At 42.7% G+C, this 121,896-nt stretch overlaps 2 protein-coding genes across 4 annotated transcripts; one reads left to right on the forward strand and one right to left on the reverse strand.

Annotated features, from left to right (window-relative positions):
- Nucleotides 1–59,159: 59,159 nt before the first annotated feature.
- Nucleotides 59,160–107,446, reverse strand: traf3ip1 (TNF receptor-associated factor 3 interacting protein 1). Of its 2 annotated transcripts, XM_042336361.1 has the most exons (16): nucleotides 107,181–107,446; nucleotides 100,759–100,827; nucleotides 95,506–95,667; nucleotides 93,066–93,215; nucleotides 92,483–92,914; nucleotides 91,939–92,022; nucleotides 89,512–89,584; nucleotides 88,500–88,586; nucleotides 87,612–87,632; nucleotides 84,714–84,807; nucleotides 82,171–82,251; nucleotides 80,744–80,873; nucleotides 79,106–79,142; nucleotides 76,001–76,077; nucleotides 64,073–64,296; nucleotides 59,160–59,584 (listed from the first exon to the last, which is right to left on the reverse strand). In XM_042336361.1, exons 1-16 carry the CDS (start codon nucleotides 107,301–107,303, stop codon nucleotides 59,422–59,424), a joined length of 2,007 nt encoding a protein of 668 aa, XP_042192295.1. In that variant the 5' UTR covers nucleotides 107,304–107,446; the 3' UTR covers nucleotides 59,160–59,421. The 2 variants fall into 2 exon arrangements, with proteins under 2 accessions (XP_042192295.1, XP_042192296.1); XM_042336362.1 differs by lacking the exon at nucleotides 88,500–88,586.
- A 1,582-nt stretch (nucleotides 107,447–109,028) lies between these two features.
- Nucleotides 109,029–121,159, forward strand: si:ch211-227n13.3. 2 transcript variants are annotated; one of them, XM_042336342.1, is made up of 6 exons: nucleotides 109,029–109,136; nucleotides 112,663–113,261; nucleotides 114,149–114,227; nucleotides 116,666–116,767; nucleotides 118,050–118,612; nucleotides 121,063–121,159. In XM_042336342.1, the coding sequence occupies exons 1-6, from the start codon at nucleotides 109,045–109,047 to the stop codon at nucleotides 121,065–121,067; spliced, it is 1,440 nt and encodes a 479-aa protein (XP_042192276.1). In that variant the 5' UTR covers nucleotides 109,029–109,044; the 3' UTR covers nucleotides 121,068–121,159. The 2 variants fall into 2 exon arrangements, with proteins under 2 accessions (XP_042192276.1, XP_007909221.1); XM_007911030.2 differs by lacking the exon at nucleotides 121,063–121,159 and having other exon boundaries at nucleotides 118,050–118,926.
- The last annotated feature ends 737 nt before the right edge of the window (nucleotides 121,160–121,896 follow it).

Raw genomic sequence — 121,896 nt, forward strand, 5'->3', positions numbered from 1 at the left:
CCCTCCGCTCAGCCGGCTCTGGCCTGCTCCACGTCCCCCGCCCCATCGATCCCACCATTGGCAGGAGAGCCTTCAGCCACTCTGCCCCCAACCACTGGAATCCAATCCCCTAATCACTCCACCTCGCCCCCTCCTTAGCCTCCTTCAAGTCCCGCCTCAAGACCCTCCTCTTCAACCATGCCATCGGCCACCCCCCTTTCCCTCCCCTCCCCTCCCTTCTCTCCCCCGGACCGCAGCTCAGGTCTGAAATGCTGTACACTATCCAGCGCCTTGGGACATCCTCCCAATGTGAAAGGCGCTACACAAATGTAATCTGGTTGTTGTTATAATAATAATAATAATCCTTGCATTTGATATAGCACCTTTGTTGTTGTTATGGTGAAACCAAATCTGCCATTGGACTGTTACTTTGGATTTGGTCCAGGCGCATTCAGCAGCTTGCACTTGTGCCTCGAGGGAATGGAGATGGCTGGTGTACCAGGGAGATTTATGGGCGTATAAGGCAATTCGGGAGGTGAGGGGGGCAAGGGAGTCCAGAATACAACAACAACAACAACAACAAGATTCCATTTATAGAGCGCCTTTCACGTCAGGAGGACGTCCCAATGGAGGAGAGGGAGTTCTGGAGAAAAGAGAGTGAGGAGGGGAGATTCGTCAGGAAGGGCCAGAGGTGCAGGAGAACAGATGACTCCAGGGCAGTGGAGAGGGAGGAGGACATTTTTTTCCATGGACGGTATATGATGGTGGAAGGTTGAGAAAGGGGAAGGGGTACGGAGGTGTTGAGGGAGATTAAGTGATGATCCGAGATGGCTTTATCAATAATGGTGATATGCGAGACGGTGAGGCCCCAGGTGATCACCAGGTCAAGGGAGTGGCCACGGTCATGGGTGGGGGAGTGGATGAGGAGGGCGAGGTTAAGGGAAGAGAGGAGGGAGGAGAAGTCGGCAGAGGCAGAGCAGGAGGGGCTGAAGTGGAGGTTGAAGTTGCCTAAGATTAGGAGGCGTTCAGAGCAGAGGGAGAGGGAAGATAGGAAGGTGGAGATGTCCAAGAGGAAGGTGGGGGAAGGCTTGGGGGGACAGTAAACAAGGAGAACTGGGTGAGAGCCACATCACCACCACTGTGGTTAGGTCAAGGGGTATGATGGAAAGTGTAGCCGGGTGGTGTGGCCTCTATCAGGGGGAAGGTGTCGGCTGGAGTGATCCAGGTTTTAGTGAGGGTGAGAATGTTGATTTTTTCGTCGACAATGAGGTCTTGGATGGTGAGTGTTTTATTGGAGAGGGAGTGGACATTTTGTAGGCTGATGCAGAGGGGACAGTTGGTGGCAGAATGTGGGGGCGAGGGGGCGGGAGGGGGAGGACTTACACGGAGGGTGGGGAAGTGGATGAGGGAGGAGAGTTTGGCCCTCATGGTCAGGGACTGATGGGCCTTGCGGCGAGAATGGGGGATGGGACAATCAGAGTGGCTGCTGTTGGATAGCCAGTAGCGTCTGCAACAGTGGGCCCGAAGGAGGATTCGCAGGCTGGAGCAGATGGAGGCTGTGGGATGGTCAAGCAAGGATAGGAGTTGGGAAGGGCAGTGGGAGAGGAGGAGTGAGCGGGAATAATGGAGGGTGGAGAACAGGGATGGGAACATTATGGGGAAGCAGCTCGGGTCAGTAGCAGCAGCCAAATTGTGCATGTCGAGACTAAAAGCGAATGGCGGGGGGTGGTCAGCGAGGCATGGTTAACCCGCTGGCGTTCTGTAGGCAAACATGGCAGCAAACTCGTGCAAGCAATGTCTCAAACAGTCATGAAGTAAATGACCAATTTTATCTGGAGAATTATTGCCCAGAATTATTACCCAGAGAGGAATTCAATTCTCTTTTCAAGTATTGCCAGGAATCTTTAATGTCCTCCTAAAATGCTTCAGAGCCGCCCGTTTGAAGTCTCATCTGAAGGATGGCATCTCCTGCAATGCGGGGGTGCTACACCAAATAATCTTGGCTGTGCTGTCATCAGCAGCGTTCTGGAATAATACAGACCCGCTTGGCTCAGGACTTCTGAGATTGCCACAGAGGGCTGGCTCAATTCTAACATTCCATTTCCAGGCACACCGCCTTGGAGCCACTTTAGCTCCAAGGAGACCACACTTACAGTCACCAATATACAGATGCAACCTCTCTGTCACCAAATGTGGAGCAAGAGTTCTAACACATTTCTAAATTATGTGCACATCTGGCCCAATTGGAAGCACTCATGCCCTAGGATAAAAGGTTCAAGCCCCTTGTTGGGACTTGAGCTCATATTCATTTCTTCTGCAAATGCCGATTGACACTTCAATGCAGTACAAGGGGAATGCTGCATGGTCAGAAATGCTCTTTTTCGGATAAGACATTAAACTGTTTAAGTGACATTAAAGATCTTTTTGCACTACTCAAAAAGAGAAGGAAGTTTCTCTGAATGACTTGGGAAGCAATCCTTCAGAAAATTTGGTAATACACTCTTGGCTATTTGTGACATCTTGCTGCCACAAATGGCCTCCACAAAACAATTATAATAATAATAATAATAATCCTTGCATTTGATATAGCGCTTTTCACGTCGGGAGGACGTCCCAAAGAGCTTCACAGAATATACTGTAAAGTGAATTGACTGTATATTTGTGGGCGAACGCGGCAGCCAATTGCGCACAGAAATGTCCCACGAACAGTCATAGATTGAAAATGACCAATTTATTATTGTTTTTGGTTTTGGAGGGATTATTATGAGGCGTGTGGAGTAAGGAAACTTGCCCAAGGTTTCGCCCTGTGCCTGGAATTGAACTTAGGTCTCTCGCTTGCAAAGCGAATGCTCTAACCACTGAGCTACAGGACTCCAAATTACTATATTTAATAGATAATTATTATTATTATATTATTATTATAATATTGTGAAGCACTGAGGTGATTCAATGTAACAAAGAGCTATAAATAGGCAAGTTTTCTTATGCAGAGTAGCATGTGATATCAGCCAAATTAACCCAATTGATGTCCATTAGATGCCAACTTTGAAAAGAGAGTATCCAGGATTTTCAATCACTTGATAGACAATGTACTATACACAATGAAAGTCAACTCTACAGGTGAAAAAGATCACTTACCGCAGAATTAATCACTCATTCTGCTCAAGCACGTTGGCTTGTCTTAAAGGTCAAAGAAAATACTAACTGGAAAGACAATTTCTCAATAGGAATGAACAGATTTAAAAAGTATCTCCTGCCTCTCGGGCGCACTCTATCCAAGATAGAGGGAATGTGTCAGACACCCGGCTGACCAAAAATCCCCCAAACACTGGGGTAACAATCAGTGTGTGCACGAGGGCAATGATAGTTATTATCAATTACAGTTATAGTTATTATAGTTGGGCAATTATAGTTACTGAGTCTTACCAGCCCAGAGGGCTAACCATGCTCACTGAAAACTCCTGTCTGCTCTGAGTCTCAGAGTCTCAGAACACATTGGCTGCCGCAATTGATCCGAGCTGTTTCCCCAAGATGTTCCCGACCCCGTCCCCTTCCCTCCACTACTCCCGCTCAACCTTCCTCTCCCTCCATCTGCCCCGACTGCTATCCCTCCTCGACTCCCCCATGGCCTCCCTCTGCTCCTCCCTTCACATTCTCCATCGTGCCCACCGTGGTAGACGCCGTCGACTGTCCTACAGCACCCACCCTGACTGCCCCTTCCCCCACTCTTGCCGCAAGGCCCACCGGCCCTCACCCACGGGAGTCAACTTTTCCTCCCTCGCTCACATCCCCACCCAACCCATCTGCCCACCCCCTCCCCCCTTCATCTCCCCCACACTCCCACTGTCCCCTCCGCATTGATCTGCAGAACATCCGCTCACTAACCAACAAGTCCCTCACAATCCATGACCTCACCGTCGAGGAAAATATCAACATCCTCGCCCTCACCGAAACCTGGGTTACACCAGGCGACACCTTCCCACTAGTTGAGGCCACACCTCCAGGTTACACCTTTCACCAAACCCCTTGACCTAACCACGGTAGTGGTGATGTGGCTCTCATCTCTCAGTCCCCGCTCGGCCTATCCTCTTACTCCTCTGGAACCTTCCCCTCCTTTGAGCACCTTATCCTTTATCACCCCTCCAACCTTTCGCTCAAAATTCTCCTTATCTATTGACCCCCAAGACCTCCCCCACCTTCATCCCCGACATCTCCACCTTCCCATCTTCCCTCTCCCTCTGCTCTGAATGCCTCCTCATCCTAGGCGACTTCAAGCTTCACTTCACCCTCTCCTGCTCTGCCTCTGCTGACTTCTCCTCCCTTATCTACTCCCTCAACCTCTCCCTCCACATCCATTATGTTAGCTGCGTCCACGGTCATCCCCTCGACCTAGTGATCACTCATGGCCTCACCCTCTCAAAACTCACCACCATTGACAAAGCGATCTCTGACCATCACTTCACCTTCCTTAACTTTTCAATCCCTCTCCCCACCGCCACCCAACTCACCTCGATCTCCTACCGCCCCAGAACAAAATCTCCCTCCATCTCTCTCGGCTCCCATGATCCATTACTGTGAAGCTCTCTGAGACGCCGTCTGGCGTGGAGGGCGCTATATAAATCCAAGTTGTTGTTGTTGGCTTCTTTGGAGTTATCTGAACTCCTTCCCCTCTGGGATTCCTCCTGCAGTGATCTATCCTCCTTGGTCACTCTTCTCTTGCTCCCTCACCCTCACTCTCAATTCCCTTGCTCCCCTCTCTTCCCGAACCATCTCCTATTCATATAAGTCACCATGGTACACCAGCCACCTCCACTCCCATACAGCATAGGTGCGTGCCATTGAACGCACCTGGCTTAAACCAAACTTAACAGTCCATCGTCAGATCTGGCTGCACTTTATCAAATCTTACCGCTCCACCCTTGCCTCCGCTAAATCATCATTCTACTCCAAGACAATCTTGGAGGCCAAGGATAACCCCAGGCTCCTCTTCTCCATCACCAACCGACTCCTCCGCCCACCATCTTACGCCTCGCACATCCTCATCTCAAATGCCAACTGTGAGGCGGTGCTGAACTTGAATCCAAAGTCGAGGGTATCCGCTCAGCTGCCTCTGTCGTTCTGTCTGCTATACCCTCCCCATCCCTCCCTCCACACCTTCGAACCTGTCTCCCACTCCTCTCTCACCACCATTATAACCCACATAAAACCGACCACCTGCTCCCTCGATCCCATCCCTTCCCCTTTTCTTACCTCACAGCTCCACCTCCTTGCCCCTCTACTCATAAACATCATAAACCTTCTGCACTGTTAACACCTCTTCTCCCCAGTTTTGTTTCAACCCAACCCCCTTTTGTTGTACATCCCCCCTTTTGTTTTACGCCACTATCACTTCTTTAACCCATCAACTAACACATTCTCTACACTCTCTCCTTTGTTTTCTTTTTTGTCTTCTTTGTCATCCTTGTTCTGCCTCCCCCTCTCAACTTGTCCTAAAAAATCTCTTCTTCCCAACATGCCCCAGTTTTGACGAGGGTCGCGGACCTGAAATGTTGACTCACTTTCCTTTCCTTTCTCCATAGATGCTGCCTGACCTGTTGAGTTTTCCCAGCTCTCTCTATTTTTGTTTCAGATTCCGCAGTATTTTGTGTTTTGTTCATAAACCTCTCCCTATCCACTGGTATTATGTTCCCACCCCATTAAAAATGGTCATTATCACTCTTATCTTTAAAAAATCCTTCTTGGACCCATCTATACTCTCAAATTACCACCCCATCTCCGACCTCCCTTTCCTATTCCCGTACCAAATTGTTGTTTCCCAGCTTTGCTCCTTCCTCTCCTGCTACTCCCTTCAAGAACCCCTCCAATCGGGTTTCCGTGCCGCCTACAGCACAGAAACAGCCCTGATCAAAGTGACAAATTACATTCTGACCATCTGCCTCCTTGTCCTCCTTGACCTCTCTGCTGCCTTCGACACCGTCGACCACTCTATCCTCATCCACTGCCTCTCTTCTCACCTCAACCTTCACGGCTCTATCCTTGATTCAGATTGTACCTCTCACACCCTCCACTTCATCTCCACAAATGGCTTCTCCTCTAACCCCCACACCGTCTTGTGTGGCGTTCCTCAGGTCTCTGTCCTTGGTCCCCTCCTCTTCAATATCTAAATGCTCCCTCTTGGTGACATCATCCGCATGTACACCCAACTCTACCTCTCTGCCTCCATCCTTGACTCCAGGACCACTGCAGTCCGACAGAATGTCTGTCAGACATCAAGTCCCAGATGAAAGCTAATTTTCTTAGCTTCCACACCTCAGGTACTGGAGTCCTGTAGCTCAGTGGTTAGAGCACTCGCTTTGCAAGCGAGAGACCTGAGTTCAATTCCAGGCAGGGCGAAACCTTGGGCAAGTTTCCTTACTCCACACAGAGCCTAATAATAATCCCTCCAAAACCAAAACAATAATAAATTGGTCATTTTCAATCTACGACTGTTTGTGGGACATTGCTGTGCGCAATTGGCTGCCGCATTTGCCCACAAATATACAGTCAATTCACTTTACAGTGTGTTCTGTGAAGCACTTTGAGACGTCCTCCTGACGTGAAAAGCGCTATATCAAATGCAAGGATTATTATTATTACTGACAGCATCTCCATCCATGGCTGCACCCTCCTCCTTACTAAGCCAGTCCAGAACCTTGGGGTCTTGTTTGACACTCAACTATCCTTTCTACCCCACATCTGTGCCATGACCCGCTCTGCCTTGCCCCAATGTCGCCCGGATCCGACATTGTCTCATACCGCAGACCGCCAAAACCCTTATACATGTTTTCATTACATCAAGGTTTGACTATGCAAACTTCTTGCTTGTCGGCCTCCCCAACTCCTCTCTCCATAAGCTGCAGATCATCCACAACTCTGCAGCCCATGTCCTCTCCCACACCAGGCTCCGTGACCCTATCGCCCCCATCCTCGCCCGACTCCCCTGGCTTCCCGTCACACAGAGGATACAGTTCAAGATCCTGGTCCTCATCTTCAAAGCCCTCCATGGTCTTGCTCCCCCCTACCTCTGCGACCTCCTAACCTCCTACCATCTTTGCTCCATCCCTCAGGGGGCTCCAGCCTGCTTCACGTGCCCCACCTCACTCGCCCTACTATTGGCGGGCGGGTCTTCTGCCACTCTGCCCCCACCCTCTGAAACTCCATCCCGCAGTCCCTCCACCTCGCTCCCTCTTGTCTCCTTCAAGACCCATCTTAAGACCCTCCTCTTCGACTGTGCTTTCGATCTCCCTGCTTCCCCCCCCCTGCCTTCCACCCTCCCCAATCCTGTCCGAAACTCCAGTCTGTCCAGCGCCTTGGGACGTTCTCCTGACGTGAAAGGCGCTATACAATTGTAATTTTGTTGTTTAATGTATCTACCCTACACAATACAGTAAATCTGTGAAACTCTTTGAGCCATGCCACTGACATGAAAGACATCAAGTGCAAGCATTATTGTGTAGTCCTGTAGCTCAGTGGTTAGAGCACTCGCTTTGCAAGCGAGAGACCTGGGTTCGATTCCTGGCAGGGTGAAACCTTGGGCAAGTTTCCTTGCTCCACACGCCTGATAATAATCCCTCAGGGAAAAAAATAAAAATAAATTAGTCGTTTCAATCCACGACTGTTTGTGGGACACCGCAATGTGCAATTGGCTGCCGCATTTCGCCCACTAATATACAGTTAATTCACTTTACAGTCTTTTCTGTAAAGCGCTTTGAGATGTCTAGAAGACGTGAAAAGCGCTATATCAAATACAAGGATTATTATTATTATTATTGTTATTAATAACAGAGCATGTCAATGTCTTGCCAGCTAATCTACCTCATGGCTAAGAATCTTATATTTCTCTTTTAAATAAAGTATAAATTTCAACGGAGAAAAGATATCTCAACATTAATCACAACATTAAAAGTTTTGAAAAGTCTGTGGGATTGATGCACCCTTTTAACATATTTTAAAATAGATTTTTAAAAGGAATTTTCAAAAAATATCTGTTCAGTGTTTATCTTAAGTGAAGGATAAAGGGCATGGAATTTGTAGTCCCTTGTGGCACTAGTTATGCAAGTGCTGGCTAAACACCAGCTCAACAATATGCACCCCAGGGGTAACAATGAAAGTAAAATGGCCTTGTTCCAGGCATACTGGCTGAAAGGCAATAGTCAATAGGCAATCAATAAACAGTACATATTACTTCATCTCCTTGAATTCTGTAATCATCCTGGAATTTACGAAAATATATCAACAGTATTATATTTTTAAATCATAAAGTAGTTATTTGCATCTCCCCATCTCAATTTTCCCATCATTTCTTGGCGGTGCCCAGCACATTCTAATACTTTGCTCCTGTAGCTATTCTTCATTTATGCTCCAAGATTGTCAGTGGGCTGTTCAACTGTACATTCATTACAACAACAACAACAACAACAACAAGATTCCATTTATAAAGCGCCTTTCACGTCAGGAGGACGTCCCAAGGCGCTGCACAGTTGGGTCATGACCCGAGCAGGGGGGAAATGGTCAGGGTGAGGGGAGGGAAGGGAGGGAGCGAGGAGGGGGAAGAGAGTCGAGAGGGGAGCTGAAGGCTCGGTCAAAGAGAAGCACTGGGCAACCTCCAGTACATTATCCAAGTTGCTGTTGTTAAGTGCAAGCTTGCTCACATTGGGAGGGCATTGAACCATGTAGACATCACAGCTGATCCTGTCATTATTTCATATCCACACACACGCAAATATTCAGCAGAGGTTTCTGGTTAGCAATCGGAGCAGAAATCCTGTCTTATTTTCCTCTCTCCTAAGTTTAGGGCACTGGGGTCAATTGTAGCACCTCAGCTGCTGTCCTGGACAAGATCAGCTAACTGCATCTTTTATGGTCTATTGCTGGGATGCCTCTAGGCAATGGGGCAGCTGTAAAGTTGTCTTATTGTGGCAGTAGTGATCCTCATTCCAAACTCATATCTACTTTTAAGCAGCTCATTTAAAATCTGGGTAACATACATTTCATCTCTAAGCCATTCTTATGTGCACTATTAGAACTGGCTACCAGATTGCCGTCCTCACACAACCATACAACATTGATCCTCCTTAGTAACTTTAGTATCATGGTTCACCAACAATGTTCAAAAGAAAAAAAATAATTAAGACATTATTTCTTACAGGGCTAACTAACATCCATCTGTTCCCGATAATCCTCAAGTTGTAGCTGAAAACTTTTCCCCACAGATGTGCATTCCCTGCAAAAGCTGTAAGCCAACTTTATTTGGCACCGAACATATCTCCTCACATTGGCTCCTACTTTCCTTTGTGTGATTATGTTACTTCCTCCTCACTATTCTTTGCAACACATAACTTTTTGTCAAGATGCAGCAACCAGTGCAGTTACCAGGAATACAGCAATAATATTTAATTGCTAAACACCATCCAAAAGAACAATTGAAGAAATAAAGAATTGCGTTTTTATGGCGTTTTATTATGTTCAAACATCTCAAGGCATTTCACAATTACAACTTTTTATAGGCAAATCTGGCAGCTAATGTGTGCACAATGGGGTCCCACAAACTGCCATGAAATAACTGACCAAAGAATTTAGGAAATTGTTGGCCAGGAAACCTGGATCTTTAACCTTAACATGAAGAACCATAGATGAGAAATTGTTTCAACACCTTTTCAAAAGATGGTACACCCACAAAGAGAATGTCAATCTTGACTATGAGATCAAGTCTCAATAAAGGGATTAAATTCACAACCTGTTGAACCAGAAGATCAGTCAATGTGGGAACAATGTAGAATCTTATTTCAATTTGGGGATTGCTATTTCCTGCATGCCTCTGAGTATGAATGGATGCTGCAGGTTTGATCTGAAATTGGCTTTGGTACTGCCACAATATTGATGCAATAATTTCTTAGAAATCATTCACATTGTTACTGAAAAAATCTGCTGAGTTAAAAGTTGTAGGAATTTTTGATAATGCTTTGTCATAGGTGACTATTGAGGCAGTGATCATAGCATATAGAAACATTCTAATAGCATCACTACCATGTAGTCACTTTTAAAAGTACCTAAACAGGATTTTCTCCAGTTTTCTCCCAGTATGTCAGGCAATGTCGAGACTTGGTCTTGGATTTGAGGTCTCACTGGAACTGTGATCTTGTGGTTACAGATCATTTACAGGGAGCAAATGCTGTTTACATTGTCAACAATAGCCACTCAGCAGTAACACTTCTTTTTTGACACCAATATTTAAAAAAGGGACAATACAAAACCAAACAATACAAAAGATTTTTAAGAATGTTGATTAAGATTAGATCATTCAAACATGGGAGCTAGTACTAATACAGGCTTGATGGGCTGAATAGCCTCATTTTCTGTTGTAATTTCTGTGATTTTATGATTAAGCATAGCACAATCTTACTTAAGATTCTATATCTATTTTTTTGGTCAGTTTGTTATGTGACACATGCAGAAAGCCACATTTCAGGAAATCCAAACCAGACAAATGTCATGTAGGCACACCTCCTATGCATGGAAATTTCAAATTGCCTGGAATGGAGTGCATACTCTTTCCCTAAAAAGATATACCCAGTTTACCAAATTATGGAAATTAGAAGGTTTCCTGGTTGATAAACGCAAAGCTTTTTTGAATGTTGTCACGGGATCTTTAACATCACTTGAACAGGCAAACTCTGGACTAAATTTAAGCCTTAATTGATCCTTGCATTTTGTGTAGCTTCTTATTAAGCTGAAATGCACGAAGGCCCTGCACAGTAATTACTGTTAAGTACAGTGATTGTTTATTTGTAGACTATGAGCTAAAATCCAAAAGTGACACTTTAACTTACAACCTTCTTCCTCAGAGGAGAGAGTTTTTATCAACTGGAACAAGGTGACAAACCAATACATTTAACAGACATACACAAGATGGGCAACAAAGTGTGCATTCAGTGTCTGGGAGGTCAAACTAAAAAAATTATTGGAGTTGAAAATATTCACAGCTTAGCAATGAAGTTCTGAATCCCCATCAAGCCCTGAGATTTGTTTTCAATAAAATATTGTAATCTCCCAAAGGAAAGTTCTGGAAACTTTTTCTGAGTCCCCCTACCCCCACACCAGGAACTCCAAAACCTCAAGCTGGCTGCTCTCCATTACTCCATGATCCTACCGACATTGGAACTATCATGTTTCGAGGAAGATTTTATCAGCTCTTTTGATACATATCCCTGTGGACCTTCAGTGCCAATTCTCAGGATGAGATTTATTCAGAGACAATTGTGTGTGTAATGATTTGAATGGAAAGACTTAAATAGAAATAACTTAGTAAACAACAACCCTGAAGTTGCAGGATTTCATAGAATCACAGAGAGTTATACATTTAAGAAAGAAACTGCCATTCCACAACTGACTCATCCACCAGTGGAAATAATCATCTCAACTTCAATGAAAAAAGTCCCAATTTCTCAAGAACATGACATTCGTAGGTGTGAGTTTGGCTCAGTTGGTAGTACTCTCGCTTCTGAGTCACAAGGTTGTGGGTTCAAGCTCCATATCAGGTCTAGGAACTCACTGTTCAGCTGAAACTCCAAAGCAGTGCTGGCAATGTGTCGGTTGGAGGTGTCGGTCTTCAGACGAGATATTAAACCAACATCCTGTCCGTCTGTTCAAGTGGATATTAAAGATCCCACACAACTACTCAAAAAGTAGTGATTTGTCTCAAAGCGCTTCACTGTTATTACTGTTGGGTGTAGTGACTGTTTATTTGTAGACTCTGAGCTAAAGTCCCAAAGTGAGGCTTTACTTCACAGCCCATTGACTCACAGGAAAAAGTGATATCAACTGAAATAAGATGGCAAACAATAGACAAAGAGAGAATGGAGTTTCTCCCACTGCCCTGGCCAACAATCGCCCAGATAAAATTGGTCATTCACTTCTTGGCTGTTTGTCAATTCAATATCTTGGATATTTGTGTGTGTAAATGGTCTGCTGCATTGGCAGACAAACACAGTTACTACACTTTACAGTAGTGTGAAGTGCTTTGAGACATCCTCCCGATGTGAAAAGTGCTATACCAAGTGCAAAGATTTGTTTTATTTTTAAGTCTTGGGCCGACATCTAATTAACAAATGAAGTAACCTGATGAGTAAATCGTTAACTTTCATCATTTCTACATCTGGTTCCTTTTTCAACAACAAAAAGCATTCTTGACTCTGTGAGATGACCCTGTGTAACACAGCTGGAGAACAAAGGATTATATTGCAATATGTGGCCTGCCAACTTCTGGTGATTAGCTATTTTCATGTAATTACGCCAGTGTAAATTGCACTGCTTCAGACTGAAATGTGAGCCCAGTAGAAATGAATATCGTAAAGATGTAAGATGGAATTTTAATAAATCAGGTGCACCGCTGGAGGGAGAGCTGCATTGTTGGAGAAACCTTTGTTCAGGTGAGATGTTTAATCAAAGTTACGCCCACGTGTTTAAGTGAAAGATCATATGATGGTTGTCCTTTCCAGATTAATTTGACATTCAAGACATGGCTATTTGTGGGACCGAATGGCTGCTGCATTTGTTTGCAAAAAATTATACTTGACACGAATGGAAAGCTCTTTGAGATGCTTTCACATGATAAGGTGCTCTATAAATCCAAGTTCCTTCTTACTCACATGAAGTTGCTTTGAGCAGACTGGGTGACCAGACACACAAACCAAAACCCATCATAAAAATTGCTGAGCCACACAAACCAAAATCCACCCAAAACAAAATGTTGAGCAGTGCTGATGTGTCATTTGATACATGGAGGAGGAAATATGATCTGTCCAGGCTGATATTGAGAATACTTGCCAAACATAGCCTGTTTAATATGGTTCCATCCTACCCGAAGGCTTCAATGACTCTTGACCCCTGGTTTCATTCAACTCAGCCAACCTACAACTTTTAATGGCAGTCTTTAAAAGATGCTTTCTCCCTACATTAACCTATTAACCTGCTTTCGCTTAAATATAAATATGCTTAAGAGTTTTATTTTTCATTCTTCTTTCTGGCACCACATACCATATCACTTTGAGAGGGGTGGTGCACATTCTATATCCTTTAACTAGGAGCTTGGGAGACTCAAATCACCTGAGGTGATTTCATCCTTCGATCTGTACTCCTCCACATGGTGATAGAGTCATCATTTTAGGGAAGGAACATTCAAGATCTCTAGTTCAATTTATGACACAAAGTCCTGTCTCATTGCTTAGTTACAAGATGTGGTCATGCTTTAACCTGTGTGCTATTATTAACCTATTAACTGGTGTGCTGTGTGCTGCTACTCTTTGCACATCTTTTCTATGGAATGTATTGGGCATCAATTACAGTATCAAAGCTTCAGCACATGTTTAATAAATGCCTAAGAGATATTTACTGGTGGAAGCAACACCCCAATGAGCAGGGGTATTTGTCTGGCTAGAGACAAGCGAATGGTGGCAATGCTGTCACAAATTTCTCGCTGACAGGAGATTGCAAATTCTTGATATCCACTCTCCACTTAGTTGGAGGCAAACAACTGCAGTCGGGATTTTTTACAATTGGCTCCTGTTAACCCTGCTTAACGGGTAGGGTAGTACTTCTTGGACAAGTGGGAAGTTTGCTCAACTGTTTTTACAGTAGCAAACTAAATGTTTTTAGCTGCTTAAATTCTAGTTGTACACCAAGACTTGGCTCTTGTCATCTGCTTTCTGAGATTAGGTAATCAGGGTAGGACTCTCTGGGAAAAGGGGCTCTTTTCTATTCCAGACACTTGGAAATTTCCATGCAAATGTGCAACTCTAAGAAGCTTGGTTTAAATACTCTTAAGCAGAGTGATAGATTTTTACATATATCAGGTACCCAGCGGACCAAAAATAGACTCTTATCCTTTCCTTAAAAATTCTTCCTCCATTTGTACCAATTTGCTTCCTATCTCCCCCTTCACTCGGATGGTGACGACCTTCTGAATATCCCTCGTCCCATCATATCCATCATTCCACCATCAGTGCTTTTAGACACTACGCCCCAAAATTCTGGAACTCTCTTCCTCAATCCCTCCACCTTGCCTTGTCCTTGTCCATCTTCGGATCGCACCTGATGACCTTCCTCATCGACAGTGCCCACGGTCACCTCACCGCTCTCTCTGGCTCGGGGTTAAGTTTGCCACCGTTAAGTGCTCCAAGACACAGCCCTGTATAAAGGGCAAGTTGTACAACATCTACTGTGATAACAAAATTATAAATCGTTCATCATTAACTGAACTTGTCCTGCTCTTCAATGGCATATTCTACATTAAGCTTATCGCTTAGTCAATGCTTGCAATGGACCCAATCATCGAGATAGACAGTAACTATTTCTAATGGGTTTGTTGCCTAGTGGACACTTTAGATGGTCCCTAGAAGTTAAGTTGCAGAAGAAAGCATGAATCTGCACATCTTACAAATCTTCTTATGGCCAACCCCATTTCTGTTCAAATAATGGAGTTAAGGAACTTTGCCAGAATCAAAGGAATTTTGGCAGCCCCTCTCCTCATTGTTTGGAATGGTCCATTTACTTGCAAACCTGGAGGGTCCACTTCATTTTGGATCTGAGTGAACCCAACTGAGTAACCCATGTGGATTACATTACCTTCATTCAATGAATAAATGCCTGTTTGACAGAATCTTGAAATGTTTTCTCTTTGCGCTGTTGTACAGTGCTTTGATGTATAAAAAAGATTTTTGACATTTTTCCCTCACTGCCCCAAGCCCAGACAGACCCTCAGGGGCCACCATTTAACCATTAAAGTAACAGAATGTTCCTGGCTTGTGCACCATTGTGCCATCAATTTTCAATCTGTCCTCCAGCAAGTACTGTACGATGGGACTTCATTGTCTATGTGCGCAAATTCGAAATGGAAAACAATAGTTCAAATTGGGAGTAATGTTTGTACTCTCAGTGTTGTGAAAGGTGTAGTTCATGATGGAAGTTTTCCGCATCATGAGGAGTTTGTATAGGGATGGGGAGAGAATATATAAGAGTTATGATGAGGGCTTCCTCTTGATGTGGGGGGATCTTCCCCTATGACAAGGGCGTCCAATGGTTCTTATTCTGAAGTAGTGTTACCGTCATAGGAATATTAAGAACATGATGCATGGCATTGAATGTTACAGCATGAAACAGTTCACTTGGCCAACTAATCCATGCCAGTGTTTATAATAATAATAATAATAATCCTTGCATTTGATATAGCGCCTTATCACATCTTCACAACGTCTCAAAGCGCTTCACAGAATATACTGTAAAGTGAATTGACAGTATATTTTGGGGGTGAAATGTGGCAGCCAATTGCACACAGCAGTGTCCCACAAACAGTCTTGGATTGAGTGACCAAATAATTAGTTTTTTTAAGGAAATATTACCCCTTTCATATATAAATGTAATTTGGTATTGTTGTAATATTAGAGTGGAAGAGGTTTACTTTATACCCAATAGGTGCTAGGAAGACTTGATTGTGAATCCACGTGTTCCATTTCCCAAATTGATGGACTGAGTGACCAAATTATTATTATTATTTATTTATTAATTTTTTGAAGGGATCATTAACCCCGGAAAAGGATCCGCCAATTGCCTAACAATCAGGTTCCTACTTACTGCAAGGTAAACAGAGGCGAGTAAGGAAACGTTTCGCCTTGCCCAGGAATTGAACCCAGGTTCTCTCGCATGCGAGGCGAGTACTCTAACCACTAAGCTACAAAAGACTCCGTATTTCCACATCTTTGACACCGATCTCTTTGACATTGCCATTGATACACATCCTCAAACTCTCCATTCTCTTCCTGCTTGGTGATCTCATTTGCATTGTAAAACACTTTGAGATAACAGTGAATGTTAACAATAATAATCCTTATATTTGGTATAGTACCTGCACATCAGGAAGACGTCCTAAAGTGCTTCAGGGGATATTCTGTAAAGTGTTTTGTAGGTAAACGTGGCAGCCATGACCCACAAGCAGCCTTGGGAGTTGTTGTAGTTAAGTCTAGTGCCCTAGCCTCTACCCTCTTCTTGGTAACCTATTGCAGTGGTAAGGATAAGGTTGTCAGAAATATCGTTCATTGGGTGTTACCCGTTGATTTTGGAGACTGCATACACAACATGAATAATAAGGCACTGCTGTCTGAGAAAGTACAGAAAGATGCTGAACATTATAGTTACAAGGGAGCCCAAGAAAATGTAGCTGGCCTGGTGCCAAACATATGTTTTTCTTGGTTGTAAAAAGTAGTATCTTGATATCATTAGCAACTTCCTGATGGCAACTTCTTTAACTGTATATTTGAAATGCCCCAATTTGTGGTCTCTTTTCAAATGATTTATAAATAGAATGTTCCCATACAATGGCTTTACTGCTATATTTATAGATGTTCGAGAAACATTTTATTTGAACAGTGTCCTTGCTTCATTAATCTTACAACGCTTTCTCCCCCCTTTCTCCTCTATTTTTGTTATTATGTTAACATTCACCATAAATGAGCTGACATGAGAAATTGAAATTCCACTTTTACACAAGGAATGAATTTACAACGCGGCACTTTGATCCTTATGACTTTTATTACTTTGGCCACATCCTTTCACTGTGTCCTTCAACTGGCAAACAGGATTTGTTTTTAAGTTAAAGGAATTTGCACAGAGACATGGCACAGAACTGAACTAAGCTAGGAGTGGGCTACACTAGGTCAGAGGAATTAAGGGGACAGCTTGAATTAGGGTTCAATGTTCTTTTCAGTCAATCCAGAGGTCACAGTCTAGGCTGATGCCACAGTGCAGTGCAAGAGAGTACTGCATTGTCAGAGCTGGCACCTTTGGATGAAATTTTAAGCAGAGGTCTGATCTACTTCTTCAGGTGGATGCTAAAGATCTCATCATGATATTTGAAAAAAAACAAGAATCTCTTGACCTTTCCTGCTAAAAACAACAACTTGCATTGATACAGCGCCCCTCACGCCGGGTAGTGTCCCAATCCAGACAACCCCAAGGACTAAATATAAATATAGTCTAAAAGCTTTTGCTTGCAGGTCTAAGGCATAGTTTGTGGATTTAATACTGGCCACCAGACACTGCTCTCCATTTGGGAATTAACTTTCAAACAGTTGAAATTGGGAGCACATTAAAACTGATGCATATGTTACTTTACATATGGAAATCTCTCCATGTTTTATGGACTCAAACTTCAGAAAAGATTCAGTTTCTATCCATTTTCTTGGCTTTTTGTGCCTGTTCTTTGTTTTTCTTCACTCAAGTCAAGCACAATGTGATCTGGTTCATGTAATGGCTGCATCAACAGAAAAAAAACATGCACACAGCAACATCTTTATGCAATGTGTTAAAAACAATTAAATTGGTGCAAATACACACAAACTGGATCAACACTATCCATTTCTGTGTGACTGAATCAAACCCAAATTAAATCTTCAAAATATTCATGATGTGTTTTCATGCCATTGATATTTTGTTGACCAGCTCTGTGTTCAACAAATGTCAGAATTTTGAACTCTAACTTAAATTTGCTTTGTGTTCATTTGACACATATCTTGACATATCTTGCATACAATACGAGTTTAGTTTTAAACAGCGCCTTTCAAGTCAGGAGGATGTTCTAAACGTTCTGCGCTTAACCTAACTGACTGGCCACCTGAGCTGGGGGGTGGGAGCCAAGGGGTGTGGGGAGAGTTACTTGTCCATACCTGGAAACAGAAAAATTTATGATTGGCATCTACCAAAGACCAAATCTGTTGAGCAGTTTCTTGACTCGAAGTCAGAAGGTTCAAATGAAACAATGGGACTAGATCTTATAGTCTAAATCCAGAGTAAGCAATGAAAGTGAATTAAAATGCACATGATTTAATAACCCTCACAATGAACAAAACAATGATAATTTCAAATGGAAATAATGCGTGCATCAAGTTAATATTTATGTATTTAAATCAAAGTATAAGATATCAACTCAGCATATGGAGTCTAAGGAGTTGCAAGGCACTGGGTGCAGGGCGCCTGGTAGGCCTGGTACCCACTCAGCCATGTGTCTTGTTAGCCCGGCACAGGGGGCGAGGAACAAGGCACGGATTGCATCGGGGAGTACGGGGAGTCAGGTCGCCAAATACTGAAATCGTTCACCTGGATCCAAAGATTGAAGGCTGGGGGCACTGATAACGAGCAGCGCAGGCATGGAAGGTGGTGGGATGGTGTAGGGACATGAGTAACGGAGCCCAAGGGTACTGGGGGCCACCCTGGTCAAGGCTGCTACTCCAGTGCAGTACTGGGGGTGTATTTGTCAGAGTACTGTTCTTTGGATTAAATGTTGAGCGCTCCGAGATGCTGCCCAACAAGATATGTAAGTTGTGATTGTTTTCGAACTGAGGTCCCATCCACATGCTCAGGTGGGCATAAACGATCGCAAGACAATATTCAAACAGAGAAGGGAGTTTCTCCAACAATCCTCCACATGAATTGTTCTCTACCTTAGGGTGCAAATGTGTCAGTTGGCAGCACTTTTATCTCCAACTGTCAATGAGTCAAATGTTTGTGGATTCACCCCATGTTAGAACTTTGGACTGACGGTGTCTGCTGATACTCCGATGCAGTGCTGGGTGATGCATTCCAATTGCTGGAGGTGTTGTCCATTGGATAAGACTTTAAACTGAGGACCTGTCTGCCTGCTCACTTGGACATTAAAGATCCCTCAGCACTTTCAGAAAAGAGATTGGAATTTCTCCTGGTGTCCTGGCTAACCAACCCCCACCCCCAGCTAAAAAATGGTAATTTACTTCATGTCTGTTTGTGGGACATTGCTGGGTCATTGCAAATTGACTGCCACATTTACCTACAATACAATACATCATTTGTGTACCATTTTTCACATCAGGTCCCAAGGCCCTGGACAATCAGGGATTTTGACCCGAGCAGGTGGAAGGATGGGGATGGGGGGCATTGGGATCATGGAGGGTGGAGAGCAAGGAGGGTAGGAAGATGGCTAAAGATGCTGTCAAAGAGGAGGGTCTTGAGACATGCCTTGAAGGAAGCAAGGAAGGGAGCAAGGTGAAGGGAATGTGGGATGGAGTTCCAAAGGGTGGGAGCAGAGAGGCTGAAGGCCCGACCGCTGATGGTTGTGCGGGCAGGGTGGGGGATGTGAAGCAGCCTGCTGAGCGGAGGGAATGGACAGATTGATATGAGATTAGCAGGTCACAGAGGTGGGAAGGGGAAAGACCATGATGGTGAAGATGAGGATTTTGAACTCTATCCTCTGGGGGCTGGGTAGCTGTGGGAGATGGGCGAGGATAGTGGAGATGGGGCCATGGAGCCTAGTGCAGGAGAGCACGAGCTGCAGAGGTCTGGATGATCTGCTGCATGTAGAAGGAAGAGTTAGGAAGGCCGACAAGCAGGGAGTTGGCATAGTCAAGCCTAGATGCGATGAACGCATGATAATAATAATCCTTGCATTTGATATAGCGCTTTTCACCTTGGGAGGATGTCCCAAAGCGCTTCACAGAACACACTGTAAAGTGAATTGACTGTATATTTGTGGGCGAACGCGGCAGCCAATTGCGCACAGCAATGTCCCACAAACAGTCGTAGATTGAAAATGACCAATTTTATTATTGTTTTTGGTTTTTGGAGGGATTATTATGAGGCGTGTGGAGTAAGGAAACTTGCCCAAGGTTTCGCCCTGACCTGCCTGGAATTGAACTCAGGTCTCTCACTTGAGGGTTTTGGCAGTCTGAAGGGTCCTGCAGTCACGGAGCCAGGCAATGTTGCGGAGGTCGTGGAAGGCTGAGTGGGTCATGGCATGGATGTGGGGGAGGAAGGACAATTGAGGGTCAAACAATATGCCAATGTTCCAAACTGGCTCAGTGAGGTGTGGAGGCGCTGACGGGAGCCAATCAGGAAAGCCTCAGTTTTGTTTACGTTCAACTGAAGATAGTTAGCTCTCATCCTGGACTTGATGTCTGGCAGATATTCCATCAGGACAGCAGTGGTCATGGAGTCAAGGGTGGAGCAGAGAGATAGAGTTGGGTGTCATCCTCACATATGTGAAAATTGACCCCTTGTCTGATGATGAAGGAAAGAGCCCTGAGGAACATGACATAAGATAGGGGGTTGGAGGAGAAGAGGTTTGTAGAGACAAAGTGGAGAGATGTGAGAGGTAGGATCTGAACTATTCAAGGACAGAACCATGAAGTTTGAGGTGAGAGGAGAGGCGGTGGAGGAGGATAGAGTGGTCGATGGTCGATAGAGGGTTGACGGCAGAGAGGTCAAGGAGGATGAGGGGACAGAGGTAGCCCTGGTCACAGATGGACAGAATGTCATTTGTTACTTTGACAGGGTTGTTTCTGTGCTGTGGGCAGAATGTAACCTGATTGGAGGATTTCACATCGGGAGAGATGGGAGAGGAAGTAGCAATGATGAAGCAAAGACTTGTTCAAGTACCTTGGAAAGGAAAGGGTGGTTGGAGATGGGGTGGTAATTTGAGAACAGGGATATGTCCAGGAAACGTTTTTTGAGGATTGATGTGATCACAGCTGTTTTTAAGGGGGTATAAATACAGTCACTGCTCTTATGAAACACCTTGATGTGAAAAATGCCATAACAAGTGTTATATCAAATGCAAGGATTATTATTATTATAAATGGCTGATGTGTTTGCCAATAAAAACAGTGGCATTAAGTCAATACATCTCGGCAAATGTTTTTTCCTCCCGCTCGGTCACCTGCGGGGTAAAAGCTCCATCCTTGGCCCCCTTGTTTTCCTCATCTACATGCTCCCTCTCAGCAATGTCATCCGCAGACATGGGGTCAACTTCCACACGTATGCAGATGACACCCAAATCTATTTCTCTTACTCCAGCTGCAACTCCCAGTCTGCTGATGTCCCATCAGCTTGTTTGGATGAGCGCAAATTTCCTGCACTGAATAATGTCAAGACGTGAGCCATAATCTTTGGCTCCCGGCAACGTCTTCTCTTCTGTGGGTCTGAACTCCTCAACCTCCCTGGGCTATCCCTCAGACTCACTGAACCCATGCGTAACATAGGTATGAGGGTCGATCCCCAGCTTTCCTTTCTACCCCCATCCATTAGGGAACAGGAATGCTTTTTTTCCACCTGTGTCAAATTGCACACCTATGTAGACCTCACAACCGACACAGCTGAAACCATCATCCACACCTTCAACCCCTCCTCCCTGGACTATTTCAATGCCCTCCTCGCTGGTCTCCCAAGCTCCACCATACACAAGATTGAATTAATTCAAAACTCTGCTGTCCAGATACTTACCTGCAAAAAACTCCGTACCCCCATCACACCAGTTCTTGCCAAGCTCCACTGGCTCCCAATTACCAAATGGATCGATTTCAAGATCCTCTCACATGTTTTCAAATCCCCTCTTCCCCTTGCACCGCTATCCGATCTGCTTACCCCCCAGTCCATCACCTACTGCCTCCGCTCGGCTGGCTCCACCCTTCTGTTTGTCCCTCGTCCCCTTCTCTCCATCATCGGTGGCCGTGCCTTCAGCCACTATGCCCCGAAATTCTGGAACTTTCTCCCTCATTCCCTCTGCCTTGCACACACCCCCCCCCCTCCCTACTTTCAAATCCCACCTAAAGACTTTCCTTTTATGATCGTGCTTACGGCCACCTCTCTCTTCCCTCTACCCCTGGCTCGGTGCCAGACTCTGCCACTGTCAAGCTCTCCAGGACATTACCCCGTATGAAGGGTGCTATATAAATGCAAATTGTTGTTATTGCTAATCTATGAAACAGGAATGAAGATGCCAGTCAGCGGCAATTTTAAAATGTTGCCTTTGGAACTGTTGAGATCCAGATCTGAATTTAACTGATCTGAAATTCAAATTTCTGCTTTTTCTGGAAAGTGTATGTTGCCTCTCCTGGATTACCTAAGGAAGAAAAGAAGAGAAATGCCTGGAAGGGATACGCTTCTCTGTCTATCTGGCTTCATTTAATCTAATGCAAAGTAGAATTAGCTTGAACAACACTTGCATCGGCACTGAAGGAAAAAAGCCTGCTTTTGAACATTGTCGCTTATTTTTAGCCCAAAGCATAATAAGTTATTACACATGGCCTGGTTTTCCTCTGCACGCTTCAAGACCTCAGTTTTTACAGTTGGTCTTCTGCCACAGATCCAATCAAAGCCGAGCGACAAAGAAGACATGTATTTCATTCAAATTTGAAATGCTGAAATTTACACGTGTTCCTTGGTAATCTGCTACAAAGGCATGATGATTGTATTTAATGTGGCTTTAAACCCTTGGCCAAATTTTTTTTTCTCTTTGTTCTCCTATGTTATTTCTATTATTAGTTAATAGAAATTCTGTTTCATGTGGTAAATTGGGAACTGGGGTACTTTACTTTGCTTGGTTTTCCTTGTTTTTTTTAGCGTACTGTGCATCTTTGTGCCGTTTTTTATTTCTTCTGCAACAGCAAATTTTTCTTCGCAACTTTTCTAATACTTATTTTTTCACATATATATTGAGCGCCAGACGTTGGAGCAGAGGTGGAGAACTCATTGCCACCCTCAATTAGTTCCACTCAATACAGGCTATTGATTGCCCCAGCAAATGTTTTGCTAATGGGATTTCCTATTACAAGTTTGGAACAAGCAGTTCACCAGCAGCAGTGAGCAGCTTGTGTTAACAGTAGTTGTGTGAGTATGTGTGGTGTGTGGGTGTGGTGGGGGAGTGGGTGGATGTGGTTCCTAATATATATACTGATCAAGAGCTGGAACCTTGACAGATATTTTTATCCACAATCCAGTGGTACTGAGGCCAACTGTAGTCCCAACTGGTGTCCCACCTGCAATTTGCTAAAACAATATAGGCAAACTTTCAGAAACCACTAACCCAGAGATTGAACCTCACAACCTATCTTTGGCAGGAGCTGAAGATCAACACAAAGCCATGGCACGTAATTGTCAGAATTTGCTCTTATTGCATCTTATGATTTATGATCCTGCCTTATCAACTGGTGTGTGAGGAAAGCAAGTGAAGGCACAAACAATAGAGTGCATACTCACCGCTGCAACGTCAAAGTGCTTGAAAAAAAGAATATCGAAGGATATGGAGAGCAAGCGGATGAGTGGATTTAGGTGATTCATACGGTGACTCATCACAGATTTGGTGGAAAGAGTGGCCTAGTGACCTCACTAAGCCAGTCAGGAACCTGGGTGTTTTGTTTGACCCTGAACTGTCCTTTCTCCCCCACATCTGCGCCATGACCAGCACTGCCTACCACCACCTCCGCAACATTGCCAGACTCTGCCACCGCCTCACCCCTCAGGCTGCCAAAACCCTCACTCATGGATTCATCACCTCAAGGCTCGATTACGGGAACTCCCTCCTCATCGGCCTTCCCAACTCTTCCCTGCACAAGCTGCAGATCATCCAAAACTCTGCAGCTCATGTACTCTCAAACACCAGGCTCCGTGACCCCATCACTCCCACTCTCGCCCAACTCCACTGGCTCCCCATCCCACAGAGGATCGAGTTCAAGATCCTCATCTTCACCTTTAAGGCCATCCATAGCCTTGCCCCCTCCTACCTCTCTGACCTGCTGACTCTCTACCAACCTGTCCGCTCCCTCTGCTCATCAGGCTCCGGCCTGCTCCATGTCTCCCGCCCGACCTGCCCTACCATTGGTGGCCGGGCTTTCAGCCTCTCTGTCCCCACACTCTGGAACTCCATCCCATGGTCCCTTCATCTCGCTTCCTCCCTTGCATCCTTCAAGGCCCGTCTCAAGACCCTTCTCTTCAACCGTGCCTTTGGTCTCCCTCCCACCTTTCTGCCTTCCTTCACCCCTACACCACCCCTCCCCCATGCTCAGGCCCCGACATCTGACTGTTCAGCGCTTTAGGACGTCCTCCCAACATGAAAGGCGTCTATAAATGTCATTTTGTTGTTGTAGTTCTATGTTGTAACATCCTATGAAGATGCATTATATAAATTATTTATTTTTGAATGTTTTTTTAATCTTTTGAGATACTAATTTACAAACTAGCTTCCTAACAGATGCAGTTTAACCAAAGCAATTTATTAAATTATTCCTGCTTTTATAATCTTGTTGCTAAAAATAGGAAATGACATAGGAGTATATTGATGAGCTCTTTGATATTACAAGCATATGTGAGCACAAAAATCACACATGTGAAACACTCTTTCTGGCCTATTTATCACTTTCTGTTTTGGATAGCAATTCCACAAGCTCTTCTATCTTTTTAAACCTTCCACTCATTTTCTAGGTTATTTTCTAATGTGCTTTGCTTCCTGCCCAGACTTCATTGCAATTCATTCCAATGCTAAACAGAATGGTGGTTTTGTCCAGTTTATGGAGATAACCAGATATACTTTTATAATTAACTCTGTCACCCCACAAAGGTGCATTTAGGCAATATGTATAAAATCTTCCAGCCACTCTCCTCTTCTTTTTTCCTTAGATAATCCAGAGATGACTTACAATACAATATACATTTATATAGCACATTTCACATCAAGAGGACATCTCAAAGCGCTTAATGTATACCCTCCATAGCAAGCAGAAATATGACTTTCAGGCCCATCAGATTCAATGCATAATGGTTTCTATGAAAACCAGAATTACATTGCTTTGACAGCATATTGTGGAGCTCACAGTATAACTTCTGAACCCTGTTTGATGTTGCATTCTCTTTTTTACTATAAGAAACACAGCAAATTAAAGTCTGCTTAGCACTTTGGTTGACTTTGTGCTTATACCTGTTGATGCTCTGGTCCCACTGCCCTCCTCAGTTTTATTCAAGGGCTTCTCCAATCCAACCATTTAGATTACCAACCAAACCCAAAATGTTGGCCTGTCTTTCAGGGACTGATTGAGCTGGTGTGCATTCCCAGCTTTATTTCTTTACGGCTTGGCTTCTTCCCACTTTCTCTGTCGATACACTTATGTTTTCCCATTTGTAGTGACTGAGACTGGTCCAAGTTTTCATATGTTCCACCATTGAGTTGTAATCAGCAGCTGGATTGCTTTTAGGTCCAGTTTAGCTTTAACCATTGTAAGGTTCAGGTATTAATCAGGAGAAGCCAAATTCTGATTACCACAAGCATGCGAAGCCCCCTTGTAGTGCAAACGTAGTATGTCAGCTACATCCTGCTCAGTGCACTGCCTCAACATCACAAAAAATCAGAGCCCCCAAATAAAAAACAAATATTCTTAATGAAAATAGCAACATTTACATGCCTGTTCAGGCTTTAATATAACACAGAGCACATGTTGGGCTACACATTAACGAAAGGCGCATTTTCATAGCGCTTTATCACATCAAAATGACTCGCGTGTAATTATTCTCCTGAGGCTTAGTGGTTAGCACTCTCACCTGGCAAGCAAGAGGACCTCGGTTTGATTCGCGGGCAGGGTGAAACTTTGGGCAAGTTTCCGAACTCCACACACCTCTGTTCACCTATCAGTAACTAGGAACCCAGTTGTTAGTCGAATGGTGGTTTGCTTTTCCAGTCGAATGGTGGATTGCCTAATCCCTTCAAAAATAATAATAATAATAATTTGATCATTCAATCCACGACTGTTTGTGGGACACTACTGTGTGCAATTGTCTGCTGCGTTTTGCCTACAATGCATACAGTCAATTCATTTTACAGTATATTTGCTACAGCAAGATCCATAAATAGTCATGAGAAAAATGACCATGTAATCTGCAAAAGTGTTGGCCAGGACACCTGTAGTTTCCATTCTCTTTTTGAACAATGTCATGGGATCTTTAACATTTACCTGAACAAGGAAATGGGACCTTGGTTGTAATGTACTGGAGCGTCATCTTAATAATAATTCTTGCATTTGATATAGCAGCTTTTCACATTGTTGAGACATCTCAAAGCGCTTCACAGAATATACGATAAAGTGAATTGACAGTATATTTTGTGGGTGAAACGCTTTATCTAACATGGCACATTAATACACAACCTTTTGACCCATAGGAGTGCGTGCTACCGACTGAGACAAATTGACATTGGTGTCAGATACTTTTTTGATTGGTGAAATGATATTGCTTTGGTACACAAACAGTATGGTTTCTGAATGTCATTTGTTTTCATTCAAAATACAGAACATTTTGTATGATATTGCTTTCCCCTCCCAACCTTGGCGTACCATAAAGGTACTGTTTGGTGAAACACTGGGCCACACAGATCAGAAAGTAAGTTTGAATCCAGGCTGCACTGAGTTAGCTGACCTTGGTGCATCTGGGTTAGGGAGGGAGAAGTCAGTGAGTGTTCCCGGCCCTGATCACCGTCCAGAGACTCCCCTCTCCCCTTCACTGATAGCATTTGTCTGTTCTAGACAAGAACAGAATTGGTCTAAGCCAGGGTGGTCCAACCTTTTGGCTGCCGTGGGCCGCATTCCCTATTTGAGAAAGGGCCATGGACCATATCTAGGGTGGGCTAGCTGGTGGCCTGCGGGCCACATCTGGCCCACGACCATTTCCAACATTCCAACCCACTCCCTTCCTCCCTGGTGAATATCCTCCCAGGCGCATTATCAGGAGCCAGTGGTTGGGAGGACGCAGGATGCAGAGACTTTACCGCAGTCTGTCGGGAAGGCAAGCGCGTCTCTTACCAACTGCTGAATGTGTACCAGACCAGCCAAAAATGACTTAGAGTGAAATAACATAAAGTTGAGGTCAAGTGGCTTATGCACTCAAACACTTCCTTTTCTTACAGCAGTGTCGATCTTCAAAGAGCTGTTCTGAAATGAGCATGGTTTGTGTTCAGCATTGTTACCACTTTTAGGTATTGCTTTGATCACAAATACGTTTTGGAAAGATTTTAGTCGTTATGAATTTACAACTAACCATATGTGTGAGCTCGCACACTTTTGATCTTCTGCCGAGTTATTCGCTCACACAGTCTCATGTATATTGTTGGATGTGGATCTGTTTTGTATAAGTTCCAAGAACATTCACCATTGAAAGGTTACTGAATCCCACTTATATATAACTAGCTGTACCCATTGCAGCTACGCTTGTAACCAAAGGATCCGATATGGAATATAGATTGACACACAGATAGACCAACAGACAGATATTTCATCTTTATCTATACTCCTCTGGGAGGACTCCTGTGGGAGGACTCCTTTTGGGAGGACTCAGTGGAACGAGTCTGCGCTTTAAAAATGTAATTCGGTTGATGTTGCCATGGCTCAGCTTTATCTGTGTTCTTTATTTTGTTCCAGCCTCTTGGCTACATGTGTGCTCTATGATGCAGGATACCACAGCACCACAAACAGCTGGTGCAGCCACCAGGTGTAACTGCGGTGTGTGCATACATATGGAGGTGCTCTGTGACCCATGATGCCACAGCGCCACTTTGACTCAGCAGCCACCAGATGTAACTGCAGTGAAAAACACAACACTAAAAAATCTCATGAACAATAGGAGATACCCGAAAACAAATAAGCCCATGTAACTCCCAGGTGCAAGACCTTTCCGATGAGGTATACATCATGTCTCTACGTCAATCGGTTATTGAGATCCTTCTTGAAGCGCAGACAGACATTGTCGTTTTATTAGTGTGGAAGATAATAGTAATAAAAGGCAAAATACAGCAGATGCTGGAAATCTGAAACAAAAGCAGAAGTCGCTGGGAACACTCAGCAGGTCAGGCAGCCTCTATGGAGAAAGGAAAGTGAGTCAACGTTTCGGCTCCACGGCACTTCGTCAGAACTGGGGCATGTTGGGAGGAAGAAGTTTTTAAGAACAGTATAATAATAATCCTTGCATTTGATATAGCGCCTTATCACAGGCGTTCGCCCACAAATATACAGTCAATTCACTTGACCATTTCCCCCCTGCTCGGGTCATGACCCAACTGTGCAGCGCCTTGGGACGTCCTCCCGACGTGAAAGGCGCTTTATAAATGGAATCTTGTTGTTGTTGTTGTTGTTTACAGTCTATTCTGTGAAGCGCTTTGGGACGTCCTCCCGACGTGAAAAGCGCTATATCAAATGCAAGGATTATTATTATCACTTCTTCAAGACGTCTCAAAGCGTTTCACAGAGTATACTGCAAAGTTAATTGACTGTATGTGCTTTACGCGAAATGCCAATCGACTAACAACTAGGTTCCTACTTACTGCTAGATACACAGAAGCGTGTGGATTAAAGAAACTTGCCTAAGGATTCGCCCTGCCCAGGAATCAAGCCCAGATTCTCTCACTTGCAAGGCAAGAGGGTTGACCACTACACTATGGTTAATTCCTCTTTTCCACAAAAAACCCCCAAAGTATAACTCCTTTCTTAAAAGAAAAAAAACAGAAGTTGGACACTCTTCATCTGTAAGCCTTGACACTGAACTTTGAAGGGCTGTTTGACTCATGGTTTGGGGGCATCACAGTTGAGCTTAACCCTGCCCTCAGACATCTGCACTTTCGGATGAGACATTAAACCGAGGTCCCATCTGTCTGTTCAGGTGGATGTTAAAGATGTCATATCACTGTTTGAAAAGAGAAGGGAGTTTCTCCCGTTGTTCTGGCCAACAATCCCCCAAATAAAATTGGTCACTCACTCCATGGCTGTTTGTGGGACGTTGTTGTGTGCAATAGGGCTCCCATGTTTGCTTACAAATACAGAGTCACCTCCATTTCACAGCAATTCCTGTGAAGCGCTTTGAGATGCCTTCTCTGACGTTATAAGACTCTATACCAAATGCAAGAATTATTATCATTATGGCTGTATTATTACCTTGCTGCAGGTAGTCACTAGACGGTGCTCAGAAGTTAACTTTTTTCACCTACCAAACTCAGGGCAATTGAGGCCAAATGTAGTAACTACTATACACACAGCAAATCCTATTAAGTGCTTTTTGATACTGTATTTTGATGACATGATAAGGCACTATAACAAATTTATTATTACTATCTGCTGAGAGCAGGTAACTCAGCACTATCCGTGATTTGAAACTGAAACGTTGTATGGCACAACCACCAGGTCACATCTTCCACGACTGACTGTTTTGAAAAGAGACAGCCTGGAAGATTGACCGCGATGTGGTTTCACGTAATTATCCAGTGCAAACATTATTAGATTTTGTGATCACCCACTACTCCACTATCCAAACAAGTAGTTGCAGAACCTGGAATAAGTCTGAGAGCAATGTCAATCAATAGGCAAAGAGGACAAAGATCTCTCTTAATAGACAATGTTGGGAAACAAAAGGATCAACAGATGCAAAACATTACTCCCATGTTTCTCTTACTTTCTCATAAGTTCTATAGATGTGGAGAGTGTTGCCCCATGTGGTACAGTGACAACCTTTCATTTCACAAAACAACATCTTGATCGATAAAATTAAACAGGTCAGCTTTGCCTCGGGTGACCATACCTTAAATAACTTGGATGCTTAGAAGCTAAATTCAATTACCATTGAGGCAATTAACATTTCAAATGTTTCTTTGTGTACCAGGGAGACTGCCTTCATCAGCCACTTCTAAATAACATTCCTGCGACACAGTGAAAAAGACTTAAAAAGTATTTAAAAAAACTCTTTGGAAAGTTGCAGTGGTCAGTTTCATTGAAACTGGGATAAATCAAGATGTACAATACAATACAAAATTACATTTGTAAAGTGCCTTTCACATCGGAAGTCCCAAGACGCTGGACAGTCAGGGATTTGGACCCGAGCTGGGGGTCAGGATCGGGGAAGGTGGAGGGCAGGGATGATAGGAGGGCGGCCAAAGGCTTGATTGAAGAGGAGGGTTTGGGATGCGCCTTGAAGGAGGTGAGGGAGGGAACGAAGGGAATGTGGATGGAGTTCCATAGGGTGGGGGCTGAAAGCTCTTCCAATGGTGGGACCGGTCAGGTGGAGGACGCAGAGCAGGCACAGCCTGCTGAGTGGAGGGAGCGGACAGGTTGATATGGGGTCAGCAGGTTGCAGAGGTAGGGAGGGGGAAGGCTATCAAGGGCCTTTAATGTGAGGATGAGGATTTCGAACTCTATCCTCTGGGGGATGGGAAGCCAGTGGAACTGGCTGAGGGTGGGGATGATGGGTTCACGGAGCCTGGTGCGGGAGAGGACATGTGCTGCAGAGTTCTGGATGATCTGCAGCTTGTGGAGGGAAGAGTTGGGAAGACCCACAAAGCAGGGAGTTGGTGTAGTCGAGCCTAAATGTAAAGAATGCATGGATGAGGGTTTCAGCGGCCTGAGGGGTGAGGCAGTGGCAGAGCTCGGCGATGTTGCGGAGGTGGGGGAAGGCAGAGAGGGTCATGGCACGGATATGGGGTAGAAAGGATACTTGTGGTTCAAACAAGGTGCCAAGACTGGTTCAGTGAGGTGGAGTGTGCAACCATGGATGGTGATGTTGCGAGTGCCTGAGGTGTGAAGGCGCTGACAGGAGCCAATCAGGAGGGTCTCGGACTTGTTGATGTTCAACTGTAGAAAGTTAGCTGTCATCCAGGACTTGATGTGTGATAGATTTTGTCAGGACAGCAGTGGTGCTGGAGTCATAGGAACATAGGAACAGAAGGAGGCCATTCAGCCCTTCAAGCCTCTTCCGCCATTTAATAAGATCATGGCTGATCAGTACCTCAACTAATCCTTTCAATTCCAATTTCCCACTTTATCCCCATAGCCCTTATCTATCAATCTCACTCTTGAAGGTGTGGATCGATCCAGCATGCATGGCCTTTTGGGGGAGAATATTCCCGATTTCTACCGATTTTAAGACTACGCCCCTTGTTTTGGATTCCCGCACCAGAGGAAATGGTATGTATCTCTGTATCTACCCTATCAAATCCCTTTATCATCTTAGATAACTCAATCAAATCACCCCTCAACCTTCTAAACCCAAGGGAATACAATCCAGGTTTACGCAGCTGTTCCTCATAACTTAACCCTTTTAGTCCTGGTAACAATTATGGTGGACATGCGCTGCATCCCCTCCAGGGCCAATATATCTTTCCTGAGGAGTCGAGGGTGGAGGCAGAGAGATAGAGTTGTGTGTCATCCGCATACATGTGGAAGTTGACCGCATGTCTGCGGATGATGTCACCAAGAGAGAGCATGTAGATATTGAAGATTCGTGTTTGTGTTTAAATCCATTCACTCCCTGGCACCTTCCTACCTCTCTGACCTCCTCTCCCCAGTCCACCACCCGGCACCTCCGCTCGACTGGCACCGGCCTCCTGCTCATCCTTCGCACCCTCTGCCCCACCCCATCGGAGGTCGTCCTTTCAGCCACTATGCTCCAAAACTCTGGAACAATCTCCCTCAATCCCTCCGTTTTGCCCCCTCTCTCCCCTCTTTCAAGTCCCGTCTAGACTTTCCTGTTTGACCGTACTTACTGCCACCTCCCCTCAGCTCGGTCAGGCTCTGCCACTGTTAAGCGCTCTGAGATGCTACCCTGCGTGGAAGGCGCTATATAAGTGCAAGTTGTTGTTGTTGTTGAAGAGGAGGGGAGCAAGGACAGAACTGTGTGGAATGCCACACAAAATGGTGCGGGGGCTAGAGGAAAAGACGTTTGGGGAAATGAAGTGGAGATGGTGCAAAAGGTAGGATGTGAACCATTCAAGGATAGAACCATGAAAGTTGAAGTGAGAGGAGGGGTTGTGGAGGAGGATGGATTAGTCAGTGGTAGTGAAGGCAAATTGTAGTGATTTGGTAACACTAAACATGGGCTTAGGTAGCCAGGAAGCTGAGAGGTGAATGGTTTATGACATTAAGGATCTATGTACCGACGAGGTTACTGTTGGCAAAAGTGGGAAAAGATTGTGATTATTTATCAGTCACTGAAGGTGCAGCTCTGGATATCTATCTGAACTCTCAAACCATTTAAATTCTGGATACAGGGAATCCTGTAGCTCAGTGGTTAGAGCACTCACCTCGCAAGCGAGAGATCTGGGTATGATTCCCGGCAGGCCTAACCTTGGGCAAGTTTTCTTACTCCACACGTCTGATAATAATCCCTCCAGAAAAAAAGAAAAAACAATAATAAATTGGTCACTTCAATCCACAACTGTTTGTGGGACACTGCTGTGCGCAACTGGCTGCCACGTTTCGCCCACAAATATACAGTCAATTCACTTTACAGTATATTCTGTAAATATATATAGTCTGAAATGCTGTACTCTGTCCAGCACGTTGGGACATCCTCCCTACGTGAAAGGTGCTATACAAATGTAATCTTGTTGTTGTTGTTGCATTCCGTGAAGTGCTTTGAGACGTCTCAAAGACGTGAAACGCACTATATCAAATGCAAGGATTTTTATTATTATTTAGTACACCATTTCACATCACACACTGTCAGCACATAGATCATCATAGTACATTATAAGTAATTTACCCCTCAGCTTTCTGGCTAACTAAACCAATGTTTAGTGTCACCAAATCACAAGATCTTGATTTATCCCTCATGCTTATTTCAGTCTTGGTGATATTGTGCCCTATGGCCTTTCACCTGGCTTTCTCAGTAAAAAAAGTTACCTGACAATAAGCTCATCTACCCAACATTATTACAATCATGTGTATGAACAAGGGAATAGACACAATGGGTTAACTCAAGAGTCAGAGATAAAAGTCTCTCCCTGTCATCTGTAAAGGTTCTAAGGTTGGGGTGGTCTCAGTCTGGGAATTGGTACAAATCCACAGCACAGAAATCCCTAGAACTTGGCATTCAATTGGCAGTGCTGCTGAGAGAGACCAGGGCGGTTTATGTGGGAAGTAGAAATGTCTCACTGATGCAATGGGAATGCTATTTTGAGGTTGAAAGACATTGTTAAGCAGTGAGAAAGGAGTTTTGCTCAGCATCTGGTCTGTATTATACCTAACCTGGGAATGTTTGATGCTGATCCCCAAATAAAACTGTTTTACCAGCACTCACAACCCTCACAATATCGCCCTTTAATATAGAAGGATATTGACCAGTAAATTGTAGACTTGAATATAAGAGATTGCCCCCTCTCTGAAATAAAATCCCTGCACTAGAGAATGAAAAACAACCAGTCATTGTTAAATTGTTAATTAGTAAAATTGTTAACTCATCTCTAACCACAAGTTTACGTTGGGTTACAGAACCCTAAGTCCATTGTATGACAATAGTAAATGATGTAGAAATAAGATGAGAGTATTCCTGCTTGCTGCATCCCATCTGTATGTGATAAATTTAATCAGGACTTACAGCAAGAATCACAATGGTTCATCATTTACTGATTGCTAAAAATAGTGCTCTTTTCAATAAGTTTACATAATGGAAAACCTCATTATATGTTTAACCGTAGGGAAATTAACTGTTCACTGTGATTTAAGATGTTCTACTGCTTATACAATCATCCCTAACATCTAAGGCCTAGGCAGGATAGAATGTTTCTTTTAAAGTATTATTCCCAAATTATCTAGTGTGTAGTGCAATAGTGCACATTTCCATTCAAATGCACGCAACATAACATACTAAATTTAGTTTAAACCACAATTGTGAAGTTTCTCCTTGAGAGTTGCTCTCATCCTATAAAACATTTGCTGAACAATTCTGTACTGCATGTCAGACATCTTAGCACATTATACAGTTGGCTTTACTGTAAGTAAATACAAAGGAATGCATATTTCAACAATAAATTGTAGACATGTGTACACAATGAGAGGTGTCTGTTGGCAGAAGTGGGAACAGAATTAGGTGTGAATATTTATCGGTCACTGAAGTATTGGTTAATATGAAGCTGCTGTCTACCATCTAATCAGAAGTACAGAACCTCTCACAAAGCAACACTTCTCTAATACTGCATTGGAGTGTCAGCCCTAGTATGAGTTAAAATCTTATTGTTAGGTTGAAATCCACAGCCTTCTTCTGCAATAATAAGAATGATACAATACAATATACAACAGTACAAACGTATATTTTTGTCACACCTCTCATGCCGAGATGATGTCCCAAGGCACTTTATGTAGGAAATAGAAATGCAAACTGAGCCAGACTGAACCACAGTTGGCTTTAATAGCTTCTTGATTTTAAATGTGTTTCTGGGAGATATGTTACAATAGCTATCTGATTTGCACATGTCACTGCACTGCATATTAATCACAAGAAAGAAGAAAAGTTAGTTACAGTGTTAGGCAAGTTTCCTTACTCCACACGCCTCTGTTTACCTAGTAGTAAGTAGGAACCCAGGAACCCAGTTGTTAGTCAATTGGCAGATCGCTTTTCCTTAATAATAATCCTTCAAAAAAAATTTGGTTACTCAATCCACGAATGTTTGTGGGACACTGCTGTGCGCAATTGGCTGCCGCGTTTCACCCACAAAATACGCAGTCAATTAACTTTACAGTATATTATGTGAAGTACTTGGAGACATCTAGAAGATGTGAAAAGCACTATATCAAATGCAAGAATTATTATTATTATTAACAGCTCATATGTTCTGTTCTGAAAGTAGTTCTCAACGTCTGACAAGGTTCCTTTTTTAAAAATGCTTAAACCTGTATCCAAACAGTTGCGGACTCTACAAAATGCAACAAATTGTGGCAAAAGTGTCTGAAACTTAGCCTCTAAGACTTTTTCTTTTTGAACGTGGAAAGTCAGTGTGTATGCTTCCTTTATAGTAGGAAGTGGTCAGGTTAAATTAATGTGTAAAACGTGAATTGAAAACAATCAGCCTTTCAGCTCTATTGGGAATGCTCCAAGACACCAATACAAAGAGTTCAGACGGACTTCATTCCTGGAGTAATGCATTCCCAATCTACTTCTTTTAGTACATCTTTCTGACTCTTACAGGCAATCCAGACTGGCTGGAGATGACAAGCATACTTGACCATATGCCATTTAGGCCACAGCCATGTATTGCAGCTGCAGTAATGTCTATTATGTGTTATGTGCTTCATGTCTCCAACACTTGATGTTTCAGTCCAAGGCGCCTTCAAAAAAACTTCCTTTTATCCCTCTGCTGTCTTCCATTCCCTGGTGTCTTACATAAGTGGCAATTTATTATTTTGAATGAGTGTCGACAATGAGTGTCAGGAGGCTATTTGACTATTGGATAGAGGTAAGAGAGGGTAGAGATCCAGCCCAGCCCTTCCTAATCTTGTCTTCATTCATTGATCACGCATGAGATCAACAAATGGGCAATCAAGAGTTAATTACACGGCATGTAAATTAAGCAGATTTGTCTCCCACAAATATGCAGTCAATTCATTTTACAGCATATTCTGTGAAGCGCTTTGAGACGTCTAGAAGACGTGAAAAGCACTATATCAAATGCAAGGATTATTATTATTTCAGCACCTCAGGCTCTGGCAACATCAACCTCCATGGTTGCAGACTACAACTCACCGAGCCAGTCAGGAACCCAGGTGTCTTGTTCGACCCTCAACTGTATTTTCTCCCCCACATCCAAGCCATGACCCGCTCTGCCTTCCCTCACCTCCGTAACATCACTCGACTCCGCCACTACCTCACCCCTCAGGCCGCTGAAACTCTTGTTCATGCCTTCATCACCTCCAGGCTCGACTATGCAAACGCCCTGCTTGTCGGCCTTTCCAACTCCTCCCTCCACAGGCTGAAGATAATCCAGAACTCTACAGCCCGTGTCCTCTTTTGCACCAAACTCTGTGATCCCATCTCCCCCACTCTCGCCCGACTCCATTGGCTCCCTATCCTTCAGAGGATCCAGTTCAAGATCCTGGTCCTCACATACAAAGCCCTCCATGGCCTCGCCCACCCTACCTCTGTGACCTCCTAAACCCCTACCAACCCACCCACTCCCTCCACTCAGCCGGCTCTGGCCTGCTCCATGTCCCCAACCCACCTGCCCTACCATTGGCGGGAGAGCCTTCAGCCACTCTGCCCCCAACCTCTGGAATTCCATCCCCTAATCACTCCGCCTCGCCCCCTCCTTAGCCTCCTTCAAGTCCCGCCTCAAGACCCTCCTCTTCGACCATGCCATCGGCCACCCCCCTTCCCCTCCCCTCCCTTACCCCCCCAACCCCAGCTCTGGTCTGAAATTCTGTACTCTGTCCAGCGACTTGGGACATCCTCCCGACATGAAAGGCGCTATACAAATGTAATTTTGTTGTTGTATTATTATTATAGAAGATGATAATAGGATGGTAGCTATTTTCCTTAGGGCAAGGTTAAGTGATATAGATACAAGAGCTGTTGAGCCAATGGCATGCTATATGTGTGTATAATTGTCAACAGAGAAGAAGACCTGAGGAATTGCAAAAGGAATTTGAAGATAGGATGGGCATATTTGCATTAGGGTGAAACAAGCTGGAATCGGTGTTGCTTCCAATTTTATCCAAAGACATGAGGAGTGTGAGCAATATAGTTCACTTCAACAAAAGGTGATTAGAATGATGTGTACAAGAGAAATTCACTGCAGATACTGGGATGTTTGATCAAAGACACAGGAAGGATGGTCTGCACACAACCAGATGAAGAACAAAGCTGTGGAGGCTTAATATAAAGTCAGTAATTGGAATTCAGCCAAAATAGATTTAGAGAGGAAGGAGATGCTACTATGGGGAGGACCATTGCTGGCTAAGAGCAGGAGTTAATTTGGTCATACAGAATGCTACAAACTGGTAGAGCTTTGGATTGCAGGATTGAGGACATGTCTATGTCCTCTGAGCCAGTTCTGCCCCACTCTTTCTTTTCTTTTACAAAAGGATATTTGTTTAGATACAATTCACATTTATCACTCTCAAAGAGAAGTAGCTTTACTTTACCTGTAGCTCAGTGGTTAGAGCACTCGCCTTCCAAGCGAGGTACCTTGGCAGGGCGAAACCTTGGGCAAGTTTCCTTACTCCAATAATAATCCCTCCAAAACAAAACAATAATAAATTGGTCATTTTCAATCCACGACTGTTTGTGGGACACTGCTGTACGCAATTGGCCTCCGCGTTTCACCCACAAATACACAGTCAATTCACTTTACAGCATATTCTGTGAAGCGCTTTGAGACGTCTAGAAGACGTGAAAAGCGCTATATCAAATGCAAGGATTATTATTATTATAAGTGGACCGTTTGGGATTTGAACCCAGTACCAGTCTAAAGTTCAATGTTCAAGCAACTGAACATCACATGAAGCAGACAAAAATAACTATATTTAGGATAAAGAAATGCCTCAGGCTGCGGTTAGTATTTAACGATTGTTAAGATTTTAGCTTTCAATAAGCATTGTCATATATCAGATGCCGATGCCTGTGGCTTAGTGAAAAATGATCTCATGGTGCTTGCTGTGATATAATCCATCTCATTGATATTAACCAGAATAAAGATACAGTGGAAACCCTGATGGTGTGAACATGTATTCAATAGTGAAACCAATGGCTTCAAAATAGGACTTTTTAATGACCACATTGTATATTCCATATAAACAGTTATTGCAGTTATTGCAGATTAAAAAGGCTGCCACAGGCTATTATAAATGAAGTGTCATTACCATACTCAGCCACATGCTTTGTGTTCTGTTAGCAATACCGACTATTACACAATTAATGTTAGCATGTATCATGCCAATGTGGTTGCAGAAATGCTTAAACAAGATTCAGTCAATCGAATTACAACTATAGAACTCAATTTTTACTCTATTTTAAGAGCTCTGCTGTGAAACGTGAAATCCTGTAACAGTTACCCACAGGTAGTTTTATCATTGGCTCGCTGGCATAGGCCAAAATTCTATGTCCTCACCACCAATTCATGCACTAGGACCTCACTGTAACTAGTACGTCAGCCTCAGTAACAATAAGATTCTCAATTCATGTGGCACATTATTACACTTTGGCAATTGAAACATGGACAGCTTCTCGTTGATAATCCATTTTTGTCAATAGATGGAAAGCAAATGGGTATTTGACGCAATGAATTATGCCCGTGCCCTGCTTTGTTGTTGTCAAAACACTTCTCTACATGCAAACCTGGCTCAGTTGATGGTACTCTTCCATCTTATTCAGAAGGTTGGGTGTTTACGCTCCATGTTGATACTTGGAGCTCACTGACAATCCAGTGAAGTACTAATGGACCATCACATGGTGAGAGGTTTTAGATTAGATGATAAACCAAAGCTCCTGCTCAGATGGACATAAAGGATCCAATGATATCACAAAATGAAAAGGGAGTTTCTCCTAGTGTTCTTATCCCCCATCTTAATTGCATTTTACTTTCTCTATCCTACTGAGCAATTTATATACCTTAATAAGGTCTTGTCTGAAATACCTCTTCCTTTATTGAAAAAGTCTCTTCAATGTAAGACTAATTTTTAACACCTATGACGGATTGAAAATTCAAACCTCATCTCCTACTCAAACACATTCCTTCCCAGGATCTCAAATTGTGGAACTCCTTCCCTTCCTCAGCTTTCTATTCTACAAGCTTTTAAACCCAACCATTGTTGCACCCTACCTCCACCATTGATTAAGCTTGTTTCTCTGAGAGAGGGGGAGAGAGGGAGGGTGGGGGGGAGAGAGGAAGGAGAAAGAGAGGAGGGGGGAGCGAGAAGAGAGAGAGGAGAGAGAGGAGGAAGAGAGAGGGTGAGGGAGAGAAGAGGAGGGGGGAGAGAAAAAACAGAAGGGGGAGATTGAGAGAGGGTGTGTGGTAGAGAATGTTTGTGTGAGCGAGAGGAGAGGGGGAAGAGCATTAAGAGGGGGGAGGTTGAGTGTGAGAGGGTGTGAGAAGGGGAGTCAGAGAGAATAATTGAGAAAGAGTGTGTGTGTGTGAGAGAAGGAGAGAGAGTGCCTGAGCGGAGTGGGGGAGAGAGCGTCCTCTCTCTCTCTGTCCCCCCTCTCCTCTTTTTCTCCACCTCTCCCCTTCTCTTCCCCCTTCTTTCTCCCCCCTTCTTTCTCTCCCTCTCTCCCGAGCTCTCCCCTTCCTCCCCACTTCCTCTCCCCCCACTTCTATCACTCTTCTTGTCTCCCCCCACGCTCCCCCACTCTCTCTCCCTTTTCTCGCTCCCAATCTCTCTCCCCACTCTATGTCCCAATCTTTCTCCCCCTTCTATCTCTCAATATCGCTCCCAAGCGCAGGTCACTATCTACAGCAGTAAGAGCGGCTCCTGCCGCTGCCCTGAGAGGACGTTCACGGAGGAGGGAGCTGGTTGAAATGTTAGAAATGGTCTTGGGCGGAGCTCTGTAGCTCAGGGGTTTGAGCACTCGCTTTGCAAGCGAGAGACCTGGGTTCGATTCCCGGCAGGGTGAAACCTTGGGCAAGTTTCCTTACTCCACACGCCTGATCCCTTAAATCCCTCAAAAAAAAATAAGTTGTTCATTTCAATCCACGACTGTTTGTGGGACACTGCTGTGCGCAATTGGCTGCCGCGTTTCGCCCACAAATATACAGTCAATTCACTTTACAGTCTATTCCATGAAGCGCTTTGAGACGTCTAGAAGACGTGAAAAGCGCCGTATCAAATGCAAGGATTATTATTATTATTTATTATTATTGGGCCAGATGCAGCCCACGGACCTTTCTCAAATATGGAATGTGGCCCATGGCAGCCAAAAGCTTGGACCACCCTGAGCTACATTATTCCTAATACAACCCTATGTTGTTTGGGAAACTATAAGAGAGGTTAGGAGGAGTGCCCATGGAAAGCAAACACATACCTAATAAAAAACAATCAATTGGAAACTAATGGTGTGCTTGTGGATAAAGGGAAGCAAAGAGACATCTGTCTGCTTTTATGAAAACATTATGATTTATGGTGTGCATTGCTTCCCTCAATAATACACATCCTATTAAAGGAATTTTGCTGATCCATTCCCTTTAAGATGTACAAATCTCAGTGTTTATAGAAAACCCAGCTATGCCACAAATAATTTGTTTCAGAGTAGTGTTGCTTTATACATTTTATACACAACACCCAACGTGAATTTTAACTGTTCAGCAAATGTGATGAGTCAGCACAAGGCTGCTCAGGGTTCAAACTCCAACTACATTACCAACCACCTCAGGGATGCAAACTCCATTTGGATTTGATATGTAAAGCTTTTGATCTCGTTGGCTGGCTGCCTGCAAACCCTAAGTAGGAATTTCCTTGCAGTAAGAGACAACTTCATGGAGGAGAGGGGAGAGGTCATGAGATTTGTCATTTGTTCACAGGGTAGAAAGCTACGTCCAACAAAATGACTCTGAAGTTAAGAATTCTTCTGATATTTCTATATAAATCAGTCAGTGTAAGTGTTTTATGTCCAGCTATATTCGTCCAGAGAGTGGAAGTCAATGGAAATCTCTGAAACTAGCAGGATATAATGAGTGCTTCAGATGGACGTTAAAGATCCCATGGTACTCTTCAAAAAGACAAGGAATTTTCTCTTAGTGTCCTGGCCAACAAGTTTCAAGATTGTTACCAGAAAAATTAGGGGAGAGGTTAGAAGGAAGGTCTTCACTCAGAAGATTGTTAGGGTTTGAAATTCATTATCACAAGTAGCTATTGAGGCTGGATCACAAGAATCGTTCACAAGATGAACCTGAGAAGTGAACACAGGAATTTAAAGAACGAGCTAGAAAATGGAACTAATATAAAAGAGAAAAGTAGTGCAGTCAAAATGTTCTATCTGCTATTTAATAATATAAAACTAAATAAAAGTTATATACATGTATTAATTCTAAATCTGAGTCAGTTTATATGTCAAATGCAAATTGTATATCTAGGTTTTTAAATATGTGGGTATAAACTATAATTCAGAGTATATGTATCAATAGTCAATGTCTATTCGAAACTTGCCCTGGCAGGAATCCAACCCAGGTTTCTTGCTTGCGAGGCGAGTGCTTAACCACTGAGCTACAGGACTCCACAATTTACAAGGTGAACAATTTATTTCCACAAATAAATGGAATGTACGCTGACAGTCTCTCATATGATATAATAATCCTTCCATTTTATAATAATAAGTAGGGACTCGGTTGTTAATCAATTGACGGATCGCTTTTCTGGGGGTAATAATTCCTTCAAAAAAAAAGTAATAAATTGGTCACATCAATCCACGATTGTTTGTGGGACACTGCTGTGTGCAATTGGCTGGTGCATTTCGCCCACAAAATATATAGTCAATTCACTTTACAGTATATCTGTGAAGCGCTTTGAGATGCTTCGAAGATGTAATAAGGTACTATATCATATGCAAGGACTATTATTATTATGAATAACTATGTAAAACTTTCTAAATAAGCAATTTAAGTATTATATATAGTCACTGCATTTCATCTAAAAATTATTGATTATTATTATCCTCCCGACGTGAAAAGCGCTATATCAAATGCAAGGATTATTATTATTATTATTATTATTATTGATGTATATTGGAAATAATATACTGCATAACATTATTTCGAAGATATGCATATTTTATCTAAGTATATAAAACAGTATTTAAAGGGTTTTATATATATATTTACGACAACCAATGCAAATTCCAAATATCTATATATTTAGAATGGTTAGCGTTTATTCTGAATATATAATTCTGTCAGTCTATATTCCAATTGTTAGATGTGTATAATTGTGTTATAATAATGATAATCCTTGCATTTGATATAGAGCCTTATCGTGTCGTTGAGATGTCTCAAAGGACTTCGCAGAATATACGGTAAAGGGAATTGACAGTATATTTTGTGGGTGAAACGCTTTATCTTAAGTCCTAACATGGCACATTAACACACAACCTTTTGACCCATAGGAGTGAGTGCTACCGACTGAGACAAATTGACATTGGTGTCAGATACTTTTTTGATTGGTGAAATGATATTGCTTTGGTACACAAACAATATGGTTTCTGAATGTCATTTGTTTTCATTCAAACTACAGAACATTTTGTATGATATTGCTTTCCCCTCCCAACCTTGGCGTACCATAAAGGTACTGCTTGGTGAAGCACTGGGCCACACAGATCAGAAAGCAAGTTTGAATCCAGGCTGCACTGAGTTAGCTGACCTTGGTGCATCTGGGTTAGGGAGGGAGAAGTCAGTGAGTGTTCCCGGCCCTGATCACCGTCCAGAGACTCCCCTCTCCCCTTCACTGATAGCATTTGTCTGTTCTAGACAAGAACAGAATTGGTCTAAGCCAGGGCGGTCCAACCTTTTGGCTGCCGTGGGCCGCATTCCCTATTTGAGAAAGGGCCATGGACCATATCTAGGGTGGGCTAGCTGGCGGGCCGCGGGCCGCATCCGGCCCACGACCATTTCCAACATTCCAACCCACTCCCTTCCTCCCTGGTGAATATCCTCCCAGTGCAGCGGCAGGAGCTGGGAGTTGGGAAGACGCAGCACGTAAAGCCAGTCTGTCTGGAAGGCAAACGCGTCTCTTACCAACCATGTCCTTAGCAGCCAACCACCGGCTCCTGCTACTGCAGATAGTGACCCAAGCTTGGGAGAGATTGGGAGAGGGGGGGCTAGGAGAGAGAGGGGGAGAGAAAGAAGGGGGAAGAGGAGGGGGCAGAGGGGAAGAGCTTGGGAGTGGGTGAGAGAAAGAGGTGGGAGGGGGGACGAAGAGGGGGAAAGAGAAGGTGGAGAGTGCAGAGAAAAAAGTGGGAGGGCGACAAAGTGGGGGAGGGGGAGGACACTCTCTGCCCCCATCTCTCAGGCACTCTCTCTTTCCCTCTCTCACACACACACACTCTCTCTGTGAAGCGCTTTGAGACGTTTCAAAGACATGCAAAGTGCTATATCAAATGCAAGGTTTATTATTATTATATATCACATGTCAATCTCTCTCTGCTCTCCCTCTCTCAATCACTCTCTCACAGCTCTCACAGTCTCTCTCTCTCACTCCCCATTTCTTGCCTCTCACACACATACACTCTCTCCTCTCTCCACTCCCTCTCTCAGATTTCTCTCCCCTCCTCTCTTCCCCCCACCCCCCCACTCTCTTTCTCCCCCTCCTCTCACAACACCCTCCTCTCTCTCCCCCCTCCTCTCTCTCCCAATTTCTCCCAAGTGCGGGTCACTGTCTGCAGTGGCAGGAGCTGGTGGTCGGTTGTAAGAGACGCGTTTGTCTTCCTGACAGACTGTAGTAAAGGCTTTATGCGCTGCTTCCTCCCACCCGCCGGCTCCTGCCGCTGCCCTGAGAGGACGTTCACCATGGAGAGAGAAAGAGGGAGGGGGAGAGAAAGAGAGGGAGGGGGGAGAGAGAGAGGGAGTGGTGGGGGGGAGAGAGAAGGAGGGGGGGTGGGGGTGTGGGAGAGAGAGGGAGGGGGCCGGAGAGAGCGAGGGAGGGAGGGATGGAGGAAGGGAGTGCAAGTTTGTAAATGGTGGAAATGGTCGTGGGCCACATAGAATGACCTACTGGCCTGGCCTGGCCTGTTGACCAGCCTGGAAGCTGCAATGCTCTTGTCAAACCTTACAAACCCCATTCCCTCCGCTCAGCGGGCACCGACCTGCTACACATCTCCCACCCTCCCAGCCTCAGCATTGGCTATCGGATTTTCGGCCCCCTTCTGACACTCTCAGAATCTGCCCAGAGTCCCTACAACTTGTCCCTTCCTATATTTTGTGGCCAAAATGTATCCTAATATACTATGTATATAATATTCACTGTATATTCTAAATATGTCATAACTGATATTATTATTATTTACAACATAAATTGACAGTATTATATTTAATATAACTATTCAGAATATAAACTGAAAGTATTACACATTTACATAATATATTGTATTTATGTTTACACTTGTAACATTTACTTAACATTTTAAAAAAGTTACACATGTATAATTGTCCTGTAGCTCAATGGTTAGAGCACTCGCCTCGCAAACAACAGATCTAGATTTGATTCCCGGCAGGGCGAAATGGTGGGCAAGTTTCCTTATTCCACCCGCCCGCCTCTGTTTACCTGGTTGATAGTTGATTGGCAATCGCTTTTTCCGGGGGTAACAATTCCTTCAAAAAAAGAATAAATTGGTCACTCAATCCACAATTCTTTGTGGGAGACTTCTGTGCGTAATTGGCTGCTGTGTTTCAATTCATTTTACAGTATATTCTGTGAAGCGCTTTGAGACATCTCGAAGATGTGATAAGGCACTATATCAAATGTAAGGATTATTATTATTATAATTAACTATTAATAACATTTATGATCTAAATATATAATAGTAATCCTAAATAATCTAAATGTTACTTAATTACTCGTATTTATAACATTCATTGACTTTTTTATAATGATCCTTGCATTTGACATATATGACAATATGTATTCTGGATATCTATTAAAATATATACATTCTGGATATATTCTGGATATCTATTAAAATATATACATAATATATACATAAATATATAAATTTCTAAAACTGTATATTCTGAATAACATAATATTATGCATAATATTGTACAAATACGCCTGTATATATTCTGAGTATTTGTTTATATTGTTATTCATTAAAATACACTGACAGTAATACACAGTAACTCCTGATAACCCTATCACTCCCAGCAGCGAGTTAGATATATGTATAAATACCTAAAAAAATTCATTCATTCGTCACCTTAAGGCTCAACTACAGAAACTCCCTCCTTGTTGGCCTTCCCAACTCTTCCTTCCCAACTCTTCCCTCCACAAGCTGCAGATCATCCAGAACTCTGCAGTTCATGTCCTCTCCCGCACCAGGCTCCGTGACCCCATCACCCCCACCCTCACCCTCCTCCACTGGCTTCCCATCCCTCAGAGGATAGAATTCAAAATCCTCGTCCTCACTTTCAAGGTCCTCGACAGCCTTGCCCCCTCCGACCTCTCTGACCTGCTGACCCCCTATCAACCTGTCCGCTCTCCCTGTTCAGCAGGCTCATGTCCCCTGCCCAATCAGTGACTGGGCGTTCAGACTCTCAGCCCCCACTCTTTGGAACGTCCTTCGCCTTGCTCCCTCCCTTGCCTCCTTCAAGGCACAACTCAAAACCCTCCTTTTCGATCGTGCCTTCAGCCACCCTCTTACCTCTCTGCCCTCCCTCACCTCAACTCTGCGCCCCTCACGCTCGGGTCCTGATCTCCGATTGTTCAGCGCCTTGGGACATCCTCACAACGTGAAAGGCTCATTACAAATGTAATTTTATTGTTGTTGTTCTACACTGAGCATTCCATCAGTTTAACATCCAGGTAATGTTTTTCCATTAATAACATTAAACTCCGGAATTTTCCCATTCCACTCAGACTCAGCCTGGAATTATTTCAATCTCTCCCGCTCTGAGTGGTGCATCGGGTCTTGAGGCTTGACAAGCTGAATGTTTGACTCCTGTTCCTACGTTTTCTATTTCAAAACAACAATGCCATTTCTAATCGTCCTAAGTAGACAGTCAACAAGATGCTTTCAGTACCTGCAAAGTTTTAGCTGTTTCAATTCAAGAAGTGCCTTAGCATATTGTTTGGGTTCCCAAATATTTTTCTGCCAACTATGCAGCCTTCAACCAAGGGAATCAGAGAAGGATTTAACACAATCTGACACAGAAATTCTCTGGAGCTGAAACTGGAAGATATTGGGAGCTTCTCTACACGTCAGACTGCTGGTGACAAAAAATATATACTATTACTCTTATGCATTGAGTATGTGAATTGCACAGGAGAGCTGTGCTGGGTTACTATCAATGGTTCTGGGATGATGGGAGTGTTCGTTCCTGAGAATAGAGTTCAGGGAGGGATGCTAAACTCTTCAGCTGATCTGGTTGTTCTACAATGCAATTTTTTGATGTCACTACCTCACCTGGGAGTGCTGAATGACATGGTGTAAAGGGAGCTTTACTCTGTATCTAACCTGTGCTGTACTGTGGAGTCCTGTGTTGTATTGGTTAGAGCATTCGCCTCGCAAGTGAGAGGACCTGGGTTCGAATCCCGGATGGGGCGAAATGTTAAGCAAGTTTCCTTACTCCACCCGCCTCTGTTTACCTAGCAGAAAATAGGAACCCAGTTGATTGTCAATTGGTGGATCACTTTCCCGGGGATAATAATCCTTTTTAAAAAGAATTTGGTCACTCAATCCACGACTGTTTGTGGGACACTGCTGTATGCAATTGGCTGCCACAAAATATACAATCAATACACTACAGTATTTTTTGGGAAGTGCTTTAAAACATCTCGGAGGCGTGATAAGGCACTATATCGAATAGAAGGATTATTATTAATGCAAAGATTATATACCTGAACTTGGAGTGCTGGATGAAGATAAGAAGGCTTACTGTATATCTGACCAATTCTGTCACTGACCTGGGAACGTTGGATGACATAGGGTTAGGATAAGACAGTGTAGAGGAAGGTTTATTCTGTATCTAACCATGTTGCATTTGACCAGGAAGTGCTGGATGGGATTGTAGTACCTGAAATGGTGGATGGAACAGTGTAGAGAAAGTGTTATGTATATCTAATCTCAGATGTACTTGATGTACTGTGGTTAGGATTATACAGAAATCATAATAATAATCCTTGCATTTGATATAGTGTTTTTCACGTTGTCTAGACGTCTCAAAACGCTTCACAGAATATACTGTAGAGTGAATTGACTCTATATTTTGTGGGTGAAACATGGTAGCCAATTGCACACACCAGTGTACCTTGACCTGGGAGTGTGGTGTGTAGCCGGAGCGGTATTCTGTATCAAATCCATGCTGTTAATCTACATTTTCCAATTTCCAGTGTAAAGTGGCTGGTGAGGCAGCTACTTGAGTTCTATTAATACTGTGCCCTAGTGGTTGAACACAAAGCATGTCTACAGTAGCAGGGTTCTGGATCTTGCCTGGGGGCGCAGTTCTCGTCCTTGCAATTTTTTTTGGTCAGCTGGGTGTCTGACACATCATTATGCTTAAGAGTATCCAACCCAAATTCAGAATTCCATGCACCCCACCCGAGATATTCATTGGAATAGAATGCGCACTCTCTCCTTAGAGGTTCTCATACCTAATTCTGGAGTATTAGACTCAGGTTTGGAGAACCCAGAGTGTGTGGGGTTATTGCTGGAGTCTAACCAACTGATCCTCACAGAGCAGAATCGGCTGAGAATTTACAAGAGTCTTTCTTTGTGACTGGAGAACAGTGGAGTAGTAAACCAGACATTGGGGCGGTTTATTAGCAAGATTCTAGCTTTGACTTCCATGATTAAAGATTAAACTGCTTTTTCTTAAAGCAACAATGCCTGTTACTTTTTTTTCGAAGCCACATAGAAGCGCACAATATGATGTATGTTTTGCTGATCACGTCAGGTATCCTTGTTAATTTAACAAAAGTATTGGTTTAATTTTGAATAAATTAAATTCATACGGCATCAGTTTTTAGCACCTGCTATTCAATAGCAGGTGATATTGCACAATTCAATGTACAATTCAATTGCGTGTTGCAGGAATGGAGCTTGCTTGTCAATTTCTGAAAATGACATTGTTCCTTTAATCCTTTCATCCTGTGCTTTATATTGCAGAAAGGTTCAGATCTGATCGGGTCCATACTTACCTCTGGCTGCATCAGCTGCTGTCCACCTTTGCAGTCTTTACTTCACACGTTTGGTTAAGTCGCAAATGCAGCAACGTTTAAAATGTTAATGTGATGACAGAAAGTGGATGAAATAAAAACACATGGAAAATCCATTAGGAAACTTTTGTAGCTACTTTATTCTGATGCTCTTACAATTCTGGCCGACTGCTCATTCTTCACTTCCTCTGTCCTATATAATGATGAGCCTTGGCAATCTGGCACTCTCTCCCCAAATCCCTTTGTTTGTGCCTTTTCTCCTGCTTTCAAAACCCTGTTTAAATAGCAACACCTTAAAAAGAACAACGGACTGATGCAGCCAACTTTTTGATCATATTCTTAGTCTAATACCCCATTGTTTCCTCCCTATTTGATGATCACAATTATCATTTTGAGACATTCATACCATGTGAAAGGAGCTGTATGAAGTGTATGTTGTTGTAAACTGCAATTAACATGCGTCAAAACTCCCACTCACCTTTCAGCTACAAGACTGGGAGAGTCTTACTTGCCAACTTGTTTTTGTGGCTTCCTGTAAGCTGCTCATCCCAGGCTGGAACAAGAAGACATGCTCCAGGCGAGAAAACAGAACCCAGTAAAATTCATGTCAAAATGTCAAACTGCTAAGTAGGTGATGCAAGACCTTAAAAAGAACAACAGACTGATGCAGCCATCTGGCTCCTCATTCCAGTCTGTAAGTAACTCCTGCCAATGACATCCACACGGACTCTGTGTTTTTTTCTTTTGCTTTCTTTTTCTCTCCAAATCCCTTGGTAATTAACAGAAAAACTTTCTTTTTGCAGTTAACCTGCAGCTGTCGTGGTCAGTTAATTAATGGCCTCCTTTGCCATTGATGTCCATGTAATGACAAGGTGATTACAACCCTTGGAAGCCTTATTAAGGATTTGTTTTCTTCTAATCTGTCCTCCAGATAAAATCTTTTTATATAAATGCTAGAATGCGGGCGTTGATCTGAGCTTGAGCAAGTTGTCTACTAAATGTGTGTGGCACTTGAAAGTCTACTGAGTTAACAAAAGATCACTGTAGCAAATGGCTTATTAATGGACTTAAACCAGTTTTAAATGGCATTCAACTGTCAGGCTTCACTGCCAACGAGTGCCCCATGCAAAGAGACTCCCCTCTTTACACCCCCCAACCCCCCCAAATAATAATAATCCTTGCATTTGATATAGTACTTTTCAAGTTTTCTAAACGCCTCAAAGCGCTTCACAGAATATACTGTAAAGTTAATTGATTGTATATTTGTGGGCGAAACACGGCAGCCAATTGTGCACAGCAGTGTCCCACAAACAGTTGTGGATTGAAGTGACTAATTTTTTTTGAGGGATTATTATCAGTAAGGAAACTTGCCCAAGGTTTTGCCCTGCTGGGACTTAAAACAACGTCTCTCACTTGCGAGGCGAGTGGTCTAACCACTGAGCTATAGGACTCTAATGCAAACAATGCATCAGATTTGGTGCAGATGTTAAAAGTTTTGACGTTCTACTCACCTCACCTGAAGACACTGGCTGTTCTTCAGGCTCTTTGAACATGGTGGAAGGATGTCATTCCTGAACCTTTATCCACTGACCAGAAAGTGGGTGATCACTGTCCACACAACAGAAACAACAACTTGCACTTATACAGAGCCCTCCACAAATCAGCTAACTCAGCACATCACAGAACAAAACCAGGAGCCTCACTGGTTTGTAGAACTCAATCCCTGGCCAGTGACTTTACAAACGGAGGCATTGGGATGGGTAAGATTCAGTGCTCAGACCTTTGAAGTATCAGCAGAACATTACGAAGGATTCTCCATTCAGGCTGTCTCCCCACATCGTGTGCTTAGGGAACATTCTGTACAGTTCAGTTGGTTGAGAACTATTTGGACCATCGGTTTGTCTTTTTGAAATGGTATAAATGTGGTTTAAAACATTTGGATTTGATTTCATTGCAGGAGCTGCTTTGTGCAAATCGGTTTGTATTAGCTCGGCTCAAAATAATTTTCAAATGAATGATTGAAATGTAGTTGTTTTATACTGTGGATCTTGTACCCTCACTTTTTCCTGCACTTGTCCTCTCCACCTTTGTGGAGTTTGCCTCTGCATCTTTGAGAGCGTTGCACAAACAACAATTTGTAATGTTAGCACCTAATTGATGTTAGCATGTTAGAGGCATTGCTCTGTCTGCAAAACTGTTTGCAAATTATTTTCACAATAAATGGAGGCTATCCTGAAAATTAAGGAGCTTATGTTTCTCCTGCCATTATTTCACTAGTGACGAGGGGAAAAATAACCTAAACTATTTGTTTAAATATAACGCACCTGGCATCACTGCATAGCTTATGCACTAACATGTTTCCCTAAAGTGTGCAAAGAGCACCACATCCCTCTCACTTTAAACCCCAGAACTTTCCATTTTCACTTTCCATTTTCCAGCGCCTTGGGAAGTCCTCCCGACATGAAAGGCGCCCTATAAATGTGATTTTGTTGTTGTTCTTGTTCTATTGGAGACAGAAGCCACTGTGAGGATTCAGGTAACTTTACATTATGCTTTGTCTGCACAAGCAAATTCAAAATATAAAAGTGGTATTAAAGTCCTCCTGCAGTTTATGTCCTGCAGCATTTTAATATTGTTAAGCATCCCATTGATCTAAGTCTTTAAAACATTTGGATTTGATTTCATTGCAGGAGCTGCTCTGTTCTAGCAATCAGGGCCATTTCCCAGTATCAATGCACTGAGTTCACCTTACTCGGCAAGAGTAATTTGGAGTGGGAAATACAAATGCTTTTCCTGCTTTAGTTTCACAACAGTTCAGGCCCTGAAAGACAGAGTAATCGGCAAGGAAGTCCAGGCGGTTTATTTACTGCTGGTTATTATGATGAGTTATTCTGGCAATATAGATGAGGTCCTGTTATTGTTGAATCAAAATGACTATCTGAGCGGCATAACTTAGAAATTGCGAACTGTTTGGAGAGCGTGTGATTACTGTTTAAATATTTTCCTAAAGAAACGGACAGAGTGAAGCCCAATTCAATGCTTATAAAAAAAACACTTCTTAGTTTATTAGGGCGAGGTTTTAATGGAACGGTGCATTTAACACAAGCAGCTGCAAACCCTTCAAAGACAAGAAGGCTCTTTTCACAGAGTACTGAAACACAATCTGATTAAAACCAATTGACTTATTTGTAAAACCTCTTTGGAAGCAGTTTTTCCGTCAGCCCTCACTGGGCAGACTATGTCAGTGCAGGAGATGCATTTTACATTTCAATCAGCCTCTTGGTTTGGTTTGGGGTTTTTTGGCCTGAGAGAATCAAGTACAATGATAGGAAATTAATTATAACCCAATAATTAATATTTGTTAATTACCCCAAATTGTTCATGACTATCATTTGTTATTCAAAGAGAAACTTTTTTTAAAAAAAAGTATACTCGAACTTTTCAGGAGTGTGATGCTGAAAATTTTCCCACCATTTATTGACTATCCCGTGTTGGGTTCTCAGTAATAATATTACAAGACCAGACTATGTCCCATCCAAGGGTTTTTATTTAGACCTGATATGACTTTACACAAGAGAAATTTAATACAGTAGTTAAACTATATTAATAATGCAGGACAATTCAAATAATAACAAATATTTGCTGGTCCTGGGAGCTGGCCGGGTGACGGTGAATGTTGTCAGCAAATAATCCAATTCCGTTTACCCAAGGACTCCTTAAACTTGTATACCTTACTTTAAATTTAACAGTCATGTTCCTTCTTTCCCATTGCCCTAGCCAGGGGCATTAATACCATCATCCTGATCTTAGAGTGTTAATACAATCAGTCAAAGGTTCTCAGACCGGTAAATGTCCCCAGTGTTTTTTTCAATCATGGCTGATGGTGGTTAGTTGGTCACCTTTGCCCATTGTCCTTTCCAGACTGAAAATCATGTTAATTCATTCATTTACATCCCAACACCCATTGCTCTGAGAAAGTAGTGGTCGTCTTATCTTGACAATGGAGAGGCTTGCTAGACCATTTTTTCCACAAAATGCAGTCACTACCCTTTACAAATTCTTTATCAAATTCTGGATTATTTTATAATGCATTTTTAGAATTAACACAGAATGGGACTGGAGCCTAAGGCAGAGAGGTCAGTGTGGGAGATTCCCTTTCTGGAAGGACATTTGTGAACTTTGGGCTTTTATCCAACAGCTTTGTGTTTGTTTGGGTGGCAAGAAAGGAAGATCTGTGGCTCAGTGGTTAGAGCACTCGCTTTGCAAGCAAGAGACCTGAGTTCAATTCCAGGCAGAGGACGAAACCTTGGGCAAGTTTCCTTACTCCACACAGAGCCTAATAATAATCCCTCCAAAACTAAAAACAATAATTAAAATTGGTCATTTTCAATCTACCACTGTTTGTGGGACATTGCTGTGCGCAATTGGCTGCCGCGTTCGCCCACAAATATATAGTCAATTCACTTTACAGTGTGTTCTGTGAAGCGCTTTGGGACGTCCTCCCAACGTGAAAAGCGCTATATCAAATGCAAGGATTATTATTATTATTATCTGTACGAATTAGCAATACGACACCTGTATTTTCTCAGCCCAATCAGGAAACATGTGAGTTTACTGGATCCTACCACAATGCTCTTGGTCGGACTCGTGCTGCTGAAGGTGGTATTAAGATTGCCAGAGACAGAAACACAGTCCTTTTAATTAAATAGCTGCCATGTAAAAAAAATGGTGGCAAAACAGGTCAAGGGCTCGTTATACATGCATCAGAACAAACTGTTATCCCTCTGAACAAAGACTTTTTTTTCATATAGCAAGAGACACAAGATACCATACTACAAAGTAAAGCACCAACTATTCGTGTATACTTTATTTGTGAAAAACAGGAATTTATTTTGCAGGTCAGACAGCATCTACGGAGAAAGGAAAGTGAGTCAATGTTTTGGGTCCAGGACCCTTAGTCAGAACTGGGGCATTTTGAGCTTTTAAAACCCTCTCCCTCACAACATGCCCCAGTTCTGACGAAGGATCTTGCACCCGAAATGTTGACTCACTTTCCCTTCTCAATAGATGCTGCCTGACCTGCTGAGGGTTCCCAGCGACTTCTGTTTTTGTTACAGATTTCCAGCATCTGCAGTATTTTGCGTTTTGAGGAATTTATTTTGTCACGCATTTCACTTATTTATGTCTTAGTTTGTAGGCATGTTTTGTTAGGACTCCAGTCTACAGGATTAGACTGTGGGTGACTCTGAATGTGGGCGAAACCTTGGGCAAGTTTCCTTACTCCACATGCCTAATAATAATCCCTCCAAAACAAAACAGTAATAAATTGGTCATTTTTCCATCCACGACTGTTTGTGGGACACTGCTGTGCGCAATTGGCTGCCGCGTTTCGCCCACAAATATACGGTCAATTCATTTTACAATCTATTCTGTGATCAAGTCACTTTACAGTCTATTCTGTGAAGTGCTTTGAGACGTCTAGAAGACGTGAAAAGCGCTATATCAAATGCAAGGATTATGTGCCTTTGGGAATCGCTGTGCTGTGACAGTTGAAGAGTAACTGGCCAATTCTTTACCCCTCCCTAGTCTAAGGCACAGCATACAACTGTAGCACACCAGCTCCATTTGAGGTTTGTCAGCACAGGCTCAGAATAAAACATAATCTTTTTGTGCTGCATAGTTCAGTGTTCCATATTTGATAATTATTTTGAAATACTTATGCAAATTACATTGTAATATTGAAGGCAAACAGAAAGACTTGGTTAGAGGGATGCTTGCAAGCCAGATTCATTAACTGAGTTATAATCTGTTCCTCTAAAATGGATATCCTAGTGAAAGATTCAACTTGCATCAACGATTCTGCTGAAGACCTTTCTTTTCGACTGCGCCTTTGGTCATCTTCCTCCCCTTCCTCCTGGCTCAGTCCCAGGCTCTGTTACTGTGAAGCGCTCTGAGATGCCACCCGGCGTGGAGGGCGCTATACAAATCCAAGTTGTTGTTGTTCCACCTCCACTTACTGGATTCTCCATTGCAGTACACATCAGTTGTGTTTCTTATTAAACAAACGATAATAATTGCTGCATTATTTAGAACACTGATAACCACTCCGAGACACTATCCTGCATGAAGAACGCCATATTAATGTAAATTGTTGCTTTCATTCGAAAGGATCAGGTAATCTTTTAACATTATAGGACAATTCAAGGGAATATACAAGAGTATGGAGCTATGCGTTATGTCAAGCACTGCGACTCTACCCTGCATGAGGGGCGCAACTTGTTGTCATCCTAACAGTCGCTTCATATGTATGGAGTATAAAATTAAGTTGCACAAATTTCTACTTTGAGTATTAGGGAAACATCAGGAAATGTTCTCATCACAATTTTGATCTCCGAGTGTTTAAAGCACAGTGCTAAGCACTGGCGCAGTTCCGTGATGCAGAATGTCATGGATTCTCAACAGTGCAGTTGCACAACTATACAACACACATGGGGAACGTAAATCAAGGGATGGAATACCAAGTTATGGAAGGTGACGGCCTCGTAAAAGTCCAGCTGCCCTGGAGCTCCAGTTTCTCAAAGGTTTGTAACTCCAGGAGGTGCTGACACGACTTAAATAAAAAAGCCACCAGTTGATGTAATCGTGAATAAATCTTGAACAATGTAAAATGCAAAATATCTAATACAATTTTAAGGCAAAAACATTTAGTCCAAGTAGAAAGGTCACAGCACCTTCTGCTGGCTGTTAGAAGATGGTGTACGACAAAGGAAAGTTTTCTTCTCTCCTCTACCACCATTCCTTTTTAAGCACTCACTGTCTTTTCTAAATAGAAGTCAGAAATTTTAAGCAACACTATTGGATTTTTGCACACTGAAATTCTGTTAGCTGTAAAACATGCAATTGCAAGTTTTGCTTTTCCAATATCCTCCCTCAACACTTGGGAAATGTTAGGGATACAATTCTGGGCCACCTCAGATGGTCATTGGTAACAGGGAAGAGAAGAACCATTTATCTGCCTCAGTGAAGGTAGGCAATAGGAGAAAGACCCCTTCTACTTCCCCTAGATATATCTAGGAGCTGTGCTGGAGTGGCATTTAGCATGTACCATGGGAAATGTGGTTTTGGAATGAAATGTCTTAATTGGTTAGGAATCGAGCCTGATTTTCACCTTAGATACATTACTTACTTTTTCACAACATGACAATACCTCAATATTCCAGTTTTATAGTTGCTCAAGACAGGGTCAGAGAGAACCAAGTCAGAGAAGTGTTTTCCAAGATCAATTTATGCCCCTATGATGAACCCTGAAATTGTTTAGTGAATACTTAATAAACAGAGGGAGCAACCAGGGGCAAAGCTGCACATTTTATTATTTTATTCCACTACAAAATTGTTTCCCCCACCCCAACTATCATACAGTGTCCAAAATATACAAAAATATACAATAGCGATGGTAACAATTTATTGAACACTTAAAGCTCTATACAGAGTTTTTATTTAAAATACTCTCATGAAGTCTGTGATTGATTCAAGGTCACGTTACTGCAAACTAGAATCACTACCAAACCAAAGGAGAATGAATGCTGGACACAAAGTCAGCACTGCAGGATTTGCTTATGTCAGCCTGTACAACAACTGAACCATAGGTAATGTATTATTCAATCTTATCTCTTAAATGTATATGGAATCAATTTATAATGTTCCAGTTCAAAGTTGCTAGATAACAGATTGTCACTATTATCAATTCACATTTAGACAATCAGATGTGGAATATTCCGGTGTTCAGGGCTATGAATTAGACCACTTGGTGAGATGTTTAATTTTCTGTTCAATGAGTCTTATGGTTGGTTGCAAGTATTTGGTTGCAAAGGAATTTCTAAGAGCCAGTTCATCAGAAGAAAAGACTTGACCATAAAGCAGTATTGATTAAGATAAGCTTAAACCACAGTTAAATAGCGTAGGAAATAAACCGAGAAGTGAATGTTACATGTGGGGGGATGGGAAATACTTTGTTAGGCGCGAGGGGGAAAAGGAAGGAGAGAGCTACCTGGGTGTCTGACATATGTGGAAACCCATTGCCGTGCTGAAGAGTATCAAAAGCAGACAGTTCCATGCACGCCACCTACACATGGAGATTACAGCATCTCAAATGGAAATGTACAGTCTCTCCCCAAATAGAAGCATCCTGCTTACCTAATTCCAGAGAGTATTAGGTGCCGGTTGGCAAGACCCAAGGCATATGTGCGAGAGTTTAAGTCGCTAAAATCGCATAGCTTGTTATTGAAAGCACTGTCTATCAAGCTTCCTCCTACTTGTCTAGTTAACAGCATCCTACTTGTTGGGACTTTAGCTTGAGTGGGAAATATCTCTGGCTCCAGCACTGGTCTGGTCTGTTCCTCAAAGTCTTGATGACTAGAGTCATTAGTGTCCTGTAGTACTGCAGACCCAGCTGGCTCAGGACCCAGACTTCAAAGTCCACCACACTGACTCAATTCCAACATTCTGTTGTCAAAAACATTACCTTGGAGCCAGCTCAGCAAGTGCAGCATCAAATACCAATGCCACCATTTTCCCGACCACAGCTCAGATTTGAAGTGGGCCAATTTGAAAACCTATGCTCTCAAATCCATTGGTACTGACCATTGAAAAAATTCGAAGGATAGGTTGGACCCTTCATTTGCATAAAAATAATGTAGAAAAAAAATTTAAACTACTTTAAAATATTCTAAATGCTGATAATGCAATTTTACTGATTGTATCACAAACTTTACATACTCGGTGCTTTGTAACATGTTCAAACTTGTGATTACAATCAATTTACAAACAATTAGAATTTTTGAGTTCAGTAGTTTTTAAATTATTCTCTATAATTACTGCAGTGGTGTACTTGGATCCAGAAGGATCCCTTGATGTTTAATGCCAGTCATCAAGTTTGATGAAGCTAAATTAAAGAGGCCCGATAAAGAATTACTACATCTTAAATCAAGCTGTTGAGCGTCTACCACAATTCTAAATATTCTTAAAAAGGACGAGGACAAGAAACAGCAGGGAAGAAAAGGTGTAGAGAGAGAGAGATTGAGACAGACAGACAGTGGGAGGAGGAAAAGCAGAGGACACAGCGTGGGCAAAAAGCAGAGATGGACAGCAGGGGCAGACAGACAGACAGAGCAGTGAGAATATACATAAGAGATGCTCAGTAGGAAAATACTGACAATTAAACACATTTGTTTTAGGAAATAATTATACCATATAGTCAATTGACAATTATACTCCAACCACAAGCGATAAATGATTATACAACTTAAGTTTCACAATTCGGGCGGGCAGTTCTAATGGTGTAGTGAGTATAGATGCTGATTTGAATCCTAGTCTGTTGGGAATTTGTGCTAGTCATCACCATCAATCATATACCAGACGATCAATAGATTTTAATTTGTCAACATTCTCAGAAATGGTTCAAACTGCTCTGAAAGGTTGCTCCTTCAAGTAAATATTTAAGAACACACAAAATATGTTCAGTCTAAAGACTAAAATATGATTGGAAGTTTGGACACTGTCAAGACTGTGAGCTGCCCTCCCTTTAGATCATGTGCACAATTCTGGGAGCACTGGAGTGACTAGATGTTTGCTCTGTTGAGCAGAATGTACTTAGTACTGCCACAGGAATGCACATATTTAATACATACACACACACCTCAAAGTAAGGCAGCTTTGTTAAAACATATTCACCTTTCCAAATAGGATGAAAAGCATATGTCAATTATCTATTTTTGAGAAAAAAATATTCTACTTTTTAAATGGCATTTGTAGGTGACTAGGCAGATTTCAAAGTGGTTCTCTATGGGGGAAGGGGGGAGATAAATATTTTTTTTTACTCTTACTTAAAAGATTAGGATTCCTTGAGAGCTGTAGAACATTTTAATTGACAAATGTATTAATTTTCCTTGCTGTCTTTGGAAAGTTGCAATAACACTTCTGGAGTTATCTTTGAAACAAAAGTATTAATTATTATAGAACCTTATCCAATTAAACCTTAACTTGTAATACGGAATATGTAAATGGGAGTAAGGACTATTATAGCACAAATGTTCAATCAATTATTAGTAGAGTGCTTTAAACTCAATTATTGACAGTTGTCAAATGCTGGGCAACATAGAACTTGTAGGCTTACAACATGTATGAACAATGGTTCTCCAGAGACAATAAATAACTAATAATGATAAGATTACGTGGGATAGTTACTTTTTCTTTTAATTTGAAAAACAAGGTCCAAGATTATCAACAATTATCGTCTAATACTGGGATTAAACACCCTTTCCCTTCCTATAACATGCATCCCAGCAGAAGTTATGTTTTCCTTACTGCATAAGAAGCAAATAGGACTAAACTTACCGCTTCTAAAGAATTAGATTGAAGGACTACAGTGTGACCCTGCGATCTTTAAGATTACTGAGTGGTTGTCTTAGACTAACGTTCAGTCACATAGAATTCTCAATGTTTTACCAATTCAGGCCTGATGTTATACAGCTCAAGATAGAATAAATGAACAATTGTTTCATCCACTTTGGTAAGATAATTCATTAATACACATATGAATTTACTGCCCTTTTCAGTTGAATCCTAAGAGTGTTTGCCTGAATTGTTGCATCACAATGTAGATCAATTCAAAGCCTCCATTGTGGTCCTGGTTACATTTATAACTCACCAGCAGCAACCATGAACACTCAGCCTCTCTCATCCCACACCTCCCTCATCCCACGCCTCCCTCACTAGGGTCATGATCCCTGACTGTTCAGTGCCTTGGGATGCCCTCCCAATGTGAAAGGCCCTTCACAAATGTAATTTTGTTGTTGTTGTTGTTACTGGTAACACAGATTGGCAACAATCTGGATTCTGATTCATAGGTGTGTTAGAACATGAGGGCTAGCTCACAGCAGGAGAGAGGACACTTGAACTACAATGATGAACTGCCAAGATTTAATAAGTTAGAGCATGCTCAATGAACTACATGTTTTTTCCTGTTCCTATGGTATGAACTCTCCAAATCAAGATGACGTTAATCCCTTCAGTTTGCTAAATTTCACCACTTTTCATCAGTATGATTGCTGATATTGAAGCTGAAAAAGCTTTTACCCTGTGGCACAAGATCTGCTGAGGTATTATGGTAAACTGCTGATAACTCATATGCTAAGGGAAAAGGGCTCAGTAATGAATTATCCAAAGTGGAGAGTTAGACCTATGTATAAATACATGAATAAATGCTGTCGGGGTATTGACAGCATAATGGTTTAAATGGTAGTGACAAGTTAAGCCAGGGTTATCAGGATTTTACTGTAGTGGTGCTTCTGAGCTGTGAATTACTGCAAAATTTACAACCTTATGTGACTAATAAAAAAATGAAACAAAAGATCTAACCGAACAAAAACAGTGTTGTATATAAACTTTATGATTTTTCTGGCATATCAGACTATTAGCAAAGTAGAAGTCAGGGAATTTAATGAGTGGAATGAGAACAGAAGCTCATTTAACAGCTTCAGGCAAACCCAAAGGAATGAATCCCTGATCATTGGTGAGTTACTCACTTTATCAGTGTCTGCTGTAAGAAAATCGTTCATTTTGAGCTCACCCTGCTTTGATGAGGAAAAATCACTGATGATAGGAAGAAAAATTAAAAAACAGCAGATAAAAATCCTACTTATCCTGCAGTTTTTTTTTACAAACAGTGCTTTTATTTAGAATACTGAATCCTGTGCTCTCAATAGAAGCTTTTTAAGTGTTTACATGGAACTGATTGCAAGATAGGAACATAAATTAATTTTAGCTTTCTCCCCCCTCCCACCACCCACTCCCTCGCCATATTACTTGTCTGCTCTCTTGCAAGCTTCCTCTTCCTTAATTTGCTCACCTCACTACCCGAGTAATGGATCTCCGGGTGAAGTGAGTGAGAGAGCAATCCCTGTCTTCTCACTCACGTTCTTGAGAAGTTAATGCTTGAAATCATCTTCTGGATCTTTTCCTCATTTTTCAGTATGTTTGCTTTGGCAGCACAGATCTTGTCTTGCTGGTCCTTGATCAGTTGCTCCAATTCCGTTAGTTCCACTTTCAGTGGCTCCACAGCAGTGTCTGTGATGCTGTGCAAACAAGAAATAGCAATAAGTGCAGGATTGGAAAAGAACAGTTCCTGAGAATGAATCAAATAGCATTCTCAATGGAAAGGAATACATAAAGTTATGGAGATGTAAACTGCATTTTAAAATAGCTTTCGGGGCTGTTAGTGTAAGCAATGGTTTGCAACAAACCTAACAAATCTATTTTGTTTCCCATCCAAAGGTTGCAGAGAGAACTCAGGTGATAGGGCTGGGGGATAGTGGTGGCGATATTATGTTATATGCACAGACAAGAGTAACAAGGAAATCAGGTCCATTTGGCACCCATGTGTGGGTTTTTGGTGTCACTTTCCGTCATTCGTTCCTCCGACTAAATATTTATTTAAATAAATAATAAATAAACGATTCCCTTGCAACTGCCAACAAGTTTTCTGAACTCTGCCCTTCCAGCTGCCTCAAGTTTGCCTTCTTCGTTTTTCTGCGCAACTCCCTCACTGTCATCCTCAATACCCTCACCCCTACCACAGCCTAAAATGCCTTTAGCCTTGCAGTGCCCTGTGGTGCCATAGCCATTTCCATTCCCTGAAGTCTGAGGCCCATGCTACTGAACACATGTGGCTAAAGCTTGGCCTCAGTACATCGCCATATGTGGCTGGACCTCACCAAAGTCAACTATAGCGCCCCTGCCTCAACCAAATTAGCTTTCCACATCTTGACCCTTGCTCCCTTAACCACACAGTGCTCCACCAGCTTCTCCTCCTCATGCTCCTGCTAGCTGGCAGCAACCTCTCCCACTTTCAAAACCATCACCACCCCCCACAACCTTTCCTTGGTCTCCACCTGCCGAACGTGCTAAAAAGTGCTCTGAGACACCCTACATGAAGGGGTTTGTAAACATCAACAACACTACATTTGTCTTGAGGATCTTGAGATGGGTCTTGAAGAAGACAAGGGAAGGGGCGAGGTGGAAGGACTGCGGGATGGCATTCCAGAAGGTGGGAGCAGAGTGGCAGAAGTCATGTACTCAAATGGTGGGGCAGGCAAGGCGGGGGATGTGAAGCAGGCCGGAGCCCGCTGAGCGGAGAGAGCGGGCAGGTTGGTGGGGGTTGGGAGGTTGCAGAGGTAGGAGGGAGCAACAACAACAAAACTACATTTGTATAGTGCTTTTCACAAGGCGCCGGACAGACAGAGTTACGGGCCCGAGCTGAGGGTCGGGGTAGGGGAGGGGGAAGGGCAGGGGGGGAAGCAGGAAGATTCAAAGCACGGTCGAAGAGGAGGGTCTTGAAGGTGGCGAAGAAGGGGGCGAAATGGAGGGACTGTTGGATGGAATTCCAGAGGGTGGGTGCAGAGTGGTGGAAGGCCCACCCGCTGATAGTGGGGCGAGCAAGGCAGGGGCATGAAGCAGGCTGGAGCCTGCTGAGGGGAGGGAGCGAACAGGGTGGTAGGGGGTTAGGAGGTCAGAGAGGTAGGGGGGAGCAAGACTGTGGAAAGCTTTGAAGGTGAGGACAAGGATCTTGAACTGTATCCTCTGTATGATGGGAAGCCAGTGGTGTTGAGCAAGGATGGGGGTGATAGGGTCGCGGAGCCTAGTGCGGGAGAGGACACCGGCTGCAGAGTTCTGGATGATCTGCAGCCTGTGGAGGGAGGAGTTGGGGAGACCGACAAGCAGTGAGTTTGCATAATCGAACCTCGATGTAATGAAAGCGTTTATGAGGGTTTCAGCGCCCTGCGGTGTGAGACAGCGTCGGAGCCAGGCGATATTCCGGAGGTGGGGGAAAGGCAGAGCGTGTCATGGTGCAGATGTGGGGTAGAGAGGATAGTAGACCCCAATGTTCCGGACTGGCTTAGTAAGGTGGAGTGTGCAACCAAGGATGGTGAAGCTGTCAGCGCCTGAGGTGAGGAGACGCTGACGGGAACCAATCAGGAGAGCCTCAGTCTTGTTGACGTTCAACTGAAGAAAGTTTGCTCTCATCCAGGACTTGATGTCTGACAGACATTCTGTCAGCACAGCTGTGGTCCTGGAGTCAAGGGAGGAAGAGAGATAGAGTTGGGTGTCATCTGCAAACATGTGGAAATTGACCCCATGTCTGCAGATGTTACCAAGAGGGAGCATGTAAATATTGAACCAACCAATCTCCAAACCGCTTCCTCTCCAAGGTGCTGGAACGATATGTTACATCCTAGTTTTGCTCCTTTCTCTCCCAGCATTCCTTCCATTCCAATTTCTGCCCCATCCACAGCAGTGAGTCTGCCCTGGTTAAAGTCACCAACAATTCTCACTCTCCATCTGTCTCCTTGTTCTTCTTGAACACTGCCACCTTCAACACTGTCGACGACTCCATCCCTTTCTCCTCTGCTCCTCGGGGCTATCCTTGGTCCTCTCCTTTTCACTTTGCTTCCATATTTAGCGACATCGTCTGTAGTATGAGGACCATTTTCACATGGATGTGGATGATAACCAACTCTAATCTCTGCCTCTGCCCTCAATTCCAGGACCAGTGCTATTCTGATATATTGCCTCCCAAGACTAATTCAAGGATGAGCTCTAACTTTCTTCAGCTCGACAACAAGATCGACGCTAGCCTGCTTGGTTCCGGTCAACAACTTCTCACTTCAGGCGATGACCATTGACCTGCATGGATGCTCACTTCACCTCACAGAGTCAGTGTGGAATCTTGTTTAAACCAAGCTCTCTCAGCCACCATGAACATTGTGAGAATAGGTTTTGAAATATTCAAGATCAGCAGAAAGGAATCTCTTTAATTGTGAGAGAGCACCCTCTAGGGGCCTTTCCACCCACGAACACCAAGTGTTCAGCTGAACATTTGCCCACACATTGTCTCATACACACCCTTATCATCACTGACATCATAAACCTGTCCCTCTCCTCTGGCTCTGTCCCCATTCCACTAAAAACTGCCATCATCACGCCCACCCTGAAAAAACCCTCCCTTGATGCGTCGCAGCTATCAAGCTACCGGCCCATCTCCAACCTCCCCTTTCTCTCCAAGGTCTTGGAAAGAGTTGTCGCCTCCCAACTGCGCTCTTTCCTCTCCACCCATTCTCTTTTTGAACCCCTTCAGTCAGGTTTCCGTGCTGCTCATAGCACAGAAACTGCCCTGGTCAAGGTCACCAATGATATCCTGACTATCTGTGACCAGGGCTCCCTCTGTCTCCTCGTCCTCCTCGACCTATCGGCAGCATTCGATACGGTCGACCACGCTATCCTACTCCACCGCTTGTCCTCCCACCTCAACCTTCAAGGCACTGTCCTTGAATGGTTTAGCTCTTACCTTTCCCACCGTCTTCACTTCGTCTCAACGAATGGCTTCTCCTCCACCCCCCGTACTGTCTCATGTGGTGTCCCTCAGGGCTCTGTCCTCGGTCCCCTCCTCTTCACCCTCTATATGCTCCCCCTCGGTGACATCATCCGCAAACATGGGGTTAACTTCCACATGTATGCGGATGACACCCAACTCTACCTTTCCTCCTCTACTCTCAACTCCACGACCACCGATGTCCTGACAGCCTGCCTGTCCGACATCGAGTCCTGGACGAGAGACAACTTTCTTCAGCTCAACGTGCGAAAAACCGAGGCCCTCCTGATTGGCTCACGTCAGCGCCTCCGCACCTCAGGCGCTGACACCATCAGCATCCAAGGCTGCACTCTCCACCTCTCAAAGCCAGTCAGGAACCTCGGCGTTTTGTTCGACCCTGAGCTGTCCTTTCTCCCTCACATCCGCACCACAACTGGCACCGCCTTCCATCACCTCCGGAATATCGCCAGATTACGGCACTACCTCACCCCTCACGCTGCTGAAACCCTGGTTCACGCCTTTGTCACCTCAAGGCTGGACTATGGGAACTCTCTCCTCGCCGGCCTTCCCGGCACCTCCCTCCACAAGCTGCAGGTCATTCAGAACTCTGCAGCTCGTGTACTGTCCCGCACCAGGCTTCGGGACCACATCACTCCCACCCTCGCTCGCCTCCACTGGCTCCCCATCCCCCAGAGGATTGATTTCAAGATCCTCATCCTCACCTACAAGGCCATTCACGGCCTTGCTCCCTCCTACCTCTCCAACCTACTATCCCCCTACCTACCTGCCCGTACCCTCCGTTCCTCTGGCTCCGGTCTGCTCCACGTCCCCCGCCCCAACCGCCCTACTATCGGTGGTCGGGCCTTCAGCCTCTCAGCCCCGAGGCTCTGGAACTCCATCCCCCAGTGCCTTCGCCTTGCTTCCTCCCTTTCCTCCTTCAAGGCCGGTCTCAAAACCTTTCTCTTTGACCGTGCCTTCAGCTCCCCTCTCGACTCTCTTCCTCCTCCTCGCTCCCTCCCTTCCCTCCCCTCACCCTGACCATTTCCCCCTCCTCTCTCCCTCCCTTCCCTCCCCTCACCCTGACCATTTCCCCCCTGCTCGGGTCATGACCCAACTGTGCAGCGCCTTGGGACGTCCTCCTGACGTGAAAGGCGCTCTATAAATGGAATCTTGTTGTTGTTGTTATAGCTCTTACCTTTGTTCTCTCAGGAGGGATGCTGCGTGTTCCTTGTTCTCCTTGCGCCACACAGTTAATTCATTCTGCATGGAATCCATGTCTTCCTGGATGTAGTCCATTATTTTACCAAGTGGCAAAGCGCTGCGGCACAATGTCTGGATTGATGTCCGAAGTTTTTCTATCTCCTTGGCTACATGCTCTCTCTCTTTCTTTTTGGTTGTTTCAGAGATAATTGTTTTATCCTGAAAGGCATTGTTTGGCAAGAGAAATATGAGAAGTAGATAAGATCAGGAAGGCATGATGCAGAACAGGAGCCTAGCTCCCAAAAGAATCTCAGCAAGTGTTATACCATTATATTGAATGAGTTATCCTGATACTTTATCCATCGTTTTGCAAAATGTATGAAATGTTAAGTTTGCACNAAAAAAGACTAAGTCACTCCACAAAGAGAAAAAGATAGGAACAATCAGAATTATATATATTTTTAAATTACATGCCCGCCCCTCCACTACTGAAAGCTCATGCAGTTGCACTTAGTAACCAAGTCCCCTGCCCAAGGCCCAGTTTTTCACTTGTGAAACCAGATAATTATGCTGTGCTGTTTGACCATGAAGAACATCCCAGCCATCTTTCTCTTTTTACACAGGCTAGGGGCATAAAGGCCAAATGCTCCACTACTGCTGAGATCAGCTTGGCAATTGAAACCTGGAAATTTCCTGGTCTGTACGGTTCAGGTACCCACTGAGCATTGGTTGTATTAACATTGCATCTTTAAACTCTAGAATAAGCTGATCTGCAGTTGCGCTCAAGTATACAATGCCTTTATATACAAAGCCTTTATATACAAATGAGGGTCTTCAGTTACCAGTAGAGACTGGAGAAGCTAGGATTATTCTCCTTGTAGCTGAGGATTAAGAGGAAATTTAATAGAAGTGTTCAAAATTATGAGGGGATTCGATAAGGTGAACAAGAAGAAACTATTTCCATTGGTAACCCGAGGACACCGATTTAAAATAGTTGGTAAAACAGAGGATAGTTGAGGAAAAATGTTTTCACACAGCAAGTTGTTTGGATCTGGAATGCATTGCCTGAATGGGTGGTGGAAGCCGATTCGATAACAACTTTTAAGAGAGTAGATAATTATTTGGGGAGGACAAGTTTGCAGGGTTATGGGGAGAGAGTGGGATTGAATTGGATAGCTTTTTTCAAAGAGCCAACACAGAGAAGAGGGACTGAATGGCCTCCTTCTGTGCTGTATAATTTTATGATACTATGTCCTGCCACAAACTGCCACCGCTTCTATATTAAACACAAAGAAAGCACTTGAATCTACTTTGTATGCTGTATGTAAGTGGCATTGAATCAGTTTATCGATAATATAGATCTCAGCAAGATGATGTATTCCAATATTCATTAGATCGCACAGCTAGTCTCCGACTGACTGTTCACAATAAAACAACAACTTGCACTTATATAGCGCCCTCCACAGAGGGTAGCTTCTTAGGACCTATGCTTTCTGCTTCCACTGTCTACCTAGATTTTATATGTAATAAATTATATAATATATATATAAAACTACCTGTACCTGTTGCAGCTACACTTACAACCAAAGAATCCAATATGGAATGTAGATTTCAGTTTTATTGTACTTATTTATTTATTGTACTCCGCCCGAGGGAGGGGGCGCGCGCGCGCCCGAGGGAGGGGGCGCGCGCGCGGGGGGGGGCGCGCGCGCGCCCGAGGGAGGGGGCGCGCGCGCGCCGAGGGAGGGGGCGCGCGCGCGCCCGAGGAGGGGGCGCGCGCGCGCCCGAGGGAGGGGGCGCGCGCGCGCCCGAGGGAGGGGCGCGCGCGCGCCCGAGGGAGGGGCGCGCGCGCGCCCGGGGGGGGGCGCGCGCGCCCGAGGGAGGGGCGCGCGCCCGCCCGAGGGAGGGGGCGCGCGCGCGCCCGAGGGAGGGGGCGCGCGCGCGCCCGAGGGAGGGGGCGAGAGCGCGCCCGAGGGAGGGGGCGAGAGCGCGCCCGAGGGAGGGGGCGAGAGCGCGCCCGAGGGAGGGGGCGAGAGCGCGCCCGAGGGAGGGGGCGAGAGCGCGCCCGAGGGAGGGGGCGAGAGCGCCCGAGAGAGAGAGGGAGTAAGTCTTATACTGACAAAATTAAAAGTAGCAAAGGCAATTTTTTTTTACACACCACCAGTAGCATGGAGTAAAAGGTGCACAGCTATTTATTTCATCAGGTTGACAAACAGCAATGTGGCATCAGCAAACCTGTGATACTTTTTAAGGAAGTATAGCAACCTCAAAATCTGTACACTTCAAATCAGTTAAATAAAAATCATGAAATATGAAGAAAATGAGCTGCTTTGTTGAGATGTCACTACATGTCTATTTAGAACAGGCTAAGAAAAGAGAAACCTAGAAATTTACAGTTTAGAAGGAGGTTTCTTGGCCCAACCAGCTCACACAGAAACGAAATAGATGGCTTCCCACCACTCTGTCTTATGCCCATACCCTTTCAAGCCCCTTTTTTCCCCCCCATACGCCTGACTACTTCCCTCTTGAAAGCTGCACGTTCCATCCGCATCCCATACAAAATCCATAATTGTAGGCCAACTCACTAAGTTACCTCAAAAAGCTTCTTCCAGCTTTCTCCCCATTCAATTGAAGTTAAATAAAGCACCACCACAACCAGTTGACCTTAAATCGGTGACCTTAAAAATGTCTACTGCAGCAGCATCACTACTGTAACAATTGGACAAAACATCCAACCTCCATCAATACAGGAGTCCAGTAGTTCAGTGGTTGAAGCACTCGCCTCGCAAGCGAGACATCTGGTTTCGATTCCCGGCAGGGCGAAATGTTAGAGGCGTATGGAGCAAGGAAACTTGCCTGTTTACCTAGCAGTAAGTAGGAACCCGGTTGTTAGTCAGTTGTTGGATTTCCAGGGGTAGTAATTCCTTAAAAAAGTAACAATAATAAATTGGTCACGACTGTTTGGGGGACACTGCTATGTGCAATTGGCTACCGCGTTTCACCCACAAAATATACAGTCAATTCACTTTATAGTGTATTCTGTGAAGCGCTTTGAGACATTTTGAAGACATAATAAGGCGCTATATCAAATGCAAGGATAACTATTATTATTATCAATGATGCAAATGTGACTGGCTGGGAAGAAATGGTCAGAGTTTGCAAGGTCTGAATCCTACTATCCATGCTTCCTGCTCATGAAGTACCCTTTACTTAACATTTTCCCCCAGATTCCTGCAAAGACTTGACATTTTCCCCAAAACTTTAGGCACCTGATTCCCTGCACACTTCTAACACATTTAGACTGATGAAAAATGTCAGCATTCTCAACTCAAATGGGACTACATTTAACCTTCCTGACTAAATTACTTTAATTGAGGCCAGCAAAATGACTGATAAATGTTCTGATCAGATGAGAATTTTACAAGCAATAATTAACTTGGCAAAGTGAATTTGAACTTGGAGATAACTGGTTAGATATGTAAAAACAAAAACTAAAAGCAACAAAAATTGACTTTTACAGATGCTCACGAGTTGCTTTCCTGCTGACATTTGATTCCCTAGTTGGTCATCAGAGTTTAGCCAACTAGTTCTAAAATAGTCAATGCTGTGTTATTTTGTTGCTTTTTATATAATTTTATGCAACTAAAATTATTCCCCTTCCTTCCATTACAGATTTTTACCATTGGAAAGCCTACACTTAAGAACTTAAATTGATGGTTTTGTACATTAAAGATCTTCTGCACTTTTGTACCCTGAAATTAGTACATTTTTATATAAAATGGTGATGCCAATTGGCATTTAACAGCAGCTAGAAAACCATCAATACAGAGAATCGCTATGTAGTCTATATACATTAGGGTACATGAAGTTTATAACAGCCCTCAGTTCTACATTTTACCTAATTGTATAAAACCACAAACCATGAAGGATTAACCATTCATATTGCAAATTGAACAGATATTTTGTTCAATCAATCAGATGTTAGATCTACCTTTTTTATTTTGATATTTCGAGACACTTATCTCCCCGTCAGGAATTGCCTGTGCCAAGTTGTGCCATTCTAACTCTTGCTCCCGGCCCCTTCACATTGGCGCCACTTCCTACTCAAATCCTAATCTGTTTGTACAGCTGTGTTTGGAGACGTCAGGGAGACCTGATGAGCGCACCCTATGCTAAAGCTGCCTGCCCCCGTTACTCTACTAAGGCACACAAACACTATCGAGAAAGGAAACAAATACCAGTGCAGACAGTAACCAGACCGACATTTATTCACTTGCTGTTGACTATAAAAAATTGAGCTCAGGCACACTACACTGTGCTAACTCCCACCTCATTTTTATACAAACTGGGCTGGCTGTAAGGTAGGTAGTGTACGAGTGTGTGGGTGGCATCCCTGCACTGAATTCCAATGACATTCACCCGTAAAAATAAATCACAGTACATCTCATAACAAGGGAATAGGAATAATTCAGTCCATTTAGTCTCAGCCTATACTGCCTGCTGAAAGCCACCACTATCCTGTCTGGATTGCAATAACTCAACCATTTGTGGCCTACAGCTCTGAGCTCCAATATTTTTATTATCTTTCACTTTTTCTTGAGGCACCAAGAAAAATATTTATGTTCAATGCAGCAGAATGTTCGATTTCCCCATTACCTCATCAAATGAGAAAAGCACAGTTCCTGCTAAGTGGCAGAAGGCCGGCAGATTTTTCTTTAAAAAAGCATGAATGTGTATCAGTCTGATTCAATCAATGCTGTCAGATGCACAATCACGCTAGTATTAAAATTGATCCAGTTTGATCGACAAGAACATGTTCTATAATGCACTGAAGAAGGAAGCTCATTGGTAAGGTTCCAACAGCGCATTTGGATTATTTGATAAGTGTACAAAACTGTCCCAGTTGAACTCCAAGAGGTTGGGAATAGGTACAGAGTATAGTGATTCAAAATTATGTTAAAAAACCTTAATGGATCATCATAATTGTACTATATTTTATTATGAACTGACATGGAACAAGACTCTTCTGAGTAAGTCCACACATTTCTTCAGTCCAGAAAGCATCCAAAAGAATGGGTACAATCAATTTATCAAATCCCAAGTTGATAGCTGGGATTTAGGCCAATGAATGACAAGGAGACGCTTTCCTGGGAAAATTCACATGGTAGAAGAGAAGGACCGGGAGAATCTTATTGAAGAATTCAAGATCTGAAAGAATGGATCGATTTCAAGATCCTGACATTTACCTACAAAGCACCTCTTACTTCTCAATCTGCTCACACTGCAATCAACTTTATCTGCCCCCACTGCTCAGGCGTTTTGTGCATTCCTTGACCCCTCTGCTCCACAATTGGCGGTGACTATGCCCAAATCTCTGGCTCTCTCTGCCCCTCTTTTTCAGTCTTCAGATCACTCCTGAAGACTTTTCTCTTCAACAGTGCATTTGGTCACATCTCCTTTATTCCTGGTTTGCTGTCAAACTATGCCGTTATTCAATGCTCTGAGACACAATCCCTTGAGAAGGGCTCTATATAAATGCAATCGGTTGTAGAGTATAAACAAACTGAAAAACTATTGAAAAACTCTGCATTAAGGGGGCATGGACCACAATGATCTTTTCCAGGCCGGGATAATTCTACGTTCCTGTAAAAGACCCCTCAACAGATGACTCATCAGAAAATGTATAATTCTGCACTTCTCAGATGAAGTCATTTAAAAGCAACAAGCTCAACACCACCTCACTCTTTACAAATAGAGACAACAATAATAACAAAATAAAATTGTGTAGCGCCTTTCGCGTCAGGAGGACGTCCCGAGGCACTGGACAGTCAGGGATGTGCACATGAGCTGGTGGAGGCCCCAGAGGAGGGTGTGGAGGGTAGGGGTAGGAGGGCGCCCGAAGGCATGAATGAAGAGGAGGGTCAGTTTTGCAGTAATTATATTGATTGTAAAGCATTGCTTTTGAACATGAAAAAATAATATCTCGAATGCACTACATATTCTTAAGCTACAGAGGTTAATATTATTCAATGCCTTACTAGCACTCATGCCACCACATGTAGGTCAGTATATGCTTCCCAGGTGCAAATAAATATTAAACATGTGCAGCTTTATAAACTTTAATATCTTAGTTAAGGTGCACAGAGGTTTAAGTCAGAACTCATTTTCATTCACCAGCTACTAATTATAACAATGTTTATTTGCTCTTTAAGGAACCTTCATCAAGTGCAATTTTACACACAGAATTGCCATTAAAAGACACCGCTGTTTAAAATGCTTGGGTTTACAATGTGAAAGCTAGTCTCAAAATGTAGCTTAAAATAATATACAGAGACATTTGGGTCACTCCCAGAGGTCATTACCCAATTGTGTGCACATCTGAGAGCATCTGATTAGTCAGAACAGAAAATAGCATTCTTCAAGTACAAATTCCTAGTTTTGATTATAAAAGACGATCCATACAGTAAAGGAAGTCAAGACATTATCTGAAATATGTTATAGCCCTTTTGGTATAGCCATTTATCAGGTTGTTAAAACATTTCAAAATACTTCACAATATTTACATTTTGGGGATTATTGGCCAGGACAGTGGGAGAAACTCCGTTCTCTTTTCGAATAATGCCACAGGACCACCTGAGCAGGCAGACTGGACCTCAATTTAACTTCTCATCCGAAGGTGACACCAACAATGCAACACATTCCCCAGGACTACATTGGAGTGTCATCGTAGATTATACGAGGTCAAGTCCTGGCTTGAACCCACAATTTTCTAACTCAGAGGTGAGAGTACTACCAACTGAGCTAACTACCGAAAACATCACTATTTCAATATTCCCCTGCCAGGCACAGACACAACACTTTACAGTAAATCTTGTGAAGCCCTGCAGACAATGTGATAAGGCACTATATCAAATACAAGGATTATTATAATAATTAAACTCAGAATGCAAATCATTATCCTGCACTACAGAAGTGGTCACCTGAAAGTATGTAGTCAAGGTCCAAGCCTGTTTTAGGGTCCAGTCTGTTTGAGTAGAAGCTGCAGGCATGTCTGATCAGATGGTTTATAGTTTTTTAAATAAAATGGTTTTAAAATTGGAAGTAGAAACTGAATGATGCCCAAAAAACACATGCTCTATGTAAACATGCTATACATTTTGGAATCTTTGCAACGGAAGCAAAAAGTAATGATCCTTGTCCCTCAGCTCCACTGGCAAACGCCCTCCCACATCCAGCAATCCAGTTTTACAATTTAAGGATTAAGGATTTGGAACAAATTGAATCAATGCTTACAAAGCAAATACTGTTACTGTATATATAGATATATACATATATAATAAATTATTAAATGACCTTATAGATTCAGTTAATAGTTTTGTGATGGATTATCAGAGAGCATAATATACTCCAGTAGAGTTCAAACACCAGTGGTAATGTTAGAAAGTAAGGAGTTTGAATTACATCAGTGATTAGCAAATGATGGAATGATTATAACCTTAGAACCAAAGCAGATAGGAGATGATGAAGTCTAGAAGCAAGTAATTAGGTCTTTTGCCTGATCAAATTTGACTGGTCTTTTGCCTTTCCTCAGGCTTGCAACAAAGAATTAAGGACATGAATTAAAATAGTCAAATCCTCAGACACCACTAATGCACAGTAACCTGCAATCGCTTCATAGTTTATAAAGAGCCACAAACACACCAACATAAGCATACAGAAGCAATTTCAGCAAGTAACTGCTAACTTTTGTGAAGAAATCTATCAATTAAATGCAATTTTATAGCTATTTACAATCCCTCAGGGGGCAGTCAAACTTGTGACAGCTAGCAAATTAACCTGAAATAAGACACTTCAAAACAAAGCAGAAAGTTAAATGCACCGCTTATTTGCTAACAGGATTGTGTACGACTTGACAGCATCGTGGAAAACAAATGAAATTATGAAATTTTTGAACAACAACCAGCAAATCAATTAGCTAAGGTGCTCCTTAAACCAATGAATCTTGCAATCGTAAAGCAGCAGTACTGGCATATATACAGCTTGATGTCCTTTCTGTAATTTCTGTGATGAATTTATACTATTATGGAGATAAATGAGGCCTTAAAACTGCAGCGTAGATTTGCCAATTCAGAAGGTAGCCTGGAGGTACACCAACATTGTATAAACTGCAGGCTAACAGTTGGAGGTGAGGACTCCCATCATGTCTCAGTTGGTAGTCACTTAAGCTTTTCTGCGGGTACACAATTAAACCATGTGTAGATACATGAGGAGTGCTCTCAACATTGAGAGGAGTGCTCTCAACATAAAGGAAACATCTTGCTTTAGCTGGTGTTACGTCAAAGTGATTTATAAAAATCGTGTAGACCATGGATTTATGCTGCATTAAAACTAAGTTATTCCATCTCTCAGACCTCTGCAGGATCAATGATCAGGCATTCATTACTGCAAGTTTATAAAAGTAACCTTCAAGTGTATAAGCAAACTGATTAACTTTAGAAAGGTACACAAAAACTGGTTTCAATGCTTCTTTCCTGTCCATCATCATCAAATGAAAATCTGAACTCTAAACATAGCAAGCAGATCTGAAAAATACCATGAGGTTATTTTCTTTTTCAAAACAAAATAAAAAATCTGCAATGCCACTAAATCACTGAAACTAATTTCACTGGATTGCATTCTACGCTGAAGCTTTTTAAGTCAGGAAGGAAACAATTACAACTCGATTTAGTAGCTGAGTGTGCAGAAAAAGACACTAATTTGTCAGAGTGTGGAATGATTCTAATGATGAGCAGTTATTTCCAGCCACTGATCTGCTGAAACTTCTTGTGAGCTTATTCATCATAGGGCAGCCCGAGGTGATCAATATGCTTTTAAACATCTCCTGGTTTGATTTTCGTGCTTTCTTGGATAATGGCTGTCAGTACCGGATTGTGAGTTTACAGCAGTGACAGGCAGGCAACTCAATCCAAGGGAACACCCAATTGCTGAATATTTTAGTCATGAGGAATGGAAAAGAAAACCTTGCATTACTCACACCCAACGTAATTGTTTCAATTAACCCCTTCTCCAACGCAAAGGCTTACTGCAACATGCCTCAAAACGAATGAGACAGAAAGATACAGGATTTTTAAAGTTCTTTTTATTTGATTGAATTATTGTGCCAATTATGGGGGGGTGGTGGGGGGCGTGAAGAGAGGAGCGGTCGAAAGCTGAATTATCAGTGGACACAAATTCACAACTGGAGAGAAATTCCACCTAGGTCTAGATTTAATCCATATTTGTAGCATTTCAGAGGATGCAGAATTTGATACATTTCCAATTCAATGTTAACTTGAAAAAGTTGGGAATTTACAGAAAACAATCTTAAAATTAAGGGCGTATCTTAGACTTTACCAAATTCTGCAACCTCCTGCAACCCTACGTTAGGCTAACGTCAGTGTGCTTCACATTTATTCTCTGAAACTCCAGAGTCCCTCCACCTTCCCTTCCTTATAGCCAAATTTAAGGTCCATTTTTTTCCCCAAACCATTGTTTAGTCATCTCTCGGTCTAAGTTAAACCATGTGCTTCCAAATCCACTGCCTGATAGACGAACCAAGAAACAAAAAAAATTTCAATGTTATTAAAAACTAATTTTATGTAAAATGTGTAATAATATGAAAAGTGACCTCCTTGATGTAGCTATGGTGAATCTCCACATTGAGCACATTAGCCATCATGGTGCCCATCCTGGATTGGCTTGTGCAGAGACCTTCATCTCACAAGAACAAACTGAATCCCAGAACATTAAGATCCCAAGAGCTATTGTTTGACTCTGCTCTTTTCCAGAATGACAACCTTGGCTCAACACAATTGTGAAAAGAAAGCACGATGGAGCAACATTAACCATTATGCTGTTCCTCTTTGGCTTGGGAAGAATTGCCAGTTGGGCATTCATTTACTTCTCAATGCTGCATACCAGGCTGTCATCTACAATACTGTATTTGTGTCCAGAACAGCACGTAAAAGTAACTAAATCAAAAAGCTTTTCAACATCTCCAACAGCAAGCTGAAGTGGTCTTTATACATCTTACAGTAAAGTTGTGAAAGCAGGAATTTTGCAAAATCCCTGAAATTTTCAGTAAAATTGTGAAACCATGAAACCACTGAAATTAGGAATCAGGGATTTTGTGAAAAAGTGAACCCAGCAATGGGCAGGAATAGAGGGGATCCCAGCAACATGCTTGGTATTATCATTAATTGGGATTTAGACACTGTCCAATACAAGAGAGTAGTGAAGGCTGGCATCTGACGGCTCATTATTCCAGGAACCAATTTGACCTCTGCCCACAACGATGGTTAACAGAGACCTGCATCAACCAGGAGAAGTCAGTGTCACTCTATGAAGCTGTTATTGCATAATCTGTTTGTGGTGGACAAGGCTTTACGAAGTGTAACTGTGGTCAGAAGATAAGTCAGACCAACCATTGTAAATGCTTCAACGCAAAGTTAAAATCCAACTCCTGGTATCACGAAAGCTTCACTTGTTTTAACTAATGAACATTTTGACTCATCAGTGAATGAAACGTTACATGAAGTTTATAGTGAATAAACTATTCATTTTCATAAGGTGTTATTTATTTGTTGATGATGCTAACAAGCGTCAAGGCATATTTCATCAATATGAAGAAATGATCAATTTCACAAAATCCCTGACTCCTAATTTCAGTGATTTTGTAAAATCCCTGGTTTCACGATTTTACTGTAACATATTTATACACATACACTACAATACCTAAGTATTGGTATTATTGCACATTTCTACCTAAGTTCATTGACTAAAAGTACAAGTTGTGGCATAGAGCAGCAGTGGTTCAAATCCCAATCGAGCAGTGTCAGGCAATACGAGATGGTGAACTAATGATAGATAGCGAGTTAAACAGTATAGCATTTGTGCTTTTACACCACAGCAGCATTTCTCAATGCTATTTATGTGCCTATTTCAGTTGGTCACTGAATTGTGGATTCTGCATATTATTTTTCTCTACAACCACTAATAGTGTTACTGGCTCCTTCCCTATACCAAACATTAAAATGGATAAACTGATAAAAATGCTCCATTTCTATGAATGAGTTTGCTGCAATACTGCTGTTTGCATGGTTGTAGAGATTGGTATATGGAAGAGTTAGTTAGACAGTACAGAGAAATGTAAGATACTCTAGAACAAACATCACTTCTACTTCTAAGGACAGAAAGAGGACTTAAAGAACCAGACACAAAACTGATCAAAGATTGGCTCCCTCAGTCTTGCTGCAGAGTGTAATTATGAAACAATTGTGGAGGGCGATGTCTCGAGGTTCACTAAAATATACTGAGGTACACTGGAAATAGTCACACACGATTAAATGGTCATCAGTATAACCTTGGGAGTTCTAAAATATTGTAGTTTTCTTTCTCACTCTTAAGACTTCAACTAAACTTCAATTTAGCTAAAAAGCAGGTATATCTCATCCCTGTCCTTAAGAAAGAGCATCATCTATAGGTGAAACTCAGCATTACTGGTTCCATGGAGAATGTTAAAATAATGTTGTAGGAACACCGACATGGAATAGCTGATATATATGGTTTCAGGGGAATTGTACCAAATATTTTGGGGGCAGTCATTTTCGTCCACCTCACCACACCAAATTATACTCACATCTCACCCTCACTAATATGCATTTGGTATATTTACCCATACACATGGCACAGAACTCGGATTTGAACCCAAATAATAATAAAGAGCCAAAATGATATCTACATTCACATAGGAGAGTTTAATCAGCACATAATAGGAACATGTCCACGCTGCATATTATTGCCTTTTTGTTAAGACATTTGGTAAATTGGAGAATCCTGTTCCTATTACACTCAAATGTTGGCAAAACAAAGTTTTTTTTCTTACCTGTTCTTTGGATTTCAAAGAAGACTTGGAAGATTCATAATCCTTCTTAGTTTCTAAAATCTTCTTGACAAGGCCCCCTGCAAGAATAAGTGTGTATATTGGAGTCAAATTTGCACTGCCTTTAAATTCTGTCAAAGGTTTTGATTAAATTTTTGAGCACATCAAAGGAAGAGCAGTCAGAAAGGGAAACGGTTTAATTTATTATTTGGACCCGGTACCTACACCAAAGACTCTAAAGTCAGGTATAGATGTAGTCAAAATATAAAGTGAACCTTCTTCCACCTCACAAGATCCCTCACTAATGTACATTTTTATTTCTCTGGCCAACTGCTCTGATTACCACTAACAATTTACCTCTAATTAGAGGATATTTTGAGTTGTAGTATTACTAGCCATAAGAATGGAGATTTTAAGCCCAAATTCATTTGACAGAAACACACAGCATTAAACCTATAAGCATGTTTTATAATACTATTAAACTGATCTCTGCATCTCTCCATTCTAATAATAATACTTGTCTTTGATATAGCATTGGAAGGACATCTGAACTGTCATCAGCTGAACTCCTGCCTCTGGCCTCCTCCCTCAACAATCTATCTTCCACAGTCATTCTCCTCCACAACTCCCTCTCCGCCATCTTTGATGCCCTTATCCCACTCACCTGTCAAACTGCTTCCACTTTCGTAAATCCCCTAGGTACACTAACCACCTCTGCTCCCTCAAGGCACAGTTCCATCAGCACATCTGGCTACACCACATCAACATCTACCGCTCCGCCCTCACCACTGCTAAATTGTGCTTATATTCCAAGATACCTTGGAAGCCAAGGACAACCCCAGGCTCCTCTTCACAAACCAGCTCTTTCGTTCATCCTTTCACGACTCGCCCATCCTCTCCTCCAACTGCGAGAAGCTGGATTTCCGAGTCCAAAATCGGGAGATCCACTCAGCAGCCTCTGCCCTTTCTACTGCCAATCCTCCCTGTCACACTCCGTCCCCTTCCCATCCCTCCACACCCGTCTCACACATCCATCATGTCCACGAAGCCCACCACCTGCTCCCTTGTCCCCAGCCTGTCCCCCTCCTTTACCTCCCAGCTCCACCTCCTTGTCCCGCTAGTTAGACATTGTCAACCTCTTCTTGTCCACCGGCACTGTTCCCACTCCCTTAAAAACAGCCATCATCACCCCTATCCTTAAAAAGTCTTCCTGGACCTTTCCATACTCCCAAATACTGCTTCATCTCCAAACTCCTTTTCTTTCCAAGGTCCTGGAATGAGTCATCGATGTCTAGTTTCGCTCATTCCTCTCCCTTCACTCCCTCTACAAACCCCTCCAATCTGGTTTCCGTGCTACCCATGGTACAGAAACAGCCTTGGTCAACGTCACAAACAATATTTTGTCCACCTGTGACCAGGGCTCCCTCTGTCTCCCTGCCACCTTCGAGATTACTGACCATTCTATTCTTCTCACTGCCTCTCCTCTCGGTTCAATTTTTACGGTCCTGCCCTTGCCGAATTCAAATCTTATCTTTTCCATCATCTCCACTTCATGTCCATGAATGGCTTCTTCTCCAGGCCCCACACCCACGTGTGGCGTTCCTCAGTGCTCAGGCCTCTCCTCTCCAATATCTATATGCTACCACTTAGTGACATCATCCGCAGACATGGGGTTAACTTACATATGTATTTGGATGACACCCAACTCTCCCTCTCTGCCTCCATCACTGGCTCCCCATCCCCAGGAGATCGAGGTCAAATTCCTCGTCGTCACTTTCAAAGCCTTCAGGGCCTTACTCCCCACAAATTCTGTGACCCTTTATCGGCCTGTCGCTCCCTCCTCTCGGCGGACTCTGGCCTACCTATCCCTGCCTGCCCCATCATCAGCAGTCAGACTTTCAGCCTTTTTGCCCCCACCCTTTCGAACTCCATCCCAAAGTCCCTTCGCCTTGCCTCCACCCTGGCCTCCTTCAAGGCCAGTCTCAAGAATTTCCTCTTTGACCACGTTTCGGTCACCCTCCTACCCCCACCCTTCCTGCCTTTCATCCCTCCTGATCCCAACCTCCAATTCGAGTGCACATCCTTGACTCTCCAGCACTCTGCAATGTCCTCTCAACATGAAAGGCACTATACAAATGTAATTTGTTGTTTTTTCAAAGCACTTTACAGGATTTACTGTGAAATGGAGTGACTGTGTAATTGTAGGAAAATGTAGCAACACAATTGCGCAGAGCAATGTCCCACGAACATCCATGAAACAAATGACCAATTTTATTTGAGCAACTGTTTACCAGGATACTAGGAAAACTTCCTTTCTCTTTTCAAATAATGCCATGGCATGTTTAACATCCACCTGAGCAGGCAGACTGGACCTCAGTTTAACGTCTCATCAGAAGAAGGTCCCATCTTAAAACTGGAACTACCAGGATGCTGGAAATCCACCTCCTGAGAATTTTCTCTTCCCTCGTCTACCAATCCCTGGCAGGACTTCACAATTTCACTGAAGAGTTTCCAAATTAAATCTCATGATTGGCAATTTTAAAGCATGAAACTGGTAGCAAAGGGATGAGAGACACCAGTAAGAGTTCTCGAGAAAATGGTGTATAATTCAGTCATTCCCCTTCAAATAGTAAACTCAGTCACAAATTAAGGTCATTTTTGCCCACATAATACAGCCAATACAGTTTACAATATATTCTGTGAAGCGCTTTGAGACCTCTCAACGACAATGAGGTGCAAAATCAATTGCAAGGATTATTATTAGTGTTAACTTGCACAGGATAAACAAAATTTGAAAGAAAATCACAAGAGTAGTAACTACGCCAAAGATGGATTTTTCCCCCCCCAAAACAACATAGGGGTCAATTCATGATCCATCATGGAATTCCTCGTGAGGATAGGCTAGGATGTCCGCCTCTCCTCTTAATTAAAAAGTCTGCCAATGCTCCCTATCTAGGCCCAGTCGTTTAGGTGAGATATGGAAGGTGCTTGGCCTGTGTGGAATAATGCAATGCCATGATGAAAGAATGCAGCCAAAAATATGCAACTATGCAAAAAAAACATTAGCTACCCAATTCTTTAATATGAATCATGCATCAGTATACTTACCATGATCCTCATTGCTGTGCAGTTCCATTGTTGGAACCTGGAGAAAGAAGTGTACATAGCATCATTAGTGAGCTTGTGACTACAATGTAATCTTGAAATTCTGCTGGTGACAACCAATTCAACTTTATTCTTGTGCTTCACAATGCCAATAGAGCCACTCACTAAATCAGTCCTCGTCATCTAATATGCTAATAAGCAATGGCATTCCAAATGGTCGTGAATACCAAATGATCTCTCCTGCGGCTCTGACTTCTGGCTCCAGCCTATCCCTTAGACGCACCAAACCTAGGCATCAGGTGTCCTTCCTACCCCACATCTGCTTCCTGACCAGGTCCACTTTGCTCCACCTCAGTCACATTGCAAGCCTCCGAATGTACCTTATCCCCAAAATAGCCAAAATCCTTGTCCATGTGTTTATCACCTCAACGAATCCAATGCCCTCCTCAAAGCTCTCTCCAGCTCCACTAACCACAAAATTCAATTAATCCAGAACTCCGCTACCCGCATACTTACACGCACTAAACACCGTACCCCCAGCACACAGGTTTTTGCCAGGCTCCATGGCTCCCTATTGCCAAACAGATCGACTTGAAGATCCTCACACTGGTCTTCAAATCTCTTCATGCCCTGGTACCTCTCTACCGCTCTGATTTGCTTACTCCCCAAACCACTACCCGTTGCCTCCGCTCAACTGGCTCTGGCCACCTTGTCCCGTCCATTCAACCATCGGTAGCCGAGCTTTCAGCCACTACACTCCAAAACCTTTGGAACACCCCACCCATGCCCCTTTCTTCCCAATGTTCAGGATGTTCCTGAAGACCTTCTTCTTTGATCGCACTCATTACCACATCTCCCCTCTCTCTGGCTCGGTGTCATGCTCCACCACTGTCAAGCACCCTGCATGAGGGGCGCTATATAAATGCAAGTTGATGTGGTTGGTATCCAAAAGAATCAGGTCCATTTGACAGAGTTGATAAATTCTACTCAGGAAATGTTTTCAAGTCCAGCTGAGAAGTTGATATGGTTTCAGGCCAACTAAGGAAAAGCCTCTGTAGGTGGAGATTCTATCAGTTTATTTTCCCCTAGATGAATGGAAGGAAATTATCGAGGAATGTGTAACATCTATAATTTTCTAAATTCCAGTGAAATGGCACAAAACTGTGGAATCTGAAAATTGCCAGCGGCTGGGGGCTCCAGTCATATACTTCCCAAAAGCAAGCACAGAGCAAAATTCAAATTTCATGGTTTTCTGTAACTTTCTGACAGGTGTGATGCTGGAGTAAAAGGTTTACAATTCAGCAATTATTGGGTTCACATTCTACGTCAGGCTACCGCTTGAGTGTAGGGCAGCTATATCTGCCACACTTGACTTTTTTCACTTGTAAATACAAGCTCCATGACTTGTTGAGCAAGAAACCTTTCAGGACCTCAGGGGGAATGGAGGCGGAAGATGACAGAAAGAAGTTACAGTTTGTCCTACAGGTTTAGAGGGAATCTAATTGAGATCTTCAAATTCTGATGGTTTTGAGGATAGTGAAAGATTATGCCTATGCCCACTGTGTCCATAACAGGTACCATGAACATGGCCCTATGGGGTAAAGCTCAAGCGATTCCTTATACAGAGATATATCGGCTTACCGGTTCCATCTCTGGCATATCAGGGAGCTCGGGCACTGCTTCTTCCACCACGAACTGTTCATCATCATCCTCTTCTGTAGCCAAATTCTTGTCCACTATCACATTAGACACATGCTTTCCACTTCCAATTCTGAAAAAAGAGCACCACAGGAAGTTCACATAAATGTTCAAATAAACAAAGGAAAATAAATTCTAAGGAAGTCATGAGGAAGTATATAACAGTTTCAAAAGAACTATTATTATTTATATAAGTGAGCAAACAGTGAACCTGTGGAACAGGCTCCCTAGGGAGACAGTTGAAGCAGGAAGTGTTGATTCTTAGTACATAGGTAGTTTGGGACATATGTGCATGCGACCGCCAGGAAGTTGGAAGGCAAACTAGATGGACCTTGGTCTTTTTTCGTCTAGCATTTCTTATGTTCTTATAATGCCGCTTTGTAGAAAACAAGAAAAATGCAATCCATAATGTGGTATTAGCAGAATGAGCAGCAATATTTCCTTGTCATATTTGACTGGAGGAAAAAACAATGAAATCCATTTAGAACAGAAAGTATGGAACGAGAAAATCCCATTGCAACATAAGCTCTGCTTCCTCCAGACTGAATACTGGGGTCTACTGTGGACCATATATAAAGATCTGTGTTATAGGCCATTTACAAACACACATGTACAGAGGAAATTACAGGTGTCTAATTTTTGCAATTAACCATGGAAAGAATTGGCTGCTCATTACATAATTAATAAATCTTTTGCATTGGTTAGCTAATCAAGTGGACCAGTCATTTCCTCCATACAGCTGCATTTACACTGAGTGTAAAAACTAGGTGTTTTTCGAGGTGTAAAAACTAAGTGTTTTAAGCTACCAAGAATATATTTACTCTCCATTTTAATCTTTATATACAACATGCATTTTATAGCACCTATAATGTCTCAAGAGCTCTTTATAGTAATTATGTTTTTGTAGGCAGCCCATTTGCACACACAAGTCAGGAAATGAATGACAGATTAAACTGGAATTATTGGCCTGGACACTGGGAGAAATTCTCTTCTTGAATAGTGTTTTGGAACCTTCAACAGCCTCGTGAAGGACAGACTGGATCTGGGCGTAATGTCTCATTTTAAGATTAGCACCTCTGATAATGCAACATCTGCCCAGTATTGCACTGGAGTGTTAAGTCCCAACGTAGGGGCAGAACCCATAGCTTTATGACCCAAAGGCAAGTTACCAGCTAAGCCAAACTGACATCTGGGGCAAGACAACAAGAAGAAGATTACATTTGTATAGCACCTTTTACATCGGGAGGACGTCCCAAGGCGCTGACATAGTTAGATATTCTGGAGTGTGGTGTCAAACACATCAGATTAGTTTTTTTAAAAAATCGTGTTAAATCCTAAATGTATTTCTGACATTAACCATACGCTCACACCTTTCTGGGGGCTGCTCTGTACTTTCTTGCTTCTTCACTCTGGGCGGCGCTGGCCTTGCGCTACCTGGTCGGGGTATTCGCCTGCTCGGAAAAGAATGACATTCACAGAAAGAACTTCCTGTAATCATACTTTAAATTGTGAAAACAAAAACAGAAGTAGCTGGTCTGAAAACAAAAGCAGCTGGTTTTGTGTACTTTAAATTGCATTTCGTATCGAACATGAAATCAACAGAATTCTCACAAGAAGAAAAAAGGAAGCAAGTCAGAAGTTTTTGTATTAAAAATTTTTAGAATATGGAATCACCACAAATGCTTATTGCAGCAGAATTCACATATAAAAAGTCAGTGAAATTCACATATTAAAAAGTCAAGGAAAAATATTGAATTCTTGCATTCTGATTTTTTTTGGTCAGCTGGGTATCTGAAACATGCAGAAAACCATCACCATGCTTAAGAGTATCTAAACCAAGCTGAGGTTTTCATGCATCCCACCTACAGATGGAAATCCCAGATAGATTGTTGGAATGGAATATGCACTCTCTCTGTGGAGGGATGAATCCTGCTCACCTAATTCCAGAAAGTATTAGGCGCAGGTTGACAAGAGGTAAGGCTTAGGGACCCCAGAGTTGTTGGTGTTACTGCTGAAGTCTAACTAGCTGAAACCACATTGCTTGCCGTCGATATTGTTGCCTGGAAATGCTTCCTTGATTAGCTAGGTCTATCCTATCGTTTAGGGCTTCGGCTTGCAGCATTAGGAGGTGCTCAATGGGATGACTCCCTGCCCTCGATGACTGGTCTGGCATTCTTAGTCCATCCGATGAGCCAGAGTTGCTGAGCAGTCATCAGCAGTGCCCTAGAGTACTGCAGATCCGCCTGGCTCAGGACTACCGAGACTGTCACAGAGAGGTGGCTCGATTCCGATATTCCTGTGGTGGAGGGTTTGGGGGGGGGGGGGGAGGGGGGGAACCACGATAAACAAGGAGTATTTTAATGGAAAGATTGGAGGGATGGTAGAGGGTAAGTTGCCTGAAGGAGAGGAATGAACCGGAGGAGTAAGGAGATAGGCTAAGTGAGGACTTGGAAATGAGCCATACCACCACCACGGCAGTTAGGTTATGGGGTATGGTGGAAGGTATAGTCAGGTGGGTGGTCTCAGTCAAAGGGACAGTCAAGTGGGGATAGGAGGTGAGGAGAATGGAGGGAGACAAGGACAGAGCGGGAGTGATGCGGAGTAGAGGACAGGGACGGGAGCAGCAGACAAAATGCGCATGCTGAGACTGGAGGTAGGTAGTTAGCAGGGCATAGTCAGATATTACTGTAAAGTCCAGTGTAGTGAATATTTTGGGGGTGAACATGGAGGCAACTTGCACGCAAAAATGTCCCACAAACAGCCATGAAGTGAGTAACTGATTTTATCTGAGGAATTGTTAGCAAGAATAATACAAGAAATTTCCTTCCTTTTTTAATAGTGCCTTGGGATCTTTAACGTTCACTTGAACAGGCAGATGGTGCCTTGGTTTGACATCTTGTCATAAGCACAGCACCTCCAGCAAAATGGCATTCCAGCATTAGATTGGAGTGTCAGCCTAGACTGTGAGCTCAAAATTCCGGCATGAGGTTTGAAGGTGGGGTTTGAATCTATACCTTCCAACTCAGACGCAAAAGATACATTATGAGCAAAGGGTAAGAAAATTAGAGAAGATAAATAGCTCTATTAGCCGAGTCAACATCAGCAGATGCTACCATAAACACATCATTCTATAAATTATTCAGTGATTCCTCTCAAACTCACAGCTATAGGTGTGAATATCAAATTCAGACAACAACAAAAGTACATTTGTATTGTGCCTTTCATGTCAGGAGGACATCCCAAGGTGCTGGACAATCAGTGTTTTGGACCCGAACTGGGGGTCAGGATCAGGGAGGATGGAGGGCAGGGGTGAGGAGGGTTATAGAAGGCACAGTCGAAGAGGAGGGTCTTAAGACAGGTCTTGAAGGAGGCAAGGTGGAGGGACTGCAGGAGAGTTCCAGAGATTGGGGGCAAAGTGGTTCAAGGCCTACCCACCAACAGTCGGGTGGGCAAGACAGGGGACGTGAAGCAGACTGGAGCCCGCTGAGTGGAGGGAGCAGGCAGGTTGGTAGGGGGTTAGGAGGTCACAAAGGTAGGGGGAGCGAGGCCATGGAGTGCTTTGAAGGCGAGGACCAGGATCTTGAACTGCATCCTCAGTGTGATGGGAAACCAGTGGAGTTGGGCGAGGATTGCGGTGATAGGGTCATGGAGCCTGGTGTGGGAAAGGACATGAGCTGTAGCCTAAGGAGAAACGAGTTGGGAGGCCGACAAGCAGGGAGTTTGCCATAGTTGATCCTGGATGTTATGAATGCATGCAAGAGGGTCTCGGCGGCCTGCAGTGTGAGATAGTGGCGGAGCCGGGCGATGTTGCGGAGGTGGGGGAAGGCAGAGCGGGTCATGGCATGGATGTGGGGTAGAAAGGATAGTTGAGGGTCAAACATGACACCAAAGCGCCGGACTGGCATCAGCAAACCTCTGTGCGGCTTGGTGCACAACATCCTCAGAAACATGTCCGTTGACCTCAGTGGCTGGCTTCTTCTCATTTGAACTGTGCAGAGTTTCTGGGTCTGTAAATATTGAGATGTCCATTACAAAAATGTGCCACACCACCAGGAGGAAAAAAAGAAACATACTGGAAAAAAGATTATTTGTTACCACAAAGTATCGCCATGTGTGAAACGTTTTTTTTTCCTAATCTGTTTTTCACAGTAAATATCAACTTCTAGGTTTTCTTTTAAAACAAAACACTTATCTAGTGAGCAGCGGAGCTCTACAGACAGGGAAAGTCTCAGAGGCTTGATCATTGCTCTAAGTTGAGTTACTCAATCTTTGCTAACACCAGGGCTACAAATGGCCACAGTGCCTCTATGCTAGGAAGGGTTAAAAATCAGCCAAGGTTTCCAGCTCCAGATTACTATTCAGTGACCCACTGCTGGAAAAGGCACATGTCTGGCTAGGCTACAATTGCAACACAGACAAGGCTCAGACATGGATGATGGCCACCTTCAGGACAGGAGGGTAAAAGAACATTGGGAGTTGTTCTGGAAAACAAACAATAAGCAAACAGAAAATAGGAATCACCACAAAACTGGGGCTCAAAAGGTTGTAGCAAACCTGCTGTAGCAAAAACAATTCAACCTGATGCATGCATTACAGGATAGGTGATAGAGGAGTATAGAAGAGGGGATGTCGAGGCTCATGTGGAACATAAACAACGGCACAGACTAATTGGACTGAATGGCCTGTTTCCATGCTGTAAAATTCTATGTATAAGTTTAACAATGTTCTGAATAGAATGACCACACAAACTGACAAAACATTACACATAAAATAAACATTGGAAGAGTATTATAAGTTAGAACATCCCCACAAGATCATACAAACATCCTATAAATTATTACAGCCTTGAACACACTTCCAGTAATAAAACAGAATATTTAATTTTACGGAGCATTCCCAATTAGAATCTTATCTCATTTGCTCTATATGGTGGCAGACCATGTGCAAGACCATGGTTACAATAGAGTTAGACAACAAAAAAAGATCCTAAACTGAAAGATGTTACTCCTGTGTACTGCTTAAATATGAAATTCCCTACACCTTGGGGCTTTTCTTTGTTTGAATTTCTTAGTTAATTTCAAGTTGTTATTGTTAGTCTAAAAGAGGGAGAATGCAAGAGCCTTTTTAAGCTGCTTAGTACAAAGCTTAACTCCCACAATGAGCTTTGGATGAAGGTCCTTTGACCCATTTCATCTCATGCATCCAGGACACTAACCTTAATCCATTATACCTTAAAGTGGTTTCTGAAATAAATCGAGTATCTTGGCCTCTACCACTCTTCCTGGTTATCCACTCTACTTGTTAATTACACTCTGTAAAAAAAATACTTCCTGACACTTATCCTAAACTTACCTAAACCTGTGACCTCTTGTAATGTTTTAATACATTTGGGACAACAATGTTATGGATTTACTTTATCTGCTGACTATCATCCAGTGCCTTGGGACGTCATCCCGACGTGAAAAGCGATATATAAATGCAATTTGTTGTTGTATACCTCTAGAAGGCTCTCTCTGAGATGTCTCCTCAATGCTGTCATTTTTTTTCCCTAGGAAAGGCAAAGAAACTAAAATGATTTACACAGTGGTAGTAGAAAGCTACAATGAATAATGGTCATTTTGAAGCAAGCTAAATGAGACTTTTGGGCCAAAGTACTTAGTAAGTGGACAGTGTGGGATGACACCTCAATGCATTGCTGTAGGCGCACTGCATGTTTGGAGATGCTGTCTTTTGCTTTCAGTTTGATCAAGGACTCATCAACACACAGCTTTGATCTCTTAATCAAAATATGACACCTGCATCTTAAAACAGTGAAATTTGTCTCTATTCAGAAATCATATTCACGAGTTTATCTGTGATTGCTCATATCATCCTCAGTACAACCGTAAAGCCATTCTGACCGGCTGAGTTTTTTAAGTGGATAAATGGTTTGGTAAATTCAGGTAGTTTATAGTCTCCACAGTCTGGCTCAGCTAGTAGCACTCTTGCCTCTGAGTCACATCGTGATTTTGAACTCAGCCAAGGCTAACACTCCAATGCAATGCTGTGGGTGCCCAGAATTTGGAGATGCCATCTTTTAGATATGTTAATCCAAGGACCTGTCTGCCTGGTCAGGTGGACGTTAAAGATCCCATGATACGATTCATTGGGTAGAAGGGAGTTTCCCAAATAAAATTGGTCAATCACTTTATGGGTGCTTGCAGGACATTGCTGTGCACAAATTGTCTGCCTACAAGATAGTCATGAGTTTACAGAACATCTTGTGAAGCACTTTGAGACATCCTCCCAACATGCAAGACACTATATCAAATGCAAGGATTATTATTACTTTGTGCATGCAGCAAAAGATTTCATTAAAACATCTTGAAATGGCAGAGTGAAAGTATTTTTGATTAATTTGGTTTGTGGAGTTTGGAATGAATGACCTCAATCTCCTTTCAGGCTCGAATGACTAATAAGTGTGTGAAGTATTGCATTCTTCAAGCATTATTGCAGAATTTTCATGTGATGGATGAGGAAACATACATCAATGGAGTCTTGTGTTTTCCACCCCCTCCTCGAATCAGATTTTTGTTCCAACTTCCAACATATCATCACTCATAGTGGCGTACAGTTCCACAAATGTCTGCCTCTCTTTCTGTTACTTCACCCAAGTAGCTAATCTTCAGAAACAAGTCTACAGTGAGCTTTTCAACCTTCAAAAGCATGACAGAGCCTGATCTTGACAACTACCTTCCAGCAGGTGTCACTAGACAGCAATCAAGTAGGAAACTCATAGTAATATTCAAAGCTGAATGAAATAAATGCTCACCTGCCTCCACATCCGACTCATCTAGAAGGAATAAAATACAGTCAGACATTCCTGCTTTTCAACTTGAATTCCAAAACCTCTACTTTTATCACCTAAAGTTACTTGGTGACTTTACAAAGTGACCACACAGGCCTGGCTTCTGCAGATCTTATACTTTATACTATTTAATAAAATACTCCAGATAAAAAGCTCATTTAAAATACAGTGAAAAAAGCAAGGAAGGTCCTTGAGGGGTGGGTGGGAAAGAGCCAAAAAAAATGCAAACAATAGGTATAAATAATGAAAAACTCTCCTGTAAAGACACATTGGGAGTGAAAAAACAGTAACTCACATGAATTCAATTCCATTACATTCTAGCTCCAAACTGGAGTTATTTACAATTTCCCACTGCAATAAAAGCACTTTACCCCCATTGTCAAAGGGCACCAAACCTCTCCCCACAGTAGTTTCTTTCTCTATCCCCTCCACACCAGACTGTGTTACACACAATTAGGAATGGACAAGCACCAAATTATTTCTCCCATGTGACCAATGCCTCTTTAGAAAACCAGTTTCAGTTCTGTGACAGGCTCTTTAACTTTAAAGCTAACAATCCCAGTGAGCGTGATCAAGAGCAGGAAAATTAAGTCCTGCTCTGACTTGCCCCACTATGTGGCATCTAGAAGAATTTCCTAGTCACGATATAGAGAAAACCAGCTTACGTTCTTGCCAAAAACTTCAGCTTGGTTTTATTGAAGAAACTGTTTAAATTAACAGCAATATAAATAAAGTCCAACACAAATAGCTTCTAATTTACAAGTAGTGAGTTAACGTGTGTCAAAGGAACACTATTTTTCTCTCGCTATCCTGCAGCCTATTCAGGGCTGCTTACCAGCTCTACATTCTTACCTAGCTTGTTTTCAATGGTCTCTTTCTCAGGCTTTTGCTCTAATACTTCTTGCTGACTAACTGCTGTTTTAGGTGTTTTCTCGTCCTCTGATAGGAAACAGAGGCAGAAAGAATGTATTTAGTGAGTGGTCTTAAAAGAGTAAATTTTCTAAATGTCTGCAACTTGCTCTGTATTCCCTAGTCAGCCATGAATAAAGCAAGAGAAGGGATGACCTCGTGGGTAAAGGCACAGCAGTTTCACATACAGAATGAAATCCTCTGTGCCGAATTAGCTGATCTAACAGGTGTCTTCAGCATCCATGGCTAAGGGATAAGATGTATGTAAGTGAATGTTGGGTGCAAACCCTGGACTGTCCAGCTCCTTAGGATGACCTCCCATCATGAATAGCACTATATAAATGTAAATTTGCATTGTATTACATAAGGACAGCATTAGGCTCAGCTGAGATACCTTTAACGTCAGTTTGCTTACCAACAGTCACAGCTGAGTCTCCCATGTGAAAAAGGTCATTTAGGCAAAGCACCAGAGGGTATGTGATATTTTGGCTACTACCAAAAAAAACTATATTTACAAACTGCTGCTTCAACATATTTTGGTCCAACAAGGATTTGCAAGTGAGTTGAAGCTTCAAAAATCTAACAATAGGAAATTGTACAAAACAAAATGCCTTGAACATTGTGCTTTTAATCCGCACCACATGCTTTAATATATCCTAAAACTAAACCGACACCTTTGTGATCCAGAGCTGAGGGTGCTACCAAATAAGCCAGGCTGAAAACATAGATAATCACAAAAAGAAGCAGATGTGTGTGTGTGTGGGTGGGGAGGGGCGCGGGTCGAAAAAGAACTACATTGATTTGAATATGGAATTCTCTGCACATACCATAGAAGAAGCAGGGCCATTCTGAAGAAATACAACACCAGTACAGACTCGATAGGCTGAATGACCAGTTTCTGCGCAACATTCTATGAAAGATTTTAGGCACAACAGAAGGTGCTCCCAAATCATACCTTCTTCTGATTTTGGTTTTCGTCTTTGGCCTTTTGCTGAGGAAGGTCTTGGTATCTTCACAGGACTCTCAACCTTCACAAAAAAACAATAATTTTACAAACAACCCTGGACCACTAATATACTCAGACCTCAGATTAATTCCAGGTATTGAAGATATGTTATGGCCAGCACTGAGACTCAATTGATAACTAAAGAGTGGGTTTTCGTGAATCTATTTATCATTTCTTCGCTAATCAGCACATATTCTCTTCATCATCTTGGTATTTTTCATTCGCAAACCGTGAGATGAACTTTGGAAGACAAATTAAACTTGGAAAGATTTGATTTACTTAATATATGCACAGTTCAACCACAAAGGCTGTCCATCACTGGAACCTTCTTGCTGCAGTGGAGTAACTTTTCCCGGTCTAGTTATTCACAAAATCTATTGGAGGGCAGAACAATACTGAAACAATACCAACTCCATCTTCTGGTAGTGGATGACAATAACAACTTATATTTACAAAGGATGTTTCATGGCATTTCAAAGACAGAGCCTGGAGAATAGAGAGAGGGAGTTTGAGAAGTTTAGAGCGTAGCTGATGAAACAGCACAGAGGAGATAGGCATGTAGCCGACCTGAGACCAAGTGGAAGGGCGAGCAAAAGAGTGGACTAGCAGAAGAAGAAGCTAGAGCTAGGAATTTACAGATGAGGGTTTACAAACTGTGTGCAGCACCAGAATAACCAATGAACAACATTAGTTATCTGAGTTGATGTGTTTAGTCCAACATGTGTTCAAATTTCCAATACTAGTTGAAAACTTTTTTCCCCCCCAAAAAATGCCTGCTATTATTTATAACAAAGCCACACCATAAAGCAACTTAGTTAGTTAAAAGGTGCAATACCTGTGTTCTGAGAATATCTAACACCTCATCAGGCTTGCAATAAAGAAAATGAAACATTAGTAATTGATAATAAATCAAAAAGATTTTGCAGTTCTTATAAATTAAGTACTGCAAATGACAAAATTAAGACTTGATACAAGGCAGAAATCTTTCCTCTCACCATTCAAGACAAAGGAAGAAATGTCCATCCAAATTAAAAATTCCATAATAACTCAAAGCCTTTCAACACTCAATCTGCAGTTAGTTTGAAAATGCAGTAATACATTTTGTATGTGTAACTATTTCAGGTTAAATCCATACCTGAAGCGGTTACATACAAATTCAACATGCATTAAGTTTCTAAGACCAAGTTCGCTCCATTTTCTACTATATTGGCCTTTACCTGAATCTTATTATTGCCGATTCAATCACAAAAAAAACATGGTTTCACAAACATTGTGCAGTCCATTCATTAATAGCAGTTTTTAATGTGCTTTACATTAAATGAACAGTTTGTTTCAACTATACAACTACTTTGCAATCTAGCACTAAACAAGCCAACAAAGTATTTCAAATGCAGCAACATCTAACAGAATAGCAGCAAGCAGGTTAAAAAAGTACCTCATCACCACTGCCTGCCTTTAATTAGGAAAAAAATAGCATTTTTAAGAACCAAATCAGCAAATAATGGAACATATTCAACTAGTTAAGTCACATAAGCTTACCTGATCCATTGACTGCTATCTGTTCCAATAAGTGCGCAATAAATCAAAGTGGAGCCAAGCCCACGAGAAGTCAATTTCTACTTCACTTAGTAAACTCTATGTTTAGAATTTCCATCAAACTATGCCAGACGTTTCGATCCTGAGTGTTCATACTCTCTTGTTTAAAGAAATGCTTTACTATCCAAAGCATGAACATAAATAACTGGTAAAGAGTCAAATATTAATATGGTTATTTTCAATATCAGTGAGTCAGTAATTAGCAGGCACAAATTTTAAGATAAAGTGGAGATAATAAATATCTATACCCAGAGGGTTTTTGAAGCAGAATCCATTGATTTGTTTAAAGGGAATTCGATAAATACTTGATAAAGAGAAATATAAAATATAAATCGAAAAATTTTCAGATACCATATCTTCAGTGTTGTATCACACCTCACTGGTATCGCCAAGCCATAATTAAAGCAGAAAACATCAATGCATTTAAGAGGATACAGGAAGAAGAAGGAAAGTGTAGCATCTCATATAGAATATAAACAACGCTATCAACTAGTTGGGCCAAATGGCTTATTTTGTGCTTTACAATCTAAAAACTTGTATAGTGACATGTGATCTTCAACATCCACTCGACTAACAGGTAGATGGGATCTCAGTGACTCATCCAAAGAATGGCACCACCAACAATGATAAGCTCAAATTATGACAGAAGGCTTGGACCCACAAGATAGATGAGTGGCATCAACTAAACGTGAACTGCAAGATGTTAGTACATCAACTGGTTTGTGATAACAAATGGTGAACAGAAGCACAATGTGAATTTGTTAATCTGGGAATGCTCACCTCCTGGTCCGTATCACTTTTATTCTCTTTCCTGGTTACCTCTGAAGGCTTTCTAACAGTTTTTTCTTCTGCTAATGCTCGGGGCTACAGGGGTTTAAAAAAGGAGCAAAATACACAAAATTAAGATACATTTTTAAACATATCTAAGCAAAACTGACAAGCAATTGTATTAAATGATAAATTCTTGCACAAGCATGGTTTACTTAAACGTATTTTTCATAATTTTGTGAATACATTTAGTACATTATATTTGTATAACAGGATGGCTCAAGACTGACATGGGTGAATTAAAAGATTTCAAGTTAGCAATGTACTGAATGCTGAGAATAATGGGAATTCCAAACTTCCATTCAACATTCATTTGGTAAGAGCTTGAGTAAAGATAACGGAAACAAATAGATTTGCAATGTAGAGAGACAAAAAAACATACACACACAAAATCAATTTGTTTTTTATACTTTGCAACATGTTAACTTCTAGACGTTTGGCACAATATTTTCCATTAACAGTCATCATGCACCCACCAAATATTTTCTACAATTACCTTTCTCTCTGGTTCTTTTGTTTTTTCTTTTTCCACTTCTTGATCTTTGTCTTTTGAGCGTTCTCGCTCCTTGATCTTCTCTCTTTTTTCTTTCACTCTATCCTTGTCTCGATTTCTTTCCTTCTCTTTGGTTCGCTCCTTGTCTTTATCCACTTCACCTTTAGCCTTATCTTTTTCCCCCTTTTCTCCTCTAATCCTCTCCTTTTCTACATCTCTGCTCTTGTCCTTTTCCCCTTCTCCCCTATTCCGGTCCTTTTCCCTATCTCTTTCTTTTGCTTGTGCTCGGTCTCTTTCCAATTCTTTCCCTTTTTCTCTTCTTTCACTGTCTTTGTGTCTGTCTTTTTCTTTGTCTGTTGGTTTCCCTTGTTCTTTTGAGCGTTCCTTTTCTTTTCGATCTCTGCTGGTCTCCTTGATTTCATTTTCCTTCTTTTCCTTGAAGNAAAAATTAGAAGTATACAACATACAAGTCTAAGTATTTCATGCAGTTGTATCATGACAGTAGACATAAAAGCTATCACAATGTACCTACCCTTTGACTATTTTTGCTGTGCTGGTTGTTAGAAAATTTTAAAGTCGCTGTTACCTCATGTTCTTTGTCTTTCAGTCTCCTTCGGTCGTCATCCTTTCTCTCACGGTTTTCTTTGCCCTGAGATTTGGAACCTGAAGGTGTTTTGGCTTTAAGATCTGGCTTTTCTCCAGCAAGGACCCTCCTTACAGCATCATCACTGGAAAGCTGGCAGCAAAATAAATTATCAATGCTTAGCAATAAATTATCATCCTACACCAAAGCAACCATGAATCGGAGTAGAGATGTAACTTACAGTCTGATTCCATTAACATCTTTAAAAAGGAAGATGAATGTCTGGTTGAAAAGAAGTGAAAATCAGCAGTATATGCACAGGCAAAGGGGATCAAATATTGTGTATTGAAACATGGTTTTCCTGATCCTTAAGCCACAGATGAAGATTATTTATCCATTTTGAGGACATGGGTTAAGTAGAGGACATGATAGAGCAGAATGCACACAATTAACCAAGAGGTTAGTGAACTAAGTACTTTATTCTCTGTGCTGTATCTTCATTGCTCTGATAATTAACAGTAACATGATCCCAAAGCTCAAATCTTAGAATTTCTCGGAATAAGGAACAAGCAACCATATTAAGAGTTAACTGTGAACAGGCAATCAGGATGACACATCCTGGCTCAACAATGGTAGCCTTTGAAAAGCACCTTTACTCATTTCATCATTGTTCATAATTTAAATCAACTTCAATGACTTCAAATCACTTGTTAGTGAGCTTTCCTGCATCTCTCATCCATCCAGTAATTCAGGAGTTCTCCCACATTATTTCCTCTGCTCCAATCCTCAACTTGTACTGGTGGTGGACAACCTTTATAGTTGGCCAACAAAATACATTTTCTTGATTGAATATTTCTTGATTTGCCATAAATCAATCAGGAACTGAAAACACACTAACAATCGAACACGGACAACAGCAATTACCTAAACTCATGCAAATATTCGGTCTGCTTTTTGACAGCCCTGCAGGCCAAAGATTGCACCATTGCCTTATACTGATCATCTCTGGGTTCTTCTGACCGCTCTTTACATGTGTCTTGCAGCAGTCACCAAGGCACTTTTGTACCACCAAGCAGCTGACCAGGGTGCAACCGTCTCCCTCTTATCCTTCTGTCTGCACCAATAAAGAATCAATATGATTCCAACTCATATGAAGGCTTCATATCTCAGCTTTCTTAGGCAGAGGACTGGATGTTGAATTGTGGTTTGACACAACCTGGAATTTTGCTGCCTTTAATAAAAGCCCTCCCCATCACTCATAGCATTTTTCAAATTAGTCAGTTGTATTTTCTTTCAAAGTCTAGGATTAGAGGTGCTGAAATAAATTATTAAAAATAACAATCTTCCTGACTTTGTGCCTACAACAGAGGATGCAAATTTTAAAAATTATTTTCAGCTTTTTTGTGATATCCACAAATGAAATTTGGGAGAAAAGAACTGCTAAGTGTGTTTGTCTAAAGAGTAACTGAGCCATTCAATCCAAGGAGGTCCAAAAATATGAATTTAGTTTATGCAGCAGGCATGGAATGAATATTAATTCTCCATATACAATGGATTTTTAAAAATGCAACAGCAATTTGTCTCTTGACAAGCTCTATCATAATAACAACTTGGATTTATATAGCGCCTTTCACGCAGAGTAGCATCTTGGAGAACTTAACAGTGCGCAACCTGATGCCAAGCCGGGGAGGTAACCATAAACAATGTCGAACAACATGGTCTTCAGGTGTGATCTGAAAAAGGGGAAGGAGGGTTTGAGAGAGAGGGTTCCAAAGTTTTGTGGCGCAGTAGCCACGACGACACACCCCGGCTCAACAATGGCAGCCTTTGAAAACCACCTTTACGTATTTCATGATTGTTATACTTCTTTAAGAATACCTGATAAATTAACCAGTGTGAATTATGATCTTCCATATCTTATGGACTGCAAACAGTTGTACAGCTGAGAGTATTAAAGGTCAAGGCAAAGACTTCTTGTCACAGATTTTTAAAACTGCAGTGGTACAACACATTGACCATTGCTACAATGAGAAAAGGTTTAAAGTTGTTTAACCATTTGCATCAGTGGTTATTAATGGAGGCAGTAACTACCTGTATGTAAAGAGCTTGCTCCTGTTCTTATTCCACTACAATAGGTAAAATAGGGCTGGCTGGGTCCAACTGTAAATGAGCTCCTCCAAAGCCGCACTTAATTTCACACCAATTGACAATCTGATAGAAGTATTGGACAGCCAGTTGTAGTGGAAGGGGAGTGGAGGCTTGATAAGGGCCCACTGAAATAGCATAGAGGTGACTGCACTTGGCATTGAGCTCATGTTGTACATGACACTGGATCTCAGAAACAGAAAACGGTTTATACCCCCTTTAAGGAAATACCCATTAACAGTTCTAAAATGCCACGTTTGGTTTAGTTATAAGCTCACAAATCTTTCCAAACTCTTACCCTGTTTAGACAACATTTTCCAATGGCTTGCAGGAGCTCGTTGGTTTTCTCTGGCTCATGTCCTGCCACAATCCGGGCAGGTTTCACAGACAAAGGCTCACCATATGCCATCACCACAACATCAATTGCCTTCTGTAGGAAGCTAATTTTAGCATCTTTGTCCTGATCAAAAAAAGAATAGAAATTGGTTAAGAGTTTGAGGTAAAACCAATTATTACTTTTGGACCAGTCAATTATACTTGAATATCTTGGCTATAGTAAAGTAGGAGATACTGGTTATTCCTATAGTAAATTATGTATTCATTCAAGATAAGGCTTCCCTGGTGACACAGCAGATTTACTTTATGTGCAACTGAGCCATATCTGAGACATTCCTAGGTTCAATCGCGAGTCTGTTCTGAGTCAATAGAGCTAAACTCACACCTTGAATATTATGCACAATTTTTGTCACAGAGTTATAAAGAAGTCAACTAGGCCCAACAAGTAGTGTAAAAGAGATCAATATGTGCCGTGAGGAAAGACTTGATAATAATAATAATAATCCTTGCATTTGATATAGCGCTTTTCACTTCGAGAGGACGTCCCAAAGCGCTTCACAGAATATACTGTAAAGTGAATTGACTGTATATTTGTGGGCGAACGCGGCAGCCAATTGCGCACAGCAATGTCCCACAAAGAGTCGTGGATTGAAAATGACCAATTTATTATTGTTTTTTTTTTGGAGGGATTATTATTAGGCTCTGTGTGGAGTCAGGAAACTTGCCCAAGGTTTCGCCCTCTGCCTGGAATTGAACTCAGGTCTCTCGCTTGCAAAGCGAGTGCTCTAACCACTGAGCTACAGGATTTAGCCTCAAAAGATGTTTAGGAACAATGTATCAGAAGCCCTAACTGCCCCATGGTCTTTGTCCATGCAAAATTTTATAAAAACATTTTAAATTGGGAGCGACTTTTCTTCAGTTCTTTTTAAGGTGTTTTCCAGAAGGTCAATCAATGTTCAATAAGAGAAAAGGCTTAATGCTAAGACCATCGAGGCTTTCCAATCTCAGGAACAGTTACATCCAAAACACTTAACTTAAGAAACATCTAAAATTGGAAGAGAGTATGGGTATTTTGGAAGGATTAAATCAAATAGGCTGAAGGTCCTTCTTATTCTGAAGATTTTGGATTCTTGAGAAATAAGTAGTAAAATATAAGCTTAAAACCATAGATAATATAGAGCATTCCTGAGCCTTTTAATATTATTATTAATAATCCTTGCATTTGATAGAGCTCCTTATGACCTCGGAAGGACGCCCAGCGCCTTGGAACGTCCTCCCAATGTGAAAGGCGCGAGACAAATGTCATTTTATTGTTGTTGTCTCAAAGCGCTTCACAGGATTTAATATGAAATGGAGTGACTGTATATGATTGAATTCTGCATTAAGTTAGAGAGGGATACAGTTAAATCCGAGGCAAGTATTCTGAATTTAAATAAGGCTAATTTTGTAGGTATGAGGAAAGATTTAGGTAAAATAGACTGGAGAATAAGATTAAGAGGTAAAAATGTAGACCAACAGTGGCAAATATTTAAGGATATAGTGCAAAATTCTCAGCGGTTGCATATTCCCTTGCAGAATAAGAGTACCACAGGGAAAGCAATTCATCCGTGGCTAATTAGAGCAGTCAGGGAAAGCATCAAATTAAAAGAAAAGGCTTATAAAACTGCCAAGAAAAGTGGCAAATCTGAAGATTGGGAGAATTTTAGAAACCAGCTAAATAAAACTAAAAAACTCTTGATTAAGAGCGAGAAAAAGGAGCATGAGGGTAAGCTAGCGAGGAACATTAAGTCTGATTGTAAAAGTTTCTACAAATATATTAAGAGGAATAGGCTAGTGAGGGTAAATGTAGGTCCACTACAGTCAGAGACAGGAGAAGTTGTAATGGGGGACAAGGACATGGCAGAGTCCCTAAATGGGTACTTTGCATCTGTCTTCACCCTAGAAGACACAACAAGTCTGCCAACAATAGAGATGCACCAAAGGGATAAGGACAGGGAGCAACTTAGGGAAATTTTCATTAGTAGAGAATTGGTGCTAGGGAAACTGTTAGCACTAAAAAGTGACAAATCCCCTGGTCCGGATGGCTTGCATCCCAGGGTTTTAAAAGAGGGAGCTTATGAGATAGTGGAGGCCTTATGTCTGATCTTCCAAAATTCCTTGGATTCTGAACAGTCCCCATGGATTGGAAGATCGCAAATGTCACACCACTATTTAAAAAAGGTGGAAAGGAAAAGATGGGGAACTATAGGCCAGTTAGTCTCACATCAGCGATAGGAACATTTTTTGAATCATTGATTAAGGATGTGGTAGTGCGGTATTTAGGGGAGCACATTATAATCAGGCCAAGTCAATATGGCTTTACAAAAGGGAAGTCATGTTTGACAAATCTCATAGAGTTTTTTGAGGACATTTCCAGTAAACTAGATAAGGGTGAATCAGTGGATGTGGTCTATTTGGACTTCCAGAAGGCATTCGATAAGGTGCCTCATAAAAGGTTAGTCCAAAAGATAAGGGCCCATGGGATTGGGGAGAGCATATTAAGGTGGATTGGGGAATGGTTAACGGGCAGGAAACAAAGAGTAGGATAAACAGGTCCTTTTCGGATTGGCGGGATGTGACTAGTGGAGTGCCACAAGGATCAATCCTTGGGCCTCAGCTATTTACCATCTACATCAACGATCTAGATGAGGACATCAAAGTTAATATATCTAAATTTGCGGATGACACAAAACTAGGAGGAAGTGCCAACACAGAGGATGACATTTAAAAAATGCAGCGAGACAGATAGGTTAGGTGATTGGGCAGGTAGGTGGCAGATGAAGTGTAATGTAGGGAAGTGCGAAGTCATCCACCTAGGTAGCAAAAGCAGTAGAGCGGGTTATTTTTTAGAAGGGGAGAGATTAGAATGTGTTAGCGTCCAGAGGGACTTGGGTGTCCTTGTACACCAATCACAGAAAGTTAGTCTGCAGGTGCAGCAGCAATTAGGAAGGCGAACGGTATGTTAGCATTCATTATGAAAGGAATAGAGTATAAGTGTAGGGAAATCTTGCTGCAACTGCATAGGGCCCTGGTGAGACCACACCTGGAATACTGTGTCCAGTTTTGGTCTCCTCATTTAAGGAAGGACGTACTTGCCTTGGAGGGGGTGCATCGTAGATTTACTAGGTTAGTGCCAGGGATGAAGGGGATGAGTTACGAGGTTAGGCTGTCCAATTTGGGTCTATGTTGTATGGAATATAGAAGAATTAGAGGGGATCTTATAGAAACCTATAAGATCATCAAAGGGCATGATAGAGTAGATAGTGGGAGACTGTTTCCCCTGGTTGAAGAAACTAAAACTAGGGGTCACAACCTTAAAATCAGAGGCCAGCCCTTTCGCACTGAGTTGAGGAAGAACTTCTTCACTCAAAGGGTGGTGAATGTATGGAACTCACTAAATATACAGTCAATTCACTTTACAGTCTATTCTGTGAAGCGCTTTGGGATGTCCTCCCGACGTGAAAAGCGCTATATCAAATGCAAGGATTATTATTATTACCGCAAAGGGCTGTTGACGCTCAGTCCTTGAACATATTCAAGACTGAGATAGATAGATTTCTTATTGCAAAAGGGATTAAGGGATATGGGGATAAGGTAGGGTTAGGTTATTATCTGGAATTAGATTAGAAGATCAACCATGATTAAATGGCGGGGCAGGCTCGAAGGGCCGAATGGCCTGCTCTTGCATGTTATGTTATATTTGTCAGCAAATGTGGCAGCACAATTGTGCACAGCAATGTCGCATAAACAGCCATGGAGTAAGTGGCCAATTTTATTTGGGGGGGATTGTTGGCCAAGACAGCTGAAACTGGAACAGTAGAGTTATCACTTCACACAAAAATTGGTCAAATTTCAAAATAGATTAATTCATTATAGGTCCTTTATTAATAAAAAAAATGAACGGGCTTTTAAAAACCAATAGCGCTAACTGTTCATAAAATGTCATTGTTTGTATTATCTGTTCATATTGTGTGTATTAGTATAGTGTGTATATTTAAAGGCAAACTGCATGCTACCACTGACAAAAACAGTATTATCTTTCGGGATTCATCTGCAAAAAAAAAAAAAAAAGGCCTCCCTTATTACATTCTTGAGACTAGTCAGTGAAATACAACTATGTCGATAGGTTTGTGGCCCTTTGCTTAAATAACTAACTCAAACATTGTTTTATATTTAAAATTCAAAGGATAGAAGTAAACCATTTCTGTTTCAAGCAAGTCATTTCAGCTCGGAGTGCTCTCAATTGGAGAGCAAGGCACAGTTTCTAGGTAACCAGCTCCACCCACTCTGAAACTCTCCTTAGTATTGCATCAAATTGGAATACAAAGCAGCTCGTACATGCTCTGAATGCCTCCTCATCTTGGGCATCTTCAACCTTCACTTCATCCCTTCTTTGCCCCACCTCTACTGACTTCTCTTTCCTTCTCTCATCCTCTCCCTCCACATTAACTCTGTCACCCACTTCCCTTGACACGACACAGTTGACCATGTCATCCTCATTCACTGCCTTCTTGTGGATAGACACCACAATTGCACTCTAGAACACTGGCGGGGTGCATGCCTCAGAGAGAGTCCTGTTCACCAGCTGTAGGAGGGCATCTCCAAGGCAAGTTGGGTGTTCCTAGCTTGGACCTTTTAGATCCTTACCATTCTCCATCTCCTTCCTCATAGCAACGTTTAGGAATTCAGCATTGATGCTGTCTATACCAGCTGGCTTGCCATTGGCGCCGCAGTGCAGAGTGCACCTCCTCCCAGCGGATTGGGTCATTTAGGCCTTCATTATGGACAACGTTTCCCGCCACCAACTACAGCCTCCACGCAAATGGGTCTCTGCTGAGGCCTGTTGGGTCAGATGCCAACTCCGCGTAATGGGTCTGTTGTAGAACCCCGGACTTGTCCAATAATGGTATGGGACCCAGAGGGGCCCCTCCAGCCATGGCCAACAACAGACTTCAGGCAGCGGAAGAAAAATTTGGGATTGTCCTTGTGCAATTGTGCCCCTTTTTGGAGTGATGCGGCCCATTGATCCCGCTTCATTTCTCTGGTGACTTTCCTAACTTCATGTCGTGCTTAGTCGCAAGTTGATGTTAGCTAATAATGGAAACTCCCACCAGTTTCAGTCAGTAAACTATCACAGAAAGAGATGTACAAACTCTTGCAACAATTTTCCACTTACCTTAACATTATCAGATTTCATCTCATACTCTGTAAACAATCCTTTCAAAAATCCAGTAGTCTTTATAACCTGTGAACAAAATGGAAAACTGCTTTAAACATGTTTTATGTGTCAATTTTGCAGATCATGCTTGACAAATATTCAAAAGAAAAATGTGTAAGAACATTCATTTTTACTATACTTTTGTAGCAAAATGAATTGGACTTAACAACAATTATTTATTCCCCCCCCCCCATCCTTACCTTCCCCAAAAACAACTCACAGCTTGGGTACAAACCCTCGAAAAACCTGGCAACAAAAAAGTACCCAAAGATATTCAAAAGGGAACAAATAGAAAACCACAGGACAGCAACTCCACAAAGTGAACAACAAAACACGTAAAGAGCTTGTGCAAGAAATTAACTGGAACTGGTACTTAAAAAAAGCAGCAGACTCCAATCGAAAGTATATAAAACAGAAAATGGAATGTTTGATTAAAACAGAAACTGAATTCTGCAAGCAATTTTCTTTAGTGGCTCATATTAACTATTTAAATATGAAGTATCAGACATCCCAACCATGATAATATTTGATCATTTCTGGATGACACCTAACAAAAAAAGCTGTATTGCAAATAATGTGCTTTTCTCTATTAGCTTCCAGCACAGAGAAACAATAATAATAAAGAGATCGGTTGGCGCAAATCTTTTTATTCTAATAAACTAGGCTTACTTAAATTAACTTAAAAGTTGTAATAGCAAATTACTTTTCTTTAACTGAAACCTTGGAATACAAGTTGATTGAATTGTTGTCAGGTGACCTGGTTCAATTCCAGTTCTTGTTTGAACATTACCGGAAGTCTTTACTGATCAACACTGATTACTTGGCAACACCAATGCTAACAAAGTGCTCTCAACACTTAACAGTCATCCAATTACAGGGATGGAAAAGACTTATACCATTGCAATCAGTAACACTAATATCTATTTAATACAAAGCAGCTGGAACAAATAATTCACAATGATGGGGGTAGATGATAAGCAAGAGAGAAGGGAGAAATGAGAGCAGAATTTTAGAGAAGATTTAAAGATAGAAATCGGAAGAAAGGGAGTAGAAGGAGGGAGTTTCAGAGTTAGCTGTGTAGTAGCTGAAGATAGGATATACAATTAGTCTGAGTTTGTCAAACAGAGGAGTATATTACAAGAGTCCTGTAGCTTAGTGGTTCAACCACTCGCCTCACAAGCGAGAGGACCTGGTCACGATTCCCGGCAGGGCGAAACATTGGGGCAAGTTTCCTTACTCCACATGCCTCTGTTTACCAAGCAGCAAGTAGCAGCCCAGTTGTTGGTCGATTGGCAGATCACCTTTCTGGGGGCAATAATTCCTTCAAAATAAATATATAACTTGGCCACTCAATCCTAGACTGTTTGTGGGACACTACTGTGCGCAATTGGCTGCTGTGTTTCGCTCACAAAATATACAGTCAATTCACTTCACAGTATATTCTATGGAGTGCTTTGAGCCATCTTGAAGATGTGATAAATACAACGATTATTATTTCAGGAGCTGTCCAAGAGCAATAAAAAGGCACTCACTTCAGCATGAACTTGCGCTCACACACACACACACATATATATATATAAAAATATATACATAAAAAAATATATAGAGCACCTTTTGCAAAAAGAGTCTCATTTCTCTAAACAACAATGCAAGAACCAAACAAGAAGGACCTTGAGGCTGACCAAAGAAATGGTTAAAGAGATGCATGTTTAAGTGAACGAGATATGACAAAAGGCAAAGGGATTTGGGGAGAAGGTTCCAGAGTGTTGAGTTGTAGTGAGAAAAAGAATAGTAGAGCAGTCAAGCAAGAGAATAAGTCCCAAAATTGCATTTTTAATCATTGGGTACTTTTTTTTCCAGAAGCAAACACGTGAGTCTGGAGAATTTTCTCCATATTAGAAGTTATTTTTCAGGCGATTCCGAGAAACAATACCTGGAAACTTATACGATACTTTTGTGTCCATCCCACTGATTGATTGCCCTAATGTACTTTTCAAACCACATTTTTTCTGTTCAATGAATCCAATATTTAATATCATGATAGAAGTCAATGAAAGCCAGCCCATTAGACGTATTCAATGCTTGAAAGCAAGATAAGCGACAACTCCCATTCAACCCAGAACTAGTCAACATCAAACATACATTCAGCTCAACAACTCAACCATTGCTCCATTGAACATGAAGAAACAAATATTTACACTATGTAGAAGTTAACTAGGCAACACCATTGAAATTAAAACCTTATCTGCTCCATAGAGAACATAAACAAAGCTATGTTCTTTGATGTCATCAATCTTCCAGTTGGGTCACAATGATACCACCATCACATGAATAAAAACACATAAATCTCTCCTTCACTTAAACATGTATCTCTTTGACCATTCCTTTGGTTAGCCTCCAAGTCCCCATCCTTCCTATTTGGTTTTCACATTGCCATTTAGAGCAATGAGGCATTCTTCAAAAGAAGCCATATATGGGCAAGTTCATAAGCACCAAACATTTCAGGCACCATCATCATCATAATAATCCTTGCATTTGATATGGTGCTTTACGTTGTTGAGACGTCTCAAAGTGCTCCACAGGATATACTGTAGAGTGAACTGAATATATAATTTGTGGGTGAAATTAAGCAGCCAATTGCGCACAGCAATGTCCCACAAATATTAATAATAGTAATCAATGGAATGGTTCTCAGATTTATGTCAGTTAGGCAGCTCATAGAAGCGAAAATCTTTATAATAATAAATAATAATCCTCACATTAGCTATTTCACGTCTTCTAGACGTCTCAAAGCGCTTCACAGGATATAACAACAAAATTATATTTGTATAGCGCCTTTCACGTCACGAGGCTATCCCAAGGCTCTGGACAGAGAGTTTCAGACCCGAGCTGGGGATTAGGGAGGGCGGAGGATGGGGAAGCAGGGAGATCGAAAGCACAGTCGAAACAGGGGGTCTTGAGATGGGTCTTGAAGGAGGCAAGGGAGGACAGCGAGACTGTGGAATGGAGCTCTAGAAGGTGGGGGCTGAGTGGCAGAAGGCCTGCCTGCCAATAGTGGGGCAAGCGAGGCAGGGGGCGTGAAGCAGGCCGGAGCCCACTGAGCGGAGGGAGCGAGCAGGATGTTAGGGGGTTAGGAGGTTACAGAGGTAGGGGGCAAGCAAGACCATGGAGGGCTTTGAAGGTGAGGACCAGGATCTTAATAATAATAATCCTTGCATTTTATATAGTGCTTTTCACGTCTTCTCGACGTCTCAAAGCACTTTCATGTAATGAAAGCATGTATGAAGGTTTCAGCAGCCTGCGGTGTGAGACAGTGGCGAAGCCAGGCGATGTAAAGTGAATTGATTATATAATTTGTGGGCGAAACGCAGCAGCCAATTGTGCGCAGCAATGTCCCACGAATATTAATAATAATTAATGGAATGTTTCTCAGATTTATGTCAGTTAGGCAGCTCATAGAAGTGAAAACCATTATAATAATAATAAATAATAATAATCCTTGCATTAGCTATAGTGCTTTTCACGTCTTCTAGACGTCTCAAAGCACTTCACAGGATATACTGTAAAGTGAATTGACTGTATATTTTGTTGGCAAAAGAGGCAGTCAATTGCGCACAACAGCGTCCCACAAATAGCCAGGGATTGTGTGACCAAATTATTAATGTTTTTTTTTCTTGAGGGATTATTATCCGGCGTGTGGAGTAAGGAAACTTGCCCAAGTTTTCGCCCTGCCGGGAATCTGACCCAGCTCTATCGCTTGCAAGGCGAGTGCTCTAACCACTGAGTTACAGGACTCCTTCTTTCCTTCTTACATAAGTTAAGTTTAAGAAATTTCAAATCAATAAATGAAGAGGCATCAGGTTACAAATACAAAAATTACATTTGTATAGTGCCTTTCATGAGGGAGGACATCCCAAGTGCTGATTAGCAAAAGGAACCAGTCTAAAACAATGAGGACAAAGCTGGCATGAAATCCTGCACAAACTACTGAAATTAGATCTTTACATTTTGCTTTATTTTTAAAAATGACAGTTCACTTATTCATCCAAGCAATAATACAAAATTCAGTGAACAATGAGAAAAATAAAAATAATTTGAGGGTAATCCATATAGAATGTATAGTGAAGCTTAAACAATGCTTTTTTGTGCTGGTGCATCATGATGAAAAAAACTTGCAAACTATGCTGTTTATAGCACTTACCACACACATTTGAAACTTTCTAAAAGTGTTATCACATGTATAAAGCTATACACATAAAGCTGAGTGTGGGGTTGCAAAACGATACATCTCAGCAGGGGAAGGGAAAGAGTGAAAAATACAATAATGAAGAAGCCATATTTCTTGCCATCTTAACTGACACAAACCAAATGATTAAGTAACTAAGAATAATGAATCAGAGAACTCTAGAAATTCACAGCATATCAATAACCACATGAAATAGAAAAGCAAGTTAACATTTCCAGTTTATTCTGATGGATGCATCACACAAAAAACAAAATCCATTTTTCACTTTTCAGGCATGACCTGAAGAAGGGGAAGGAAGGGGAAAAACAAAAAAGGGAAAGAGGATGGAGATTCCAGAGTTTTAGGATGTAGTGGCTAAAAGCGTGGCCACCAATGGTGGACTGAGGGCACGAGGGATGTGCAGAAGGCTGGAGTCAGTCGAGCGAAGGCCGTGGGTAGTAGATTGGGGGGTAAGCAGGTCGGAGAGGCAGGGAGATGCCAGGGCATGAAGGGATTTGAAAACGAGTCTGAGGTTCTTGAAATCAATCTGTTCGGCGATAGGGAGCCACTGGAGCCTGACTAGAACTGGTGGGATGGGGGTACAGAGTTTAGTGCGGGTGAGTATGAGGGCGGCGGAGTTTTGGATTAGCTGGATCTTATGCATGGTGTAGCTGGGGAGATCGGCAAAGAAGGCATTTGAAAAGTCAAGTCGGGAGGGGACAAGTGTTTCGGCTGCATCTGGGGTAAAGTACGGACGGAGGCAGGCAACGTGGAAGTGAGTCCTGGTCAGGGACCGGATGTGGGGAAGGAACGACAGTTGTGGGTCGAACCTGACGCCAAGTTGCGCACCAGTTCGATGAGTCTGAGTGATAGGCTGAGGAGGTCAGAGCATAGAACAGAACATGTTGATGGGAGCCAAGGAGTATGGTTCCATCTTGTCAACATTTAGTTGTAAGATGTTTTCGCTCATCCAGGCCCAGATGTCTGCAAGCCAAGCCAACAGAACATCTGTGGACCTAGAGTCATGATTGGAGGAGAAGTAGATCTGTGTGTCATCCACATACAATGTAAAAGCTTATCCAGGGTCTGTGGATGTCATCTCCAAGAGGCAGCTTATAGATGACGATGAGGAAGGGGCCAAGGATGGAGCACTGGTGTACACCACCGGTGACCGGATGGGGGTGGGAGGAGAAACCATTTGAAGAGACAAAATGAAGGCGGTTTGTTAGGGGTGAACTAGACTAGTGCGGTCCCACTAAGGCGGATGAGGAAGGCGAGCTGGTGGATGAGGATGGCATGGTCAACTGTGTCAAACGTGGCGGAGAGCTCCAGGAGGACGAGGAGGCAGAGGGAGCCCTGGTCACAGAGAGGGCATCATTTGTGACCTTGACAAGCTCCGTCTGTGCTGTGGGCAGGGCAGAAAAACAGACTGGAGAGGCTTGAGGAATGAGTGGTGCGAGGGTTGTAAACAAAGCTGGTTAGCGACAACACATTCCAAAGCTTTGGCAAGGAAGCGCAGGTTGGAAATGGGACACTAATTCATAAGGTTGGAGAAGTCAAGAGTGGGCTTTTTGAGGAGCGGTTTTAAGGGGGAGAGGACCAGAAACTGAGAATAGCGACTGGTTTCTTACGTCGGTCAGCAGTGGGGAGAGGAAGGGGAGTTGGGTGAGCAGCAACTGGTTGGGGAAAGGGGGTCCAAACAAGCAGGTGGGGGAACTTGACAAGTTGGGACTGTTCCCAGTGGAACAGCAATTTCATAGAATAAAAGGCTACTTCCTGCTGATGCTATAAACTTTCTACGTTCCCTCAGTGAGCCCAGCCGAGCTCAGTGGGTTTTATCCATTGATCTCTATGGAGTTGGTCGGCGATCTGGCGCCGATGATAAAGAGGCGTCGTTCAACCCTCAATGCTGTGTGTCCGAGGGACAGGTCCATTTACAGCCGACACTTTACACCAGTCCGGCCAGAATGAAGCGGCCCCGACCTCTCTCTCGCGCTCTCTCTCTCTCTCTGTCTCGAAATGAACGGCCAGACGAAAAGCCGCTCCGGCCGCCCCGTTTGTCAGGTTAGGCCACGGAGAGGGGAGTGGCACCGCGGCCCGAGCGCCTCGCGAGCGCCTAGCAACCGCCCCGCGCCGCGCCGCGCCGCGCGCTCACCTCGGTGAAGATATCGTGCAGGTAGCGGAACGGCGGTTTGCTCAGCAGCTTCTCCGTCAGCGGCGGCTTCTTGATAACCTTACCCAGCGTGTCCTGGGTCCGAGTGGTGAACTGGACGCTCATGGCGTTCGGCGAATGTTCGTTCAATTTAACCGCATTGGACGGACGAGAGGATCCTGTCACTGCCGCCGCAACCGCCGCTGCTCAAATCTCAACCGCTTCAAATCGGTTTCCGTCCCAACAGCCACTGCGCGTGCCGCACCACCGCCACCAGCGGCACCGCGCATGCTCGCGCCGTGACTGCCGTCGCCCAGGCAACCGCCACAACAAATCCTTCACGTGATGCGAGCCCTGCGTGCCACGTGGTTCGGCATCTACCGCACGTGACGTGGCTTCTCTCTCTCTCTCTCTCTCTCCCACCCCTTGCAGTAGCCACAGAAACGTTGACATCTTCAAAACAACCAAACTCATAGTCACACCACCTTACAGTGATATACTTTGTAAACCAAAACCCGGGGACACACATATAAAAAACCTAACTCACCACAATGCTTGATGGTGGCAGTACTGGAGGAGCTCGTTGGATTTCTCTGATGATAACAATAATCCTGGCATTTGATATAGCGCCTTGTCATGCCTTCTAGACGTCTCAAAGCGCTTTAAAGAGCATACTGAAAAGTGTAGTGACTGTGTATTCTGTGAGTGAATTAATGTTAAAATGTTATTGTTCTTGCTCAATTTATTGCTGAACTCAAGACAGGGCAAATTTAGCCAGGGAGACACAATACCTCATCTGGGCAATGTCCACAGAAATCAACAACAATAATAAGATTCCATTTGTATCGCGCCTTTTACGTCTGGAGGACGTCCCAAGGCGCTGGACAGAATACAGCATTTCAGACCCGAGCTGGGGTTTGGAGGGGTAAGTGAGGGGAGGGGTGGCTGATGGCGTGGTCAAAGAGGAGGGTCTTGAGGCGGGACTTGAAGGAGGCTAAGGAGGGGTCGAGGCAGAGTGACTGGGGGATGGAATTCCAGAGTTTGGGGGCAGAGTGGCTGAAGGCTCTCTCACCAATGGTGGGGCGGGTGGGTCAGGGAACATGGAGCAGGCCAGAGCCGGGGCTGAGTGGAGGGAATGGGAGGGTTGGTAGGGTGTTAGGAGGTCTCAGTGGTAGGGTGGGGCAAGGCCATGGAGGGCTTTGTATGTGAGGACCAGGATCTTGAACTGGATCATCTGAAGGATAGGGAGGCAGTGGAGTCGGGCGAGAGTGGGGGAGATGGGGTCATGGAGTTTGGTGTGGGAGAGGACACGGGCTGCAGAGTTCTGCATCAGGGATGTACGGTCATCCTACTTTAGTGTATTCCCGGGAATCACTTTGGGACATCCTCCCTACGTGAAAGGTGCTATACCAAATGACATTCCATTCCAACACAGTAATTACCAATGTGTTCGGTTGGGATGCATTGGAATTCTTAGTTTGGTTTGGATACTCTTAAAGTATAAATACTAATAATTGCGTTTGGTATAGCGTCTTATCGCGTCCGAAGGACGTCTCAAAGTGCTTCCCAGGATTTACTGTGAAACGGAGTGACCGTGTATCGGTAGGTGGACCCGGACTGCGAATGGCGTTTAAAAGAAAATGCAAGTTGTTGTTGTTGTCCCAACGATTATGATAAATCAAATGCAGGGAATATAAAAAAAGGCGCCAAAAAGAAATGGCCCGCCGCGCCGCCATTGGACGGCGGTTGTGATGGGCAGCTTCTGGACCAATAGGATCAGGCGGCACCGCGCAGGACACGCCCAGCCCCGTCTCCTGACCCGGTGACCCCCGGGACCGCAGCCCCGGGAAGGCCTCGGGCGCCGTGGATGGAGTCGGGCGGTGGCAGGCGAGCGGCGGCTGGTCGCCGGCAGCGGGACTCGCTCGGCCCGCGGGAGGTGGAGAGGAAGTTTCAGGAAGTGTAAGTAGATTTTTATTCTATTTTTTTAAAAAAAAACTTCAAAAAAGCCTTTCATGTAAAGTTGGAAATCAACTCCGGTCCGTGTGACGGAGCGTTCAGTCCCATTGCAATCCGACACCTACGTTTTAAACACTTTAACTCGTATATGGTTTACTCGTTTATTTTGTGTGTGTGTGTGTGTGGGGAGGGGGGGGAGGGGGGAGGAGAGCGAGTCCTTAAAGGATCCGGCGCCGCCAGCAAAAGCTTTTAGTCTTTGTGTGTCAGTTCACGACAAAAATGAGGCTCATTGGTGGTATTTTTACTCTTATTAGAAAGTTAGGTTTGAGCCCAAAATCCAGCCACAGTTGTGGTTACAGCGCTCGCCTCGCAAGCGAGACACTTGGGTTCAATTCCCGGCAGAACAAAACCTTGGGCAAGTTTCCTTACTCCACACTCCCGATAATAATCCCTCCCAAACAAAACCAATGATAAACTGGTCATTTTCAATCCACGACTGTTTGTGGGACATTGCTGTGCGCAATTGGCTGCTGTGTTTCGCCCACAAATATACAGTCAATTCACTTTACAGTGAAGCGCTTTGAGATGTCAAGAAGACATGAAAAGCGCTATATCAAATGCAAAGATTATTATTATTATTAAGAAGATCATAGTCACCGTTTTCTGGTTTGCAAAACATGGGGGGAGGGGGGGGTGTTCTCTAGGTTCTCTGGCCAAATACTCCTCCCTCCTTCATAACTCAGGAACCTCTTGGGGCGGGATGGGGAAGGAGGGAGGGAGGGAAGCGGGGTTTCCTTGGAACTGAACTGTCGTCAACGTGACATACTTGGCTAAGGAATGTCCAAGTCAAGTCACCCTTCTGTTGTGCTCTCAAATAATCTGAGTTCCTGAGCCAGGTGGGACCACAGTACTCCTCATTGGCAGGAATTGGACAGGCAGATTGTTGGACCATACTACTTGGGGCAGGGATTCTTCCCACTAAAATCCTTTAATCCTGCAAGCGCAAAGTGGTTCTGGGGCTGGACAAATAGTGGTAGTCAAGCTAAGCAGTTTTAGAAGTATCCCAACACACACTCTGGAGTCCCCAAGCCTTGGCTCTTGCCAACCTGCACTTAATACTTTCTGAAATTAGATATGCAGGATATGCCTCTCTAGGAGAATGTGTGCATTCCATTCCAGACCCTGGAATTTCCACTGACCATTCACTTTATTGTTTATAACAATAATCTTTGCATTTGATATAGCGCCTTATCACATCTTTGAGACGTCTCAAATCGCTTCACATAATATACTGTAAAGTGAATTGACTGCATATTTGGGGCTGAAATGTGGCAGCCAATTACACACAGGAATGTCTCACAAACAGTTGTGGATTGAGTGACCAATTTGGGATATTGTTGACAATGATTTGCCTACATAATAGTATAATATTATATACATAATGGTTAATGTACTTGAAAGTATTTCATTTTGTCAAAGGGATTTGAGATGTTTATGTGCAATGTGATATTGTATCAAAAGCAGTTATTATATACGAGTTAAATGTTGTGTTGTGAGTTTGATATCCTCAGGTATGGTGAGAGGCAAGCAGGGTCTAAGGTGACCTGCCTGGTAATGGAATGTCGGAATTGAGCCAACCCTCTGTGGTAGTCCCTTGGTAGTCCAGTTCTTGAGCCAGGTGGGTCTGCAGTATTCCAGGGCACTGCTGATGATTGCACAGCCAGCCTGACACATTGGCAGGACCTAGAAAGGCAGACCAGTCACTGGGGGTTGAGAATCATCCTGCTCAGCTACTGTTATCTCTGCAAGCCAAAGCCCTAATGGGTATGGTGGTCCTAGCTGGTCAAGTATTCTCGGCAGGGTGAAACCTTGTGCAAGTTTCCTTACTCCACATGCCTGATAATAATCCCTCAAAAAAACTAATAAATTGGTCATTTAATCCACGACTGTTTGTGGGACGCTGCTGTGCGCAATTGGTTTGTTGCATTTCGCCTGCAAACATACAGTCAATTCACTTTACAGTCTATTCTGTGAAAGCGCTTTGAGACGCTTTGAGACGAAAGCGCTCAATTAAATGCAAGGATTATTATTATTATTAAGTAGTGGGAAAGCTTTCCAGAAAGCATAATAATGATAATCCTTGGTAATAAAACTCACTACTTGTCGGCCTCCCCAACTCCTCTCTCCATAGGCTGCAGATCATCCAGAACTCTGCAGCCCGTGTCCTCTCCCGCACTAGGCTCCGTGACCCTATCACCCCCATCCTCGCCCAACTCCACTGGCTTCCCATCACACAGAGGATACCGTTCAAGATCCTGGTCGTCACCTTCAAAGCCCTCCATGGCCTTGCTCCCCCCCCCCCCCCCCCAGTCTGCAACTTCCTAATCCCTTACCATCCTGCACGCTCCCTCCACTCAGTGGGCTCCTGCCTGCTTCACGTCCTCCACCTCACTCGCCCCACTATTGATGGTCGGGCTTTCTGCCACTCTGCCCCCACCCTCTGGAACTCCATCCCACAGTGCCTTCACCTGGCCTCCTCCTTTGCCACTTTCAAGACCCATCTCAAGACCGTGCTCTTTGACTGTGCTTTTGATCTCCCTGCTACCCCTGCACTCCACCCTCCCCGATCCCGACCCCCAGCTCGGGTCTGTAACAGGCGCTTTACAAATGTAGTTTTGTTGTTGTTGCATTTGATGTAGCTCTTTTCACCTCTTCTAGACGTCTCAAGGCGCTTCACAGAATATACTGTAAAGTGAATTGACTATTTGTGGGCAAAATGTGGCTACCAATTGCACACAGAAGCGTCCCAGAAACAGTTGTGGATTGAGTGACCAAATTTTTTTTTTTGGAAGGATTATTATCCCCAGGAAAGCGATCCGCCAATAGACTAACAACCAGGTTCCTACTTACTGCTAGGTAAACGGGGGCGTGTGGAGTAAGCAAACCTGCCCAACCTTTCGCCCTGGGTGTCGGTATTCTATCCTCTGGGGGTTGTGGGTGAGGGTGATGGAGTCACGGAGCCTGGTATGGGAGAGAACATGAGCTGCAGAGTTCTAGATGATCTGCAACTTGTGGAGTGAAGAGTTGAAAAGGCCAACAAGCAGGGAGGTGGTGTAGTCGAGCCTATATGTGATGCGTGGATGAGGGTTTCGGCGACCTGAGGGGTAAGGCTGTGGCTGAGCCGGGCGATGTTGCGGAGATGGGGAAAGGCAGAGGGTGTCATGGCACGGATGTGGGGTAGAAAGGACAGTTGAGGGTCAAACAAGAGGCCAAGGTTCCGGACTAGCTCAGTGAGGTGGAATGTGCATCCTTGGACATTTCCAATGTGTAGCTTGAATACATATGTGGAACTTTAGTTTGAATACTCTTAAGCATGATGATGGATTTCCATATGTCTGATACCTGACCGACCAAAACAAGTTTCGATGTGATGTTTCTTTCGTCTCCTTTTTCTCTACTACTTATGTCTCTCCTTGGATTGGTATTCACGGCTTGGCTAACTCATTGTTCAATATTTTTACAATTGCAGATATAACTCCTTGCTTGGAACCAAATATGGCATTAGAAAAATGTCACCTACGAACAGCCTGTGTGCTCAGCTGCCTAAACCTGGAGATTCATACAGCTTCAAAAAGGGACTGCAAAATACTTTCTGTGAAAATAGTGCCATTGAAGATGTTTTAAAATGTAAACTTTCCAAAGATATGCCAATATCAGACCTATCTCGATCCAATATACTGAAGCATCAAACTGGAGAGGCAACCAATTCTTGGATCAATAGCATTCCAGCACCAAGCCTAAATGTCAAACAAGTTGGTATGAAATGTAATGAATTTCCAGGGGGAGTAAAATCAAGCATGAACTCAAATACAGGATTTCATTCTTCTCCTGTGATGGATCCAGACCTTCAAATTCTGAGTTTCAGCTCTGCTAATAATGATTGGAATGAAGGAGGAAGCTCTGAATTGTCCTGTGATAATGATGATGTTCTGTCAATTGATTCTGGAGAAGCTGTCAGAGAAACTGTGACTTGTAAGGCTTGTTCGAAATTGCTTTTGAAAATGATCAATCAGAAGAAAACCATGTCAAAAAAAAATAAACTTACATTAAAGAAGAAAAAGCCTTACGGTAGGATAATTTTCTTGATTTGTGTATAAAAGTACAGATTGTATGTGCTTGCCATTTCCAGTGATGTAACAGAAAGTTATTCGTATGCAGTTTCAATTGCATGTGGTAGCAAGAACTAAGTTTGAAAACGTTCATTGCAAATTGCTTGCATCTCCCTATTTTAAAACTTCAAGTGGTGAGAGTCAGTGTGCTCTCCTGATCTCTCTGGCCGCCAATTGCCTGTTTGCATTTTGTTAATTGTAAACGGGTGACTGGAAACTGTTTGGAAACTGAGCAGGATACTGAGCAAGAAGTTGGCAATTTTTTCCCTTTCTCGTCTGATGGCTCTGATTCTCTCTGGAGAATTTTGCCGTGTCCTGACAGGCTATCCCTTAGCCAAATGGCCATTTGTCGTGTACGAGTCAGAGTTTTTCTTTACCCAGAGAGTAAACAACAATCAGAAAAGATTCCTAGAAAGTGGGTGGTCAGGCCAGCGTACTGGACTCATTGGAAAAAGTTTGGTGCTGCAATAGAAGGAGACAGGGTGGGTATTCTGAAAGAATAAGATCAAATGGGCCAAAGTTCCTTTTTACATTCAAAATTCTCTTAACTAAACAATAGTCTGCTAACTCCTTATCAACCTGTCCATTCCCTCCACTCAGCAGGCTCCGGCCTGCTCCATGTCCCCCGCCCAGCCAGTCATCGGCGGTTGGGCTTTCAATCTCTCTGCCTCCACCCTCTGGAACTCCACAGATTCCCTTTGCCTCGCTTCCTCCCTTGATTACTTCAAGCACGCCTCAAGACCCTCCTCTTCGACCATGCCTTCAACTACATCAAATGAAAGGATTATTATTATAATGCGTATAGGCTGCAATAACATGTCTTCATTTATATAACCTTTTTTTTAGAACCTGCCTTATTATCCTGTGACCAATGGGTTTTGAAAAAGCCATCACTACCCCGAAATGAACTGCCACCATATAGAAGGCAAGTGTTTTTGTACCTTTGTGCAAAATAGTTTCTTCTGATTTTTTGATTTTTGCTTCCCGGTGGATATCCACGATTGTGCCCTCTTATTAGCGGCTGTTTGTGGCACTTAGCTGTTCTCAAATTAACTGCTGCATTCACTTACAAATACAGAGTTACTAAAACCTGAGATGTTTCAACGACTAGATAAGGGAAACAAATTTGCATTTAATGGGGAAACCTGTTAAGTCAGACACATCTGGGACGAACGATTTGTCCGGCTTAAGAGGCATCTGACGTTAACCAAAATACCATTCCTGCTCAGTAGAGGGACAATGCCGATACCATATAATAATATGTAATAATGTTGTTTCAATTGATGCAGTGTTAACTAACTGAACACGATACCCAAATATTTAGCCTAGGAGTTAAAGTTAAAATACTGTACTTTCACAGAATTTAGTAGAATACATTTGTTTGACTGCAAAATACCTTCCCGCCCAGCAGAGGGGCAGCGGCACCTCCTCCCTCCCGTTGCCGCTCTTATTGGATGGGAGGGGACCAATTCCATTCACAAATGGTTCCCGCTGTAAATCAATCGCAATTTGACTCCTCCCATTCCCTCCCTTGTTCGTCCCGTTCCTCCAGCCCCTCACTGATTGATAGCCCAACTCCGGCCACTTGTGAATGGCTGGAGTCTGTTGTCGATCAATCTTAGACTCCTACTGTCTACATCCCGGAGTCGCTTGTGGCTGAATGGAGAGGCCTGAGTGAATTCATTCAGCGGTGACCAGCACGGCATTTTGACCAGATTAACCGTATTTTTGTCTGAATTAACCAGCATATTTGTAATGGGTAAAAATACACCTGATTCGGACGCCTTCCGTTTTGTACGATTTAACTGGCGTCCTGGGTTAATCGGCGACAGTCCGCATAAGGAGATTCCACTGTACATAGCACCTTTCACATCAGGAGGACATCCCAAGGCCCTTATCAAAAATAACTTTGTTCCCTGGTTGAGGGTGAGAGTTGAAGGGGTGATTGTATCGAATGTTAGTTATTATTAATTATTAGTGGAAGGTTTCTTTTCTGTTTACCCTGTACAAATCTATTTGGAATTGTGAAAACCTCTGAGCCTGAATGGAGTACAGTTAGCTGCATGTGTGAAATGTTAACCTTCTCTGATCTAAGGAGAACAATCCCAGCCCCTCTAGTCTCTTCACATAATTGAAGTCCCTCATCCCTGGTATAATTCTGTAAAATAACTAATAATCCTTCCATTTGATATAGCACCTAACCACATTGTTGAGATGTCTCAAAGCCCTTCACAGTATTTTGTGGGTAAAATGCAGCAACCAATTGTGCACAGCAGTGTCCCACAAACGGTCATGGATTGAGTGACCAACAACAAGAAGATTACATTTGTATAGTGCCTTTCACATCGGGAGGACGTCCCAAGGCGCTGGACAGAGTACTGAATTTCAGACTCAAGATGGATTGGGGAGGGGAGGGGTGACCAATGGCATGGCCAAAGAAGAGGGTCTTGAGGCGGGACTTGAAGGATGCTAAGGAGGGGGCAAGGCAGAGTGACTGGGGGGTGGAATTCCAGAGGTTGGGGCAGAGTGGCTGAAGGCTCTCCTGCAGGTGGGTCGGGATTTTTTGTTTTGTTTTTGAAGGATTATTACCCCTGAAAATCCACCAATCGACGGGTTCCTACTTGCTACTAGGTAAACAGAGGTGTGTGACTAAAGAAACTTGCTTAGGGTTTTGCCTTGACTGGGAATCAAACCCTTGTATTCAAGTCCCTGCACCCCCCTACCTCTCTGACCTCTCTCCTCAAAACAGTACCCGTTGCTATCGTTCCTCCGGGGCTGGCCTCCTCCTCGTTCCGCGAGTCCTCCGCTCCATCCGCGGCAGCCTTGCTTTCAGCCACTATGCCCTGAGGCTCTGGAACTGCCTTCCCCACTCCCTTTGTCTCGCTCCCTCCTTTCCCAGTTTCAGGTCTCTGTTGAAGATCTTTCTTTTCGACTGCACCTTTGGTCACCTTCCTCCCCCTCCCCCCAGCTCGGTCCCGAGATCCGTTACTGAAAAGCGCTCTGAGACGCCGTCCGGCGTGGAGGGCACTATATAAATCCAAGTTGTTGTCCTCCCATTTGCAAGGCGAGCCCACTAACCACTAAGCGATGGGACTCCACAAACTCCATCAACGTTTTAAGTGTCTCTACAAGCCTTATGGTATTGCTAACCTAGTAAGAGGGAATTTTCTTGTGCTTTAGAGTTGGAAAGTCTTAAATGCTTCCTCTGGATATGGTTCCTCCCTTGACTATACATACCCCAGCTTCATATGATGCCATCAATATGATTCCATCAACCATCAGTAGGTTGGTCTACTGGCTCTCTGGTTGTTTTGTGGCCTGAATGGTTGATAGGACAGATTTCAATTTGTTTTCTCATTGCAGAAAAATCCATTCACTAGTAAAATATCTGCACAAAAGAGCTCAAAGCCAGGTTGTTGTAAAGAAGAGAATTCAATGTTGCCGGCCTCATGTGTTTCTGCAAAGGTAAAAACTCTGAATTATTTTTTCAAAGGTTTTTTTTCTATTACAGGTAATTATTTTTCACGATAGCTGTAATCAGATATTCTTGCATCTCCTGCCCTAAACCATACACGACAGGGCTCATTGTATCTGGGGTGAGTGGAACCAGACCAAGTGCTCTTTGAAGAGCATACATTTCAATTAGTACACAATTCTATAATATGCAAATGTTACATTTTGAGGGTGGATGACTTGGTAACTCCTGGTTCTACATGCTCTACTGAATCGAGAAACATCTAGAGGGAAGACCTTTTACTTGAAATAGTTCTTTAGAAATCGAGGGGGGAGGGAGGAGGCATTTCTTGGCACTTATTTCTGAACCTACTTTCCACTTATCAATTCTTTTGATGAATATTTTGAACCAAATATTTAACAATTCAAGGCAGACATTGTGAAACTTTGATCTTTAGTAAAATTGGTTGTATTTTTTCACTAAAAATAACTTTTTTACTGATAATAATTCTTGCATTTGATGTAGTGTCTCATCATGCCATCAATATATCTCAACCCACTTACAGGATTTATTGTAAACTCTTTTGACTATATTTGTACGCAAATGCAGCAGCCAATTTACACGCAGCAATATGGCACAAATGTGCATAAGTGAAAATTGTTGTCTACTACACAAGGAGGAACTCCTTTCTAGTAGTTCCACTAAAGTCTCATTCAAAGGACGGCACCTCTAACAATGCAGCACTCTCCCAGCAATAGACTGGAGTGTTGGCCTCAACAATGAGCTCAAAGTCCCAATGTGGGGCTTCAATCTTCAGTTGAAATTGTATTAGTTAAGGTGTTATCATTTGGATAAGATGTTAAACTGAGAGCTTATCTGCCTGCTCATGTGAACATTAAAGATACCATGAAACTACTCCAAAAGAGGAGTTTTTCCCAATGTTTTGGCCAACAATCACTTAAATTGAAATTGGTGATTAGTTTTTTTTATCTGGGGGATATTAGCTACGTTCGTTTACAAATACCCAGTCACTCCACTCGTAGTAATTCCTTTGATACTCTTTAGGATGTCCTTCCAACTTGAAAGGCACAGATTCTTTTTTATAAAATCAAAGATTGCTAGTAGCTGCATTGAAAAAATCTAGTGCACAATTGTTCATATTATAAAATATATCAATTTATCAATCAATAGGCTCTTCTCGGGGATGCTGTGTTGACACCTTGCTTGTTCATTTTTTCCTATTTCTCAAACTTACTATTTGGGGAAAATCATAAGCAATGTTTTTTATTCCAGGAATCTACGTCATTGTAAGAGAAAAGTGAAAAAATTCCTTCGTAATCCTCGAAAGAAAAATGGCAAAAAGAAGTTGAAAAGAAATAAGAAAGAGCTCTTTATTTTCAAGCTTTCTGAAAATCGTTCATCTTCCATTGTTATCTCAGACAGTGAAGACAGTGAAGCTGAGCCTCAGATCAGCACATTGAAGAGAAAGCTAATATCTGCTGTTATGTATGGAGAGAACCGGGCCAAAATGAGACTAATGGCTTCTTCTGATGAGGAGGATTTTTATGGTTTCAGTGAAAAATTTAACAGTTCTGAAAGATGCTTAAAGATTCTGCGTAGCAGATTAACACAATGCAAGAGTGGTAGCAGTAGTTCTGTGGATACACCTACATTTGATTTATGCAGGCCATCTAAATTTGGCGAAGAAAAAACTTCACCCATCTATTCAACTTCATCTTCGGAATCTGGAGAAAACAAGCTGTCGCATCACTATGAAAATGAACTGGAAAGCAGGGAAGTGAACACAGTGCAACCCAGTTCATCTTCCTCCAGCTCTTTTGGTTGGCTAAACCCAGGTGGGTTCACATCTATGATAGCTAAGTTGAAAGCTCGATCTGCATTTTCTTCAGGTACTGTTGTGAAAGAGACATAGAATATTTTTCTTTTTATTTTAGACCATTTTCCTGATTGACAACATTGGTGCCTATCTATGTATGTCTAACTCAAGCAAATAGAAAAAATAATTGTGTGATTTCTACGTTATGTTAAATCTCCTCAGTATTTTAATCTAGGAGAATTCAGACCACCTTTACATTTGATCTGTTCTTGTATTGAAAAAGTCCAGCACTTTTGTTTTCTGTCCAAAGATTAAAAATATAACTTTCCTGTTCTTGGTTGTGATGTATCTTGCAAATAATTTTGCACTAGAATATTGAGGGGGGAAAAAACCCAAACCACTTTAGTACACTATAGCACCCTTCACGCAGGATCGTGTCTCCAAATGCTGGATGGACCAGTCTATATGGACTTTCAGAAGGCATTTGATAAGGTTCTACACAAGAGATTTTAGCAAAAATGAAAGCGCATGGATTCAGAGGTAACTTTGTGATGTGGCTTGGTAATTGGTTGGGAGGCAGTGTAAAGATTATTTAAATTTGTGACCCTGTGGTGAAGTAACGACTGACACAAATTATTCATTCGTTGATATTTATTGATGCAAATTAGTAAAGAAATGCATTTCAAAATTGTTTCATCAAATTAATGCTTATGATGGGTTAGTAAAGTTCACTGTAATTAATTGATCAGACAAATACAGTAGCTTTGATGAGAAATTGGTTTGTTAATCCATGTTGATTGTAGTATATCCCTCTTTCCTTGAAATTATTTGCGATTAGGTACTTTATTCCCAAAATTCAGCTCTTCTCCCAAGCTCAGTTCTCCTTTTGTTGAGACTCATTGATCTTGTAAAGACATCTGGCATTCAGCTCCACAAAAGCATATTTTTAGTCAATCGTCGTCTCCTGTTACCAATATACAAGAGTTGTCAACATTCCCTTGTCTTTTTCAAGATTGCAGCAGTTTGTTTCAAACAAGTCTGAATATCACAGATTCAACATCAATTATGTAACGTCTTATCATCGATGATGTTGAAAGTTTGTGTTCTGTAAACATGTTTTCACTGTTCACAGCTGCTGCTTTCCTGAAGCAAACTCGTCCACGAGTCTGCTTGATTTTGCTTTGGTCAACTCAAGCAACCCAGAATTCTGGGATATTTACAACAGGAAACAAAGTAGGGACAAAGGGAATGTTTCTGATTGACAGGACGTGACAAGTGGTGTTCCCCAGGGGTCTGTACTAGGGCCTCAGTTTTTCACCAGGTAGGTAGATGACTTGGATGAAGGCATAGAGTTTTATTTCCAAATTTGCAGACGGCACGATGTTAGAAGGCACAGTAAGTTGTGTAGATGAGAGCAGGAAGTTACAAAGAGATTTAGACAGATTCAGTGAGTGAGCAAAACTAGCAGATGGATTTCAATCTGGGGAGGTGTGAGATCATTTCTATGAATCAATAATAATTAATTATTATTGAGGGTTTATGTCTGACTTAACATTTTCTTTAAAAGTGTTTGCTGATTAATTTAGTTTTCTTTATAAGAGTTTATATTCTATTACAAGTTCTATTTTGTAACCGTTTGGTTGTCCCATTCATTGTACAGTACNTTTTTTTGCACATGTGGTATGATACTGTGCAGTACAGTATATGGGCTATCATAGCTTTAATATGGATGGGTTAAACATGGTACAGACTTGCCTCAATGTCATCAGCCAGTTCAGTCCTTGTGTGTTTGTTATGCTTAAGTCATATAAAATCTGACATACATAACTTGACATAAGTCATTTGATATGTCTTATGCAAGTTTCAAATAACTCATACTTTGCATAAGTCATATTAAATGAATGGTTCCAACTGATATGACTTATGTGAGGTTTATTGTACAATTGTGCTCCAGCATGTCTGGAATAGATTGAACTTTGCATCTTTGAGGTTGACAGCAGAAAAGCAGGGATTTTCACTAAATAGACAGCTACACATTGCACAGAACAGATTGATTGGGTAGCAGTAATTTGCTTTAGATTGGAGTCTGGTATCAGCATGGTTCAGGGGCAGCTTCTGACTCAGAAGGATCTTGGTTCATTTCTCCATGTTGGACTATGAACTACAAATCTAAACTGACACTCCAATGCACTAAAAAGTGCCATATCAAATGTCATTACAAAATGGTAAATATGGCAAAAAAAACTTACTATCGTGTTTTCCCTGGCCTCAGATGATTCCTGTACTGTGGGCAGGGTGGAAATCATAATGGAGCGGCTCATGGAGGGAGAGGTGTGAGCAAATGTGTTGATTTGCAACACCACATTTGTGTACTTTAGTAAGGAAAGGAAAATTAGAATGAGTTATGAGAAGTTAGGACCCTCTGGTGCACTACAACAACTTGCATTTATATAAGCTTCTTTCATGCAGGGTAGCATCTTGGAGAACAGTGGCGGAGCCTGCCGCCAAGCTAAGAAGAGGTGACCCCAAGCAATCGAAAGAGTCTTCAGGCATGATTGAAAATGGGGAAGGGGCAAGGCGGAGGGATTGTTCTAAAGTTTTGGGGTGCAGTGGCTGAAAGCACTCCTGCCAATGGTGGAGTGGAGGGTATGAAGGACAAGCAAGAAGATAAAGCCAGGTGAGCAGAGGCAGCGGGGGTTGAGTGGGGAGTAAGCAGGTTGGAGGTGCTAGGGCATGAAGGGATTTATAGAGGAGGACCCTAAACTTGATCTGTCTGTGATAGGGAGCCTGGCAAGGACTGATGTATGGAGGTACAGAGTTTAGAGCGGGTGAGTATACAGGCAGCAGAGTTTTGAATTAGTTGGATTTTGTGCAGTGAAGTTGGGAGACCAGAAAAGAGGGTATTAGAATAGTTGAGGTGGGAGGTGACAAAAGCATGGATAAGGCTTTCAACTGCATTGGGTGAAGTACAGTCAGAGGCAGGCAACGTGATGGAGGTGGAGCAAAGTGGGTCCTGGTCAGAGACTGAAATTGGTATAAGAGGGACAGCTGGGGAGTGAAACCGCCACCTACACTGCGCCTATAAGTCACAGGAATAGGCTGGTTGAAGAGGGCAGAGCTGCAGAAGAGAAAACTTTAATCAGAGCCAAGGAATATAGCTTCCATCTTATCGACATTCAGCTGCAGGAAGCTTGTGCTTGATGTCTGACAAACAAACTGAGAGACATCAGCAGACTAGGAGTCGCAGCTAGAGTAGATTTGGATATCATCTGCATACATGAGGAAGTTGACCCTGTGTTTGCA

This window comes from Callorhinchus milii, unplaced genomic scaffold (assembly GCF_018977255.1).
Source record: "Callorhinchus milii isolate IMCB2004 unplaced genomic scaffold, IMCB_Cmil_1.0 Scaffold6, whole genome shotgun sequence".
NCBI lineage: Eukaryota > Metazoa > Chordata > Chondrichthyes > Chimaeriformes > Callorhinchidae > Callorhinchus > Callorhinchus milii.

Bases quoted from the DNA above. Each gene is read 5' to 3' on its own strand.
- si:ch211-227n13.3 (XM_007911030.2), top strand. From the start codon at position 109,045: ATGGAGTCGGGCGGTGGCAGGCGAGCGGCGGCTGGTCGCCGGCAGCGG. The intron at 109,137-112,662 runs GTAAGTAGATTT...TTACAATTGCAG, and splicing joins GAGAGGAAGTTTCAGGAAGT to ATATAACTCCTTGCTTGGAA. The intron at 113,262-114,148 runs GTAGGATAATTT...CCTTTTTTTTAG, and splicing joins AAAGAAGAAAAAGCCTTACG to AACCTGCCTTATTATCCTGT.
- traf3ip1 (XM_042336361.1), bottom strand. From the start codon at position 107,303: ATGAGCGTCCAGTTCACCACTCGGACCCAGGACACGCTGGGTAAGGTT. The intron at 84,808-87,611 runs GTGAGCATTTAT...CAATATTTACAG, and splicing joins TGAGTCGGATGTGGAGGCAG to ACCCAGAAACTCTGCACAGT. The intron at 79,143-80,743 runs GTAAGCCGATAT...TTCTTTCTCCAG, and splicing joins ATATGCCAGAGATGGAACCG to GTTCCAACAATGGAACTGCA.